Source organism: Sinohyriopsis cumingii, chromosome 16 (genome assembly GCF_028554795.1).
Source record: "Sinohyriopsis cumingii isolate HCF-2022 chromosome 16, ASM2855479v2, whole genome shotgun sequence".
In the NCBI taxonomy this organism is placed as follows: domain Eukaryota; kingdom Metazoa; phylum Mollusca; class Bivalvia; order Unionida; family Unionidae; genus Sinohyriopsis; species Sinohyriopsis cumingii.
In genome coordinates, this window is record NC_142976.1 from 54374049 (window position 1) to 54518227 (window position 144179).

At 37.3% G+C, this 144179-nt stretch overlaps 3 protein-coding genes across 4 annotated transcripts; 2 read left to right on the forward strand and 1 right to left on the reverse strand.

Annotated features, from left to right (window-relative positions):
• Nucleotides 1-47015: 47015 nt before the first annotated feature.
• On the reverse strand, nucleotides 47016-98079 carry LOC149780436 (PR domain zinc finger protein 12-like). 2 transcript variants are annotated; one of them, XM_089936380.1, is made up of 8 exons: nucleotides 96927-98079; nucleotides 84155-84195; nucleotides 82944-83035; nucleotides 56212-56393; nucleotides 54229-54387; nucleotides 50763-50886; nucleotides 48751-48969; nucleotides 47016-48109 (listed from the first exon to the last, which is right to left on the reverse strand). In XM_089936380.1, exons 4-8 carry the CDS (start codon nucleotides 56374-56376, stop codon nucleotides 48003-48005), a joined length of 774 nt encoding a protein of 257 aa, XP_089792506.1. In that variant the 5' UTR covers nucleotides 56377-56393; nucleotides 82944-83035; nucleotides 84155-84195; nucleotides 96927-98079; the 3' UTR covers nucleotides 47016-48002. The 2 variants fall into 2 exon arrangements, with proteins under 2 accessions (XP_089792506.1, XP_089792507.1); XM_089936381.1 differs by lacking the exon at nucleotides 82944-83035.
• On the forward strand, nucleotides 89808-92956 carry LOC149780437 (retinoid isomerohydrolase-like). Its single transcript, XM_089936379.1, has 2 exons — nucleotides 89808-90079; nucleotides 91488-92956. Exons 1-2 carry the CDS (start codon nucleotides 89912-89914, stop codon nucleotides 92877-92879), a joined length of 1560 nt encoding a protein of 519 aa, XP_089792505.1. The 5' UTR covers nucleotides 89808-89911; the 3' UTR covers nucleotides 92880-92956.
• A 28862-nt stretch (nucleotides 98080-126941) lies between the features above and the next one.
• On the forward strand, nucleotides 126942-129665 carry LOC149780438 (uncharacterized). Its single transcript, XM_089937378.1, has 2 exons — nucleotides 126942-127214; nucleotides 129187-129665. Exons 1-2 carry the CDS (start codon nucleotides 127007-127009, stop codon nucleotides 129606-129608), a joined length of 630 nt encoding a protein of 209 aa, XP_089793504.1. The 5' UTR covers nucleotides 126942-127006; the 3' UTR covers nucleotides 129609-129665.
• Nucleotides 129666-144179: the final 14514 nt, after the last annotated feature.

The window sequence follows — 144179 nt, forward strand, 5'->3', positions numbered from 1 at the left end:
CGCCTGAGTCAACCAAGGCGTTCCTAACTGTTTGGCTAAGACTTGCACTTGCGATTTATCTCGAGGGCTTTTAAACAAGACCACGTAATGCGCATTGAGACTGATGGTGCGATGGGCTTTACTTTGTTGAAACAAATTTTGGGTGATGTAAACGACACTGGCATTACGGTGATGCCCTTTGCGCGTGAACCACAGTTTAATTTCTTCTTCGTCTTCTCCTAACATGTCGTCGAAAATGACCAAATGGGTTAGACGGGAGTCAGAGACGATGCCATCGTCTTCTTTAGGAATGCCTTCCACAAACACGATGGAATCGCCTTGACTTTCTCGCAAGAGGCTGTACGCCGATTGCCACTCTTTGTAACACCACACGATTCGTTGAGGGGGTCGATCGATCAAATGATGTTTATGTTCGATCAAACGTTTGACGAATTCGGTTTTGCCTGAACCGCTAGGTCCAGCAATGAGCATGTTAAAGGGATGGCGAAGATACAAAGCCTCCCAACTGGCACGATCTAAGTGTTCGTCGATGAGTTTGACAGTAGAGGAAGAGGGAGCAGACACAGCAGAGGTAGCCATGGTGTGAGAAATGTCACTTGTGACACGAAAAACAAACAAGACAAGAGTTTATATGCTTTTTCAGAACACGTTTATTGAATGTTTTTTTCAAACATGAATACGAAAGACAAAAATACATAAAAGCCAAAGGCTTAAGTACAAGAATAAAAGGCACATAATAACCATTAACGTGGAATAAACACAAGTGTCTGTACAACATGTTTTGGGTAAAGTTCTAACCAGTTCTATAGTAGGGGTAAGGTCACACAAGTGTCCTCCCGAAAGGGTCTATCAGGCCTGTCCACGACAGTCCTGTCCTGGGTGACGGGTTCTTCTGGCACCGTCACTAAGACAGGTTGAAAAGTAACTTTTTTCCTTGAATAACTCTCGTGCATACTGGGCCACCTCTTGTGTCCAAGCCTCAAAACCCTGGTCTCGGTGATGTCCAACATTTGACTCCTAACCAATCTGGTTTCTTCTTCGTCAACGACATGGTAAGTTACTTCAATGAACAATGAACTATCGATCTTGCCTAGGGTTCCTTTTCATATACAGACAAATACCGACGTGACCTTATGGTAAGGTGAAGTGATTGGGAAGTCGCACTCGCTTCTGGTATACAATTTGATAGACTTTTTCCAAGGGTCGACTGACGATGTGGTGAGTGGGTAAACGTACAATCTTGTTGGGTTGATAGGTGGTCACTTTAAAGTTTCCATCCTCTCCCGATTGCAAGGCTTCTTTCAATACCCCAAAGTTCACCACTCGACTGGTACGATGATTCAGAGTCAGTCCTTTCACTTTGCACGTCGTGTGCACTTCTCCTTGTTTGTCCCGGTATTCGTAGCCGTAATTTTTGGGACCACCACTGACGAAATTTAGAATCTTGTCGTCGGGATGCTTGTCTGTCCAGGCTCCTAAACGGTCCCCTTCGATGTCAGGGTGCTGTTGAATCGGGTGATGGATGTAAATGCAACTGTCCGTGTCAAAGTACAGGACGCGTTCTTCTAACAGTTCTAAAGCTTTGTACAATTTTAAGCGAGCATGGGCTGTCACGTAAGCCGCAATGATGACATTTCCAAAAGGGTCGTCTTGTACAAAGTCCAGATCTTCTTCGTAATTGACCAAGATCAAAGCCTCTCGAACGACGTCCACGTGTTTCGTGTATTTGTTTTTGTCGTGAATCATCTGGAAGTAGCGGGAAGGTTCTGTCAAATATTCCGTCTTGGGTAAACACGGTCGTTGTGCCATTTTACCCCACAAGCAATTTAACATCACTTTGGCAAACGATCGCCTGCCTTCTTTTTTTTGGATGTGGTCTAAAGAGATGCCTTCTTGTGCGTAGTATTTCTCTTTGAATTGTATTTGGTCTTCGGGAGTGTGACACCTTAAAGGATAGCCGCTGGCTTCTTGTTTCAGTTTCAAAAAGGCATCCACGTAGTCGGCGAAAATGCCTTTCTGAGTAGGGTCACCCTTGTGGTACTGTTGTGTCTTGGGAAAGTGGCAAATTTCGTACACTCCTAACAGTTGGTATCCCATGTCCAGAGCTTTGAACAATTCCACGCTGACCCAGGTTCCCGTCAATGAACGTTCTTCCTGGATGTGATGGCAAGGTTGGTCCTGGTTGCACGTTTCGGCACAAGTACGGCACAAGGGAAACATCAGTTTGCCTTGACAATGGTGAGGTAAGACGGGATGGTATAGGTTCGTGGGAGGCAAAACTTTACACTTGATCAAGCCTTCGTATTGTCGAATGTTTTTCAGGTCGATGTGCTCCGTCAACAATTGCGGGTGCCCTACAGGAAAGCGACAATATTTGCACACGTAGGGATACAGCGAACACACGTCCAAGTATTTGATTTCTTCTCCTTTCTCTTCGTCGGCTTGGTACAGCAAACAGGTGGCATTGGTCCTTCCTCCGTACAAACTATCCCTCGGGTTCAGCGGGTCCATGAACTGGTAACTTTCCACGAGGCGTTTAAACTCTGGATCGGTTTTCAAACGGTGATCGTACTCGTGTTCCCACATTTCCACCACTTGGTATCCTTGCTGTTCTAACTTTAGGCGTCTCTGACAAGTGTCCTGGTACAAGTCTTCCATGGTTCGCTGCAAAAACTGATTTTTTGTGTCACGGTCAGGGTAACAGATGGGACATCCGTGAAATAAGCAACCGTTAAACTCGTACACGATCTTGGGGTTTTCTAAGTCCCAGCCATCTACCGAATACGTTCCGATGGTCTTTTCGCCCCCTCCGTTGCGGGCATGCTGAATCCATTTGTCTTCCTTGTCGCACAAGTAATGTAACCAACGTAGGGCTTTGACCGAGTATTGACGCTTGACATAGTGGGTCGTTTGAGGACTGATGGCAGCAACGGTGTTTTCAGGCATGAATCGTTGGCGGTACTCTAAGGAACACGCTTTGGCAATGGTGCAAGCTTCTTTCAAAGGATCGACCCCTCCGTGTTCCATGAACAGTTCTCGAAATTTTCCACAGCAACGTCGTAAAATGTCCACGTCGGAACGACAATACTTTAACATTTCTTCCTGAAAGTCGAAGGGGTCAGAGGCATGAGCCTGGTACCAAGCGTAGAAAGCTTCTCGTTGTTCGGTACGCATGTTGTCGGGGTCGTAATAGTGAGCCTCAGGTAAATGGGGTAGAACGGCGTGTTGATTGGCTTCCGTATTGAAAAAGTGTGGAAAGTACCCTTTAGCCATTTCTGTCATTCCAAACGTTTTAGGCATTCGACTCAAAGGCATGGCCAAGTAACTCATTGAATCTTTAAACTGCACTTGTCCCACTTGCATGAAAATGATTTTGGCTCCGTTCAAAATCACTTTAGGACGTTCGGTGCCATGTTCCGTATAGTACCTCAAAAGAAACTGTCCATCGTATCCGGAGAAATTGTGAGCCATCACCGTGGCATGACGATGACAATCTCCGTAACGTTCGATGTCCTCTTGGCTCCACGTCTTGTCGATGGGGTTTAAGACCCATCGGGCAAAATCGGCTAACGTGTTTGGTCCCCGAAAGATTTTTTCACGCCCTCCGTTAATCTTGCTGCAGTGAGGGAAATGACTGAAGATAGGTTCTTGAATGCACTTCTCGCACGCTCGATGAGCCACGCAGAAATTAGGAATGTGAATGCCGGTCTCTTGCATGCATTCGAAATCGAAAAAGATGAAATTGCCTTTCTTCTTGTGACCGTCCTCTTTCTCTGGTGGGGGTTGGTATTTTTGCACGTAACATTCGTGTTCCAAGTCCACGATGTGGTGACAATTGTGACATTTTTTCTTTCCTCGACATACGTGTGCCTTGGCATTGTTGGTAAGTATGCCTTGTCCACATGTAGGGCACAATCTCAGGAGTTGACAAGCACATTTCTTCTGTGAACCTTGTGTTTTCAAATGTTGCTGGTAACAGGCAGGGCTGACAAACGTGCGCAGACAAGTTGAACAAGGCACTGGTTCTTCGCTCAGACAGGGTGGAGAGGCCAAACATCCTGGGCATTTCAATCCACAATGCTTGTGTTGCTCTCGATTGTTATAACCATAATCACATTTCTCACAATAATAACTGTATCCCAGGAATCCGGTGATACTGGTAATGGTATCGAAATGGTCATCGTGATAATAAAGGTGAATGTATTTTCCGTCCTTAAAATCCTGGCCTCGAAACAACAGAGACCCGCGCATTTCTTGAGGGTGCACTTTCAAGGTGTAGCGTGGAGCTAGGGCATCTTGCAATTTTTGCATCTCAGGAATGCCACAGGGTGTGTCTTTGGACAGGCCAGTTTGTTGCAACAGGAGTTCTGCTTCGTTTCGTTGTTTGGCTCGATCGGATCGTTGAATAGTGTTCCAGGTTCTTTTCCATTCTGTCGTGTCGTTCTTGTTGGCATAGGTTCGTCCCACCACGATGGCACGGGGTAAACACATCTGGTCAAGAGGATTGTGAATTTGGACAAGACTACGCTTAATGCTGCGAACCAATAACATCTTTTTGCGTCCTGTCCCTTGAGGAAGATTGACGTGGGCCATTTTCAGTGTGGCTTTACCATCGGTGATGTCAAACTGGTCATTAGATTGTTGTACGTGTTGAATCTTGTCCATGATTTTGGAAGGGGTTAGTTCTGCGGGTCTGCTAAACTCGATCCAAACAGGGGATTTCAAACCGTCGTGATCTATGGATAGTGTCAAGCGATCGTCTTCTTTGGGTTGACATTGTCGCTTGAGTGCGGTGAGCAAAGAATTCCACATCTCGGTGATAAACCCTTCTGCTTTCTCCAAGGGTACGTCGGCCTTGAAATCTTTAAACTTTACCGTGTAGGTGTAAGCCGTGGTTCTAAATTTTCTAGAGGAGCGCTTTTCCGTCTCTCGAATGGAATAGTACTTTTCAGGGTTGACTAAGGGTGGTGAACTTGGTTTAGAGGGTTCGGATTCTGGTTCACTCATGTCCTCTTCAAAATCACTGGCATGAATTTGTGCCAAGATTTCAGCCCTGGTACGAGGCGATAGATCACGTTTCTGCCTCTTACTTTCTTCTTCTTCTTCTTTCTTCTCGAATGAATGGGATCGTTTCATCTTGAGTGCAAAACGTCAAATGACTCAAGTTTAAACACCATAGACTAATTTATAGTCTTGGCAAACCAGCGTATATAAAAACGGTGTGTTTTGTCCTTTCACTATTCATTTCACTCTCAAACCGAGGAGAACGATGGAAGAGACTACCCAGATGGAACGTTTCGTCAGAGCTTTGCGAGGGGTCATTAGAAAATTCTCTTCAGACCAGCCGATTGACTACTCTCCTTCCTTTCGAGATAAGAGTCAGGAACTTGCTTTATCTGTCAGAAGAAAGGGCATTGGTCTTCAGAGTGTCCAGACCGTCAAAAAAGAAAAAAAAACAGGGGCTAAAAAAGACAAAAGTCAAGATACCTGTTATTATTGTAAAGAAAAAGGACATTGGTCTCCAGATTGCCCAAAAAAGAAACAAGAGGAGTCAGAAGAAAAGAGGGATTCTTCAGAAGAAGAGAGGGATTCTTCGGAAGAAGAGAGGGATTCTTCGAAAGAAGAGAGGGATTCTTCAGAGGAAGAAAGAAGACAATTCTATTTAAAGGAAGCGAAGAAACAGGAGAAGAAAAGAAGGGAAGAAAATGAGGAAAAAACGGTGAAGAAATTCAAAAAACAGAGAGACTAAACAAGGAGAAAGAAGAAGTCAATGAACTTTTAATTAAAGTGTTGTGTTGTGAATTGGATTGTAAAAAATGGATAAAAGAATACATGAATGATATAAGGTAAGTGTCTTTGAGTTTTGATTTTAAAATAAGAAGCTACACTCACGCACTCATACACAGACACGTACTATAAGGGTAAAATGGGTGGGGTTTATTTTTGAGTTATTGGCAAATTGAAATTGTATTTCTTTTCGAGAAATGTGGGTGGCCCTGAAAAGGCCCTTTTCATTTTGGTGTAGGGGTGAGTTTAACCAATCAACTTTAACTGCCTTAAGCCTTTGCCACGGCCAAGGCCTACTTCTGATGATTGGGTTGAAATCACTAAGGGTGGTACGACAGGCTTAGTCACAGGGTTGGCGTGTTTAGCTCGGGAAGGTCGTATTCTCTTCGGTCGTGATAAAGAAGTCTGATACATTTGTTTCAGACTTCTTAACACCGCTAAAATGTCCAACAGTACCGTAGCCGTTTGATTTTCACCCTCTTGTTTCTTTGCTGCTACTTCTTCTTGCTGTTGTTGCTGTTGTTTTTTTTCTTACCTCTTCTTGTTGCTGTTGCTGTTGCTGTAGGAGAAAAGCTTGTTCCGCTTCCTTTTGTCGTTGCATAATTTTCTCCAATTCTTCTTTCTGTCTCTGTCTAAAATTCTCCACTTGCGGTAATGAAGAAGGTAACGAAGGTTCCGGAACAAATTCTTGCGAGGTAAGAAAATCCACAAAATCCCAATGTACCTCTTCTGAAAGTAAGTCCGGGTTCCCTTGGGCAGTCTCCCCTGCTGGTGCACCCCAATGGATCGTTTTCTGAGTTTCCGTCAAGTTGAATCACTGTCGCATAGATTGACTGCACACAAGCGCTAACGAATCTATATAGACCACGTGACGTCACAGACTGCTCTCTTCTGATTGGATGCTAGCTGACTGAATTTTGTAACGCGTGTTCGGATTGGTGAATGAATTCAATCCGTTTCAATCCTTCCTGTAGCTATAAATAAGCGCAGTTCACTTCATTGATTCACTTGTTCTCGTCGCTTCAAGATGTGGACCGATGTGCAATCTTCTACGCTTGTGTCTTCCATGATGTTCCGGACGGACATGCTCATGTATGTCCGATCCAAGTGGACCGTTGTCCACAGGACAAACACCAGCCTGTGGATACGTAGGATCTAAGTTGAAAGACAAGGATGCCTGAAAAGAGTGCTGATTTACGGACCAACAGTGAGACGTAGCCTAAGGACAAGAAGAAGACCAATGCGGTACCATTTATGTTAATGAATACATTAACATAAACCCAAAGGCCCTTTTCAGGGCCAGCCATATTTCTCGAAAAGAGATAGCCTTTCCATTGCCTACCCCTTTTTTTAAAAAAAAAATTAAAAAAAAAAATCCCATATTCAATTCCCCTTTGTCCCTAAACAACCCCCAAACTCTATTCCCATGTTAAATTCCCCTTGTACGTATATCGGCCCACAATTGTTTCCCATGTTAATTCCCCTTGTACGTATATTAACCCACGATTTTTCGCCATGTTAAATTTCCATTGTACGTATATTCACCCAGGGGTCTCCGTAATGCTAATTTCCATTGTACGTATAGTGCCCCACTCAACTACTAGTGGAGTAGGATTTTGTTTTCACCACCTACCCCCCTGTACATTTCTTCCTGGGTTTTGTACTAGTTGTTTTTTTTATGATTGGTGTTTTTTATTTTATTCTTGTTATTTGTAAAGTTTTATCAGCCAGTGGATTTGTTTTGCTTATAATTGTTTGGATTTATCCTTAGTTTGTTTTAGTTTATCAGGTCCCTGAACGGTCGTGTTAGTCTGAACCCACCAGATCTATCCGGCCGTCCCAGTTCCTAATTAACTGTATTTAAATTTTTGTATAAAGTTCGGTTTTTTAATGAAAGTAATTCCTTAGTTTGTTTTAGTTTATCAGGTCCCTGAACGGTCGTGTTAGTCTGTGAACCCACCAGATCTATCCGACCGTCCCAGTTCCTAATTAATTGTAATTAAATTTTTGTATAAAGTTCGGTTTTTTAATGAAAGTAATTCCTTAGTTTGTTTTAGTTTATCAGGTCCCTGAACGGTCGTGTGAGGCTGTGAACCCACCAGACCTATCCGGCCGTCCCAGTTGCTAATTAATTATATTTAAATTTTTGTATAAATTTCAGTTTTTTTAAGGAAAGTAATGATATTGTTGTATGTGGTGTTTAAGTTGGGGTTTGTGCTATTGAGGAATTCTGGATATGTACTCGTCGATCCTATTTTATTCTGTTCCGTTTTGAAAATTTCCCTTTCTTTCCGTAATTTGTAACATATGTTAAAGATATGGTGCAGGTCTTCAGGCTCCCGACAGTAGTAACAATTTGGGTTGTGAGGTTTTGGTCCTGTGTGTTTTCCGTAGCTGTTGGCCAACTTGGTTTTTCCTGTATAAATTCTATTTATTACTTTTTGATCTTTCCCTTTAAGTAAAGGCGGTTTCCTATTTCTAGTGGTTTCTTTGAGTGTGGTATGTAGTTTTTTGCCTGTCTTGCTATTGTCCCAATATTCTTGCCATTTCTTATTTATCATGACTGTGATTAGGCTGTAGATTTCACTAACACTGTAAGCCAGTGGTACGTGGTTTAGCTCGCTTAGTTTTAGTTTAGCTAAGTCATCTGCTAGATTGTTTCCTAGTATGTTTATGTGGGATGGGACCCATAGGAATTCTACTTGTTGTTTATTGCTTTTTAGTTTCTTTAGTATTAAGTTGGTTTTATTTAGGAAATTTTCTCTGCTGTTGGTGCTGTTATTTAGAATGGTTGTAAGGACGCTTAGCGAGTTAGACTGGAAACAACCCGGTTCTTAAAGTCAAAGCGCGGACGTGAAGGAAAACATCCCTCCACGGTTTTCGAGCCGCAACGTTCAATGAGTGTCATGAGAGGGATAGTAAGAAGTCAAAGAGCATGAATCAAACATTCTTTTAGCCAAACAAACCACAAAGGCATTTTTTTTTCAAAACACAACATTTTTTATTCAAAATCACTTAACATTAACCAACAACTCTAGCATTTTTTAACAATAATCCAACAATATAACATCAAACATTTTTTTTCAAATGACAAACATTTTTTTCAATTTACACTCTACTTTAAACAGGGTTGGCAAAGTTGTGAATGAAATTGTGATTTCCACTGTTGCAAGTCATTGAGTCATGGATGGACACTACGTTTCCTAGCTGAAGACAACAAAATAAGCATACTAGTCACAAAATCAACGATTTACTTTCTCATCGTTTCTAGAAAAATCACGATCAAAATAAGTCACTAAATGTTCTTTTGCTGATAATAAGTGATCAATTTCGATCTCGACTTTCTCTTTGAATTTGTCAAAGAGGGCTTTGATATAATGGATGTCTCGAGTCGTTAATGGAGGACATAAATGTTCACGCAAGTCTTTATACCACCAACGTAACACGTCTTTTTTAAACAGACTCCAAGCTTCGTCCAGATATTCGTTGAATTTTTCTTCTTGGCTGATGTTTTGACATTCATAGTAATCATGCTTCATCCATGTCGTAATTGTGTCTGCCAGGTATGTAGCACAGTAGGAAACCAATTGCTGTTCCTGTTCTGGACATCTCGACTTGATCACGATGTCCTTTTCGTCTTTGTGTTGGGATTCTCCTTCCATGGTCTCCTCACATTTCATCTTCAAAGCTTCTCCACTAGGTAAAGAGGGAGAACAGTCTTCCATGGCTTCTAATAATCTAGAATGACTTCTCTCAAACTGTTGATTTCTATCGTATTATCGAATTCTGCATACAGGATGACGTTCACTGTCTTGTCCAGTGGTTCTGCAAACTGAAGTTCCACACGAATCTGGCCGGATTTTATAGGGTGGAAATGTCCCTCGTCGCTGCCTTGGTCTGGAGTGAAATCGAAAGCCCACAAAGCATAGCCTCCTGCGTAATCTTCGTACGTAATGCCGTGACTGGTGTTGGTTCCTAACTGGCCGGTGGCTTCGTACAAGGACAAGTACGATCTCAAGTAATTCATCATCGTGTCACTAAAGTCAGGTTCGAAAGGTCTGGTACACAAGGTCTTGCCATCGCGACTGACTTCGATTTTCTTCACCTTAAAGTGTTGAAAGTTGAAAGGATTTTTTTTGAAGGCTCCGTTGAAGGCTTCATTCTCGACCATACCAAGGATTAAACGTTTCGGTAACTGTCCTTGAAACAGATGATCTTCGATCATGGAATGATGGCTAGCGGGAATGGTGAACGTTTTCACTTCCACACGTCGTATGGGATACTTGGCGGTCGTTCTGCTCAACGTTTGACTGATGTCGTTTCCCACTTTGGGTAACACTTCAACGCGTCGTACGTAGAGTTTGGCCTCCTCGATTTTGCTTTTAGGATTGCCAGCATCAGTATCAGCCAACAAATGGAAAGCGGCACTGCTACGATTCAGTCTCAAGCGGACATCCACCCCGTTTAGCAAATATTTCTCTTGCAACCACATGTCCAAATGCAAACGATCCATCAGTTCTAAACTCTTTCCACCTAGGATTTTGCTTCGTCTTTCCACAAAGCCGTCATTGTCTTTATCTGTTTCCTCAAACGCCTTCGCTTCGTCAGGTTCCCATAGCACACAGGCATTGAGATGAGTATTCTTGGCATCTATTCCGTATGTCAAGAGATTTTCCAGGTAGGCACGGTAAGGGTAAGTATCCATGCTGCTGCTAACCAGTTTGTTGTTCAAGTACAAGTCCACTGAGCTGAACAAGGAATGCATGAAATTGTTGACGGGAGCTATATTCTCAGTGTCTTCTACTGCACCATTATCCTTATCTAGAACTTTGATTTTCAAGTACACGTAACTGCTATTCAGATCGATGTAATCTTCGGGTTGTCCCTTGATTTCAAGCTCGATGGGAGCGGAATCTGCCAATGAGGAAGCGGGATGAAATTCGACCCATTGGGATTCTTGCATGGTCATCATGGTGGGCGGCATGGCAAACAGATCCAGTTCCGACTTGGAACAGGCGCATGACTCTCGGTGCATCATTTTTTTGTTGCTGTGTCTCAATAATCGAAAATGTCTAAGTCTCGAACGGTTCTTCTTTTCTTGGCCTTTCTAGTTTTAGAAGTGTGAAGTCTGGTGAAAGGGTATTTTCTTCGTCGTCTCTTTCTGCCTTGTCCTTGCTGAATGCCTGACTCGATAGCGTGCTGGGCATTTATAGGTGTGTCTCGTTGGCCCAAAAGGTCTTTACCCGTTTTCAGCAAGACATTTTTGCCTGCCCTCATGAAAGCTTCTTTAGGGTTTTGTTTGTCGATGATGACATTTTGGAGAAATTCTTTGCCTTGCGTCAGTGCCGCATCTTTCAAGGCCTGCAATCCGCGTGTCACCATCGGTTTCAACACCGGAGCCACCGAACGAAAGGCCGAGTTTAAAATATCTCCTAAACCGTGTCCTCGCTGTCGAGCGACCCCTCGGTACACTGGATACATGACTTACGAGTCGTGAGAGAACCGTTTTCGAAGATGGAGTTTCACCGTGACTTTTCCTTTGGTGAATGGAATATTTTGTCCAAAATCTCCTTTTATAGCAATGTTGACCGTGTCCAAATACGACTTGCTGACAGGCAAATAGTGAGGATGGACAAATTCGCGGTGGACGTGGTAAGTGTTTCCACCTTCCTCGTCAGTGGCCGTGGCAGAATTTACTTTGAAAGGAATGACACGCAGTAACGGCACGGAGGTGTGTCCCACCACGTTGTACTCCACCACATCGGAGTACACGAAGATCAAATTCAGTCCCTGGTTCAGTTCTACCGGGAAACGAAAATACCTCGCAAAATGCCCGTTGTTGTCAATCTCTGCGATGTGAATTTTTTTGGTCTGCTTATCCGTGACCAAATTGAGGTCTCCACCTAAAATGTCATACAATCCAGGGCAAAATTTAATACGTATACTTCTATCCTCACTTTCAAATCTGATGAGTAGACGGTGAGACTGTTTGTGGTACTCAATGGTGACACGTTTATTTAGTTTGGACAGAACTTTGTCAAAGGCTGCATAGAATTTGTCAGCGATGGCCTCCACCAGATGTTGACCACTAAAATAATGACCTGAGTTAATTTTAAAGTGATACACGTAAAGAGCAGGAGAAGTGTCACTGCTGAGTATTGGGGCCTTGGGAAGTGATTTATGTTGAGAAATGGCCGTCATGGTTTGCTGCACTGTTGGGTCCAGAATTTCGACGTCAAAAATGTTTTGAGTTTCAGTGATGTTTTTGATTTGTGTTGGGTGAATCATTTCTACGAAAGCCACTTCCCAATGGGCTTCGTGATCTAAGGGTATGGCCTGAGGTAATTTGGCCGTGTAACAGCACAACGTGTTGTGGGGAAACACCTCCATGGAACTGTCACTGGGTAAGGTTAAGTAAAATTGGTTTTGGTGACTCATAATTCCAGAGTTCTGTGACTGTCCAAGGGGTTACTGGACGTCAGAGGCGTGTCTCCGTCTAAAATGGGGTTCTGGTTGTGGTTGGAGTGGTGACTGGCACTGGTTCTGGACACAAGGTTCCCGTGGTTCCCGTTGGAAGAGAATTTCAGGGAGGGATTGGGAAGCAGGTAACCGATGCAACTGCTCAATAAAATGGTCCACAATTGTTTGTCTCCTTGTTGCAAACTCAAATTGGCAATGGCTGCCCCGATGACACAATACACCACAAAGATTAGGCACACGTTCTCCACACCACACCCACAAGGGTTGTTTTTGTAAATCTTGCACAGAAGAACTAGGTGAAGGAGTGGTCGACGTAGCTGCGTCTGTGTGAAAGGGCATGATGGTCACTTCCTTTTATAGTCGATGACTTGCGAAGCGTCGATCCAAGAATCAAAACTGGGGGGATATCCTTTCCAACGTACTTTGACTTCTTTGACACGTCGTTTGCCCACTTTACGGGTTCTGCGTTCGAGAATGCTTTCGATGTCGTACACGTCGTCTTCTTTTTTGGTGACACGTTGTAACTCGGGGCAATAAAACGTTCCTTTGAGCACTTCTCCGTTCATGTCTTCCAATTTATAGACGGCAGGATGACGGCCATGCACTCGTCCAGTGACACGAAACAATTCGGTCGTCCAGTTAGGTAAGTAACCTTTGTCGAAAGTGCGTTTGGTTTTGCCAATGCGCACCCAATCTCCTACGGCCAACTCTCCACTTTTCTTGGGGACAGCCCTCATCTGGGACGTACCAAACAGGCGCTCAAACACCAACACTTCGTTCTCGGGAGTCACTTCTTGCGGGGCACGTCCGATGCTTCGATGGTAAGATTGGTTGTACGCTTGCACCAGGTGCGGTAAGATGTCGATGTACTTCAGAGTGTGGTGATGCGTAAAATATTTCCACATGCGTTCTTTCAAAGTGTGTTGAAAACGTTCCACGATGCTGGCTTTGGTTTCAGGATTCTCGGTGGTAAAAAAATGAATGTCACGCTTCTTTAATTCTTTTTGGAAAGCTTGGTTCAGAAATTCGGTGCCTTTGTCCGTTTGCCATCGAAGAGGGTGACGGCCACTTTGTTTCAACACTCGTTGAAGGGCTCGCACTAACTCGCTGCTCGATTTGGAAGTCAAGGGCACGACCCAGGCAAATTTGGAAAAGACGTCGATGACACAAAACAAATATTTGTAGCCACGATTGTAGCTGGCCAAATGAGAGACATCGGCTAAATCGGCTTGCCATTGATGATCGATGCCTTCCACTCGGGTGCGACTTCTGGCAAACTTGCGTCGAATGGGTTTGTGTAAAGTGTAGGTAGCTTGTTCTTGTAACCATCGTTGCACTTGAGGTAAACGGAGACTTTTCAGTCGCGTTTAGGCAGCACGATACAATTTTTGAACTCCTGCGTAACCTGCAGGATGCGAGGGATCGTAGTAAATGCTGGCTAAGACTTTTTCCATTTTTTGTGTTGATTGGTGTGTTAATAAGACACCCACTCTTGGAGGTTGCTACTCTTTTTCTCTTGTGGTATTTTCTTGGAGTGCAATGCTTTGCGTGTGTGACCGGCAATAGGTGTTGAAGAGGAGGATGTCTGAGCGGGGGATATCGGTTCTTGTTTCACTTCTGTCTTCACTTCTGTCTTCACTTTCCTTTTCTCTTGTGATGAAGAAGGGGTGGCCATCATCTTCTTAATCCATCCAATTCTGGAGGTAGGTGGTTTTGTTAAATTGAGTACTTTTTCTGGTGGAGTTTGAAACCCTTCTTCTTCTTCTTCTTCTTCTTCTTCTTCTTCTTCTTCTTCTCCTTTTCCTTTTTCTGTCTTGGTCACTGGTAGTGGTGGTACTGGTACTGGTACTGGTACTGGTGATGGTGCTGGACTTTTCATCAAGGTCTTAAAATCTTTCAGAGTGGGTAGAGCTGTTTCGTCTAAAGCTTTCTGGTGAAAGAGTTGCAGTCGTTGCAAGAGTTGACCGTACTTTTGCGATTTTTCTGTTTCGGACAAATCTTGGCGATCCATCAAGGACTGCAATTCGTGTTGTAACTGGGACATCTCGCTCAAAAGGGGATTGGGAGGTAAATGCGGGGTGCGTTGTTCTTGCCACCGATGGTATTCGATCCATCGTTTGTAAGGCACTAAAGCTAGTTTTCGTCCTTCCATGGGGTTGTCAGGGGTCGATTCTGAAATCTTGGGACTTCCGAGGGCCTTTTATCGTGCTCCAACCAATCCTCCCAACATGGTTCCCAAGACTCCTTTCAGTAAGGGCCTAACAAGAGAGGTAAAATGCCTCCACGTTGGACCAACATCTTTTTTTTTTGACGAATCGGAATTTTCTTTTGAACCATTTGGCGAAGAACGTGACGATGTTTGCTTAAGCATTGTTTCTGGTGTTTGGACAAAGGGATCGTGCCTTTCAAGACGTTCAAACAACATTCCCACACGGTATCGATGACCTCTTTGGAGGCCGATTGAATGACTTTTTTTCGTAGAGGTGGAGAAGCTTTGGACAGGACAGATAACATGTCCCCATGTTTGACTAAACGTGGTGGTAGTCCTTTCCTTTTCTTTCCTTGGGGTTTTCTGGAGGGTGACATCTTTGAGTCTTCAGGAGCACCAAAAAAACGCTGATACCCTACTTGGTCACACACACCTATTTTATACTGGAACGCGTCGCCACTGATTGTCTTTACGTCGTATCAATTTGAGGACAGGCATGACACGTCGTGCAGGGGTACGTAACGGACTAAATCGAGCCAGTTCTTGCTTGGACAAATCCAGTAAACTTTGTAACATGCCCGATCTTTCTTGAACTTTGATTTTGGGAGAAGGTACTTTGTGAGCAGCAGTCACTGCCACTAAATTGGAGGGTCCTGCCACTGGGGAAGTAATTTTTGGGGTCATCAACGGAGAAGTTCTTGGTGTGATCAACGTCTCCAAGTACTCTTCAGTTCTTGGTGTCATCAACGGAGAAGTGGATGAACGTGAGGCTGCCGGAGATGCGGTCACCGCCGTGGCAGGTCGTGGTTTGCGAGTGTAAAGTTGCGTCCTGGCCGAAGTGCCTCTCTTGCGACTAGTTTTCTTCTGTGGACTTTTCTTTTTCTGGTGACTTTTTCTCTGTTTCTTTTTCTGGGGGCTTCTTTTCTTTTTCTGGGGTGGTGTCTGGTAAGAGGAGGGTCCCGCCACTGGAGAAGTTATTCTTGGGGACCTGGTCTTTTTCTTCTTCTTGGGGCTTCGTTGGACGTTTTTCTTGGGGAGAAGTTTGGGGGCATTAGGATCCCATCTTAAGAGAGAGCGAATGATGACCCCTCCTAGAGAACCGCTCCCTCCAGGTTTCAAAATGATTTGTTTTTTGGTTTGAGTGTCGATGCGGGGATCGGCCAGTTGGACCAAAGAGACTTTGTTTCGATCGAAAAAGCGTTTGGTTTGATGAGGAATCTGAATGATTCCTTGGAGTAATTGACGTGAACCATCGTAAGACTTCTTTGAGACTAGCTTCTAAGACACGAGCTCGTATTTGTGGATTTTTTTCTCGACTGATGCCATACAAGGCACGAATCAATTTGACGGGAAGATGCGACTGAAGGGATGTCATGTTGACGCTGTGTGAGACAGACGAAAAGGGTCTGAGGGTTTTATAGATTTTTTTTGTGTTGTGAAATGAAGTCGAGGACGGAGACGTGTACAGGACAGGCCCTCCGTCTTGGCACCAGTGGTGAAACAAGTGGGTACGAAATCGCAAATCCTCGGGGGTCGTAGGTTTCAAATCGACGAGTAAATAGGCGTGTGGAGTTTGAGTGGCATCGTCGTACGCCTGAGTCAGCCAAGGCGTTCCTAACTGTTTGGCTAAGACTTGCACTTGCGATTTATCTCGAGGGCTTTTAAACAAGACCACGTAATGCGCATTGAGACTGATGGTGCGATGGGCTTTACTTTGTTGAAACAAATTTTGGGTGATGTAAACGACACTGGCATTACGGTGATGCCCTTTGCGCGTGAACCACAGTTTAATTTCTTCTTCGTCTTCTCCTAACATGTCGTCAAAAAAGACCAAATGGGTCAGACGTGAGTCAGAGACGATGCCGTGGTCTTCTTTATTAATCCCTTCCACAAACACGATGGAATCGCCTTGACTTTCTCGCAAGAGCCTGTACGCCGATTGCCACTCTTTGTAACACCACACGATCCGTTGAGGTGGTCGATCGATCAAATGATGTTTATGTTCGATCAAACGTTTGACGAATTCGGTTTTGCCTGAACCGCTAGGTCCAGCAATGAGCATGTTAAAGGGATGGCGAAGATACAAAGCCTCCCAACTGGCACGATCTAAGTGTTCGTCGATGACTTTGACAGTAGAGGAAGAGGGAGCAGAAACAGCAGAGGTAGCCATGGTGTGAGAAATGTCACTTGTGACACGAAAACAAACAAGACAAGAGTTTATATACTTTTTTTCAGAACACGTTTATTGAATGTTTCAAACATGAATACGAAAGACAAAAAAAAATACATAAAAGCCAAAGGCTTAAGTATAAGGATAAAAGGCACATGATAACCATTAACGTGGAATAAACACAAGTGTCTGTACAACATGTTTTGGGTAATTTTCTGACCAGTTCTATAGTAGGGGGTAAGGTCACACAAGTGTCCTCCCGAAAGGGTCTTTCAGGACTGTCCACGACAGTCCCGTCCTGGGTGACGGGTTCTTCTGGCACCGTCACTAACACAGGTTGAAAAGTCTCAAGGCTCACAATCGCATTCCACTTCAGAAGCCCCACACTTGAATTGTGCCTGTCTAAACTTGTTTTGTGTTTCTCTGAAAATATTCATCTTGTTCGCTCGGTCTTGGTAGTCACAATGAACTATCGATCTTGCCTAGGGTTCCTTTTTATATACAGGCCAATACCGACGTGTCCATACGGTAAGGTGAAATGATTGGGAAGTCGCACTCGCTTCTGGTACACGATTTGATAGACTTTTTCCAAGGGTCGACTGACGATGTGGTGAGTGGGTAAACGTACAATCTTGTTGGGTTGATAGGTGGTCACTTTAAAGTTTCCATCCTCTCCCGATTGCAAGGCTTCTTTCAATACCACAAAGTTGACCACACGACTGGTACGATAATTCAGAGTCAGTCCTTTCACTTTGCACGTCGTGTGCACTTCTCCTTGTGGGTCCCGGTATTCGTAGCCGTAATTTTTGGGACCACCACTGATGAAACTTAGAATCTTGTCGTCGGGATGTTCGTCTGTCCAGGCTCTTAAACGGTCTCCTTCGATGTCAGGGTGCTGTTGACTCGGGTGATGGATGTAAATGCAACTGTCCGTGTCAAAGTACAGGACACGTTCCCCTAACAGTTCTAAAGCTTCGTACAATTTTAAGCGAGCATGAGCTGTCACGTAAGCCGCAATGATGACATTTCCAAAGGGATTGTCTTGTACAAAGTCCAGATCTTCTTCGTAATTGACCAAGATCAAATCCTCGCGAACGACGTCCACGTGTTTCATGTATTTGGTTTTGTCGTGAATCATCTGGAAGTAGCGGGAAGGTTCTGTCAAATATTCCGTCTTGGGTAAACACGGTCGTTGTGCCATTTTACCCCACAAGCAATTTAACATCACCTTGGCAAAAGACCGCCTGCCTTCTTTTTTTTCGATGTGGTCTAAAGAGATGCCTTCTTGTGCGTAGTATTTCTCTTTGAATTGTATTTGGTCTTTGGAAGTGTGACACCAGGAAGGATAGCCGTTGGCTTCTTGCTTCAGTTTCAAAAAGGCATCCACGTAGTCGGCGAAAATGCCTTTCTGACTGGGGTCACCCTTGTGGTATTGTTGTGTCTTGCGAAAGTGGTAAATTTCGTACACTTCTAACAGTTGGTATCCCATGTCCAGAGCTTTGAACAATTCTACGCTGACCCAGGTTCCCGTCAAGGCACGTTCTTCCTGGGTGCGCTGACAAGGTTGGTCTTGGTTGCACGTTTCGGCACAAGTACGGCACAAAGGAAACATCAGTTTGCCTTGGTAATGGTGAGGTAAGACGGGATGGTATAGGTTCGTGGGAGGCAAAACTTTACACTTGATCAAGCCTTCGTATTGTCGAATGTTTTTCAGGTCGATGTGCTCCGTCAACAATTGTGGGTGCAGTGCAGGAAAGCGACAATATTTGCACACGTAAGGATACAGCGAACACACGTCCAAATATTTGATTTCTTCTCCTTTCTCTTCGTCGGCTTCGTACAGCAAACAGGTGGCATTGGTCCTTCCTCCGTACAAACTATCCCTCGGGTTTAGGGGGTCCATCAGCTTGTAACTTTCCACGGCACGTTTAAACTCGGGATCGGGTTTCATACGGTGATCGTACTCGTGTTCCCACATTTCCACCACTTGGTATCCTTGCTGTTCTAACTTTAGGCGTCGCTGACAAGTGTCCTGGTACAAGTCTTCCATGGTTCGTTGTAAAAACTGATTTTTAGTGCTACGATCAGGGTAACAGACGGGACATCCGTGAAATAAGCAACCGTTAAACTCGTACACGATCTAGGGGTTTTCTAAGTCCCAGCCATCGACCGAATACGTTCCGATGGTTTTTTCGCCTCCTCCGTTGCGAGCATGCTGAATCCATTTGTCTTCCTTCTCGCACAAGTAATGTAACCAACGTAGGGCTTTGACCGAGTATTGACGTTTGACATAATGGGTCGTTTGAGGACTGATGACAGCCACGGTGTTTTCAGGCATGAATCGTTGTCGATACACTAAGGAACACGCTTTGGCAATGGTGCAAGCTTCTTTCAAAGGATCGACCCCTCCGTGTTCCATGAACAGTTCTCGAAATTTTCCACAGCAACGCCGTAAAATGTCCACGTCAGAACGACAATACTTTAGCATTTCTTCCTGAAAGTCGAAAGGGTCGGAGGCGTGAGTCTGGTACCAGCGTAGAAAGCTTCTCGTTGTTCGGTACGCATGTTGTCGGGGTCGTAATAGTGAGCCTCAGGCAAATGCGGTAGAACGGCGTGTTGATTGGCTTCCGTATTGAAAAAGTGTGGAAAGTACCCTTTAGCCATTTCTGTCATTCCAAACGTTTTAGGCATTCGACTCAAAATCATGGCCAAATAGCTCATCGAATCTTTAAACTGCACTTGTCCCACTTGCATGAAAATGATTTTGGCTCCGTTCAAAGTGACTTTAGGACGTTCGGTGCCTTGTTCCGTATAGTATCTGAGAAGAAACTGTCCATCGTATCCGGAGAAATTGTGAGCCATCACTGTGGCATGACGATGACAATCTCCGTAACGTTCGATGTCCTCTTGGCTCCACGTCTTGTCTATGGGGTCTAAGACCCATCGGGCAAAATCGGCTAACGTGTTCGGTCCTCGAAAGATTTTTTCACGCCCTCCGTTAATCTTGCTGCAGTGAGGGCAATGACTGAAGATAGGTTCTTGAATGCACTTCTCGCACGCTCGATGAGCCACGCAGAAATTAGGAATGTGAATGTCAGTCTCTTGCATGCATTCGAAATCGAAAAAGATGAAATTGCCTTTCTTCTTGTGATCGTCCTCTTTCTCTGGTGGGGGTTGGTATTTTTGCACGTAACATTCGTGTTTCAAGTCCACGATGTGGTGACAAATGTGACATTTTTTCTTTCCTGAACATACGTGTGCCTTGGCATTATTGGTACGTAGGCCTTGTCGACACGTAGGGCTCAGTCTCAGCAGTTGACAAGCACATTTCTGCTGTGAACCTTGCGTCTTCAGATGTTGTTGGTAACAGGCAGGGCTGACAAACGTGCGCAGACAAGCAGGACAATATACTCTTTCTTGTCCTTTGCTCAGACAGGGTGGAGAGGCCAAACATCCTGGGCATTTCCATCCGCAATGTTTGTGTTGCTCTCAATTGTTATAGCCATAGTCACATTTCTCACAGTAATAACTGTATCCCAGGAATCCAGTGATAGTGGTAATGGTATCGAAATGGTCATCGTGATAATAGACATGAATGTATTTTCCGTCCTTAAAGTCTTTCCCTCGAAACAACAGATGTCCGCGCATTTCTTGAGGGTGCACTTTCAAGGTGTAGAGTGGAGCTAGGACATCTTGCAATTTCTGCATCTCAGGAATGCCACACGGTGTGTCTTTGGACAGTCCAGCTTGTTGTAACAGGAGTTCTGCTTCGTTTCGTTGTTTGGCTCGGTCGGATCGTTGAATAGTTTTCCAGGCTCTTTTCCATTCTACCGTGTCGTTCTTGTTGGCATAGGTTCGTCCCACAACGATGGCTCGGGCTAAACACATCTGGTCTTGAGAATTGTGAATTTGGACGAGACTCTTTTTGGTGTTGCGAAGGTCGTTCACCAATAACACCTTATTGCGTTGTCCGGTCCCTTGAGGAGGAGAGACGTGGGCCATTTTCAGTGTGGCTTTACCATCGGTGATGTCAAACTGGTCATTAGATTGTTGTACGTGTTGAATCTTGTCCATGACTTTGGAAGGGGTTAGTTCTGCGGGTCTGCTAAACTCGATCCAAACAGGGGATTTCAAGCTGTCGTGATCTATGGATAGTGTCAAGCGATCGTTTTCTTTGGGTTGACATTATCGCTTGAGTGCGGTGAGCAAAGAATCCCACATCTGGGTGATAAACCCTTCTGCTTTCTCGAATGGTACGTCGGACTTGAAATCTTTAAACTTCACTGTGTAGGTGTAAGCCGTGGTTCTAAATTTTCTAGAGGAGCGCTTTTCCGTCTCTCGAATGGAATAGTACTTTTCAGGGTTAACTAAGGATGGTGAACTTTGTTTAGAGGGTTCGGATTCTGGTTCACTTATGTCCTCTTCAAAATCACTGGCATGAATTTGTGCAAAGACTTCAGCCCTGGTACGAGGCGATAGATCACGTTTCTGCCTCTTACTTTCTTCTTCTTCTTTCTTCTCGAATGAATAGGATCGTTTCATCTTTAGTGCAAAACGTCAAATGACTCAAGTTTAAACACCATAGACTAATTTATAGTCATAGCAAACCAGCGTATATAAAAAGGGTGTGTGTCTTGTCCTTTCACTATTCATTTCACTCTCAAACCGAGCACAACGATGGAAGAGACTACCCAGATGGAACGTTTCATCAGAGCTTTGCGAGGGGTCATTAGAAAATTCTCTTCTGACCAGCCGACGGACAACTCTCCTTCCTTTCGAGATAAAAGTCAAGATACTTGCTATATCTGCCAGAAGAAAGGGCATTGGTCTTCAGAGTGTCCAGACCGTCAAAAAAGAAAAAAAACAAGGGCTAGAAAAGACAAAAGTCAAGATACCTGTTATTATTGTCAAGAAAAAGGACGTTGGTCTCCAGATTGCCCAAAAAAGAAACAAGAGGAGTCGGAAGAAAAGAGGGATTCTTCAGAAGAAGAGAGAGATTCTTCAGAGGAAGAAAGCAGCCAGGTGAAGAAAAAGAAACAGGAGAACAAAAGAAGAAGGGAAGAAAGTGAGGAGGAAGAGGAGGAAAAGACTGTGACGGTGATGAAATTGAAAAAAAAGAGAGAGTAAAAAAAAGGAAACAGAAGAAGCGAATGTAATTTATAAAGTGTTCTGTTGTGAATTGTGAATTGGATTGTAACTATGGAGAAAAGAATAAATTAATGATATAAGGTAAGTTTCTTTGAGTTTTGATTTTAAAATAAGAAGCTACACTCACGCACTCATACACAGACATGTACTATAAGGGTAAAATGGGTTTTTTTTGTTGTTGATTTTTGAGTTATTGGCAAATTGAAAGGCTATCTCTTTTCGAGAGAAGTGGGTAACCCTGAAAAGGCCTTTTTTGGTGTAGGGGTGAGTTTAAGCAATCAACCTTAACTGCCTTAAGCCTTTGCCACGGCCGAGGCCTACTTCTGATGATGATGATTGGGTTGAAATCACTAAGGGTGGTACGACAGGCTTAGTCACAGGGTTGGAGTGTTTAGCTCGGGAAGGTCGTATTCTCTTCGGTCGTGATAAAGAAGTCTGATACATTTGTTTCAGACTTCTTAACTCCGCTAAAATGTCCAACAGTACCGTAGCCGTTTGATTTTCACCCTCTTGTTTCTTTGCTGCTACTTCTTCTTGTTGTTGTTTTTTTCTTACCTCTTCTTGTTGCTGTTGCTGTTGCTGTAGGAGAAAAGCTTGTTCCGCTTCTTTTTGTCGTTGCATAAATTTCTCCAATTCTTCTTTCTGTCTCTGTCTAAAATTCTCCACTTGCGGTAATGAAGAATGAGACGAAGGTTCCGGAACAAATTCTTGCGAGGTAAGAGAATCCACAAAATCCCAATGTACCTCTTCTGAAAGTAAGTCCGGGTTCCCTTGGGCGGTCTCCACTGCTGGTGCACCTCAATGGATCGTTTTCTGAGTTTCCGTCATGTTGAATCACTGTCGCATAGATTGACAGCACACAGGCGCTAGCGAATCTATATAGACCACATGACGTCACAGACTACTCTCTTCGGATTGGATGCGGACTGACTGAATTTTGTAACGCGTGTTCGGATTGGTGAATGAACTCAATCCGTTTCAATCCTTCCTCTACCTATAAATAAGCGCAGTTCACTGCATTGATTCACCTGTTCTCGTCGCCTCACGATGTGGACCACAGTTGAATCATCCACCCTTGTGTCTTCAATGATGTTTAGGACGGACATACCCATGTATGTCCGATCCAAGTGGACTGTTGTTGATAGGACAGATACTAGTCCATGGATGAGAAGAGTTTACATAGAAAGACAAGGATGCCTCAAGAGGGTACTTGTGTATGGACCTGCAGTTAGAAGGAGTTTAAGAAGAAGAAGATGTGACAGATGCCGTCTATGTTAATATTAATATTAACATAAATCCAAAGGCCCTTTTCAGGGCGACCCACATTTCTCGAAAAGAGAATGACTTTTCAATTGCCTACCCCTTTATAAAAAATTTAAAAAAAAAAAAAAAAAAACAATCCCATGTTCAATTCCCCTTGTCCCTAAAGTAGTTTTTTTTTCTAACATGTTCAATTCCCCTTTGTCCCTAGACAAACCCAAACTCTATTCCCATGTTCAATTCCCCTTGTCCCTAGAAAGACCCAAACTCTATTCCCCATGTTCAATTGCCTTTGTCCCTAAAATCGATATTTTTTTTCCATTGTTCGAATGCCTTTGTCGCTAATCGCAATATTTCCTTTTTTTTCCTTTCTCCAATGTTAAATTCCATTGTCGCTAATCTTACCTAGGGTTTTTTCCCATGTTAAATTTCCATTGTCGCTAATCTTACCCAGGGTGGTTAATGTTAAATTTCCATTGTCGCTAATCTTACCCATGGGGTGTTTTTAATGCTAATTCCCATTGTCGCTAATCTCACCCCTTTCACTACTCAGGAGTAACGAAAACACTATTTTCAAAATGTATGTTGTGGTGGTCAAATTTAATGTTTGAGTGCCAATATTTTCATTTAGAACCAATTAGACTATGTGTGGCAAATTGTTCTGGCAATCCTCAAGGTCGTGTCGTACCAGCAGATAATGCTTCTTTACAATGTGTTTTCAGATTTTTCTAGGATAAATCCAATGAGCAAAATTCAATTGAATTGATCGTGCACGTGATCATATGAGCACTTTCGTTGGATTTTATTGCAAAACATTAGCGTGGAAACAAGGCATTACCTGAGAAGAATATGACAAGTGCTAGGAATTCCCTTCATTGCTCAAAATTATACACCAATCACTGTCTTCCTTCAGGTACATTTTTTGACTAAGGAGAGGGTGCGAATTCTGTCCAGTTGTAAATTTCCATTCTCTTTCCCAGTTCTCATTGATCAAAGTCATGCTCTACTTCCGTTTTTAAATACAATTTTAGACCAATGATAGCATGGGAAAACCCATTAAGCTGTAAACGTCAGTTTCCCGTTCTCTGTTCTCAAGTGATGCATGTAACTAATAAAAGCAAAGCTGGTGGCGGTCTGTCCTTGTACATATAATACAGGTGGTACAATGCAAGGATTTTCTTCTTTTTATGTAATTGTCGAAAGTAGGTGAGACTCTTGATGCCACTGAAATATAAATGTGCAACTATAAAAATATGCAACTCTTGTGATATATATATATTCAATTTATATTGCGTTGGTCATCATACAAAGACATACATGACAGTAATTGAGCTTATGGCCTACCTGTTGTGTAAGCAATATAATATATAGTTAATTTTTCTCTATAAATTTAGTTTATATATTAAGTTCATTATTATTGGAGGTAAAAACAAAAATGTTTCTTGAGTTTGAATTTAGAACCTCGGTATTCCTCTTGGGAATTCCTAGTGCACCTGCTGAATTACATATTCTGTACTAAAGTTTAATTGAGATACCTGACCTTGTTCACAACTTAAAATATTCTGAGAAAACTTATTTTTTTTACAATGATTGAAGTAAATGGAATTTCTGTATTCGTGATCTTAACATCAGTCTTAGACAAATCAATTTAGGTTGTGTTTTAGTTAATATTTCAAATTATTCCTTTCTTTAAATTATTGACTGGAAGTTCAAGGTGCTTATTGTTACTTGAACAAAATCCTCGTTTTGGAATTATACTTAATTCAGTAAAATACATTTTGGATTATATCACTGTGATTCATCAAGGATTTTGGCACATTAGCATATTCAAGGCTATTGGTATTAAGTTCAATATTGGAATGTGTTCAGATTACTAACTAAATTCATTTAAAGAAGAAAGACATGCAATTGCAAAAACAGATTTGCAGAAAGAGGAAAGCGAGAGATATAACGAGAAGATATGTAAATTGAAATTAAATGGAAGAGAGGAAAATACAGAGAGAAAGAAAAACGAGAAATGCAATTTAGATTAAAGGAATTAGAACTGAAGAGTGGAAAGCCCTACCCCATCCATACGGGCTCCGATTTTGATGCTGTCATAAATAATAGGTTAGTGCCCATTTTTTAGAGAAAAGGAAATATATCAATATGGCCAAGATAGCATTGGAATCTGTTTTCGAAGATGTACTTATTGGCAAAGCTAATGAAGTCTACACTTCACAGTCATTACAAAAATAATTGTTAATTATAATATGGTTAAGGAATGTATCTTGAAGGGTTATGAGTTGATATCTGATGTATATCAACAAAGGTTAGGAAATGTAAAATAAAAACTAACTGGAGAGGCCCATGCCGAATTTGCAAGAATAAAAATGAAATACTGGATAGAAAGCCAGAAAGATCACGATAACCTCAGACAGCGAGTTGAAATATTCAAGAATTTCATCAATAGTGACGCCAAGACCTACATCGACGAGTAAAAGGTCGAAACGTTACACAATGCTGCTCATACAGTTGATGATTATTCCTTGACTCAAAAGTTTCTTTTGTATGTAAGTCTTTCTCTCAGCAGTTTTCTGGTACAAATCATCTCAGTCTCGTAATCAGTACTTTCTAGTCTCAATCTGGCACGTTTTAGGAATCATACTTATGACAAGACCTATAAGGAATCTTTATCTCTTCCAATGTGCACTTATTGCAACAAAAAAAGGACCTGTTATTTCTGACTGCTACACTTTGAAAAATAAGCAGCATAATAAAGACACATTACAAATACTCTAATTTTGTATGAGGTCCAAGTCGCAATCCTGTATTGAAAGCAATACATTTGTTGGGTAAAAAAGACTAATTTTATTATTGAGAATTATAAGCCATTCATGTCAAAAGGTTCTATATCACCAGTGGGGTGGGGGTGCAGTTATGCCATGCCTATCCTATTAAAATATTAAGAGACACAGGAGTTTCTCAGAGTCTTTTATTGTCAGATACACTGCCCGTATCTTAGAAATCTTCTAGTTGAAGTGTTCTTATTCATGGCGTAGAGTGCGGCTCATTTTTCCTCTCCATTTTAGCGAACTCATTAACTTTGGGTTATGAAACACAGTGATGGACCTACGGAGCTGCTATGACCACCTACCAAATAATGTTTCAAACCAAAGCACTAAAAATAAATAACAGCAGGAAGATGAGAAGAAAAAGAACGACATTAAATATTTAAATTGCATTATAATTTAGTTAAGCAACTGAGATAAATATGGCACACATTTCCCTGCATATAGTGAATGGTTGTATAATCATATTCACAAAAATGTAATATAAAAGATGCAACATAAAGAAAGTCATTTCAGTCAATTTGTATGTCATTATTGAATATATACAAGGAGCTGGCCACAGCCTGCATGTTAAGTCCACTCGTGAACTATATAATTTTTTTTTTGATACAATGGTATTTAAGTGAAAGAAAGTTTAAAATAAATCTTTACCATTGAGGATAATCTAGGGACATGACAGATGAAAGAAAGGACATAAACCTCCATCCAAGGGATATGAATCTTGACAAAGTTGACATCACAGGAAGACACGCAACACTACTGCATTGTTACATAAATACGTCGTCTAAGTTATCTTTAGTGCCTGAATGTACAGTCTCTTATAATGAGACAAGGTAGTGCCTTCCAAACTTCATGAAATATCAAACTATCGATTTGTTTTTTAAAGTAACATCAAGAACCGAGACAATATCATTTATAAAGCGTACATGTATTTGAATAGTTCAAATCATGTCATCTTTACTTTTTCAGAGAAAGAAGCAAACAAACTTTAAGTCATCTGTGATATAATTCCAATTAGAGTTTTCCCGTTAAGTTCAAACAGTGCAAACGATATAAAAATGAGAAGTGGGCAGAGGACCTTTGAGGATACTAATAACAGGTGCTAAAATACATGTCAAGAATATAGATGTGATATAATCTCATTGATTGACATTTTAAACATCTGACAACCTGTTGCATGAACAGATTCATCTGATAGATGTTTAATAAGGTTTTCTTCAGAAAATTCAGACAAACTTGAGTTTTAGCAATGGAAGTTTACTAGACATGCATTTAAAGTATGCAATGTTCCATTTTAAAACCTTTATATTTCTTACCAAAGTATACATGGGTAAAGAAAGTAAAATATGAACTTCTTTAAAACTAATTAAAAAACATGTACAGGAAAAGCATATTTGTGAACAACGCAAAATTTAAACAGCTTGTTAATATTTATACAGCGGTAATCATGACTTCAGAGACAACACTATTTGCTGATGGAAATATTCAAATTTACATTTTTGAAACATGGCAATATTTGCAATAATTTTTTATGAGTGACACAAATATAAGAACTACTTCACTGCCAGATAACTATTTGCTTAAGAAAACTATGAAAAGGTACAAATAGCAAAACTATAAAGCTAAACACCAATTTAAACTTTCATGGCTTGAATGCAAATTAATCAGATTATCAAACTAAAATCTAAGAACACACTACAATCACAACTGGAAAGTCTACCTTATTTTGTCGTCCTATAAGTCGCTATGAAATTTGTTGATTTTACAAATTGTGTACAGTGTCTTTCATTCATCCATATATAAGAGTATAAGACAGAGCCATGCTTTATCTTTTTCACTACTGTTTGTTTCACAGAACATCATGAACTTTATCCTATCTGTAACTCCATCAATTTGCAGATCAGATCGGCACCATTAAATGTAGATAAAGGTACCCAATTCGTTTCACACAAAATATTTAAAACAAATTAGCTACTTTTAGCTACAGATGGCCTGAAAAATTATTGAGTTAGAGATATAAAATTTCTCGATGATGTGTGAAATGCATTTAGTAATGTCCGTTTTCAGGCACATTAATGGTATGACTGTATGTATTTCAGATCACCAGCAATAGGGACATTGCATCACTGGTGCTTAAATACCTTTTCCAGAGTTCTGTTTTGATGAGAAGCATGTGCATTACATCGCCTTTCGTGCTATTTTGTATATTAGTACCTGTTATCTGAAATTTGTGTGAAGAAGAAAACAATAATGAACTAAACAATAAATGGAATCTATTCAGATAATAGTCGTAATCTTTAAGTCTCAAAGTTTAAATAGTCACACTATTTAATCCATATAAACTCCATTTACGTCAAATTCCGAAAATGACCATTTAGTCATATTGTGTAGTTTTCTTTGTATGCACGATGACCTCTCCATTCCGAACAAATAAGAGTACGTGCATGTACACTTCCTGTTGTTAGTCGGCATGTGGTTTTCTTTTTTGCTGATGCTAATTATTACTCTGAATGACAATATTTGTCACTCGTTAAGAAACGTGCGCACCTGTAAGCACCTGTCATTACATGGTACCGTATTCACAATACCTTATGGGTCGACTCAGTTCCCGATTTAATCTGGTCTGCTAAACAATGACCTCAAACGGATTTTAACTGGAATGACTTAGCTCAAGCATGAGTGTATTTAATTAGCATGTAAATAACACTGCAAAGCGATTTTGATTTTGAGACAAAGGATATCATCATTAAAACTAGACACAGTGGTATCAACAAAACACAGCATTGCCTATGTATAAGGAGTATGAACACTATTGTCAAGTAACCTGACAAAACAGATTACAATTGTCCTGAAAACTCTCTCGTATCGAGGCATATTTTATTTGATCACGATCTCGACTACCTACAAACACGTGTTCGGGGCCCCGAGTGGCCGAGTGGTCTAAAGCGCTCTTCGTTACGGATCACTGCCATCTCACCTCTGTCTGCGGCGGTTCGAGTCTAAGATTCAGCCTTGTGGGCATGTGAGAAAGCTTGCCAGTAGCTTCTCGTGGGTCGGTGGTTCTTTCCGGGGTTTTCCGGGTTCTTCCTCCACCATTAATACTGGCCGCCATGTATAGCCTATCGTGCTGAAAAATGGCGTTAAACCCCACAACAACAACAACAACAACAAACACGTGTTCAACACGCATATAAATTTTAAGATATGAGAAAAAGGAAGACATATAAATAACAGTCAGTATCCATGAAATGAACAACGGCAGAGATTCGAAAGATAGACCACCTAAAGACTCCTTTCTCTCCAATAGATTGCTTTAAATGGCCATTCTTTTCTCTCGTTCTCTCAGCAGTTTTGCACAATCCTATTTATACAGTGCCGATTTAAACTTACGTTCCAACAATATAAATGTAACAATTGCAACAACAAAAAAAAAAAACAACTCTTGTACATATTTTAGCAGGCTGGTGGCGGGCAGGAGACATTCTGTTATACAACATTAATGGCTTCCCTGAGGATGATACAGTAAATGATGACGGTTGTAATGCTGGCTCTGATCTTGGCTTCAAGGTCATGGCAGACTGGAAAAAAAGAGGGTTCTTATATATAAACAGGCCTATCTCTCTTGGTTGGTTTCTACTCTGTGGTGATTGCATAGGAAACAGAATATATTATTGTGCTTATTAATAATCAGTCCCACCGTCGCCAGTGTTGATGGTGTTGACGTTTTATCAGATATGGCGTCCCGCTTTGGTCTTCTGGACTTTTTCTAAGTAGCAATTAGAATATCAGAAATGTCTTAATCTTCTAATGAAAGTTTGCGTATGATGTCAGATGTCCTACCTTCAAGTACTGCTTGAGTTTGTGGTAGCTCATTGCGTTGGACACCGTTTTGACTCCGCGTCAACAGCTTTAACAAATCGGCATGGGTGATTTTTTTCTGTATGTTGTGGAGTTTCACAGTCTTTATCATTATTCCAGTCATGGTTACATTGTGTTCCTTAGCAGCAGGGAGGGTGTACAGACCAGGTGGCTCAGATAAATTTAACCCTCCCACACAAACTTTATCCGTAGAAGCCTCAGAAAGCAGAAATAACGCCTCCTGCGCAAATTAATCCGCAAAATTTCAACCCAAAGTGCATTTTTAGGCATAAAAAAAAACAGCATTTTTTGGGGGGGGGTATTGTAAAATTTGTTTGTTATTGCAAATTCCGGCTGCGGATGTTAATTTTATTTCACAATAAAACAATATAGTTGAAAATAAGATGAGTCGAAAAGTTAGCACAGTTGGAGAACCTCAATCTGCTAGATTAGCGCGAGAGCAATTAGCGGCATTAAAGAAGTTTATTCCGACAAAACGATTATTTAAGAAAAATGTTCGTGGTTACGAAGATATGCAACATGGAATTTCAGAAACTTCGGCAAAATGGTTGAAGCCAGTGACCGGAACAATTGAGCAGGTTGTATATGGCGACGAAAAAGATCCAGATGCTAGAAAACGTGGAATCTTTCCTATGTTGAAAGGTATTGAGGATCAATCACGAACATTACCCGAGCGATTAGCAATAGCAGCAGCGGCGCAACAACTTGCAATTACTGATGGAGGAAAACCTGGAGATGGAAAACCGGGAGGAAGAAAAATCTCAATGATAAAAGGGAAGTTTAATATTGATAATTTAAGAGAAAATTTCACCGATGAGGGATGGGAAATAATATCGCAGCCCCTCTCGACATTGTATAATATAGATGAGATTGGCCAATTTGCGGAGGAATATTTTAGTGGTCGAACTGAATTTTTGACTGCAGTGGGGAAAAAAAGATATGCAACTCGCGATAGTTGGTATGATATGGTATATAAAATTTACACACAAACAACATCAATAAGTAAGACAGCGGATCCGCGTTACAGAAGGTTTTTAGAAACGGCAAGAGATACACAAAAATATAATAAGCAAATGGCGGAAGAAAGAAAACAACTGGAGAAAGAAAGAAAACAACAGGAAAAAGAAGAAAGAAAACAACTGGAAAAAGAAAGAAAACAACAGGAGAAGAAGGAAAAAACTAAAAAACGAGGGAGAAAAGAAACATCACAGGAAGATATTCAACCACAGGAGCCAATATTTCAACCAGAGGAATTAGGAGCTAGACCAAAGGAAGATATTCCACCACAGAAAAAAGAAAGAAAATCAAGAAAGAAAAAAGATCAGAGTGATGAACCGATAATTGTTCCCGAACATGTATCATCACCGGCTATTAGTGTGTTTAAAATTGATCCTAGTGTAACAGCGGATATTTATTTGAATCCAAAAAGATTTTATTTACTTGGCGACTATGATTCAGTAGTTCAAATAGCTGCGGATGATTCTACGAAAAATAAAAGATTCTTTTTGCGAAAAGAATTTGATGCTGATAAAGTTAACATACTTGATTGGTATGCGATAATGTATTTTGGTAGTTTAGGAAAACCAGTAAGATATTCCGATGAAGATTTTGCGAAATTTTCATCGGATGTTGGTAATTACAGAATAAAGTTATCAGAGGGAAAAGCAAGATTATCAACTTTAATAACACCTAAACAAGATAGTCCTGAAAAGTTTAGTCCTAAAAAAATTTATAATCCCACAGAGGAACTTATTTCTAAATTAACATACCCCCCGCGTGTAAAATCACTTGAAGAAGTTTCTATTTTACAACCATATGCTCCTCTTGAAAAGGCTCAACTGAGTAATCTTCTTACTATAAAGGATAAATATCCTAAACAAGATAGTCCTATAGGGGATTTGCCACCGAAGTCATCGTCATCAGGGTTATCTTCATCGTCGTCAGGGACATCTTCAACGCCGTCAGACGATTTATTCTACGTAACGCCATTACAATCTCCAGAAACAAAAAAAACAGGAAGTGGATATTCAGTTTGTCCCGATAGTGTTGTCAACGATGTATCTCGCCTCGAAGTATTAATCGGAGGAAAGCGAGCAGGAAATAATTCTCGTGAGATAGTCAACGAAGCATCAGATATTTGTCAGCGATTATTCCGTGGTGGTATCATCGATTCTCACATTTACAAGGAGTTTGTCGATGAACTCATCGATTAAATCAACACAATTGAAATAATATGATTATTCATAAACATCAACGCAGACCTAATCAGGTCCGCATAGTAAACTCTCGATTGCCAGTATACAAATATATTCACGGTAATGGATTCGGCGATATCATTGGAAGTCTTGTCACGCGAATAGCACCTAAAATTGGTCCCGCGATCAAACAACTAGGATTGAAAGCGATAGGAAAGATAGGTGAGACTGCTGTTTCTGGTATCGGTAATTTGGCCAGTAAAGGCTTCAACGCTATCAAAAATAAAATATTAAGTTTAGTACGTAAAAAGCAACCTGTTAAATTACCCATTACCAGTGAAATGCCACCCGAAGTTAGTAAGGCCATAAATGATGCGGCAAATAAAAAAATAAATGATCTAGCACAGGAAGCTGCTATAACAAATCTAGCGCAGGAAGTTGCTAATATAAATCCAGCACAGAATGTTGCTAATACAAATTTAGCAAATACAAGTTTTATTTCAGGTAGTGGTCTTCGTTTTAGACGATATTATTAATAATAAATGTTCGCACAAGTGTCAAATGAAGTATTTGATATGGACGAGCCAGTAGGTAGGGACACATCAGTGCGAGATTTCCAGTATTTCTCGTACGATGTAGTTGAGCCAGATTCAAGAAATCGGAAGGAAATTCAAGTCCACGATACAACAAGATATTTTCTTCCATCTGAGGCTTATATCGAATTTGTTGGTAAAATTGTAAAGGCAGCTGATGGTACCAACTACGATGCGGATTTTGGTGTTGGTTTTGTCAATAATGGTATCATGGCATTATTCAAGAATGCCACTTACATGATTGATGGAAGAGAGATTGAATCAATTACGAACAACGTTGATATAGCAACGACTATCATAGGTCTAGCAAGATACTCGGATGATTTTACCAGATCAGCCGGTCCTAGTATGATGTTTGCCAAGGATAATTCCAACTACCCTGAACATTTACCATTTGATATTGGTAGACCGGTAGACCTCGCTGGCCAACCCGCTGATGTTCGTTCAGCGATGATTGCCCCCAATGGCAATTACAATCTTGGATTTGCCATAAGAAAAAATATGTTGAAGGGAGATGAACGAAAATTCTCCTGTGCAATTCCATTATCTCATATTTTTGGATTTTGCAGACATTTCAGAAAAGTTATTTACGGAGCGAAGCATACGATATCTTTCGTTCGAGATGCCAATGATGACAGAGCCATTTGGAGAGATCCTGGTGATCCTGGTAAAGTTGTCCTTGAAAAAATTACCTTGTGGATGCCAGCAATAACACCGTCGATGATCATAGAAGAAAAATTATTATCATTTATGAATCAAGGAGGAAAATCCATCATGTCTTGGTTGACAACAATGACTGACTCCAACGAAAATGTTAATATGGACGGAATTTTTACCTGGCGAATTGCGTCACAGCAGGGCTCTTCCGCACCCAGACATATCTTTGTTGCTCTGCAAAGCATGATCAGAGACGATCAAAATCACAGTAATATGATATTTGATAAATTCGAGGCAACAAACGTATCGTTGAGAATAAATGGCCAACAGGAGCCATCAGAGGAAATATCCATTGATTTTGAAAATTATTCCACGGCACGCGCGTATCATCGATTACTAAGTTTTATGGGACGCGATCAAAATATTGATACCGGATTGCAAATATCACAACTAGATTTTAATACACTCTATCCTATCTATTACTTTTCCCTGGAACATCTCGATTTAGTAAAGCAGTCGGTTGTCGATATTCATTTCAAAGCCAGAATTAACACAGGAGGACCAGCAAGAGCAATCGCGGTTATTCTTAGTGATAGAACAATGATCCTGGAGGGTATCAGTGGTAGAATGAGAGTTATCGACGCTCCCGTAGAGAACATGTAATAAATTCTAAATTTAGATTAAGTGATTATTAATATGCCATACGATCACGTCAGCGTAACTCTGACCCCCGGTCAGGTGAAAAAACTTCAATCAGCAACAGCAGCACGACGAGGTTTAAGTTTAACCTTAAAAAGTAATCAACTTCACGGTGGACCTAACAAACTATCGTTAACTAAAAATCAACACGGACATTTCACCAGAGCCAGATCAGCAAATACTGGTATTCGCTTGAATCTCTCAATAGGAGCAATCAGAGATATGATCAAAGTAGGTGGTATTTTTCCATTGGCTGCGCTTATACCCGCGTTAATAGCAGGCGCAAAGGCAGTAGGATTAGGTGCACTTGGTGGGATAGGTTCCGCAATAGCAGGAAAAGTTGTTGGAAGAGGATATCGTAAAAAAAAGGGAGGTTTTATCTCCCCCTTCTCTCTTCTCGCAAAATTGATGCAACCGCAACAAGGATCAGGCCTTTATCTAAGACGACCCCCGTACGGATCCGGTCTAAGTCGAGCCTACCAGCCTCAAATTTAGATTTAATAAGTGAAGCAAAAAAAAAGAAAATAAAATTTTTCAGAGGCGTATTTATGCGAGATCAACTACCAGATAAACCAAATCCCACCGAGACAGGAATAATAAATCTCGATAAAAATTCCGGTCCTGGCACTCACTGGGTTGCGTATGCGATTAATCCTCGCGAAGTTATTTACTTCGACTCATACGGATTAGCACCGCCAAATGAATTTATCAAATATGTGTCAAAACTAAAACTTCCGGTTTGGTATTCAACACTTCCAACACAAACATTAGCGGATCCACCAATATGCGGACCGGAGTCAATTAACGTCCTTGATGCAATTTCAAAATCATCCAATCCTTATCGCAAAATTTTATTTGAATATACCGTAGATAAATATCATGGTTGACATTTACGGTAGATCTCTCTTCAGAAAAGAAAAAAAGGGAGCAGTCGACATCGATACATCAAAGTTTGCAACCAAGAGCGATATTAACAATCTTTTATCGCTGTCAGAGGTGGATCCTGGTGAAGTTGCTGTATTTCAAAATGCAGAAGGGCGATTACAAACTAGTAACGTTAAAATAACTGACATAATCAAGCGAGACGAATACCGCGATCACATTAGTCAATTTACTCGCCAATCGGAGATGGTATTAAAATCTGTTGCTGATATCGCCGATATTATAGCAAAGTTACCCCTGAAGGCCGATAAAACATTACACGACGAACTTCAAGATAGAATGACAAAAAGACTTAACAAACTAAATAACGATCTTAAAAAACTTGACGATATTTTAGCTAAATTTAGCAAAAAATTTGACGAGAATATAAAAACATCAACTGATACTTCCTCCGTATCAGATCAAGCATCACATGACGATCTTAGCGAGAAAATAAAAAAAATCAACGAGGAAATTACTAATATTCTTGCCAAAATTAACGAAGTAAATATCTCGATGAGTCAGAAAATCGATAAAACATCAATCGACGATCTCAACAAAAAAATAAAAAAAATCAACGAGGAAATTAACGAAGTAAATATCTCGATGGGTCAGAAACCATCGATCGACGATCTCAACAAAAAAATCAACGAGGAAATTATTAAACTCGGTAATGTTGTTGTTCCTGAATTTACCAGGGGAATTAACGCGATGCAAGGACAAATAAAATCCATCAACGATGAAATTAACGTGGTACGTGAATTAGCGCGTCAAAAAGTCGATACATCAATGTACGACGAAAAAATTCGAGATTTAAACACGAAACTTCTTGCTGCAACAGCAAAAATTGATCAATCCGCCGATAAAACTGGTCACGCCACTGACGTAAAGCAATTAGGTAAGGAAATTATCGAAATAACCACAAAAATATCGTCAATGAACCTTGGAAGATTATCGCGAATTTCGATACCAAAGGAAGTAGAAACAAAAAATCTTACCTGTAGTGTGCCACTTGTGGTAGAGGTGCGAGAAGAGACACTGTGGACACCCGTGAATAACAATTTTAAATTTAACCCACCAATTAGCGGATATTATCGAATATTTGTTCAATCTTTGGCAAATTTTAAGGTAAAAAATATTCGTGGCATTTATGGAGAAAATTTTATTTGTATTATGCACAAAGGTTATGAGAATATATTTGTGTTAGAACCACCAGATAGAACCAAAATGGAGATTTATTATTTTGTAATTTTCGAATATTTATCAGGAGTGGCAGATGTTGGTTGATAATTTATAAACTGATTTATTTATAACAAATTAAATCGACTGGATAATTGTTATCGTAGATTAATAAATGACCGCATCTGATTACCGTTACAATCAGGCGCGATCATGGCAGGATTCGTTGCGAAAACAACTTGACGATTATCAGATAAAAATAAATAAATACCAGCGCAAATTAGTTATCATTGATGTTGCAGTGTACGCGGTATCGGCCGTGGTCGCTGGTGCAGGAATAATTCTATCCGCGGTAACAATGATAGCGCCAATCGTTGCAACAATAATAATCTCGTCAACAACAGCAATCGCGGGTGTTCTTAATATCATCGCGAAAAAGATATCCTCGTGCACAAGTGAAAAGTTATCTTCGTACAAAAGTAAACTTACTAAGATCAATGATGCATACTCGAAGTTATCATTGTTACTTTCTGAAAGTCTCAACGATGGTATTATATCCGATCTAGAATTTTCTTCAATGATTAGTATTTACTCGGAGATTGAACAAATGAATATTAATAATGTCCGAGCTAGCCCAGATCGTGACAAACACGACACCGCCGACAACAACGTTAATATCGTTAAGTTCAACGAAACCAGAATTTAGCATTAATTTCTCAACACCAATTAGCGTTAACGAGATTGCATTAACACAGTTGCGTGTCTACAACAGCTGGCCTAATGTTAGATCGAAATCATTCGGTAATTTGATGCCAAATAATTCACTTGTTTTTGCAAATAAAAATAAACCCGATGGAACACCCGATTGGATCGTCGTTGGTATACCAACCGGTAGTTACGAAATTGATCAGCTGAATAATGAGTTTACCACTAGAATATCAAATTTAACCGGCGATGCTACTCCGGGAATAAAGATATCTTCACATGATCCAACACTATCGTCAATGATAGAAGTGAAATCACCGTACGTGGTAGATATTTACCAATCATCGATCAGGAATATATTAGGTTGGCCCGAGGTCGCACCTCTGATAAAACCAAAGAAATCGGATGTTATTATTCCAGGTTGGTATGATGAAACCCTTCCAGAACTACCGGAACCAAAAAAGGAAGATTTTACAACCGACGAAGGATGGTATGGAGATATCAAACACAAACCTTTGATCCACAGCGCCATCAATCTCATGAATAACCACAAAATTAACCTAGTAATATTCGCTTTCACTTTTATTAACGAAAGAATTCTCTCATGGTTGCCTCTTCCTAAAATCCCCCCAGATGTGAAAATCTTCGACGCTACCCACATTAACAGGATAATAGCCCCCATAGACGGTATCTTGGTAAGAAGAACACTAGACGAGTTTATTCAAGAACACGAATTACAATTAAATTTATTGCGAGGATCATTTCATGAATGCATCCTAAATAAATCTGGTTCATGTAGCGAAATTATAAAGCACGTGAAAATTTTAAATCAACTTGCGAATGATATTGAATATTATCATGATATGTTTATTCGGGCGATAGTCGACGATATATCAATTGCCGACTATGTTCTTCCTATTAGCAAATTCGAGTTGATCAAGAACTCGGGTGAGAAACAAAAATTCATGAGAGTATTTGAATTAACCGAGGAAACATTGCCAAATTTCAAATTTCCCAATTCTGATTTTGATGCGATGAGAAAATCCGTCACTGATACCATCGATGATTTATTTCCGAAATTACATGCCGCATGGACCAAAAAAATACATTCAGAATTGATTCTTAAACACAATAACGATCCTGACAAAGGTGGACGGCACATATCGCCGGGTATCGTTAATATAACGGAAGTTATCGCGATTTATCTTCACGCGGATGTTGTCGAGGGTAGTTATAATGCTGATGCGTCAGAGTCAAATCAAGCCCATCAGGGTTTTATTTTATATTCATTTTCACCTAGCGCATCTCCTGGTTACTTGATAATAAAAGAACCAATGAATCCGTTTTACCTGCGATGTCATAATCGATTGTTGACAAGAATAAATTTCAAACTAACGGATCAGAAAGGAAATTTACTTGATATACGAGGAGAAACTGTAAGTATCAATCTTTTGGTGAAATCGTGAGAATCTCTGATTTTTAAATCGCAAGTGAGATTTTCCAAATCTATCTCCGTGGGAAAAATGGGCGAAAAAAATAAATAAAACCCAGGAGAATTTTCAAAAAATTAATCTTTTTTTTGTTTTGCGGAGATATTCAATTATTCTTCATCGATTTCCGAATCAAATATTATTGGGATATAAGAAAATTCGATCCAATTGCCGAGATTATATGAAAATGTAGCGTGGATTATTTTTTCTGCCGCTCGCCGCACCGATGCTGAACTAATATTATAATATTTCGCAGCTGATTTCATCGATTCGAAAGCGATCTCCTCACCTGTTTCTCGATTTATCGATTTAACCGCCTTAGCTGGTCGCCGTCCGCCACTGGTATTAACAAATCTTGCATTTTCACTCGGAGTTACCGCGCGAAGATTAGAAAGTTTGTTGTTAAGTTTATTTCCGTCAATGTGGTCGATAACCAAATTATCCTTGATGATTCCATGAAAACACTCGAATATAAATCTGTGAGAAAGATAATTTATTTTTTTATTCTCGTTGAAGTTACACGCCAAATACCCCGAATTACAAACATTACCGAGATGATACTTTGTTTTGATATTTCTGATATTACCATCGGCAGATGCTTCGTAATTCTTAATGGTAGGATGAGATCTATACTCGTGTGAGATTTTCATTGCAGGGATCGTTGATTTGTGATTCATATACAATATTCTGTTTGTTTAAATCGTAATTTGCTCTGAAACGATTAATATAATCTTCTTCACAAGAAATTACTGACGAGGATCTTTTTTCATAATATCTTCGTAACTCACGATATTTTTTCCCTCCACAGGAGAAACACAATCTTGTCTTTCCTCGAATACCAACTTGGCAAACTAAACATCGCTGTGGTCCTTTGTTACCTCGTCGAATTTCGTATATATGAGCGCCACAATATTCACCTCTGCAGGATTTGTCACATGTTTTTGTTGATCCAACTGTTATCCACGCGCATTGCTTCATTATAATTTAAACATTTGTCTAAAATATAATAATGGATATATTTGATCTTGATGAGGCAGAATTTATCATTCCTGAAGTTGATCGTGCTAAGAAAGAATTTTTCGATGATGGAGCGATTCATACCTGGTCGACGTGGAAAACTAACTTCGTTAATGCTACGATGAATCTAGAGCGAGCGAAAAAGATAATTGAGCATATAAAATCTGAACACAAGGAAGAGCGATTTATCTTTGGAATAAAATTTATTACACAAATGCCCGATGACATTTGGATTATTCGTGATAAACGAGATCCGGTACGCGGCGGTAAGAAAAATGTTGTTCTTGATAAAAATTCGAAACCAGGATTGCTGCTGGGGATTGATGGTCCTTATTATGCTAGGGCGTATCCTTCTAGTGCTGTTGTTTATGGAATTTATCGGCTGAATAATAATCCTGATGTGAAAAATCTACCCGTGATGAAAGAATCTCCGATGATAAACTGCGTGGCTGAGCGAGTTATCGAACACATGAAAAATGCTCGTCGCGGATCTGGTCTAACTCAATTGAGATTGGATAAAATTAATTCATGGGCAAAGACAGTTGTTGATGGCGCATCAATCGATGATGTTGCTGCGTTAAGTAAGAAACTTAAATTTCCTATTACGGTTAAAACACTATCGGGTGAAATATTATATTCATCGCCGTATAATTCTCGAGGAACACCAATCGAAATTGTTGATCATAATTCACATGCGTGGAGTCAGTCGGTAATGATATTCCCGCGAGATCGTGTTGTTAAGTTTTATCCCGTGGAATCCAAAGATAGTTCCGATGCAATGTTTAGATATATCAAACTATTAGCCAAGTCCGATCCAATATCGATTTGGTTATTTTCTAGCGAAGAAAGATACGATCAATTTATCTTGCCACGCGGAGATATTTACCGAGATGAAATATTACACGAATCGATGAAAAATATCGCGGAGAAGTATTCGTCAAATCCAGATCAGTTACTGACAAATTGCTTTACTGTTCCGTCTGTTGCTGCTCACGCTGCTAAAGAAAGAAATTCGTGGAAACCTACAAGAAATGAATTTCTCAATGATATTCAACTTAGCTGTATCGAATACGGCCATGGAGGATTATGGAATACCAAATATTATTTCGAAGATATGATTTCCGTTGATATGAGCGCATGCTATCCTGGAAGTTTCCTTGGATATGGTGATTGTGCAAATTACTTTGCTAAATTTGGCCATCCCACCAACGAGATGACTAGAGTTGCAATTAACGGACCGTTACCCGATTTTGTCATGACAGGATTCGCTCATGTTACTTCATTCGAACTTGCTGAAAATTTGCATAAAATTTGTTATATTTGGTTTGGTCGGCATTTATCTCAGCGAAGATGGGTTCCCATAGTGCTGTTGAGATATATGCTGGATTCGTCGATGTTGATATCGCTGACGATAAGTGAAGCGATTATATCGTATAGAAAGCAGACCGAGGTGTGGTTACCCACGGATTGTGAGAACGCGAAAGATATTGGAAGAAAAATAATTGGTAAATTTACTCAAGGAGGATCAGTTGATCATAAGCACCGACATGCTAGGTTATTTATCAATGATGCCGAGATGGATTTTATTATTGCCGATACAGTATCGCGTGGAATATTTTGCAACAGAGAGAATATTATTATTGATGGAACGAAGTTAGGTACAGTGATAACTTATCTCGATGGAGAATCGGCGCAGTATACTCATTTAAGATCATCAATGCTCGCTTATGTGAGTATTAATTTGCTGTCAATGATAAATAAATTTTCTGATATCGCGGTAAGGGTTGCAACGGATTCATTTTATATCGATAAGAAATTCCAGTGTAGGTTGGAAAATTTAATCACCGATGGTTCCTGGGGAACTTGGAGAATAAAAAACGAGGATATTCTAGATTATTGTGAGGACGCGGATGTAGAAGATTGCGATAAGTTTCATAAAGATAAATGTGATGAAATATCAACAGCAGTATCAGTGTTTGATCCGATTTCACGAAACAAATTCGTTTACCTAAATGGTCCTGGCGGTAGTGGTAAAACAACACGAGCGATAAATTTATTTTCAAAATCTGATATGATCGTGTTGACTCCAACTCATAGATTAGCGCGAGAAATAAAACAACGTGGCGTTAATTCTTGTACTTATCACAGTTATTTCAAGTACAGCGGTGGATTGTGGGATCCGGCTCGAATGGGAAACAAATATATCAACAAGATTATAATATTTGATGAAATTTGCACAGTAAATTTAGTTATACTAAAATCATTCCTAAGTTGGTTGGAAGAAAAAAATACTGCAGTAATAATGTGCGGCGATCACGGCCAACCTGATCCTATTGATGGTGAATCTCCTCACAGGTGGCTTAGAAATTTTGTAGATTATTATGAAGAAATTGACGCTGATTATAGATCCAATGATATTTTACTAACCGAATTTAAAAAAATAATTCGATTGCAACCTAATAAATTTCAATGTGATGTGATGAGAAAAATAATTGACGAAACTTCGATGGATAATTTTCTAACTTTGTGGCGTCCTGATCATTTGATCGTTGCTAGCAGAAAAATTATTCGTGATAATATTCAAGAAATACTATTTAAGCTTCACTGTGAGAAATTTCCAACGTTGCAGGTGCCGTTGTGTTATAGGCCAACTGATACTAGAAAACAAAATATCAATGTTACTTTGCCATGCGGAGAAGAAAAAATATTAGTTTTAAATGATATTATTTTCGTTGATATTAATCTTGTCAATGATGCAATAAACGCAGAAAGATCGCCATGGAAACTCGGATACGCAGCAACGATTCACTCGTCACAGGGATTAACAGTAGATGGTCAAGTTTGGATCGTCGATGATAGAATTTCCTGGTCAAATTTAGTTTATCTAGCTGTGTCTCGAGTAAGAAAATTATCTCAGTTGGGTAGGATTAGATTTCACATTAACGACGATGGTGGTAATTGAGTATCCTTTGGTATTATTTGTAATTCCTCCTTGGTAAATCCGCGTTGTGGCGCTAGTGAATCTAGAAAATAAATCGCTGGCCTTCCTGATGATCTTGTTACAGCTGATATTTTATGTGTCGTAACACTCCAGTTTGGATCAGTTGCTCTTTTTCTGCCACCCTCGGCTTCTCCTTCCTTATACAAATACCTTACAATAACGCTACCTAGCACAGGTGGAATAGTAGAATCTCGCTTTAGTGGTATTTTTGTCTTTGTAATTGCAATTGCGGGTTTCATTGATATTGTTCGTGTTACTTCGTTATTTAGCGCGTTAATCACGTGAGGTAATCTTGTTACCCAATCGCGAGATCGTTTATCTTGAATAAATTCTCTCGCGTACTGATATCCGAATAATCGTTCTGCAAGAGTTTTATTGAATCTCTCAACGATAGCTTGATTGTGATGAACACCTACAATACCGCGACGGATTTTAACATTATTCTTTTTCATCAGTGAAGTAACCGCGCCAAGAAATTCTCGACCTGGATCAACCTGGAGAAGCTTCGGCCATGTTAATGGAGATCGTGAATAAATTTCGCTAAACGCCTTAGCAATATCTGTTGCTGTTTTATTCGATAACGGTTCCGCTTCCTTGTATCTGCTAGCAATATCAACAACCGTCAGAACATATTTATATGTGACTCCGTCAACGGTATCGTAAGGAAGAAACATAAGATCAGCCTGATGGACTTCATTAGGGACGCTGACAGAGAAACTCGCATATGATATTTTCTTAGGCGGAGGAAGATAAATTTGCCAAACTGCTTGCCTCGATAGCCACGATTCAGCGACAGATTGCTTTACTTTTGCTGCCTTAGCAAGTTTGGCTATTGCTGATTTTCCTCGCCAAAATCCTCGCGGAGAATAATATATTTGCTCCATTATAAATTACCAGCACCTAGTACTAATTTACCTTTCATTGCTCCTTTTATCAACCAAGTTGCCAATTTCTCTTTGAAATTTTTATCAGGAATAGCATCTATTGCGTGAATTAATTTAATATCAGCGAGATGTCTTTGTTGTAAATCTCCGCTGCGATATGCAAGATCGTGATAGTAGCATGCGTTATCGATAGCGTTTACTGGATCCTCGCCAGGATTTGGTTGATTATTATCGTTAAGTCTTATATCTAGCCTTGTACCAGGTCCGCAGTAATTATATCCTGGTAAATGTTTCTCTCCGGGATATTTCGCCCAGGGAGCTCCAGGCAGATTTGTTAAGGAGGTTGCGATGTCTCCTCCGGTTCTACTTTTTTTTTTACAAATCTAAACTTAATTGTTCCACAAACCGCGCATTCTCCCTTGATTGCATTTCTGTTGTTGCGTGTAACGACTTCGATTGGATTTATCGTAGCAGTTCGAGTGCGACACTTAACACAATATGAATCCATAATATTCTAATAACATGAATGTAATTGATTTTTCAGCCACAAAGAAACGCGAGCAAGTAAAACATATCGCGTCATTACCAAATTCGATTAGAATGATAATTATTGGACCATCTGGTTCTGGAAAAACACAGTTGTTACTAAATTTGATAATGAGATGGTTAAAATGGGATAAATTGTATTTGGTTGCGCCGTCCGTTGATGATCAGCGATGTTATAAAGTACTAAAGGAATTTAGCGATAAAACTGAGGATGGCACAATAGAATTTATAACGGATATCAATGAAACTCCATCAGTGGAAAATTTAGATGGTGATGCTAATAATCTTGTTGTTTTCGATGATGTGATGCTGGATAAGCAAACTAACCCAGCTAGGATATTCTCGCGTGGCCGACACAAGAACACCGATGTGATTTACGTGACGCAGCGATATACGCAAATTCCGAAGGTGATTAGAGATAATTGTAATATTTTATCAGTGTTCAATGGCGTTGATACTCACACGCTGAGGAATATCCATCAAACTTGGTGCAACGGCGACATGGATATAAATAAGTTTAAAAATTTCTTCAGTCACGCTCAAGCAACACCACATGGTTTTGTCACGATTAATCTTCATGATCCACGTAGTAGATATCGAGTTGGTCTTGATCAAATTTACTCATAAAATTACAACCGGAATTTGCAATAACAAACAAATTTTACAATACCCCCCCCCAAAAAATGCTGTTTTTTTTTATGCCTAAAAATGCACTTTGGGTTGAAATTTTGCGGATTAATTTGCGCAGGAGGCGTTATTTCTGCTTTCTGAGGCTTCTACGGATAAAGTTTGTGTGGGAGGGTTAAATTTATCTGAGCCACCTGGTCTGTACACCCTCCCTGCTGCTGTTCCTTTCTAACATGGCATATCCTTCTGGACAAAATATCAGCTCTGCGCAATACCTTAAAATTGTCCGTGTTAAGCTCTTGAACCCATCTGGCAACCTGATCGATTGGTTTCTTGCTCAGCTCACTGCAATAGTTTCAGTCCTGAGCATCATTTATTATCCATATAGATACGAATGAAAGGTAGAGATACTGGTTAAAAGTTCTTTTATTGTAGTACAGTAAAACTGTTATGGATGTTCATACCGTTACTCATGTTTGTGATGCCACGTTCTGCATCTTCCTACATTTGTAAGACCACTGCGCCAGCAGCCTTTTCACTTGCATCGGTATCCAGTGTGAATTCTGTGCCAGGGATTTGACAGGCCATTAATGGTGCTGACCGTCACTCCTCATTCCAAATGAAGTGCGCGCCTTTTCCATACACTGTATGCAGTGGACGTGCGAGTTGTACAATTCCCTTCACAAAGCGCATGTAATATGAACAGAGTCCTATGAAACTATGGATTTCTTGGGACAGAAAAGTCTTGCACAGAAATATTCTTCTCGGGGTCATTGAACACATCTTCAGACACAACATAACCCATAAATTGCATTTGCTTTGGAAACATTTGTATTTGGATGGCATTAGTTTTACATTTTCACTACGAAACCTTTGAATCTGTTTTCCAATCTTTCAAGACCGTTTTCAAATGTAGCACTTGGCGAGATTATGTCACCCATTCTTGCACAGAAACAATCTTCTAGGGGTCAGTGAACACACCTTCTTCAGACAGAACACGACCCTTCTTCAGAATGATTTTTTTTTTGTTGTTGTTGTTGAGTTTAACGCCATTTTTCAGCACACGAAAGGCTATACATGGCGGCCAGTATTAATGGTGGAGGAAGAACCCGGGAAAACTCCGGAAAGAACCACCGACCCACGAGACGCTACTGGCAAGCTTTCTCACATACCCACATTAGCCGAATCCGAGATTCGAACCCACGCAGACAGAGGTGAGATGGCAGTGATCCGTAACGGAGAGCGCTTTAGACCACTCGGCCACTCGGGGCCCCGTCTTCAGAATGAGCATTCCTCCTAAATAAGTGTTACAATTATCAGAATTAAATGTTTCACTACCTGCATTTTCTGACGTTTATTGTCATAAAGCCATCGCTGGATATTGCGGATATCACGATCATTTGTTTGTTTAATTGAAAATTTATTTTGTGACCCGGTGAACCCATCCACGTACTCATCTTTATCAACTATACTTTTATATCGTTTAAACAGCTTGCTTGGTTCGTCCACAGACAAATTTAATAAATATAAAGCTACGGCGTTAGTTGCATGAGCGTACATAGTTCTTTTAAAATAAGTAGTTCCTAGCACACGATACTAATTTTAGACACGTGTTGTGCAGTATGAAGCAGTGCAGTATGGATAAATGCTGCACAATTCTGACAATGTAAAGTTAATGGAGAAACATTAAGTCTATAATAATTGTGACTCTCTCTCTCTCTCTCTCTCTCACACACACACACACGCACACACACACACACACACACACACACACACACCTTAACAGGGTAATAATTTAATTCGACTACCCCCTTATGATTTACACTTTATTTCAGTATCCCTGGATAGTGCACATGCACTTATGTTACATATTTTGGCGTGATGAATTTGTGTTTTCTCGTGAAATAAGGCACCGTGGCTATCGTTTCATTTTAATTGGGTGGGAAGATGATGTTATATGCAATGCAAAAGAAAAAACATTACGTTGTCCCTGATCCATCTGATGGTAAGGTCATTTAGACAGTCATGAAGCTTTTATTTACAAATTTCTCAAGTCTTGCTTATGAGCAACCTTTTAAAATAAAGCAAACATGGAGTGGTGTTTACTATTTTTGTAATTTTCTAAATTAAAACTGTTACGTGTTTAGGCTCTTACAAAAGTAACAAAAAAAAAGAGTGAAGACGTGTTGTAAATTTTAACATAATTTATTTCCCGAGAAACAACAAGGTAAAACTGAGAAAAAGAATTTGCGGTTTTATGAATCAAATCCTAAAATAACCCAATAATTAGAATATAAATGTCCTAGTAATAAAAAGTCCTGAGTTCGAATCCTAATGAAATCTAAAATGAAAGGCGATAGCGTATGCCTTAGACCGCAATTTGCTTATATATATATATATATATATATATATATATATATATATATATATATATATATATATATATATATATATATATATATATATATATATAAGTGCATATATTAGCTACGTCATTGAGCACTATACGCATACTAGTGCATGTTTGTCCAGTACGTTCATTTGACTCCCGCTTAGATATTATAATGCGCGTATTTGTGTATGTACGTGTATGGCTCCAGGTATGTTGATGGAAGTACCAACATATGTTTCTACCAATCAATTTAAGATTTTTCTATTATATGGAATGTTCATAAAATAATACAATTATACTCTACAATTGGTGTAATCATACACTTTCAAACAAGTTGCTGTCAGTCTTATCGAATGCACTGTTGCCTATAAGAAATTCAAAATATTTTTAGTTGATTCAATTCACCTTTATTGGGTCACTGTATTCAAAGCTTTTTAACATCACAATAATTTGTGTAAATAAATTGCACCAAAGAAATGTGAGTGGTGAAATTTTAACTTTATTCAAAGTCATGCAGAAATGGTTTCTTCCTGAAAGATATTGTCTTCATATCAATTACCAGTTACTTCCCTGGACGACCGCTCTAGTGTCCTGGTGGTTAGAGCGTCCGCCTCGGATGCGGTAGGTCGTGGGTTAGATCCCCCGCCGAGTAATACCAAAGACTTACAAAAAATGGTACTAACAGCTATCTCGCTAGGCGCTCAGCATTAAGAGGTTAGTGTTAGGATTGGTCGTCCTGTTGTCAGGATAATGTGACTAGTTGGGACATCATGCTACATGTCTGCGGCATGAGGCCCCAGTGCTAGACATCACTATAAACTGTTAGACTGCAGACATCGTAGCGATATGACTGAAAAATTGTTAAAGCTACGTTACAAATCCAGTTCGCAGACACACACACACTTCCCTGGACAACTGGTTATCGAGTAAATGCCCATGCAATGTCCTGATACCAGCTGTGTCACTTTTTCCTATATGTCCGAGAACCGTAACATGGTGAGCGTAAATAAGGAATGATGTCATCAATACCTTCACTAACAAGATGCGGCTGTTCAGACTTTTATATACACGGATACTGACTCTGTTGAACAGAATACCAAAGTTTGATATAGTTATCATTTTCCTTAAGAAATCATTGGTCACTATCACTGACCCTAAACCTCAGTACAATAGGACCATGTTCAAGCACCAGGCTTGTAAAATGTATTACACAGGCAAATTCATTCTAATTCCACTATCATTAACATATACGCTCAGACACACAGCATATGGTACTGGAATGTTAATGGTAGGATGACCGCTTCCACATGGACGTTACAGTGAATTGCTGTCTCAACCCGCCTTGTCCAGTTTGTGAGCGGCACTTCTCTGATGCGCTCGTAGACCAGCTAGTTGTGAATACGAACTGCGGCAGACAACACATTTGTAAGGTTTCTCTCCTGCAAAGATATGCAAAACGTGGTAAATGATCAATCTTGATTGCGTGCATTTATTTTTGATTATACATGGTCTTGAGTCAGATTTTACATTTTTAAAAGCAATGATCATCAGGTAAAAGAAACTATCCTTGCTCATTCATAATTCTAATTACCTCTTACCACTGTTTATAAGACTAAACTCATTAGCAATATAACTCAAACTGAAGTATGTTACTTAATTAAAGTCATCGACAATATTGTTAACAGTAAGAGTTTATATGAATGCATTATGTGCATTGAAATGTACACGGATTTAATAAAATTAATAGCTTCAACAAACACAATTGCTTAAAATATACATTTTTATTCAGTTTTGGATTTAATGTAAATGGGCATAAAATCCATTTGTAACACTCGTTGTATATTCATTAGGCTATAATCATGTAAAGAACTTCGGATTATAGTATAAATCGAGTTGTTTTGAGGAGAAAAATACGGGTACGGTCGTAGACTCTAACACTGATATTAATCACGGTCACAGCACTGAACATCCTTTGAAATGTCAAAATGATTTCATTATAAGTTATGCATGGTAATTTAATTTTCGAACAAATTTCCATATTTTGCAAGTCTGTTGTAAGTGCTGTGAAGATTTTCTTTACCTGTATGAAGTCGAACGTGGTTCCTTAGTGTTGATGACTGACTGAACCGTCGTCCACAGAACGTACAGACAAATGGTTTCTCCAGAGTGTGTATGCGCATGTGCGACCTCAGATTACTCCTCGAATTAAATCCTCGTCGGCACAGCACGCACTTTAATTTTCCTCCGCCAGTAATTGCATCTTCTTGTTCGGCAGAAGCATGTTGTTCTTTTGTGTTACCTATTAAATAAGCAATTGTATTGTGTCTCTTAAATCAGAATTAAAATTGTTAGAAAGAAAACAATAAGGAATCTAAATGTCCAATGCTTCGATCATATCTTCACTTTATAACTTTACAAGATAACATATCTGTTGATATCAGTTTGAATTATACTAATATCCTAGCTGTATTATAGTCATCGTTTTAGGACTGTTACGACTCAATGGTGTTCAATAAAGTAACAGAAAAGAGTGAAAACGAAGTTTTGTAAAATTCAACAAACATTTTATTTCCCTAGAATACAAAGTGAAAAATGTAAAGCTTATGATATTGCGAAATAAATCCCCAAAACTCATAAAATTTCGAACATAGGTCCTAATAATTAATGATCTGAACAAACTACAGAGGTATTGTAAAATAACTCTAACTTTGGAAGTGTTGATGAGCCTGTAGTTGCCTGTGTAGTAGTGATGTGCAAGTGGTCCTTTGTTGATTCACAATAACACAATCCAAGAATATATCCTTATTTGAAATTTCGCTATAAATCAAAGTCTCTCTTTCCAAGAATTTTATTTTTGAACACTTTTTATTTCCAGAGAAGAATGCCTTGTTATTACCAGTCCACATGAAATACTGGGCACGACAATAATACAATTAATTCACTTCAGATCTTAAAGCACGAATAAATAATTTTTCCAGTAAACAAAGATTTTATCCTCCTCTACCTGACCTAAATCACAATTAGCATTTTCTACAAAATAAATATTACCTAATGGAAAATTTCATTCAAGAAGATTCCAAATGTTCACAAGATAAAATCCTAGTTATAATTAGAAGGTATTTTACTAAATTTGTTATAAAGAAGATAGTAAACGCAATGTTCTTGACTCAGACCAAAATAAATATGTTTAGTTTTATTAATAATGATCTTAATAACAAACCCACACTCATAGCACAATTATTAGTTACGTTTTAGTTGCTTACATTATAAAACAAAATCAAATATTTTAGTCCTGTATACCATAAACTTGATTTTGAACAAGGGCAGCTACAAAATACATTACATAACCAACAGCATATGATGAAAATAAAAAATAAAATATCTAAAAAGCAAACAATGTAAATAAAATATACATAACAGGAGGAACCGATAGATATTTTAGAGTACTGCATTTGTTTTCAAAAGATCTGATTGCAGGAATGTACAGCGTTGTTTTTAACGCAAACTTGAATTTGAGGTCAGCAATGCAACAATCTCACTATAATTCGTCACAAAAATGCGGAATGTTTCGGGGTTTGTCGCAAGACTTGATCAAAGCTTTGGAAGAAATCTGCGCCACTCCGACTGTAAACCAGTGTAGAAGAATAGCTACTACTTCAGTTATTCGTACGTAAGATAGTTCTCGTGAAACTGCTTTTACGGTCAAAAGTTTGCATCGAAACGGATGCCGCCATCCTGTAAGGCACGTTCGATTTTGATGTACTTTTTTACTTTAATTATATATGCCCTAAAACATCAACCATAAATATCAGATGGTTTTGTTGTCTGATTGCTTTGAAACAGTTCCACCATTTTGTTTTAATTAGCTAGAATATAAACTTAATACCGACAAACCCGATTTAATCCAAATGCTTGTGATGTAAAATGGGGAGATTGATTTATTTCTTTGGGTATTTTTTGTGGAAACTCTATTTACAATCCATATTCGTGCAACAGTTTATTGTTTCTAATACACATCCAATACGATAAAATATAAAGTCCACCAAAGTGCCAGTTCTACGTATGCTAAACAGCATTGGTCTATGTACTTACCCCGTATCACAGGTGGTTTTTGTTGGCGATTACAGGTAACGTCAGAATAGAAGCTGGGGAGGCCCATGTAGAGTGAGTAGGAAGCCCCGTACCACACCAACAGTTCTTCTCCAGGATGGATATCCTAATAAAGAAAAACAAATCACATTTAGACTTTTATATTTAATCAATAACCTTTATAAAACATATACTATTTTTACTGGCTTGTTTTTCTACTGACCGTAATTCTTGCAGCATATGTTTTTACGGGAGGAAGTGGAGGGGCGTGGATTGGGCTGGTAAGGGATGTTTCTTGGATCATTTTATCTCAGTTTAATTGTGGATCATTGGTTTGTGTAATCGGAAAATATAGTTATATACTTATTACTAGTTGGTTTGTTGTGTGAGTATTGTTTACTTATTACTGCTCGATATGCCGAGTGATTGCTATTGAGTTATTCGTGAATGGATTCCTGTGTGATTATTATTTGCTTTGTACTAGTCGGTTTCCATGTGATTGTTACTTATTACCGCTTTGCGGCGTGATTGCTATGCTATTACTACTGACTGATTTGCTGTGTGACTGTTATTTCCTAGAACTAATCAGGGTGTCTCGTGATTATTGTTTAATTAGTACTGCTCGGTTTCACGTGCGATTGATATTTACTTATTAATTATCAGTGTGACGTGTCATTGTTATTTACTTAATACTGATCGGTGTGCCGTGTGACTTATTTCCTTATATGGTCATTTTTCCCCCCGTTAACTTTACATTGTCAGAATCGTTCAGTATTACCCGATACTGAACTCGCGCGACAATGCACATATAGCATTCACGTGCATAAAGGAACTACTTTCTATTGTAAACAAAAAATGGACGCAGACGCCAGCACTTTTGATTTGTACACAAATCATGTACACTCGCGTAAGAGGCTCTTTACGTTGTGGTTGTTTAAATTTGTTTATGGATGAACTAAAACATGTTTCTTGGACTACCACATGCCAGCTGCTTTGGCACAATCCGCGTTGATACAATGTTACGGATTTAGGCTAGCTACATTATATAAGATACGCAAGATAAGGTCCTTACAAATAGCATACAAGTGACAAGTCATATACTCTCTTCTTCAGCTGGTGATAAGAATGGCAAAATGAAATATACTTACAGTTTTACATCCTGAATTTCCTCAAAATGTATTTTCTCAATTCTGCAAATCCGAATTACATGAGCCATGTCATCGGTTTTCAATCTGGATTACACATTTCAAAATTGTGCTGTAATTTCGATGATAAGTGCAATTGCATCCTCCTTACTGCACTCAAAATGAAATAAGCATTAAATTCCATAGCGTCTTTTTGATAATTGCAATAGAAAGACTTTATATTTTTCCCACATTATGATTTCAAACATTCAATGACAGAAACAGAAACACATTTGCAGATGTCAACACGCTTCTCCCTAGCTTATTAAATCTCATGTATTTCATGTGGAATCGTCACATACAAATCCAGTCAATAATCAAGAAATTTTCTATAATCGAGAAAAATACCAAAATCTATTCATTCCAGATAAAATGGAAAAGTTGTTGCAATGCACATTCATTCACAATATGACTCCAAATTTCAATTTTAACTAGACACGCCATTGTCTTTCGAAAGTTATGTCGAGCGCGAGACTAAGTTCAAATTTATCTGGCCGGAGTTATGTGCGCAGTAATAATGTTGATTTGTGTAATTATGAATATGCGCTTGTGTGTTTAGTTTGAAATGCGGCATACATTCATTTACGTTGTTTCTTGTAGTGTATTTTGTTTATATAATTAAACCTTAGGTAGAATTAAAAAAAAATGAGCATATCATGGAAAGGTTACTTCATTTGTATGGGAAAATATGAACTCGTTTTGTCGGAACTCTATACTGCACTCCCGAAGTCGTGCAGTATTCCATCCCAAAACTCGTTCATACTTTCCCATACAAATGCAGTAACCTATAATTACTGCCCGGTGTGCCGTGTGATTATTATTCACTTATTACTGCTCGGTGTGCCGTTTGATTGTTATTCACTTATTACTTCCCGGTGTGCCGTGTGATTATTATTCACTTATTACTTCCCGGTGTGCCGTTTGATTGTTATTCACTTATTACTGCTCGGTGTGCCGTTTGATTGTTATTCACTTATTACTTCCCGGTGTGCCGTTTTGATTGTTATTCACTTATTACTGCTCGGTGTGCCGTCTGATTGTTATTCCCTTATTACTGCTCGGTGTGCCGTCTGATTGTTATTCCCTTATTACTTCCCGGTGTGCCGTGTGATTATTATTCACTTCTTACTGCTCGTTGTGCCGTATGATTATTATTCACTTATTACTGCTCGGTATGCCGTGTGATTGTTATTCACTTATTACTGCTCTGTGTACCGTTTGATTTACATTTCCTTGTCACTGTACTCTCAGTTTGCCGTATGCTTGTTATTATTTATTACTGCTCAATTTGCCGTGTAATTGTATTTTCCTTTTCACAGTACTTCTCAGCGTACCGTGTGATTGTTATTTACTTATTACTGCTTGGTGTGCCATGTGATTTTCATTTCCTTAACACTGTTTCTCGGCATACCAACATTCGCTGAGCCCGATACTCAAACCCACACGGACAGAGGTGAGATAGCAATGATCGGTCAAGGTGCGCGCTTTAGACCACTCGGCCATCCCGGGCCTCCAATATTTCTGTAGTAAAAGTGAAATTGGATAGACAGTATGGATTAGCTTGCAAACCTCACCTGTAGGTGCTTGATCCAATATTCAGGACTTAGATTCTGTATGTGCGCATTTAGAATTTTCCCTTCAGAAACCCTCTAGTCTAAATCGAGGCAAATGAACCATCGGTATAACTCAGACCAATGAAATTGGCTCTTTGGTGTGCTTCCAAACATTCTTCTGATCCATGTAACCCCACATGTGATGTAAGCGTAACCCGAAATACCAACCTTTGTACGCAGAGAAGCCAAACTTCATTCCCCTTTTTGGCTTTTCAGTTCATCATAACATAGAAATAGCAAAACTCGTTGTTGGAAGAACAACACAATTCTCTTTTCCCAGATCACTACCTTGGTTATTAAAACCTCCCAAAATAATATTAGACCTTTGCAAATTCAAAACGTCTTTAAGAAATCACGACGTACCACCAGATACAATCTTAAATCTTTTATTCGAATGCGATTTATTCTAATAATTTTAATAATATTTATGGATTTGCATGTGTTACATTTATGTTATTTTAAATACATTTTACAAAATTGTAATTTTCCTTTCGTTTAAAAGTATTATACCGTCTTGTACTTCATTTTAATTTTTGGGAGAGATAAAATTACTGATTTTTGCGCAGTTAAATTTTTCATTACTTTTATCTGCATTACATTGTCACTTTTGTACTGAAGTACCGTAAAACATTAATACTTATATAAGTACATAGAATTCAAAGTACTTTTTACCCTGGTTGCTCGGTAGTAAATCTGGCTTCCGACCTGAAGTAGTTCCAGATTCTGTTCTTTCTCCATGCGCGCGCACTGGATGAGGGACAGCCAGCTAGCCGGTCTCTGGACCCCGCCCCCATCCACATACCCCGCCAGTCTCCCGTACTCGTCATACAGCTGCAAGAAAAAGATATTTCTTTCCATAAAAGTGGACACGTACTGGGGAGGAAGTGCAAGAAACAAATACTAACCGAAGTAATATTAGACTAAAATTATCGATTGCTTTCCAAAATCAATCAAAGCAGCAAGCATACAAAGATCGAAGGTGTACAGAATGGTGTAATTTATCTATCAATTTTAGCGTTTATTTTTTATGCTGATTAAAACACAAAAAATGTGTAAACTGGTTGATGTAGCGGAAATCAATGTTGATATAACGTGTCAATATATTCTTCCTTTAGAGTCAGAGATTCGTCTGACATTTTTCAATAACAGAAGGTTAAACGTATTTGTATATCTTGTTTTTGTTGTGATTTGTCTTTTTGTGGGGGGGAGGACATTACCGCCCCACTTAATTCGCCTCGCATGATGTAGGTCTCGGGTTCGAAACCGGCCGGACCATACCAAAGACCTATAAAAATGGTACTAGCAGCTGCCTCACTTGGCGCTTAGCATTAAGACGTTAGTGTTAGGACTGGTTGGCCTGGTGTCAGGATAATGTGATTGGGTGGGACATGATGCTACATATCTGCGGCATGATGTCCCTTTGCTAGATATAACTATAGACTGCCACACTGCGAACATCATAGCTACTTTAAAAATCCAAATCACACACACACACACACACACACACACACACACTTCTGCGTGTTCGAGCTGAGATAAGCTTATGTTCGTGTCTTAGAAGCTCTGATCACTTCATCACGTTTAAAATGCAAAGTGCTAACAGCAAATTCAGTTCCTATTTGAGCTCAGAAAGTAAGATACAGTGAATAGCAAAGGAAAAAGAACTAAACCACGGAACTGAAATTCTCGTTATCGTCTAATTGTGGTGGTCCATACTACGATTTTATTTTGACCCTTGGATATAATTTTCTATTTATAATGTTGACTTCATCATACTTCTTTATTCTCCTTAATCAGGGTCATCCCATACCGACATTCACACCTTTCAGGAGCTACTTGTGAAGAAAATGTTGTCATGAAAACTTAATGTTTAAGAAGGTACCATCTAAACCAGGCACATCATTTGAATAATGCAAAATGTGCTATTTAAACCAGGCACATCATTTGTATAATGCAAAATGTGCTATTTAAACCAGGCTCATCATTTACAAAATACAAAATGTGCTATTTAAACCAGGCACATCATTCATATAATGCAAAATGTGATCTTTAAACCAGGCGCATCATTTGTATAATGCAAAATGTGCTATTTAAACCAGGCTACACCATTTGTATAATGCAAAATGTGCTATTTAAACCAGGCACATCATTTGTATAATACATGAGGTACTATTTAAACCAGGCACATCATTTCTATAATACATGAGGTACTATTGAAACCAGGCACATCAATGTATAATACATGAGGTACTATTCAAACCAGGCACATCATTTTGTATAATACATTAGGTACTTTTCAAACCAGGCATATCATTTGTATAATACATGAGGCATTATTTAAACCAGACACATCATTTGTATAACACATGAGGTACTATTCAAACCAGGCACATCATTTGTATAATACATGAGGTACTATTCAAACCAGGCACATCATTTGTATAATACATGAGGTACTATTTAAACCAGGCACATCATTTTGTATAATACATGAGGCATTATTTAAACCAGACACATCATTTGTATAACACATGAAGTACTATTTAAAATAGGTTTACCATTTTGTATCATTTTTATAATTCGTACAGTGTTTTGAAAATGATGATATTTTAGAATGCAGCTTTTTAAAAACTGCATATTTAGATTTCAACCTACCTCCCATATGCTAGTATTGATATGTGTAATATTCAGCTGAGTTAGCGAAAGCAGGTGCCCAACAAATGGACCCATTTCTGTTCCCTCTTTGATCGTTTCGAGAGCAAATATCCCTTGGACACAACCAGGAACGGTCGACTGGCCTACTCGGGCTTGACTGGGCATTTGAAGGTTTCGTGTATCTACAAAATATGCAAATTTTAATTCCGATTTTTGTCTGTGTTCTGAGGTGGGGGTTTGCATTTAGATAAGTAAAAAAGGTAGGTATGCAGATGGACATCTTAAATCGTCGCCATTTTCGTTTCTTAATACCTTGTGATCAAGTATGCACACCTATATTCAACTTTTTAATAATAATAATAATAATAATAATAATAATAATAATAAACATAATAATAATGATAATAATAATAACTTGAGGCTCTCATATGTGTAATGATTTAATACATTATATATATATATATATATATATATATATATATATATATATATATATATATATATATATATATATATATATATATATATATATATATATATATATATATATTGGGCCCCGAGTGGCAGAGTGGTCTAAAGCGCTCTCCGTTACGGATCACTGCCATCTCACCTCTGTCTGCGTGGGTTCGAGTCTCGGATCCGGCTAATGTGGATATGTGAGAAAGCTTGCAAGTAGCTTCTCGTGGGTAGGTGGTTCTTTCCGGGGGGTTTCCGGGTTCTTCCTCCACCATTAATACTGGCCGCCATGTATAGCCTATCGTGTGCCGAAAAATGGCGTTAAACCCTACAACAACAACAATATATATAGTAAAATGGTTTTCAGTAAAATGAAAAGCTCGAAAGAATTAAATTGCGTATATCTCATTCACTTCATTAGATATCGTGAGTCTGGATTTTCTTCACCTTCATGTAGCCTTACAGATGACATACACGACGACGACGATGATGATGATAATTATGATGATGACGAAAAGGTGATAAATAGTAGACAATTTCCATTGAAAAGTGTTCAAATTAATACACAGAAAATATGTTCAAAATTATATGCATATTATAAAGTGTTCAAATTAATAAAGTGTATATATGTTCAAACTTATATGCATATTATAAAGTGTTCAAATTAATACACAGTAAATAGGTTCAAACTTATATGCATATTGTAAAGTGTTCAAATTAATATACAGTAAATATGTTCAAACTTATATGCATATTATAAAGTGTTCAAATTAATACACAGTAAATATGTTCAAAATTATATGCATATCATATATAAAGTGTTCAAATTAATACACAGTAAATATGTTCAAACTTATATGCATATTGTAAAGTGTTCAAATTAATAAACAGTAAATATGTTCAAACTTATATGCATATTATAAAGTGTTCAAATTAATACACAGTAAATATGTTCAAACTTATATGCATATTATAAAGTGTTCAAATTAATACACAGTAAATATGTTCAAAATTATATGCATATTACATATAAAGTGTTCAAATTAATACACAGTAAATATGTTCAAACTTATATGCATATTGTAAAGTGTTCAAATTAATACACAGTAAACATGTTCAAACTTATATGCATATTGTAAAGTGTTCAAATTAATACACAGTAAATATGTTCAAACTTATATGCATATTGTAAAGTGTTCAAATTAATACACAGTAAATATGTTCAAACTTATATGCATATTATAAAGTGTTCAAATTAATACACAGTAAATATGTTCAAACTTATATGCATATTATAAAGTGCTCAAATTAATACACAGTAAATATGTTCAAAATTATATGCATATTATAAAGTGTTTAAAATAACATATATAGTATAAGGTGTCCATATTAACATAAATAGTATGAAGTTTTCAAATTAATGTACACAGCATAAAGTGTTCAAAGGAGTATTCAAACAAAACCACAAATAAATTATCTTGTAAATATAAACTCTTAGAGGACCTTCCGACTCCATTGTTCACATTGAAATTCGACCCAAACATCCAAGTTAGCGATTTACATCTGATGCGTTGACTAACCAGGTGTTTTCCAAATTTTTCTTTTTTCTTTCCTTATCGCTTTGCTGGTTCCTATATTCCTCTCAGATGCTTTTATATTTTAAGAGGCTGCCGTATGAAGTTCAGTGGTGCCATGTCGAAATTGCATGAAATCGGGACAAGTGGAGATGGAATTCCAATGTTTTTGTTCTGGTCGGTCACAAATACGTTTTAAAAAAAAATGAATCAAAGCTAGTAAATTTAGAAGATAAAGTCATACATCTTTTTTCGTTAATTATAAAAATGCGAGTCTATTCTAAATTAGTTTTGCTTTATTCCTTACATATCTTGCAAGATCGTTTATTTCTTCCTGACATTATATGTGTTATTTGACAAATCTTGAAGGAGATAGTGTAAGATAAGTAAAGGTTTTCAATCTGTAGCTAGTAACTTCTGTTAGATGTTAGATTATTTTATGTAGATTATGACAAAAATGTGTTATATGACGAAAACAGTTTTACTCTTTCTGCCACTGATATATATATATATATATATATATATATATATATATATATATATATATATATATATATATATATATTCCGAGACACTTTATTGTTATATCATATGAATTAAATATTTTATGCAAGCGTTTAAATTTCTCATCTTCGAAAACTGGTAATATTGTCCTAACAGTATGCTGTAATCTCTCTCTCTCTCTCTCTCTCTCTCTCACACACACACACACACACATAGATACCTACCTACCTAACTACCTACCTACATACATACATACATACATACACACAGACACACATTTACACACATGCATCTCGTTTAAATAACAGTGACATTTATTGGAATAAATATTTTATTTTCTCTTATCCATCAGACGTGAAAATGAGACAAATGTATACAAGAAAATTAAGAGGTTTTTTAGGCCATTCGTTTATTGATTCATAAACTGTGATTATTGCCTGCATGGATACAACAAAAGTTGATCTGGGGCTTCCTGCAATGAGAGAGAGAAGGGGAAGGGGGCACTGAGAAAGATTTTTATTTATTATTATCACAGTATAGAGAATGATCTTTCTTACCAGTAAGATGTCTGTGATAAGTTTAACCGTTTTCAGTATGCACTAGGTTATATATATTGTGCAATATGTGTGCTGTTATTTTTTTCATGCTTTAGATGTTAGAATGTTTTCGGTATGCGGGCTCCACTCGCTAAACTTTGTGATCTTATTAGCTGACGAGCAATTCAATACCTTAAGAGCAGATTTTGTATTATTCATGAACCGTTATGAATAAATTAACGTCGCTTATCGCGGTATCTGTCGATTAAAATCCATCCAATATATTTAGAGTGATGTGGGCCGATTGTTTAAAGGATCAGTTGATGATGACATTCGCCTGGGAATATGAAATATTCTTTATTAGAAAGACACGACAAACCTTACAGAAACGGTCTAACGATACAGTTTTTTTTCTTCCTAATAAATTGACCTTACCAAGTCAATAAAGGTTGCATATGTTCAGTTCTTGACATAATACTGTAAAGAAAAAAGACCTTTGTTTTTAAAATTTCGTGGTATTACCTTGAGTTTACATTTTTTTATATATATTCTTTTTCTGTTATTTTCTTTTTATATAAAATGTAAACTCATGGCATCTAAATAAAGACCACAACTGAGTTGAATTCAAAACAAATTAAACCTAGAATTATAAATATTTTTCAGTTACTGGATTTACTGAAGGTCGTCTGGTTAATTGATTTCACAAACCGACCGTTTGATAATTAATCTGTAAATAATAACGTTAACATTTGACTTTCATAACGGGTTTTAACTTAATTCCGGATAGTCATAGGTATAGATTACATTGTAATTATCTAAGCACATCATCGTTGTCCTTTAGTATTCAACTTATTTGCAAGTTCTGAAACCAAATTTTTCTGTTATACGTGTCTAATAGAATTCGACATCTGTTTATTTAGGGTTTAGTAGACATCTAAGGACACACTTTCTAAAATCAATTAACCTCCTTTTTGTGATCCACATAATAAGTAATGTAATGACAATGCATTTATTTTAAACATTGGATATAGCAAATATAGTGTTAACTCTACTTTATTAATATTGGTTATAGCCAGTATATTGTTAATTCTACCTCATAAAAATTGGTTATAGCCAGTATATTGTTAATTCTACTGTATGAAAATTGGTTATAGCCAGTATATTGTAAATTCTACTTTATAAACATTGGTTATAGCCAGTATATTGTTAATTCTACCTCATAAAAATTGGTTATAGCCAGTATATTGTTAATTCTACTGCATAAACATTGATTATAACCAGTATATTGTTAGCTCTTCTTTATAAAAATTGGTTGCAGCCAGTATATTGTAAAGTCTACTTTATAAATATTGGTTATAGCCAGTATATTGTAAATTCTACTTTATTAAATTTGGTTATATCCAGTATATTGTAAATTTTACTGTATAAAAATTGGTTATAGCCAGTATATTGTTAATTCTACTGTATAAACATTGGTTATAGCCAGTATATTGTTAATTCTACTTTGTAAAAATTGGTTATAGTCAGTATATTGTAAATTCTACTTTATAAAAATTGGGTATAGCCAGTATATTGTTAATTCTACTGTATAAAAATTGGTTATAGCCAGTATATTGTAAATTCTGCTTTATAAACATTGGTTATAGCAAGTACTTCATTTTTTTTTTAAACTAGTACATGCGTTATCTTCCTTCTGGTGTTGGCAAGACAAAACAAGCCAAGACAAGACAAAAAGACTTGATTACACTCAGGTTGTAAAGTTTACAACATGTGAAGTATATATGAAAATGAACATAAATATAGCGTGTGATATCATAAGACATGTGAAGTATATATGAAAAAGAACATAAATATAGCGTGTGATATCATAAGACAATGCGTAACAGGGATTACAAATTCCGAAAACATAATCTAAGAACTTACTTATAGTTTTCAAGGCCGTGTGTTACCTTATTCATTAATTGATTGTATTTATAAAGGTTATTCCACGAAATGAAAAAAATGCGATGTAATGTTTGTCTTTCATCACGAAAATACGAACACGACAGAAGAGAGTCGTATACTTTACCTACTTATTGCGACTGAAAGAGTATCAAATATATTTCGTTACAGGCTACCTTAGCCCATCTAACAGTTTCGACAGGATATATGTAATATTATTTAAAAATAAAAAGTTATTGAGACCAAAAAGATGATGTATTGGTGCTGTCTGACCAAACTAATCTGTAATTGATCCTTTGGTCGTAATTATGCAGACAATCAAAATGCTAAAATTCAGTGGATGTTTCAAACTTCAGGTACATAACTTACGCTTTTTTGGAATATAATGAAACATAGACACATATTTGAGGTGATTTCGTCTCTGAAATCATATTCCTCTAAAAGGGTAATATAATCTATGCTAGATTAATTAGAAGACGAGATATTATGAAACACTGTCACCTATATTGAAAATTAAATAGTCATACGACAACTTTAAAAATATCAAATACGTAGCTTTTTTTAAAAATAAAAATATCATAGTACAAAATTATGATCAATCATACTGTATAGTTACCATTTTATCTGTTCTTGATTACGAAAAAAAAATGCAGTATTTAAACAACTTAGGCTACGATAAAATGATACTATTCAAATGTATTATCAATCATTCAGTGAAGTATAATAATTTGGACAAAAACAAAATTATTCGTATAAATAAGCATAATTTTCTGCTACTTATGTTTTCTAAATATTTTTGATAAACATTTATCAGAGGAAATGACTTGCATCCCAGCCAAATAATCTAAAGAAAATAATAATAATAATAATAATAATAATAATAATAATATTATTATTATTATGCAAGCAGTTTAAAGTTAAAACAAGAAAATAATCTCTCTCTCTCTCTCTCTCTCTCTCTCTCTCTCTCTCTCTCTCTCTCTCTCTCTATATATATATATATATATATATATATATATATATATATATATATATATATATATATATATATATATATATATATATATATATTCAGATATACCAAATCCAGCGAAAGCAGAGCAAAAGAAAAAGTGTACAAGGATCTTTTTAAAATTGAAAATCTGAATGTACGCATGCCGAACACGTCTTTAAGTTTCGAACATAAAGCTAACGGAAGGAGAAGATAAAAACTAATCTTACCAATACAAAATCCGTGATTTCTATACGGCAAGGATGTAGGTGAACATCTCCAGTGTCCGTACAATACAAATCTAAGAATCTCCTCGCTTATCTCCATTACTGTCGTCCGTTTTAATTAAGTTTTAGAATGACATGACCTTGTCAAAGGCCTGAATAAATATCGCCGTGTGCGAAGTCCTGGGCCAATGGAAAGCTATTTCTGTTCGAATTATGATTTTGATTGGTCTAGCAATTTCATTATTCGGCGGGCGATTTCATTTCATTTTGATCTCAGTAATGTAAAATGTTACGGATCGACAGATTTTCAAGCGCTACTAAGACCCGCATGAAATCCATTAAGTCAGAACAACAAATTAAGAGCGAAAGAGAAAATGTTCATTAAAACGACAACGGTAGGTAGCTATAAGGATTTCAGACAATATATATAGCATGCTACGTGTGTATCATTTGCTTGTTAAACCATGGTATTCTCATGAGTAATTCTCCTACCCTGATGTACCCGTACGGTACCTCTTGTACTTAATCTAAGGAGTCACGTTTTGATTTCCCAATTAACAGCTAATTCAATGCGACTTTTGCGAAACTGCACGACTGAAGAGCGAATATATATACACATTGACTTAGTTTAGAAATTGGATTTAAATGATTAATACTGCTCATACATACATACATGCATACATGCATACATACACACATACATACATACATTATTCTGTCAATATCAGGTATAAATCCCGTCTGTTTTAGCGGGTTGTTCAGATACTGACATAGGCACATAATGAAAATCTTTTTCCAGATAAAAGTCCAATCGCCCTTACACAATCGGTTGAAAAAGAGCAATTTCATCCTATCTATGTATGCTTCCATTGACCAGAGTCCTAAGGTACTACTCGTTGCCTCCGTAGGCGAATATTTATCGAAAGCTTGCATACGTCGCGCTGCATATCTCTGGCATAACTCAAGTTCTTCTATATTCGAGTTTGTGATACCTGACCATAGTTCACATCCATGTAGGACCGAGGGTGGGATAATTCTTTTCCAAATCTTCAAACTTGTTAGAGGGTTCATTCCTCCATCTCTGATACCAGTAAAATATAAAGAGTTTAACAAGTGTTTGCCATCTTTCAGCACATGATAGACTATACGAGGTTGCCAGTATTAATGGTGGAGGAAGAACCCGGGAAAAACCCCGGAAAGGACCAACCACCCACGAGAAGCTACTGGCAAGTGATCCGTAACGGAGAGCACTTTAGACCACTCGGCCACTCGGGGCCCCCGAAGAACTGATTGCTCATTCGACATCGCGGTACTTGTTATTTCCGAAATAGCCCATTTCATGCAGACTTCGGTGAACTTCGTAATTTGCTCGGAATTTTGATCACGTGGCGGGTGGTCAGCTTTCAAATGTGAACAATTTAAAGAAAGTTTACAAAATGAAAAAAAGAACAAAAAAAAGAAAAAAAAACATTTTAAAGTTTAGGAACCAAAATTGGTTCTTATCCCATATTATCATTTCGCAACATATTGCATCAGCTAAATAGAAAATACAGCGAGACCTGTGTATAATGAACGTCAAAAGACCCCATATAATTCTCCACAGGGATCCGATATGTAAGGAAACAAAAGAAAGAGTTCTAAATTTCTTATCTTTATGCTAATTTATATATGAGAATTTTGTTGTAGAAATACGTTTTGCCTGATATTTAATGAAAACAGAACCCAAATATATCCTTTCACTAAAGTATTTTACCGTTGCAATACTACTACTACTACTACTACTACTACTACTACTACTAATAATAATAATAATAATAATAATGACAATAATAATAATAATAATAATAATAATAATAATGAACCCTATACAATTAAAAAATTAGATTTAGGGAAAGTAATAGATATGCGTCCATCAGAAAGACAAAAGCAAATGCTGAGATAGATCATTTCAATACATGAATGTTTCTCAAAGTGGTACTAGTACCATCGGTGGTACTCTAAAAGGTTTCAAGGGAGGGGTACGTGGCACAAAACAAATCACTAAAATTCGCACTAAAAACAAAAAAAACACTGCGGGACTGGGAGAAGGGGTACTTCAATAAATATGTATGTCCCAAAGGGGTACGCGGATTTTATTGGTGTGTGAAATACTGCGATACATGTCCCAAAGGGGTACGCTGATATTATTGGTGTGTAAAATACTGCGATACATGAATGTGTTATCATAAATAAAGGCTCTTACATAAGTGCTAATTTCAGTTGAAATGTTATCAACTAATCGAATAATTTCTATCTTTGCAAGCCTTGAAATTAGCACAGATATAAAATTGTATTTATCTTAAATATTATTTAAATTTTGATTTATTTGATCAAACAGCAGTAGAGTGTGTTGAACCTACTTTGAAGGACATTCAGATGGCTCGGTTGTCATGCCTCTCTCTCTTGCATGACGTTATTTCGTTATTTGTGACGCCATGGGGTGTTATAACAAGTGTTAAGGATATGAAAAATACAATAGAGCATTTAATTTATTTTGTTTTATCAATGTATAATACATATTTGTATTTCGTCCAATTAAAAAAATTATGTAGTAAGGAATATATAGGATGTTCTTCTGTTACACACTGTAATATCTTTTTGTACCGCATGATTTATGGATATGTATCATTCGCCAATGGCCTGAAATAGAAATAAATGCTATTATTATTATTATTATTATTATTATTATTATTATTATTTTGTTTGTATTTGAGTGCTCATTTTTTGTTGATTTCATGTATTTGTGGTCATTGTCACTCATTTTCATAACTGATGCAAATGAAGCACGCAATTTTTTATTTAAAAAAATTGTAGAATCACGAAAAAACACTAGTTTGCGTCCCTTACAGAAGCAAAGACAAAAGACTGACGAATTTATATATATATATATATATATATATATATATATATATATATATATATATATATATATATATATATATATACTGTATTTTTTCCCAACGGTATTAATATAAATATCTACCTTGAGATGATTTTCGGAAAGTCCATGTCAGCGATGCCGTACCAGCATCATTTGATTACTTGTCGAATGATATTTTTCCTGCTAGCGATACACGGTGCTCTTGAACGGTAATATCAAAAGGATCTATTGACGATGGATTATCATACTGTGTGAACATAACATTAACTCTCCTAGGAGATATAGAATCCGCTTGTTAAGTGACAATTGAAGTGCCACGTCCTCACACTCGAATCAACTATATGCACCGGGGACATATCTGTAAAACACTCAGAAAATGCGGGTCGTTTTCGGCAACTCTGATACGGGCTAATTAAGGGGTAATACAATCATAGGAGTTGTAATCATTTTATTAAATACTTTACAGTTTGATTTGAAGCAATAAAGGGTTTAGTAATGTTTTCTTGTCGTCCATTAAGGCAGCATCCAAACAAAGCATGGCGGAGATAGCATATTGAGAAAGCTTTCAGTTACAGACCAGGGATGCTATTGTTCATGGTGTGAAACTTGATGCTGACAGATATCGTCTTAAATTGTCTGCAACATGGTTCAGAGTTTAATATGCGGGCATCAGTGGGAGAGCTGACTCAGCTGCCAAGTACTATAAAGCAGCATGCATCATTTCAACTCAATGTAATTCTTGATTTCTCTGAACAAAAACTACTTGCTTACTGGGAGATATTTCTGGCAAGTTAATATAAAGTCAGTATAGCATATAAAAACATTCTTCTATTGACAGAACTTAACATCGTTTCTAACACTCTACAGTAGACTCGTAAAATGCTACGCACAACAACAACAACAACAACAACAACAACAATAATAATAATAATAATAATAATAATAATGATAATAAATAATAATAATAATAACAATAATAATAGCAATAATAATAATAATAATAATAACAATAATAATAGCAATAATAATAATAATAGCAATAATAATAATAATAATAATAATAATAATGATAATAATAATAACTTTATATTTAATGTTTGAATTAATAGGAAATTTACTTAACATTTTAAAAAAATCCCCCCCCCAAAAAAAAGTGATTTGTCTTCGTTTATTCTTTATCAATAACAATGGAAATTTCGGTAATATTAATTTCTGCACAACATGGAAAGTTTTAAATAATACCTCTCAAAAATATACCTTGCTTTTGCATAGACAGCATTAAGTAATACTCTTGTTTCACTTAAATACAAAATCAAAAGAAAACTGAACTTAAAGTTATATGGCAGTTCAATTTATATTTTAAAATAAAGTTAATGCGTACAAGAGCACACCAATACATATACTGGCTACTGAGTGGAGCATGTCTAAATATCGTGTTATTTTATTTGTTCGTTTGTGTTTTGCTTGGTCTTCTTCGTTTGGGATGATGGTTAGGGGGAACCTGTACGAGAAGTGCCGCATTTATCGTACTTGGAGATAATTCTCGTTGACACCGTAACATCAATACTTGAACTGTTTGTTCATAACACCGAAGTACACAAAAACAAACCCGTGACTCAGAAGTCAACGTAGCGATAACGATACCTGGAGTACTGAATGACATATGCATAAATATAAATATTAAATATTTTTGGTTGTAGGGGTTGGGTGGAGAAGAGGTCGTTGCAGATTAAGAAACGGCGTTCCTTTGTTAATCAGAAGTCAAAAGCATAGAACTTTATGTGCTTGAGATGTAAATACACACACACACACACACACATACACACACACATATATATATATGTTTCATACTGACCTTTATTGATTATTATATGAGAGACAGACAGAGAGAGTGACAGAGACAGACAGAGAGACATAGAGAAACAGAGAGAGACAGAGAGACAGACACAGAGAGACAGGCAGAGAGAGAGAGACAAAGTGGTGTAAATTACATTTTCAATTATCAATTAATCTTTTTCCAATGGCCGTGATGAAGAAGCCACATTTTATTTTTATATCTACATCGGTCATCAAGGATATAGGATGCCTTTCGTCACTCTTTGTCAACAGACGTGTGCTTTTTTAATTTTTCAGTAATGAAAACCATCCTATTGTTACTGACAGAAGTCTTTTTGACCACTTTAGCTCACTGTACTCGATTCGGCTGATAAACTCTAATAATGAACGTCCATTAAAATTTAAACCTATATTTCAAGAGATATCTGTGATTCCCTGGTGGGCAATTCTAGCTCCAGCGATGACACCTTGGATGGAACACAGATTCATTTATAAGATTCATTTCATTTTTTTTACAGTGATCGAACCATACAACGTTCACTGTCAAAACTCAAATATCCATTGCAAGACTTATAGATAGAATGAATCAGTGATTTATATCACAGTGATGGTGTTCTTTTGGGCAAAATTACTTAATTTAAAATGCACGTATAATGCAATAGAAAATGTAGAAATAGAAATGTCTTAATATAAGGATTTTATATTCATTTTTAGTGATAATGTTTTGTCTCAGTATAGCATATACTGTAGGAGTAGTGTGCTGATGCGAACTATGGGACTTCCATGTTCAAAAAAGTGCATCGGCCCTATAGGGACAATGGAAATTAGCAGAGACAAAGACATAGACACGTGGTTAGAGACAGGGTTAGAAACATAGACAGAGACATAGACATACATAGATTTATGGACATATATAGAATCTATGTTGGGGTTTGGGCCGAGACAAGGAAATCTCAGTCAAGGGTTTATATTATTTGTCTCACCACGATGCTTGCCCGAGTGGGGAGACATATAATATAAACCCGTGACTGGAATTTCCTTGTCTCGGTCCAAACCCCAACGTAGATTATTTTTCTCACCCAATATTTTCCTTTAAAGTAAAAAGAATTCTGCACTAGTGTTCACGGTTAATGTTACATGCGGCGCAATAATATAGATATGTTAATGAGGGCTGTGGTGTGACGGTTACGTCCAAAGTACACAGTTTATACGCGTGAGCAAAGACATAAAACGTCGCATAATAATGAGGTATTATCACATTTAATATATGGATGTTATATGAAATTGGCAATAAATAATTATTATTTATTACAAGAAACTGTTTTATTTTCATCAGTTCTAATTTTTAAAAGTTATATTGTAAATAATGAAACGATATTGGCTACTCAGCTCTTCTGTAGTTATGCTTAGTAAAAGCTGTAACGAAGAGTAACATCTTTTTTTAGATTATTCATGGGTAATTATAGATCTGTGTCACTATCGTATATAACTATTCTTTTCTTTGGAGGAGGTGAACCTATGTGAGACATACTTGTATTGTCCTTAATATTGATTGTAAAATTACCCCCGTGTATAATAGACCCTCCGAAAACGGACTCTAGCGGATAACCATGTGCTAAACTTTCAAGTTCCCGAATTCATTGAACATTTGTTTTTCTGTCCTGGAAATATGGCAAGTGCTACAGTGAAATTTGCTTATGGATTAATGTGCTGACGTATAAATTATTCCTTCTGGCTAGTAAGTGTATTATGTGTCATTAAATAGTGTAGGTATATTTTTGATTCAACCGGGATACAGTGGGGATACTTAACAAAATTAGAAGAAAGCATGTTTTATATAACACTTTTCTGGCTGTTATTAAGTTTTTTGTAGTTGTTAAGAGAATATTGAAGCTATGAAGTGTATAGGTCTATAGAATATACGCATGGATAAGTGTTTTCTGTTATATTGTTCATTTCACATAGCATTGAGAATTTTATCCTATTTGTAGCACAGTTATTTTCAGGTTAGCGTCATTAAATGTAGCTAAGAGTATATAATTTGTTTCACACGAAGTATTTAAAACTAGTTAGGTAGCTTTAGCTACATTTAATGACGCTGATGATTTAAAAATGTATTGAGCTAGGCCTGCATATATGATAAAATTGACCATGCTGTTTCGAACAAACAAGCATAATACCAAAAAGCTCGACATCATATGCGTTTTTCTTTGTCTCTCTCGAATTGTTTTGTATGGTGTGTTCTCAAAGATGGTATTAACTTAACTTACTATGTTTTTGTTATATATGTGTTGCTGTTGTTGTTGTTGTTTGATTTTAGTACAACTGCGTCAGGCACAACAGAATACAGCAAGGGTTTCTTTTTTAAGTAGTTCTGAGCGCGTGGACACCTTGACTGAGACGACTGGTCTGAGATGACTAGACTGAGACAAGAAAAATAAGGTTAGCAAAACAAGTAGATTTCTCTGTCGCATGGATGAGAAAAATCTATCACACACAAAAATTCGACTAAACAATTTTTGGCAAATAAGAATATGCATCTTTTCTAGACAATGGGATGGTTTCTTCTTCTTCTTCTTCTTCTATTTCTGTCATGTCTTTTTCTTTACCACCAGCACCCTATCTACATTCTTCTTCATTTTATTTGTTCTTATCGATTTAATCATCCTCTTCTTCTTTCACCTCTATGACCTGGGTTTTTCTTCTTCTTCTCTTTTCATTTTCTTCCTCTTTTTCGATATTTTCGTTCCATCTCCTTATCTGCTCCTTTTCCTCCATATCTTCCTTTTCATCTTTTTTCTGTTTGATGATTGCTTTTAGTCTGTCTTTGGCTTTTATTAAAATATTGATTTCCATCTTGACATATACCACCCATACTTAACTCTCACAAACATTTCCTCCACCATCCCCAAATCGCCTAAGACCTCCTGCAATTGGTTCAGTTTCATCCATATATTGCTGACCATCTTTTCAAGTTCAGTATTGAATGGGGCGAATGATGAACTCTACGAGTACGGACGTGAAGGAAAACATACCCTGTTACCAACTACCCGTATCACCTACCAAACAATTCACAGAGATATTATTGATAACCTAAAATAATTTTTTTCCAAGAAAACACTAATACCAAACGTACGCTCGCACACATACACAAAATCACACACACACACAAACGTAAGCTCACACAAATACACGTACGCACACAAACACACAAACAGACAGACACTATTTTCACTTTGAGGGATAGTGAATACCCGTTCCCTCTGTCTTCTCCTATGCCAGACACGGGGATGATGAGGTCTCTGCGGCTCCCACTCTTGGCGCTGTCTCCCTTACTCTTCGTTCCAGTTTTCCATCTGAAGAACAGCGGCTCATACACCAACGCTTGTGACTAAGGCTGACGTGGTGATGATGGTGATGGTAGTAGTGGTGGTTCTGGTGTCCTGACTTCGGGCTTTACCTCACACTGAGGCCTGATCATGAGGTGAGGTAGGGTCCTCTTTTTCTTCTTTTCCTTCTCATTTTCTTTGTTTTTCCTCTCCTCCACTTCTTCAGTTTTGACTTCCTCCTGGTTCGCCTCCATACCAAGCTCATCCAGGAGACGCCTGGCATATTCCAGGTGCATCTGGAGTTCTAAACGTTTGACAATTACTTTCATTTTTGTCTTGTTGATACGTCAACGATGGGAAGCGTGGACGTGAAGGAAAACACCCCCTTACACAAAAATTAAAAATACCCACATCAACATCAAAACTTGGAACAAACGGAACCTAAAAAACTCTCACGTTCACTATTTTACCTACAAACACACTTTATTAACACTCATACATATCAAAAACACACAGACTATCTTAGATGTCAGGGAAACGAAGTGTTTATAGGCACACTTCTATTTTTACCAACAGACAAACACGCACAAAACTATCTTACAAGCCTGAGAAATGAAGTGTTTATAGACACACTTCTATTTGTTACCTACAGACAAACACAAATGTACAACTGTTTGGCAATTTAACTACTATATCGTTTCTAATTTTTTTGTGGCAGCCCTGAAAAGAAATGTTTTATTTGGGGTTGTGGCAATTTCTTAAGGTCTAAGATTGCGTCTCCGTCTGACTGCAGGTTTTCCCACGTGATATAGTCTGCTTCTTCGGAAGGTGAAGAACTCCTTAGTGTCTACACGACATTCCACAAAGCCTCTGTTTGGCTCCTGTGGTTATTGTTGTTCCTGCTGCTGTTGTTTCTGCTCTCTCAGTACATTCTTCTTATTCATTTTTATTTCGTCTTTAAAGACCTTTTCTACCAGGTCTTCTGCCACTTTCAGTATCCTGAAACTTTCAATCTCTTCAGGCTTAGGTATCAGGTTTCGCCTGACACGATGCAAATGGACACGTGCTTCGTTCAGCTTGCTAGTCTTGAAGACATTTGACGAGTCAACAATGGATGGGCAGACTGTTACGTTAACTGGATTAAGGTCGCATTCGTCCACTAGGGCATATGCGACTGGCTAATGCCGCAACGGGGGATGATTTAATATTTTGAGGTGGATGCGGGCGGAATAGTGCCACGTTCCCCAACGCTTTAATGCACACATAGTGTGCTGATAGATGTTGTCCGTTTTCGTGTCGTTTGGTCCCACGGGACAAGTGGTGAGTGGGAATAGACCCACACGCACTCACACAGCTAATTCGAAAATGGTCAGACTGGAGACAGCCACGCTTTATATGGTCGAGCGCGGATGCGATAGAAAACGTCCCTACGATTTTTCGGTATGAACGCTTTATTTCATCTCATGGTGAGGGATAGAGATAAATCAAAGAGCATAGATGGCCATCTGGACATTACCATCACCTCTCCGTCTTTGTCTCTTTTAGTAGGTGGTTCGTCTTCTACGATACCCTCCAATTCCATTTCCAAAGATGTTGTTTCCCACTTTAGGCAACACTTCCACGAGTCGCAATTAGAGTATGGCTTCTTCAATGATGGCTTTTACTCGTTGGCATTGGTCAACAAATGGAAAACGGTGCTAGTACTATTCAGTCTCAAGCAGATATTCACTCCGTTCAGCAAATGCTTTTCATGCAACCACATGTCCAAATGCAAACGATCCATCAGTTATAAACTACATCTTTGCAGAACTTTATTTTGTGACGGTCACAGCTGCTGTTTGGACTGTGTCGTTAAACTTGTCCTCGCCTGCTGTGTCGGGTTTCCATACCACGCAATCATCCAGATGAGTGTTTTTGTCATCTTTTCCGTACGTCAAGAGGTTTTCGAGGCACTCTCGGTAAGTGTAAGCATCGATGCTGCTGCTGACAAGTTTGTTATTCAAGTACACATATAATGCGCTGAACAAGGAATGCATGAAACTGTTGACTCTAGCATCGGCTCCCGGGTTGGTGCTGTCCGTTTTGATCACGTTTAGTTTCAAACACAAGTAACTGCTATTCAGATCGATGTAATCTTTGGGCTGTCTTTTGATTTCAACTTCGATGGGGACTGAGGTCGTCAAAGAGGAGGTGCGATGAAATTCTATGAATTTTGATTCTTGCATCGTCATTATAGTGGATGGCATGGCAAACAGATCCAGTTCCAACTTGGAACATTTAAGACTCTTACATGGTGTATCATTTTTTTTCTGTTATTCAATAAACAAAAACGTCTAATTCTCAGCTGGTTCTTCTTTTATTGGTCTTTCTAGCTCTGTGTAGGTGAAGTCCACTGGAGGGGAATCTTCGTCGTCTCTTTCTGCCGTGTCCTTGCTGTGGTGTATGAGAAGCAGGAATGTCTGACTGGGCAACATCCAGGGCATTTATAGAAGTTTCTTGTCGGCCCAAAACTTATTTGCCAGTTTGAAGCAAGACATTTTTGCCTGCTCTCAAGAAGGCCTCTTCGGGATTTTGTTTGTCAATTATGACATTTTGAATAACTTCTTTCCCTTGCGTCAGAGCGGCATCTTTCAAGGCTTGCAATCCTCGTGTCACCATCGGTTTCAAAACGAGGAACAAAACGAAACGCTGATTTCAGCTTATCTCCTAAACAATGTCCTCGCTGTCGAGCGATTAAAAGGTACACAGATACATAACTTACAAGTCCTTAGATAATCCTTTCCACCTTCCTCGTCATTGTTCGTGGCAAAAAGGAATGACTCTCAGTAACGGTGCGGATGTGTTTCCCGCCACTTTGTATTCCACATCAGGGTACACAAAGATCAAATTTAATCCTGAGTGTAGGGCTACAGGGTAACGAAAAACTTCGCAAAATTCAAGTCGTGCGTGATGTATGGTATGAGTGAACCCTAGACCATCGTGAGGTCTTCACCCAAAATGTCAAACAATTCAGGACAAAATGTAATTGACAAAGTTTAGGCAACATCAATTTGCGACGAGTCGCTTTATGGTACATGAGGTTGACACATCGTTTTATTTTGTCCAAGACTTTACCAAACAACCCATTGCATTTGAAAGCAATCGTGTCCACCAGATGTTGACCGCTAAAATTATAGCCTGCATGAATTTTCATCATATAGATGTACCGTGGAGTATCGGGGCGACACTCGTAGTTTCATAGAAGTATCTACAGTTTCATTTTCATTAAATTAATGTTGCACTTGGACGTTAAGAACTTCGACCTCAAAGATGTTTTGATTTTCTTCGATGTTTTTTATTTGTGTAGGGTTAGTCATTTCGACCAAAGCACTTCCCAATGTGCTTCGTGGTCCAGTTGGATGACCTGAGGTAATTTGGCCGTGAAACAGCAAAAAGTATTGTGGGGAAACACGTCCATGGAACTGTCACTGGGTAAAGTTAAGTAACATTGGTTATTCATAATTCCAGAGTTCTGCTGTCCGAGGGGTCACTGGAGGTCAGATGAGTGTTTAAAAGAGGATTGTTGTGGTTGCAACTATTAGAAGAGTGACTAATGTTGGGCGCATGACTCCCGTTGTTACCGTTAGAGTATTTAATGGAAGGATTAGAGAGAAGATAACCGATGCAACTGCTCAATAAAATGGTCCATAATTGATTGCCTCCTTGTTGCAAACTCAAAATGACAATGACAACTATACACTTCAAATATTTGACAGACAAAGACGATTTACATTTTAGGCACACATTCTCCACATCAAACCCACAGGGGTTGCTTTAGTAGATCTTGCTGAGAAGAACATAGAAAAGGAGGGGGTCACTGTGGTGGTTGAGACTGTGTTGTGCTTGACAAGACGTTTTAAAATTTACGGGTTCTTCGATCGAGAATGCTTTTGATTTCGTACAGTTCGACTTTTTTGTGGTCACCCGTTGTAACTCGGAGAAGTAAAAACGTCCTGTTAACACTTTCCCGTTCGTGTCTTCCAATTTACAGACGGTAGGAGGGGGGTACACCTGATGCTCCGATGGTAAGATTGGTTATACGCTTGGACCAGGTGTGGTAAGACGTCGATGTACGTGAGAGTGTGTTGATACATAATATATTTCCACATGTGTTCTTTCAGGGTGAATGGAAAAAGTTCCATGATGCTGGCTTTGGTTTCTGGATTCTCGGTGGCGAGAAAATGAATGTCCCGCAGTTTTTGTTCAATTCCTTTTGGAAAACTTGGTTCAGAAATTTGGTGCCTTTGTTCTTGTAATCATCGTTGCACTTAAGGCAAACGGACACGTTTGGGTTGGGTTGGGTTTTGGCAGCACGATACAATTTCTGAAGTTCTTTCTTATCAAGCATAATTGATGCATCGTAGTAAATGCTGGCTAACAAATACTTCATCAGGATTTTTGTATATAATTAGTCACCCACTCTTCACTGATACTGCTTTGGATGGGGTGAGCTGGCGGTTTGGAAACGAGAGTAGAAGTCGAGTTGGTAGCGGCAATGGAGTGGCATTTGTTATCCTTTCTTTTTTCACTTCTGGTTTCCCTTCTTTCTTTTTCACTTCTTTGGAAGGAGGATTGGACATTATCTTTATAACCCAGACTTTGAGTTCTTCTTTTTGGGGTGTGGGGCAATGTTTCAACAAGGAAGGTGCAATCTTACTAGGGATGGGACCTGCTTCATCGTGTTTGAAAGACTTCTCGTGCCACTTCTTTCTCAGGCATCCGTAGGGATGCGTCTATCTTGGTCACTGGGGGTGGTATTAGTGATGGACTTTTCATCAGGATCTTAAAATCTTTCGATCGAGCTGTTTTGTCTAAAGCTTTCTGGTGAAACAGTTGAAGTCGTTGCAACACTTGACCGTACCGTTGCGCTTTTTCCATTTCTGACAAATGGCTGCAATCCATCAACGACTGCAATTCGTGTTGTAGCCGGGACATCTCGGTCATCTGAGGTTTTGGAGGTAAACTTGGGGTCTGTTGTTATTGCCAACGATGGAATTCCATCTATCTTTTATCAGGCACTAAAGTCTGCTTTCGTCCTTTCTTTACATTCCAAAGGTCATGTCTGAGATCTTTCACCACAATGTCACCTTTTATCTCCTTGATACATTTTTATCTTCAAACTCTGACTTGTGAAACAGCTGCTCGCACGAGTCCTGTAATCAGTGGTCCCAATACGCCTTTGTCAATCTGTCCTAACAACAGGTGCACAAACCCTCAACATCTTCTCCTTTTGACGGATGGGTATTTTCTTTTGGACCATTTGGCAACAAAAAAAAAAACGTGTCGATGCTTTGTTAAGTATTCTTTCTGATGCTGAGACAAAGAAATTCATGCAATATTCGCACACGGTATCCAGGACGTCTTTGGAGGCTGTTTGAATGAATGAGTTTTCGCTTTTAACAGGACGGAAAACACGTCAAATGTTTGGATAAACGAGGAGGAAGTCCTTTCTTTTTCTTTCCTTTGGGGGTAGAAGAGGGATGACTACTGGGGGATGACAGCTTTGTTTGTTCCAGAGCACACACAAAAAAAAACAAACGTTGATGACTTGGCACACACCCTTTTATCTTTTTTTAAGTAGTATTTTTGTAGGAGTTGTTAGGGTGTGTGACCGGTCTGTTTGACGACCTCTTTGACTATCGCATCATCGCCATAAAGGTAAAATCCTCCCCTTCGGTTGCTTCTTTTTTTGTTTGGTCGATGGGGTCTTTTCTGGGATGGACGTCGATGCTTTGCTAAGCGTTTCTTCGGATGTAGGGTCCAACGTCGAGACTGTTCTTTTCTTTTTCGTTTTTTTTTTTTTTGACAGGGGAACGACGATGTTGACGGTGTGCACTTCTGGCAGGCGACATCGTTGTTTGTTCAGGTGCACAAAAATAATGATACCCATCGTTTACTCCAGGTCATTTTATAGTGGAATGTGTCGGCACTGATTGTCGGTCCTTCGTATCATTCTCATGGCAGGCATCACTCAACGTTAAGGGGTTCAAAACGGACTGAATTGGGACAGTTCTTGCTTGGATAAATACAGTAAACTATGTAACATACCCGATCTCTCTTGGACTTTGATTTTGGGGGAAGGTAGTTTTTTAGCCGCTTCCACAGCAGCTAAAGAGGAGGATGTCCCGCTGAAAGAGAAGTTCCTTGAGAAACTCGATTCCTTTCTTTTTATCAAATTATGAAAGACGTATGTCAAATTGCGTATTGATAGGATCACAAGCAACGGAGACGTGGAATAACCTGAGGATACTGGAGACGTGGTCACCATCGCTGCAGGTCGTGGTTTGGGGATTTAAGTTTGCATCCTGGCTGAAGTGCCTCTCTTACGCGTAGAAGCTGCTTTCTGTGGTATTTTCTTTGGGCTTTTCCTTTTCTTGAGACTTTTCTTTTTCTGTGGTTGTCATCTGGTCTTGACACTACAGCTCTTTTTCTTCCGGGTACGTTTGAGTCGGAGAGTGGCTTTTTCTTAGGGATGACATTTGGGGCATTGGGATCCCATTTTAAAGGGAGCGAATGATAACACCGCCTAGAGAACCTCTACCTCCAGGTTTTAAAATGATTTCATTTTTTTAGGTTTGCGTGTCTATACGGGTAACTGCCAGGTGCGTCAAGGTTACTTCCTTCTCGCAATAAAGCATTTGGTTTCATGAATGATGTGAATCATGCCTTAAAGTAATTGACGTGTTGACATCGTTAGCCATTGTAATACTTCTCTGAAACTGTCTTCTAAGACACGAGCACGTATTTGTGGATTTTTTTCGCGACTGATGTCGTACAAGGCACTAATAAATTTTACGGGAAGATGAGACTGAAGGGACATCATGTTGACTATGTGTGATACAGACCAAAAGTGTCCGAGGTTTTTATAGATTTTTAAGATGACAGGCCCTACTTTTTGGGACCAGTGTTGAAACAGATGGGTACAAAATCGCAAATAATCGGTAGTAGTGGGTTTTAAATCCACGAGTAAATATGCGTGAGGGGTTTCAGTGGCATCGTCGTACGCATCAGTCAGCCAAGGTATTCCTACTTGTTTGGCTAACACTTGTACTTGCTATTTATCTATAGGAATTTTAAACACGACCAGTTAATGTGCATTAAGTATAATAGTGCGATGGGCACTCCACTTGAGAATCACCGAACTTGAATTGTCTCTTTTTAAAAGGAATCATCTTTCTCGCTTGCCAATTGCAGTCAAGCCTTCGTGAAGGACGTCAACGATCGTCGAACATCGTTGTTCTCAATGTGATGTTAAGTGATGCCTTCCTGCTTCATATATTTCTCTTTGAATTTACTTTCAGTGTGGCACCAGGAATGATAAGAACAGGAGCAGGAGGAAAAGAGGGCTTCTGAACAGGAAAAAGAGGTACCTTCTAAAAAGGCAGAGGTCAGACAAGTCCAGAAAGAGAAGTAAAGAAAACGAGAAGAACGTGAGGAAGAAGAGAAAATTACCTGTTACAGTGAAAAAATTGAAAAAAGATGAGAGTGAAATTACAAAGAAGAAGTATATGAACTTTTAAAAGTGATGTGTTGTTAAATTGGATTGCAAATTTTTAAATAGAATATACCAGATAGAAAAGCTCAGGTCTCTCGGTTTTGATTTTGATAAAAAAAGGACCTAAACTCACGACCTCACACACGTCCATCATGGGAAAAATTATTTAAGCTTTATTTGATTTTGGTAAACAGATAGGTGGGTGGCCCTGAAAAGGGCCGTTGGGTGTTTCTATTTTGGTCTTAAAAAAGAAACGGAGGAATGGGAATTAATGAGCTTTAACTGCCTTACCGCGGACAAGGCCTACTTCTGGACCTGTTGCTGTCAATGATTTGGTAGAATCACTAGAGTTGGTATCTCCGGAGTAGTGGGAGTGTTAACGAGTCTGGAGTGTTTGGCCCGGGAAGGTCTTTTTATATTGGGTCGTATGAAAGAAGTCTGATACATTTCTTTGAGACTGCTTAACTCTGCCAAAATGTCTAATAGTACTGTCACCGTTTGATTTTGACTGTCCTCCTTCATTCCTAGACCACGTTTCTTCTCTGATTCTTCTTCTTCTTCTTTTTCCGGTCGTTTTCTTCTTGCTTCATCTTCTTCTCGCTGTTGCTGTTGGATGAAATGTTTGTTCTATTTCTTTCTGCTGTTGAAAATATTGTTCCAATTCTTCCCTTTATCTGCCTCTGTTTAAAATCCTTGACGTACGGTATGGAAGGAGAAAGTGGAAAAGTTACTGGTACGGAGAAAGCGGAGAAGCTACTGGTACCGGAACAAATTCTTGTGAAGAGAGAAAATCCGCTAAATCCCAAGTAAAATCGACCTCATCTGGAAGTAGGATTGCAGTTGTTTTAGTAGCCGCTGCTATGCCATCACTCCACGGCAAGTGATCCTAATTCATTGTTTTCTTAGTTTCTGTCATACTGTCGCATTGATTCACTGCGCACAGACGCTAGCGCACATATATAGGGAATGTGACGTCACAGGTACATCTCTTCAGATTGGAAGACAAACTCTGCCCTGTGACTGAATTGTGTAATGTGTGTTAAGATTGGTGAAAGAACTCAATTCGTTTCGATCCGGTCTGCCACTATAAATAACCACGGTTCACTTCATTATGTTCACCTATTCTCGACACAAGATGTGGACTAACGTAGAATCGTCTACCCTCATATCGTCGATGATGTTCAACCCAGACTATCCAATGTATGTCAGATCATCACGGGCTATCACCAAGATCTTCGAGACGGTCCTTTGGAAACAAAGGATCTATGTGGAGAGACAAGGCTGTCAGAAAAGAGTCTAAATATACAGCCCAGATGTCAGACGTAGTTTGACGAAAAGAAAAAGATCAGTGCAATGCCCTCTTTGTTAACTGAATGGTGCTTACAAAAAAGCCAAAGGCCTTTTCCCTGGCTATTCCATTGCCTCGAAAAGATGCCTCGTCTCTCTTGCCTACATAGGTTTTAGTCGATTTTTTGAGTGATAGATTCATGTCCATAAATATATGTATGTCTATGTCTCTAACCATGTCTCTAACCACGTCTCTCTATGTATATGTCTCTATGTCGAGTTCTCTATTGTCTATAGAGTAACGCATATTCAGGTCAGCCACTTGCAACACTTTTCCGCCCGATTGAGGTCAGCCACTTGCAACATTGTTGCCATTGTTTCCCCAGTGTCCAGTAACGTAACGTCACCCATGTTAACATGCATTTTGTCCCTATATTGCGTGGACCCTGTCTGTAATTCCCATTGTCCCTATAAACCTTGTCCCTATAGGGCCTCGGCACGTTATTAATATGGAAGTCCCATAGTCCGAATTTCTCCCCCACTCATTACTCTTAGGATCTGCGAAGAGATAACTACTGAGATAATCATGTTGTTTATTAAGAAAGTAGTTACATGGTGGAAATGATATCTTGAATTTAAACATTTTAACGAACTTCTTATCATTAAATTATGTGCGTACATGAAATATAATACACCAGTAGAAATTGACCGAATTCGTTGATAGCATTCCCATCCTCTTTATCAACGACATCAACAATAAGTACATTTTATTTACAGAATGTTTACGTGCAAATACTGCTTGCATATCGACTTTGCATTTCCAATAGGTTTTATGCATTTCCAGTATGATGCATGCATTTACAATAGGATACATATGCGTGTATCTCTCTCTCAATAAAATCATGAACTCGTTTTTGTTTAAATTGATCGAAGGAAGACAACTTATATCTTTGGTGATCGTTTTTCCCTAACCCTGTTAGCATTTGGCGTGAATAAGATAACGTCCAATTCGTTAATTACTCTTTGTTCTGTCTTTTTTCCGATTGCTTCACTCAGAACATTTCTTCATCATATGATGAGAAGACATTAAAAAATGTTTTCTTTCCCCAGCTTTGTGCTCTAGTCCTATCATCGTGGTTTGTTTTGGGATTTTTGGGTGGAGGAGGTGGGGGGGGGGGGTCGCAATGCAGAACGTTATTATAGATAGTGTTACATCGTCATTTAGGTAAAATGCGTGGATGCTACAGATGGACCTATTGTCATAGAGCAGATATTTTGTACGTGATGCTAATTTTTACTCACACTCATCAATAAACAAGCAAACATTGACATGTCATATTATGCGAAGGGTACTTAAAAGTTCCCCTTCATTTTTTCCACATGTACCGAGACACACTATTTCTGTCTGATTGTCCAATAATAAAATGTAATTCACTTTTGGCACATTTTTCTTGATCTGGAAAACTGCACTTCCAATTACATTGTGGCTTTCAAATCGTCTGCCCCTCAGCTAATCTTTGATCAAGGGACAAAGACAAATATTATTTACAGCAAAATCAGTGCTGTATGGAGGATACAGCATTGTTTGGATGGTTTACTCCTTCAGAAAGTCTGCAATGACGGCGGATTTATACTTTGATGCGCTGTGATTGATATCTGCACGAAGACGGGTGGTTCGGTAGTTATCCACAACTTTTAGCAACATTTAAGAAGCATACAAATATTCAGCATATCAATCACAGGTATTTCGACTACCAAGCCTTTTGCATCAAGAAATGATTGCGTAAAAATTATCTTGACAATCTGACTACGGTGATCGATTTGTAGTTTCTGCTTGCTTTTCTCCGATCAAAACCTAAATACTTTTGTTTCTTCGCAGGTGACTCTCTTCAATGGTTCCTGGTCAATATTTTAATATTCAGCAAGTAACCATTAAACGTCTTCAACCCGAAACTGTTTTTGATCATCCGTAAAGAAAAATGAGATCCAGATTGCACAAATCGTTCTGAGCTTCAAATGATTTTTCAACAATTTAAAACAGCTGAGGAATATATGTCAGTCATAATAGAAACATGGTACACTGTCTATAAACTTTTCGATAACTGTTGTTATCGCCCCTGAAAATAGGCTCCCTTGGCGAGCTCTTCGGTGCATTGACATCAGAAACTGCATGCGCGAATTTAAAAACCCTATTTAGGTCTCACTGGACAGTTTATCTGGTGAATTTTCATCCGACGATGACCAATTACAGAAAAATGAGAATAATTTTACACTGAAGACACGAATAAAAACAAACTAATGATTTTTGTAGAAAGCATACATGTGAGATTTTGACTGCAGTAATCAGATTAATTCCTGATGCAACTGGTGGTTTTTATACTGAACCAACACTGCCACCAACCCCTAAATTTTACATTCATTTTTGACAAAAAATAGCTATTTTGAATATTTTTCTGTGACAAGGCAGCTAAAAGAATCAGTATGTGCCTTATGCATGAATAAAGTTCACTAGTACTATAACAAATTAGCATACTTTTCATCACCCCTCAACCATCTAGATTTTTAGATATTTACCTCTGTAGCAGACACACATAAATACGTAAGCCAAGTCGACAGCTCATTTGCAGCCCAAGTTGCGCATTTGATCTCCAATGCAAATCTAACTGTGACAGGCAGTCACCAACAAGCCAACCTATTTCCAAGCCTAACTCAAAGTAAATCTGAACCACATTATAGATTTAGCTTATGTTTGAATTTATAAATGCTAGGCTTGTGATAATTAGGTTCATGCCTTCTACCTTAAAAATTAGGGGGGTGTCAAAATACGAAACTATCCAGTGAGACCTTAAGGTGATCTATACCCGGTTTTTGATTCCTCAACTCGAGTGCGCGAGCTTGTGTGTTTCTCAGATTGAATCTATATTATTATCATTAAAATTATCATTAAAAATCATTTATTATTATTGAACTCTCCATACACATATTTATATACGTTCGATGTTTCCCTGGTAAACTTAGATGTGTAAATTATCAGGTTTATTTTTTATTTACAAATTCTTGTGCTTAAAAAAGAAGGGTCTGAATTAGATTTGTCTGGAAATGACACATTAGACGAAAAGACAAATTAATTATCAGTTCTGTCGAATATGTAATATGGGTGTCCTTTATTAAAATATCAAATGCATGTTTGAATTTGATTATCAATGTTGTTTTTTGTGAATCGTGGCGAACATTGAAATTAAATCATCTGTATATTATTCTTTAGCATTAAAATTATTTATACATTATTTATACATTATTTATACATTAGCTATACATTATTTATACATTATTTATACATTATTTATACATTATCTATACATTATTTATACATTATTTATACATTATTTATACATTATCTATGATGAGCTTTAGTTTCAACCAATGCTTTCATTGGATGATAACATTTAACTTGGTCGCATGCGTAACACCCAGGGCCGACAAGGGAGGGGGCAACAAGGGATTTATCATCCGGGCCCGGGCTGAACAACACTTTCTAATTTTATAAAAGAAAAATTTTGTTTGAAGAAAACCTAGGAGAAGTCGGGTGTTACTTACCCTTGGGTACGTAGATCTTTACGACCCTGTATCATCGACACTTCATGGCGAAAGTTATAGCTTAAGTTATCCACTTCGGTACTCATTTGTTCCTTAACATAACGAAATAATCAAACTTGGTGGCTTACTTATTAGTGGTTGTTTTTTAAACAAAAGCTGATACGTTCTATTGACGCATACGATATAATTCTCTCTCTCTCTCTCTCTCTCTCTCTCTCGCACTCGCATACGTTTTACGGATTATATGTAAAACTAAGTACATTACACCATGCATTGGATTTATAAGATTATTATAATTGCATTTACTGATTTAAATTCCAATCAACTGCAAAATCAGAATTCTGTGAATGTATTACTAACTACCTTTCACATATATTGGGTCATATCATTACTTGAACTGTATTTGAAATAGAAAACAGTAATTATTTCAAACAAAGATCGTTTGAATAAAAAATATTAATATTTTTATAATTATTTAAACAAATACAAATTGTGATTACCACATATTGAGCGATATATACACAGTGTATCCGAAAATACGTCTTGATGTAGCTGACATTAAAATTGTCCAGGTCACAATGCTCATTCACAGCTTTGTTTGAAGTCACTACTACATACGTTTTGCTCACCGGGAAGAACGTTGCATCATGGGTAAACTATTGGAATTAATAAACAATCCTCATCAGCTGCTACCTTAACAGCAGTCATTTCCCAGTCACTAATTGCAGTAATCTTCCATGCATTCAAAACCTTCTTTAAACCACCCCAGACTCGTGGGATGTGACAGAGAATCATGTTCGTCGACTTTCTCAAAGTCAAGCTTGATATATATTAGAGACGATCCTAGGATCACCAGGAATTGGCAGTCTGCTCTTTGTTCATTAGCAAAGTTTTTCTCCTTCTCCAATATTGTTGCGTCACTTAATATTTACTTATGTTACATCACATGAATACATCTACAAACAGCCAGCGTGCTGCATTTACAGCGCAGATCATTTGATATAATTCTGTTTTATCTGATAACTTATGTTACGTCACACGCATACATCTGCAGGTGTCCGTCGTACAGCACGTGCAGCTAATAAACATCGTTGTATAGATTCTTATTTTATCTATCACCATTACATTTATAGATAGGTTCACGGAAACAAACAAGTTATAGCAAAGTATACAGAACACAGAAACAAAAACATATAAGAAAATAATCAAACCTTGTCAAGTACCCTCGTACGTCCTTCATTCGTTTCTTAATCTGAAAATTGTAAAAATTAAATCATTAATTTTCATGTGAAGATACCTGGGTGCTATAAATCAAAACTAATTCGTTTTGGTAAGTTTTACAGATTAATTTAATCTTTTCAATTAGAAATAAAGTCATTTCATGACCCATTTCTGCAATAGATTGCGACGCAATTTCTGGACAATACATAATGTGAACAAAGATGAGTAATTATGTAACCGATGCCAGTAGTAAGGAGAGACTATGGGGGTCTAAGGAAATTTAACATCAGCCCACACGTTTAAATTTGTTTCTTCTATATGGTAACACGGGGCATCCTATATCAAAAAATTGTCCATATATTTAACATGAGGATGATGTTATGGAGTCCAAAAATGTTTATATTTTCAAACATACTATCCAAATTACATCATATAATTCAGCACCCCATTCATACCATCCGATGAAAATGGATAGGAGTGTTTGCATACCTCACATATACTATCCAACACTTCACGTTTACGTGACCAATACCCCATACTATACCATCGACACGCCGTGTGCAGTGATCAATAACTTACATGTACTATCCAACACACCCTGTGTAACCATTACATCCTATGTAATGATTAACACCTGTTATACATCACCCCACACTCTAACATCCACTAGTGTCCAAAAGAGCACAATATACGTCACATGCTGTGTTTGGTGACCAATATCCCACAATAAGCCATCAACATGCCGTGTGAAGCGACCAGTACCCCACACATGCTATGAAACACGTTGTGTGTATTAAACAATACTTAGTCATGTACTATCCATCCGTAACATTATACTATCAATATGCCAAGGGTAGTGACCAATACTTTGGTATCTACTATCCATCACCATCACCCCCATTAACACGTCGTGTGTCGTGACCAATATCCGATTAGTGCGTTTGTGAGAAATTATTTTCCTTGCGTCAAAACTCGATCTTTTAAAGCATGTAATCATTAAGTGACCATCTGGTTTAAGATTGTTGCTATCATACGAAGAGCAGATTTTAACACCTCTCCAATACCGCGTTGTCGAGATACTCTTTTTTATACACGATATACTTGTTTACAGTTTACTACAGAATCTTTTTCGAAAATATAGTTTCACGCGGTGTTTTCTCATTTGGAGAGTATACTAATTTGTCCAAGATCTCCTTTCGTGCCAATATTGATGCTGTCAAAATGTGATTTAGTGTCAGGAAGATAACGACAAGCTATACAATCTCAATGAACGTGCTAGGTAAATCCGACATCATCGTAAGCAGGTATGGCATAATCCACTTTGAAATAAGTGACTCTCAGCAACGGAGCAGCTTCAGTTCCTACAACTTATACTCGATGACGTCAGAATAAACACACACAAATCATGTTCACTCCTTTGTGAAGGAAAGGGAACTACTTGTGGAAAATATAGTTGTTGTGAAATGTCTTTTAAAAGCGGTGATATGTTCGTGTTTCAACCCAGAATATCAAATTAGCTGAGATTATAATGAAATAGGTATTTATTTCGGGATTTGCTGATCATGTTATTTTGTATTTGTAAATAACGGGTCATTTATGCACAGGTGTTCCTGAACATCTTCGGTGAATATTTCGACGAGGAATGTTGTTTAATCTTTAACCACATTCTTTAATTGAGTGTGATAAATGATTTTTACCAAAATTACTTTGTAATTAGCTTTATTATCCAAGTGTATGACTCGAGCTATTATGGCTGTTATAAAACATTATGTGCTGATGGTATGGAACTGCCACAGTTCGATGGTTTTGAAATCTATAAATAAAAAAACAGCCGTCTTCAAAGAAGAATGATATTCCAAATATTCCAGAAGATTGTTTCTACAGCGATTGGAAGAGTTATTGTTTGCTGTATTGCTTTTTCGTGACTATTGTTACTGTAATATATTTCAACGAAAGTCTCGGAAGAAGATAACCGATGCATCTGCTGAGTAAAATATACCACAGTTTTCTTAATTTGCTTCCAGCAAACTAAAATTTTCAATACCTGCTGAGATGACACAACACACCACAACGATTTGGTTGAAAAGGTGATTCCATCTTCAGACACACGTTCTCCACTCTACATCGACAGTGGTTTTCGTTACGGCTGATTTGTTTTCCAAAGATAAACTCCGAGAAGGAAATTTAGCTTGCTTAACCGCTTGCAGGTAAGTTCTACTTCTTTGGAATAAATCTGTTTGTTTTTAATATTGTTTGCTGCAGCTGCTTGGTCGTGTTAAAGTCACCATAATTACTTAGCCAGGCTTCTGTTCGCATTGCATGACTTTATACACTCTAATCTATGGAAAGCCGCAGGTATCCGGCGGTGATCAGAATTTTTCCCTATATTATTATATAGGCAACAATTAGCTGCTCCGACAACGATTAGCGGTTCCTAAAATGACCGTGATTACACTCTTTCCCTATATTTTTATATGAACTACAATCAGCGGCTCCTACAACAATTAGCGGCTCCTTCTACAATTAGCGGCTCCTAAAACACTTTTAATCTACGGCTCCGTTAATAAAAGTCACAATTTATGGCTCCAGAAACACGTGAAGCTCAGTCCACAAACTACAGTCATCGGCTCCTTCCACAGTAACGCCGCTGTAATTTTGATCTCCGTCTTTACTACCGAACGTAATCAGCTTCAATCGCAAGGTCACGATATTGCTTCAGATTGGTATTTTGGATTACGTAGCGATATTTGTACAGAAGACATGGAATCAGCGTAGGAAAGTTAGAATGACTCACGCCTAGTTTCGCTCAGCAAAAAATGTCTTCAACGAACATACCTTCTGGCGCTAGAATGTAATCATCGTAAGGGTCTCGAATTTCAACAGGATACTCCATTTTGATCTATAAAAAGGTATTCAAGAAGGTTGTCTCTTGCCGACATCTCTGTTGTGAAATTTTCTGGATGTAACCACTTGAAGTCTCTGACAATTTCTGCGACACAGCCCGGTCATACACATTATACAGTATAAATGCTTAATATATTTTGTTCCTTTTGTTGGATTTTAGTTTGCCTGATATTTGCTGTTAACAACATAATGCCTTATTACAATGGTTGAAATTCTACCTCGAATGGCTCTCTGACTAAAATGATGCATATCTTCATCAGTCAGCATCTCCAACTTAATTCCAGTCATATTAAAATCAGCTTTCCGGGCAATTTTAGAACAACAAAAATAGAAAACAGAATTCAATTTGTCATATGGCCGGCAGAGATCTCTAATATTTTCAAAGCCATCGGAAAGAAGCGGCACGTCTTTCTTCAGATACAGATTATGGCATTCGGTAATTTTTTATATTAAATTTATTCCAAACGTGGACGGCATGCTCACACTCCGCATCAAAAGCAGCAGAGCCGTCTAATTCTCTGTGAAATTCTTCTTGTCTCAGAAATATGATCTCATTAAAGTTTTCCCATGTTTTCTTATGTCGAAACTAACAGCAACTCAGAGTCAGCATAGATAACAAAAGTCACATGCATCTTATTCTTAAATTTTGAAATGACAACAGGTTATACGCTTCACATGGCAAAACCGATTTAACCTTGCCAACACAATCTAGACCATGTTGTTCAAGAATACTCTCGCTAGAATGGCCAGACACTAATTGCAATAATATGTTTAATGTTGGTGCTCGATATATTGATTGATAATCGTGAACAATTCTTGGTTCAGACATCTTTTTTATCATTATGAATATTGTTACGAGTCTATGCTATTATAATAAGTAACAGAAAAGAATGAAAGTTAGTCAGCTGAGACAACAGCACCACCAAAGGATGAAAAATCCAGCAGTTGGACGTTTCCTTGAGCACTAAAACAGAAGACATTTATTGAATGTTGCTTAGATGCTCGAACTTTAAAACATTGTTAACTGGCACGTGAAAATGAGTTCCCTTCAAATATAACCGGTTTTGATATTGTTTGTATTGGCCAAGGCAATATGCGTTGCTTTCGGTTGCATACAAAGGTGAAACATTTGTTTTCCTTGTTTTCAGAACTGAAACAACGTGCCTGCATATGACTTTTTCAGGAAGCTCTAAATACGATCATTCTCGCAGTGGATTACATTTCGGAATGCTTACTACGCCTCTTGGAAAGCCATCAAATTCCTGCAAAAGCCTTCGCGTTGGAATGCACCGACCGTGTATCTAAGCATTTCCAACATGCATTTGAGATCAGTGCTGCTATCAAATGATTGGATTGGTTTGATACAAAGTTTGATACAAAGTCCGCCGTGGTTTCATTATCATCATCAAGATTTGTAAACACGACACTGATTCCAACAGAGAACGTGATTCCGCGATAGGCTGCTATTTGATCAGCTCGCTTAGTTATATTAGGTACCAGGCCAAATGAAACTCGATCGTATAAACGTTTTATCATGGCATCTTTATACGTTTCCTGTTTCCTCTAGCCCTAACCACCATGAACAGGAAGTGGAAGTGGTTGATGGTTGATAGTGTCCATTGAAGTATATTCTTCTATACACATTTGATTTAATTCGTGAGATAACGGTATACAAAACTCATATTATACCATATTTTTATCTTTTATGAAAGTTCCAAAGATAATTCAATTTTGTCGAGCACGCCTTTGTGTATACGTCTTACAAGCCCTGTATATCATTCTTCTGTTACAGCTTATATTTTAACGACGTTAAGAACAACAGTCCAAGTACTTTTTTACCTCATGAAATATAACTAGCCGCAAAATACCCCTATGCCAAGATAAACAATCTAACAAAGAGGGCGCTCTAGCATTCTATAAAGCATTTAGACGGCTCCCTCTTAAAACCGCTAAACAGAATTTGTCGAAAAGCATCCTGGATTAAATTAAAGGCCTTCCCATTTTATTCAAATTAGATTGATCTATGTTTTACTTATGGTACTGATTCACCATCCAGTAGCACTGTAGCTAAAGAAAGAAAAACTCTTTAAAGGACGTCTTTTAAAACGATCATTAAAAATGGACCAGATTTGACAGAGTGCATGAGGTTCGTTAAATTTATGCAACTGACTCTCATTAACTAATCAATATGGCATAAGTAGCTACGAAAAAATGACAACGACTTTCTTAAAAATAAAACAAAATAATAATATTATCAACTTTGACTTTGACCGAATTAAACAGCATTATTATTTTGAATAAATCTGATCCATTATGGATTACGATACTTTTTAAAACACATTAAGACAACTTTGTTCAACAGAAAATATCCTATTAACCACGATTTTGGTACCTACTGCTCTTTGCTGGAAATTGTACAATGGAAGTTATTTGGCTACTAGCAGTTTACAATGCAAGATATTTGGCTACTACTTATTTACAATGCAAGTTATTTGGCTTCTGGCAATTTACAAAGCTACTGGCAGTTGTGCAATGCAAGTTATTTGTCTACTGGCAAATGTACAATGCAAGCTATGCGAGCAGCGCCTTCTCTTCACTACGGTTCTTAGTGTATGAATTATTAATATTTCTTAAGGAACGAGTTTATCAAATGAACTGAGGTTAATGATTCTATAAGCAGGTTTGTTTAAACATGAAATAGATTATTATCTGGGTCAATGCCGAAAAGCAGGTATTATCAACTAATTACGCACTGCGCCTCAGCACAATGTTCGTATTGAACACTTGAATGGATGGATAGTTGGTTGCGGTGAAATATCAGTATACAGTTGTCTCAAACAAAGATGAAACTGTACTTGTTTGCAATAACTGTCTGCACTACACCAAGTTGGTTATTGACAGTAACAGATAGTCCTGGATTCGACCTATTTTTTACCTCAAACCTAGAGGAGATGGTAGATGTACCGATACAGTTTGAAAACCCCCTACCTTCATGGCTCAAAGGCATTCTCGTGAGTCTCTCTCTCTCCCTCTCTCTCTCTCTCTCTCTCTCTCTCATTACAATAATCATTCATATGCTTATGGCAGGATCTAGCGTTAGGTCTTTTTTTTTTTGGGGTGGAGGGGGTGTATGCTGACAGCCTTGGCTAATATCATCCATCAAACTTAACTCTTTATATTTATAACACATTTTAGTTCAACCTATTGTTTATATTGCTAGTTTTGTGTGGGGTTGGGGTAGGGGTTATTACTCATATATATGTAGCCCCTTATTAAATTTACTTGGAATATAGTATCATAATATGCCAAACCTTTAGCAGTACGACTGCCACTGGGTTAAGCCTCTTATTGTGGCCATGGTGCTAAGAATTTATTTTGGGGATCGTTTAGGTTTTATCGGCGACCTTTATTGCAACCTATTACTATACGCACTTCAGTAGTTGAAAATATTACTCAGCATTACCACTGCCTCTGTTCTCTGCCCGCGAGTGTAGAATTATATTGACACAATTTATTATCACTTACATTTCAGTAATGCATTGCCCAATTAATTTCGTATTAATAATCACACATTTACCATCGTACTCAAACCACTTCTGCCCTTGGGTGAAGTCCCTGGGTTATATTTATGTGTGTGTGTGTGTGTGTGAATATTATTTGATCCAAAACACCGTATTTTTCCTCATGAAGTAGGATACCGGTTTTAAAATTGAAGTTTTATTTCCTTAATATTCAAAATAGCTAAGTAATATACTTTATATGTGTCAATTGTCATGACCCCATACCTCCCTCATATGTATCAATTGTCATGACCCCATACGTCCCTCATATGTGTCAATTGTCATGACCCCATACCTCCCTCATATGTTTCAATTGTCATGATCCCATACCTCCCGTTTTTCTTATACATCTGTGGCGCTAGATAGAGTTGTGGAACTTAAGATGTAAACCACCTTTATCCATATGATTCATTACATTATTTCAAGAAAGTCTGACTCAATTCAATACATATTTGGAATCATCATATTCTTACCAGTCACACTCTATCACTACTGTCGTTGGGTTATATCCGTAGATAGCTCTATTGCTCCAGGAATTAAGATTGATTCTTTTTATTTTCCTTCTTTTTTTTTCGTTGAGGGGTGGGTGTTAAATGTCATTTTATGTAAGCTAAATTTCAATGGTTCTTCCTAGATTTCCTTTACTTCCTGTAACATTTAGGCTTTTATGTCATGTTTCTGACGGGGGTTATGTGTTCATTGGGATATGCCCTGCTTCTGACCCGAGTTATGTGGTCATTGGAATATGCCCTGCTTCTGACCGGGGTTATGTGGTCATTGAGATATGCCCTTCGATAGATCAACAGCTTAGTCTCTGAGTACAAGTTTCCTAAAAACACGTTTCTGGTTTCATTTTCAGATTCGAAATGGCCTGGGGCGTTTTGAAATTGGTGCAAGAAAATTTTATCATTCGTTTGATGCTTTTGGAAAGCTTTGTAGCTGGAGATTTTGGGGAAATGGGAGTGTCACCTTTTCAACCAAATTTTTACAATCCGATTCCTACAAGGCGTCCATGAGATCTCATACCATCGTCCCCTACCTATTATTTGAGGGTGTTGATCCACCTTTCAATGAAATTGAGAAAATAACAGCATTAATTAGAGGCATTGACAACATGAATGTTAACGTATACAGATTTTACGACGCCAATCACCATCAGTATCAATATGTCGCACTTAATGACTATTGGAAAGTCTATAATTTTGACCCCAAAAGTTTGTCCACAGTTAAATCAATTAATGCAGAAGTCCCAGACGGTACTCCTGACTCAAGCTTAGCTTTCCTGAGTTTTCTATCAAGCGCGCATCCCCTTCCCGAGATGGGAACGACCAATCATTTCACTTTCGTCTCCAGTGTCAGTCTCGTTCCGGGGTTCAAAAGCAAGATTGAATTAATACGCATTAAGTCCGCCATGGAGAGGGAACTGATAGCAAAATGGTCAGTTGATAAAGTTCCGTATATGCATTCTTTTTCGATCACCGAAAATTACGCCATTTTCTTTGCTAGTCCGTTTTATGTCAATGTTCTTAAAATGTCCCGTTACGCAGAGCCTTTCAACTGTCTAGACTGGTATGAAGACGAAGAGACGACGATTTACGTTGTGGAATTAAAAAACGGAATAGTTCATTCAATAAAGACCGATAACGTTTTCACCATGCATCATATTAATGCCTTTGAGGAAGATGAGGATATTGTGGTGGATATCTCGACCTACCCGAGCCCAGATTTTATAAAGAACCTACAGTTGTCCATCCTTCGCGACCCTCAACTCAGAAACAGCTTTGATGTACACGCTGTTGTTAAACGGTACCATATCAATTTGAAGAACAAAACGGCAATGTTTACTCTTTTCGATTCTACACCTGACATTCCCTTTGCCTCCAGAATTGATATGCCTACAATAAATGAGAACTACCGCTATAAGAATTATTGTTTTGTTTATGGCGTCGTTCTCAAAAAGGACGACATGGAGTTAAGTCGTATCGCGCTGGTGAAGAAGGATTTGTGTAACATGAAAAGAGACAAACAATGGTACGTTCCGGGGCATTATCCTGTTGAAGCTTGGTTTGTGCAAGCGCCCGGGGCCAAGGAAGAGGATGATGGGTATTTACTTGTACCAGTCCTGGACGGTGAACGTAGTCAAAGTTATCTAACCATGATAAGTGCTAAAGATATGAAGACCGTTAATATAGCTTCTTTGCCCACTATCATTCCTTTCGGTCTTCATGGCAAATTTTTTGAGGATGTTTGATGAGAACGTGATGTGGTCAAGTTCAGCATGAGCAGAGAGTTTGCATGTGATTCTCATAACAAGTATATATATATATATATATATATATATATATATATATATATATATATATATATATATATATATATATATAGGCCAATTGTTTGATAATTTTAAATGTTCATTCACATGTAAGTGTATTATTTACATTTTGTTTGCAAATAAACGCTGAAAGTTTCTTTTCCTGACGCTCTTTCAGTGGTTCACAATTACTTGCTTATTGTGAATAGTCTAATCTTTATACTCTGGAACGTGCTAGCTTTGGTGCGATATCCATCCATAAGTTAAGAATGAATACTTTTACTGCAAACATATCATGGATCTTCCGTCTGTTAAACTAGATTGTCACAAATTATCACAAGTTTTAAAATATAACTTCATGAACAAAGCACCTTTACTTGAATGTCATTCCGTTTTTGATGACTTCCAGTAAGCCAACAAAGTAGTATCGAGATTGAAAAGTGCTCAAAAAAAAAATATATATATATATATATATATATATATATATATATATATATATATATATATATATATATATATATATATATATATAGATATATATATATATTGAAGAGTTTGTTGGTACGTTGCCTGATCACATTAGTATGTACTGAGTGAAGGCGTTCACATTAGTATGCATTTAGTGTAGGCGCTACGTAATCTGACTAGTATAAAAAAAAGTACCATGCACATTTTGATTTGAATGCTCCGTGTCATGTAGCTTGACAGCATGCAAAATATTTGATCGTTTTTGTTGACACTTTGTCAAACATTTTAATCGCACGAAGCTAAACATATATTTGTTCTTTTGAAGGGATAACAACAAGGGGTTCTTTTTGGAGCCTCAGGAGATAACGGATAAAATGTGTGGGCGAATTTCGATTGAAGGTAGATCCCCTAACGTCTTTGTACCTTTTATTAATATATATGTGACATGTTTGAAACGTTTTGATAAATCGATATCGTGAAATCATAGGGATTCTCTTCGCGAAAAATCATCTTGACAAAATACTCTGTAAGTCTGATAAAGTGGATTTTGTTTGGATCATAATTTGTACAGAGGGACTGTTTTGTAAGCAAACGTGACAAACTAGTTACCTATATCAAGCAGATCCTTGTACAATTTTAGAATTCCAGTCATTTGATTAAAACTTAACGATATTTACGCAGCCGATGAATGCTAATGTAGTCAACAACTGATGACCACTCTTTCTCATATCCATATTATGCCAGTGACAAGTTATTTCCCTTATAGATCGTTATACACAAAAATGATCTTTTTTTCTTGTTCTCTTAAACTTGCTTTATACGTGGTGCTTTTCATTAAATACATAAAAGAATATCTGAGGAAGAAACAAAAAAACATAATATTGAAAAGGGGTAGCTTCTGTTTTACGGTTGATTTGTTCAAGACGATTTCACAGAAGTTAAAATTATCCCGTTACTGAAAACAAAACAAATTGTTAACCTGGCAGATAACAATAAGTCTCAGGACAAGAATTTGGTCTTTAAAGAAACACTAACCACTCAACATACATATATATCTATGCTTTCAAAGAAACTGTCAACTATTATTTAGAACATGGTAGCCATGTGCCTACATGCTACTTCACGCGTATAAAGCAATTGATATGCACAATCATTGGACACTGTTTGTAATATGAGTTTGGTCAATGTCACACTGGGCTGCATATGTCACCAACTCCATTGTTTCTTAGCAATGTTCGCGTTAATGATTCGTCATTCGTCTATTGCAGGTTAAAGGAATTTTTTCAAGATGTATGAGCACTACGCAATTTAGAAAGATATCATAAATAATCGGTATGCATGGAGTTAGAATGATATCATAAATAATCGTTATGTATCGAGTTAGAATGATATCATAAATAATCGGTATGTATGGAGTTCGAATGATATCATAAATAATCTGTATGCATGGAGTTAGAATGATATCATAAATAATCGTTATATATCGAGTTAGAATGATATCATATATGATCGGTATGCATGGAGTTAGAATGATATCGAACATAATCGGTATGCATGGAGTTCAGATAATAACCTTTTAGTATTGGCAAGCTACTTCCCTATATTTCTTCAGTTCAAAGGTGCGCATATAGTCATTGAATTAGTTGAACGATATGAACGTATTTAATAGTATTATTTGTGTATGAATTTTTTTATCATATCCTTCCCAGTATGTAACTGTAAAGTAGGTTCACTTAATTTAAATGTTTCAATCTGTTTATGTCACCCGTTCGGTTAGTGGATATTCTTTCATAAAGTAAGATTGCGATGTATGTATGTATGTATGTATGTATGTATGTATGTATGCATGCAAGTTTGTATATATGTATGATTGAATGTTTGTATGTTGCATTTATCTATTTCAAATTTTTATGTCATTTATTGAGCATGCCGATTTTCATTAAAATTGTGCAGTATTCTGAAATATATGTATTCTTTGATGAGTTACACAACTGTCTCTCTGACAATAGAAAGTACAATTTCTTTATTTATTAGCTTTCTAGATAATTCAATCACTTTATACCATCACAAAAATTAATTTTCTTCAGTGATTCATTTATTGAAGCTAAAACCTGGATTTTGTTTATACCTGCCTAACAAAGAAGACAATAAATTATTACACGTGGAGTAGCATAGTATACAGAAGATATCAAATGGGTAACGATTTAATTTTTGAATATTGAAACGAGTTGAATACGTCCAGCCTTGGCTCGCAAAAACTGGACATTATTTAACTTTCATCAATTTAATTTTAAATCATTACCCATTTGAGATTCTTTTTATCACATAGTTTTATTTCAGTAGAAATTATTTAGATAGAAGAACGAATAATTTCGTTCATTCTGACAGGCGCTGTACATTTCATTTGTTGTGAGTAAAAAATGCCCCAAACAAAGTTGAAGTAGTAAAAGTATATTATACGTTTTTGCAAGCTATAAATCAAAGAATAAGCGTCCATCCAAATAAACAGAACATTGTACAAATGACAAAACATTTTTCAACACAAAATGTCCAGTGCGTGTGATGTCACTTTGATACGACGCACAGTACCGGTTGAGTTGGCCTACACAACACATCGCCAGTGTTTACGATGAAGTTCTACTTCAAACTAGACATTACATTGTTGCGATATTTTCGTGGAAAGAAGATTACTGGATGCAGAAATGCGCATATTTACTGTAAAGTATTTATGACCGGATATTTGCAGTATTTTATTTGGAACATTAGATTGTACAGAAGAGGTAAACAAATCTCTTTTTTAGTCGGATTTGCATCACATATTTGTCGCGTAAATATGCTGTGGTTGGATAAAGTTCTGTCAAATGGGGAAACCACTTTATGTCTAGAGTCTTCTGTGAACAAAAGTGAGTTTATTTACTTCTCTAAGTTCACATTTAAACCAAGCTTGTATATAGGGTAGATTCCATGCCACATATATACCGCCCCTCCATCCCCACATCCACCCTCTATATCATCCGAGCAACACCCGTAGTTTTACTTGTTATTATTGTTATTGTCTTGGGGTTTGCCATTTGTCATGTTATGATATGTTACACATGACATACCAAACCCCTATGGGAGTAAATTGGCACTATTGAAACAGACGAGACCATTTTTTCCCAATTCGCTTTCGCTAGTTTTTATGTTCACACGCTATCATATAAAAATATTAAACTGCACAAACTACAGGCAAAGTGTACCGGTTATGTAATAAGTAACTATAGTGCAGATGGGGAATGCTGCGTTAAATAGAATGGAAAGATGATGGAGCCAAACGGGAAAATAACATGCCGCCATTTTGAAATCTAACCAGGCAAATATTTCACTTTCTAAAATTGGTTAACAAGCTTTACGCATACATTAGAAAAGTTAATTTTTTTTTTGTTTCTGTGGGTACATACATACATACATACATACATACATAGAGAGAGAGAGAGAGAGAGAGAGAGAGAGAGAGAGAGCTAACCTATCAGATCTTACCCAAACCATATCATCATGAAATGATCGTATCTTTCTCGTGAGAAACAAGAAGCCAATAAACGCCGACGTTCTGTGTCACCTCATACTACTGGGGAAGTGTTAGCAGAAGTTCACCTGAGCGACTTTGAAGAGGACATATTTTGGTACTGTCACCTTCTTCCTCCATAAGACAGTCTGAGCAAAGTTCGTTCAAGAAAGAAGATCGTTCAAGCAAGATGATTGTTCGGTAGTCCCTAAAGATTAATTAATGCATTTTAATCACAGACTAAGTGAGCTCCAAAATATTAAGAACGACAACATACACTTAGACGGCGAAATTTAAAAGCTTCAAGTCTCAAGTTCCAATAAAGAAAGAATCTGTCTTTAAGACAGACTTGTCAGAAGAACTAAAGCGAAGTGCCACGATAAAGATCTGTGTCGCTTTTGCGAGTCAATGTCAGTTTGAGTATTTTATACACACTTAATTACTCCTAAATACGGAGTTTGATATGTATTACAAATGAGCGAAGAGTCTAGAGTCAATCTAGGGAAAAGTTACTATTTACATGACATTTGTTTCTCTCCCAAGTGAAAAAGACATTCATCCCCCTTTATTTACTCCCAGTGTTTTCTAATAGGTGTAAATATCATGTCAGATTCACCAGCAACGACTGAAAGGATGTACACTGACTAAAAAGTTTTGAATTTGACTGTTGGAAACAGGAGGTGATTGACCTTCAAGATATCGTGTGTGTGTGTGTGTGTGTGTGTGTGTGTGAGAGAGAGAGAGTTAAAGATAAAAGAAAGAAAACGTGAACTTCAATTTTTTTACTAAGGAAAGCTAAACGTGCCTAAAATTACTTACGTTGTTTATGTGACCTAGGAGTTATGACTGCCTGCTGCGTACTCAAAGTGACTGACATAAACGTCAGAGCATTAAAGCTGAGTTAAAAACTGACTTTTACTTTAGCAGTAGCTTAAATTTAGTAAAAAATGACCGACATTTGGTATGACAATAACATGCTCAGTGAAGATATTGGCTTTTACTATTAAAGTAGCACAAAATTGTAGTAAACAAATTTATTTATGCTAATAAGGTAAACAGTTGAAACTGAGATAAAAATCAATGTAACGGGATTACATTATTTGTCCTCTGTTGAAAATATAATTTTGCTGTTCTGAAATAAAGCTTTAGTGCTTTGAAATTTAGTTTTGATGTTCTTCAAAACTTGCACAACTCACAAACTTAGAGTACAAGAAATCTTAAAATCTCACAATTTCATCAGAAATCATGCTATAAAAATCTTATCATCAAGTCGCCTTTAGGTTCACAATGTAACCATCAGCCAATCATGACGGTATTATTTTAAACTGATTATCTTCAAATTCACAACTTTATCCAGATCTTTTCTTAATTTCAAATTCTACCATAAGTTTTCGAAATAATGCTTAAAATGATTTTCTAGTAATATTTTGACCCACATACGTAATAATTAATGTCTCTCAATCTCTCTTTCTGTCTGTCTCTCTCTCTCTCACACACACACATTGACTATTCGCTCCTTCTCTCTCTCTCTCTCTCTCTCTCTCTCTCTCAGTCTCTCTCGCCCATGTTGGGAATCCGATTACCATTGTTGATACGTATTATCTCTTCTATCTGATCAATGACATTGATATCTATCAACCTACATCTCTCTCTCTCTCACTTTTCTCGCTGATACCCAGGCATGTTGAACCAAAGGTCAAATGTTTATTCCAGTTAATGGTTAAAGGGGCAAATTTGAGGTCACATATTTAACAATGACATATTTTCCAGTGCATAAAAGTCAACTAAAGACTCATAACGATAAATAAATTAAACATTTTACGACATAGAATTTTCCCAACGAATTGACTTTAGAGTTCTGGTTTTCACAAAAGGACCTAACATACAAGAAACATTATAAGACAGAATAGGGGCTGTCGGCAGTCAACGTTTGCACAAAGTTGACTTTAATCTAAATTTCGATTTTGTAATATTAGAAAACAAAGCTGGCCATTGTCGGATTGCTTAAAACAGCTAAATAATTCAATCCGCCTCAAGTGAATTTCAGGACCCGTGACTTACCTAGTTAAAGTGACTTAGTTTATCAACCTACTGGAATAACGCAAGAAGTTGATCAATACAAATTCTGCCTGAGCTGATAATGACCGAAAATAGAACATACTGCAAGTATACGACGCACTTGTTGAGTTATCTTAAATTTGGGATAGCCAGTATTATCAAAGTCCGCTCTTAAACGTCATACAGGACTTACAACGTGTAAAGTTATGGACGTGTCTAACATAGGGTGCCCATTGTTTCCAGAATTGTTCGAAATAAATGGTGTCTTATTATTAGCTTCATCTTGTATCTATACTCATCATATTAAATCTACGGATAGATTGTTAACAAACGAATTACCTAGTCCACAAGAATATAAAAAAAACAGAAGATTTGTCGAGAAATAGAGCATTCATTTTAATTGCATCCCGCCCCTATAATCAATAATCATAAAGTGAAAATAGCGGACATTTCTAAGATAAGATTTCCCTTTTTTCACAGAAACATACAAGAGTGAACCCTAATCTTAATTTCCTTTTGTCCCTATAATCAATCTTGTAAAATCTACAGACATCAGGAGTCTGATTGTCATTATTGATGGTTAATACCTCTTCTACTGGTCCAGTAATTTATCAATCTATGGATATTTATATCTCCTCCTCTCCTCTCTCTCTCTCTCTCTCTCTCTCTCAATTCTAATATAACTACATTGTAATGTTCATTTCAGTTAGGAGTCACAAAGTACAGCCCTAACAGAACCAATGCATACCACCATTACCATTTCTAGCTAAGAATCAGTTTTCACGATCACATTTCCAGTTAAAACAAATGTGTTACGTTGTTACCAGTCACAACAATCATCTTACATTCTTACCAGTCAAGACAAGCATCTTAGCTTTGGTAACAAACAGACCGTCGACATGTATACCAACCATTTATTCTGACAAATACATTTTCCCTTAACATTTAAACATGGCGGTATAATGTTAATTTCTCGTTTAGATATACCTATTCTTATCTGCATATATATATATATATATATATATATATATATATATATATATATATATATATATATATATATATATATGTGTGTGTGTGTGTGTGTGTGTGTGTGTGTGTGTGTGTGTGTGTTTAGTAGTCCTCGGACTCAAAACAATCCTTCAGCCCCTCTCCATTTTCTTTAAACTGGCATATGCTAAATAGAAAATAAAGTAGGACACATTCACTTTATATAATAATCCATTTTAAAAACTGTGTCTCCATATAGTTAAAGGATTTTACCAATATAAACACATTCAAGTAGTTACTAACATCATGCAAAATGCTGAGAACATATGTCATTAAACAACTGTGAAGTTCTATGTGACTCACTGTTATGCGTTGGGGTGGGGTGCTCCCAAATTTAATTGAATTACTGTGGAATTCCCACCCTAGCTCGTTTTGTAAAGCTCCAAGCCCCCAGTCAGAAATACCGACAATTAAATTATTAAGAACACAAGGGTGAAATCCAAAAGAATAACAATTTAATACAAATTAAACGATATTAAGTTCTCAACCAATCTGTTTCCTCTCGACCATGGTTCAACCTATTTCATCACGCGATTTTAGTGTGAGATGTCTTTCCCCTGTACTTGGTTTCTACTCATCTGTGATTACTACGCCAATTGCTTTCCTCCTTCCGGCGTTCTCCGATTCTTCCTGTCCTCTTCCCCTTTTGTCTTCTTTTCTCCTCCTCCTTTCTTTCTCTCTTTCTCCTTCAACGAGGCTTGTTCACCGCCTACTCTATTCTCTATTTCTCCTTCAACGAAGCTTGTTCTCCGCCTACTCCTTTCCTGTCTCTCTGAGACTCGGGACTTGACTACTCTGTCCCCAAAAGCTTCCTACGAAAAACACAAGGACGTTAGCATTTGTGTTAGCCATCTCGCTCGCACTAAATCAACAATCAATCAATCATCAGATCAAGGTTATCTACATCTTTGGTCACGCATTCGTGCACATCACACACGTTCTTATAGAAACAACGTTGCAATAAGAGCGGTATCCTACTTACTACACATAAATCACTAAATTGCGTCACATCAATATATATATTTCCTTAATCTCATTATTCTCAACAATATCACAATAATCCGACGCATTTCTGTACATTACACTCCCACAAGTGTATACAAACATTCAAATATTCATATTATTTAAATTTACACACTGCAACTATTTCCAAAGTTACAATTTAATTCAACAATTGCAAAATCTAGAATATCACATAAATAAATACACTAGTTTACTACGAAGTAACTAAATAGCGTATTACAATATCAATTCTGACGAGCGAGCAATCTACATAATCATAGCTCATTTCTCAAGTACGCATGTAAATTAAACAATCAAAGGGTAATTCTACGTCCTAACGATTCTAGTAAGCAAATATACATACTGCACCAAATTACAATTACAATGCCGTAACATTCTGCAACAATCGAGCAAATAAATCACTGACCTTTACGAAGCTTTCTGTCCTTAGAATGTACTAAGAGTTTTCCCGCCAAATCACGAGTGGCTCCCTCGGAGTGAGTATATTCTGTTTTACCAGTACGACGAATCACTAATTCGTTATCAGTCCGACTGACTGTTAAGTTCTGGTTCGAATTGATGGTCCCACCCTTCCTCAGTTCTGACTGGATATCAATTCTACCCCCAGTCGGTCTAGATTAACAGACGATCCTCAGGCCATCTGTCAAAGCGGGGAGATTTACAATAGCGTTGAGGGTCCTTTGTTCTTAGAACAAAGCTTCTAACATTTATATGCGAGTGTTAACACCTAAAGAGGTGGCTTTTGTACAAACAAAAATCGCCATAACAGTGCAGGGTCGACATACTCATTGCGCTAACCCATTCCTTTGTTCCTGACTTACGTAATCGCGGGCAGGCAAACGTGACAACAACCAAATACAGATTATCATGAATCCAGTTAGTTTCGCTGCTTACTTAATAAATGACATTAATATCTTCCTACGGCAGATATCACACGCTTTCCTTGCATCTGTTGCAACTGTTAATTAAAAGAACAGTGTTTTTGACTCATCATCCTGGTGTGAAAATAGCAACCATGCTCAACAACGCAGACAAATATATTTGATTATGCGAAGACTTTATTGTTGATATGTATGGAAAAAATTTAAAGAAGTCGTCATAAAGAGAATGATTAGATTTGTGACGACATTATCAGTCTTATTTGTAAATCGTTGCAACAGTTAGCAAGGAATATAATAGATAAAAAATTTATAAAGAGCGTTAAGATAGGTGAAAAACATATATTGGGTAACGACCCGTATCAATATGATAAATGGAATTGAAAAGTTGCATGAAGGATATATAAGCTTATAATTGCATTCGAAAACATTAAAGACATTACAGTCAAAACCCAGGGGTGCCAAGGTGTACTTACAAGAAAAAATCATGATTTAGTTTGATATTCTATCTGTATTTAAATATGGGGAAAAGTTCAAATTCAAGTGTCTATGCCTGTTTCTAAAAAGTAAAGAGATATTTTTAATGACAGTGGTGAATTTGTAGACAACAAAATAATAATTGGAAACGAGATACCTAAGACCTTAAATCAAATGTTTGAAACAATAATGTTAGAAAGAATATTTGAAGAATGAAACTATAATGCGTTGGAGATTAAGCCATAAAACGATGATATTTGTACAATTGAAAATCTAGTAAGTTTGAGAATTCGTAAAATATTTCCCTGAAGGAATAAAAACAACCCTAAGAGACACATTACAACTATTGAACTATATAAAACAATACATTGTTCACCAGAGGAAGATGATAAGCCTGACGTCTCCCAATGCAAACTTATAACAGCCTGGTTAGTAACTGAATATGTTGATATTCGTTTAGTGGCTAATTATTTTTGTTTTATTCATTATTAAATGTGAGAATTTCTGCCGCGCTAGACGTTTGGTTAATAAATCGTATGAGTTGCAAAGTCAGAACAAGAGAATTTCTGAAGCACTTGTGTTTTAAATTGTGCTAGCTAAAAAGAGTACAAAAACAATTTTTATACCGCACTGGAGTTTAAATATAAAAAAGTATAAAGAATAAATTAGGCAAATTAGAAGCAACTCTGATGTGCATAACTTTTCTAAAGCAAAGTAAGCGCTCCAGAACTCTCGTGTTCTATCCTACGTATACGGACAATAAAGTGTGTCACTATGACCTACTTATCACACTACACTAAATGTTTACAGTTTTCTCGTTTTATGCACTTCTTGGATGCTGTTCATGGTAGAATAATTCATTCATTTCCCAAACACAGACCCTGGCTGATTGAAAACAAAGCACGCGGCTCTTTAACAACACGCTTGTATTTCACAAGCGGGTAACATTATCTATATTTCACGTTTGACAGACATTTAGCCATTTTGTATGTCTTCGGCATGAAAATCGGTGACTGAGTGCATCGTTTTGAGTACTAAATTCCTTCTGTTAGAATAGGTTCCAATGAACTTACAGTATACTGTGATTTGTCGGCTGATCAATATATGCGCTGAAGTTCCTTCTTGAGGTAAATTTCACGACTGAATTATGGCAATTAATCAAAGCATGCATCTCCAAATTTTATAACATCATAACAAACGGTTACAGTGACCTATATTTCAAGTTTTATTAATTCTGGCCGTTTATAGACTATTTAATCAGTCTTTATGCAAGCTGAATGTAACAACGCAGTTTGCGTTTCTAACTACAAACTTGTAGATTCAAAGGCAAGTTTCGTTTCAACTTTATAAGCAAGGTCCTCGTTGTTGTAATGCAAACATTATAATTTACTAATATTCTCAATATCAGTGGCTTTCATTCGTTAATGTCCTATGTATTTCCCAACAGCGATACTGTTCAGGCGGTTCTCATTCGTTCAGTGTCTCCAGATCAAAAAGAAAATAAAATCAAAAAAAAAAATAAACGTCTTGTATATTGAATGTTTCTAGTCCCTGCTGTAGATTTTTGAGGCGTTCTATATGATCGGTTATTAAATTCTGGTTTAAACATAATGATGTGGTACTGCGGCCAGTCTCGCTGGGAGGTTTTCACCCAAGTCAATTCTTCCCCACCCTCCACGGCACCCTGTCTCGTGAAACATAGTCGTCAATATACTTTCTGTGGAACCTTCTACTTAAGTTTTTGGTTATTTTTCATTGTAGGGGATGTTGGGTGGGTGGAGTTTGGAAGTGGAAGCTGATGGTGAAGAACTAATGTTAAAAAACATATTTTCTCAGGAGAATACGTTACTCATCTGGATAAAATCTACTCATTTGTACACTTTAAATATTTCAAAATGTGTTTTTTAAATAATTTGTTTAAAAAATGTCAAATTAAGACAACGCATGTATATGTGCAAATACATGTATTCAATATTATACTGCTGGGCCAGATCTCACAGTTTATACAAGATATCAGATGGGTATGATAACCCTGCTTCAACTTGTCCTCGGCGACAAATAGACTCAAAATTATTTTTTCCGTGCAGAAAAGTCTCCGCTATTGTCATTTTTCAACAAAGTTGAGGGGGGAGAAGTAGTGCAAAAGGGATAAATACAAGGTGGTACAGTTTTAAGATAGTTTTTCCCTAAGAAAATGATTCAAGACAGTAATCAAAGGCTGCTCCAGGAGAAGTTTTACGCCGGTGGAAAAATTCTGTCAGAAGATGCACCGAGGAGGAGAACAGGGTACTGATATCGGTACTGATTAAGAGATAAACTGGATAAGCTGGGATAAGATCGTCGATATTGTATGTTATCTAGTGCAATGTGTGACATTTTTGCTGCACTCTTTCGTCTAATTATTTATCTATACAGCGGTTCAGTGAACTTTATTCCAAATCTGAATTCAACAACAAGATGTGGGGCGATGTTTTCTGTATTTCAAGCCAATAATGACGTTAACTATCTCCGACTTACATGTATTGTTTAGGCGTGATCGTACGTGTCGTTCAAACGCTTGTAATAACTTATTCGATTGCCAGAGTAAAACATATTTCAAGTATTCTGGAAGCCAATCTCTATGAATTTAACACTATATTTCATTTCCTCGCCCTCCCTCCCTTCAAATAAAGGTAACGATCATGTAACTACCCCCAAACATTTGTTAAATATGTTATGTTCTAACAATCTTTGGAAAGTACAAATCTGTATATGTCATGAAAATAGTGTCGCTTGATGTTATATTAGTTTGGATTCCATTTTATAAATGAAAATGTTGTTTTTTTAACCATGTATTCTACCTAAATTACCATTGAGTTATTTGCATCCCCACTCGTGGTCAGATCAAACGAAATGAAATACTACTTGGCAAAATCACAACATTAAGAAAGAAACTTAGGTTTTACCACTTGCAGCTTTCGTTCAGGGTTAATTTTAGTGAGTCGATGTGTAACATAGCAATTGGTCGGACTAGCATATTTAGAAACGTATCGTCTTTGATGGTGACTTTGCCAACTTATGTATTTGCCATACGTTATCATTCTTTATGGTTTATACCAACGCTTTAAACCACCAAAGATTTAAAATAAAATAAAACAAATTTATTTAAAAAAATCAAAATTTTAAACATTTAATACACCTGAGTAATAGAATAGCGATGCAAATCTACAGCCAGAAACTTTAAGTAATGAATCATCATAAATTGGTCTCTCATTCTTTCATTTAAGTAATCTAATGTCTTTGTTCCGTTTTCTCTGTACTCTGCAGTCTTCTTTCTGTAATAATCCCATGACTTTCTGTAATAATCCCATCACTTTTTGTAATAATCCCATGATTAATCCCATGACTTTCTGTAATAATCACATGACTTTTCCGTGTCTAATTATCTTTTTCATGAGGTTTATGAGGACAAAATAATTAAACAGATAATTACTTCTTGTAAATGTTATACCGTAAACGATCACTCATGATAATGTTATATCGTTTGCTATTACTCCTAAAAGTGTTATACCGTTCCCTATCACTGCTATAAATATTATACCTTTTGTATCACTCCTGTAAATGCTATACCGTTAGCTACCACTCCTGAAAATGTTATACGTACTGTTAGATATTATTCCTGTAAATGTTGAACCGTTAGCTATTACTCCTACAAATATTATACCATTAGCAATTGACCATGCGAATGTTATACCGTTACATATTCTTGCTGTAAATGTTATACCGTTAGCAATTAGGATCCTGTTAATTGTATACCGTTAGCTATTACTGCGCTAACTGTCATTACTTTTGCCATTAAATTTAACTGTACCAGATTTGCCTGCTGGCGACAGATGTTATTTCAAATAATAATGACTGAACAAATATATCCTTGTGCATTAATTTAAGACAATGTCTAGATGATAACTACGGATTTGTATCACTGTAGCGAGAAGTTTCAGATTCCTTCTTAACATCTAGTGACTGGGCAAGCCGTTATATTGTCTGTTATTGCTGGAAGCTTTGTTGGTGTTTTTTGTTACTGCTTTGTGTTTTTATACAATCTCTAATGGTATAGACAATTCCAAATTTGGAGGTTTTGTTGAGGATTTTCGTTACTGATTTGTTTTTTATATAATCTCGTCTTGAATAGACAATTCTAGAGTTAAGTTCATTTATATCATCACCAAAACTTTAAGTAGCAATTAGCTTTTTCTAAAATATATTAAACTGATACATGTATTCTCTTTACTTTGAACAATTCAAAAATTGTAAAGCATAATCCGGGCATAGATCTTTCTTTTCAAATCCTTCTTGCATTTATGGATTTTATCTTTCAGTATTCTAATTCTACTAAACACACAGTAGTATTTTCACTTTTTCCCTATTTTAATTCATCTGTGAATGTCTCGTTTTCTTTATTTTCGTTTCAATTGCATTACTTATATAATCTAATGATGAGAGATTCGTTTTATCTATTTCCGTTTAAAATCCATTTGTTTCTGTTGTAAACTTTGTTCTACATTATTTTGTTGCCAATGCATTTAATCGGTTTGCCTAATTCATCAATGCTAACTTTACCCACCCTATGATATTTACCATTTATCGATGAAAATAATATTTTGTGCCGGCTTTTGATTGTTCTATACTAGCAGTAGACTCAATTTTGAGAGCCACAAAAGTCTGGTCAAAGGACGTTTTTTTATTTTTTGATCATGATATATAAATCTTAGATTGTAGTTTATGCAGAAAGCATAATAAGAATTTGTCTAATATTCTCTCCCTTAATCAAAGTCTCTATCTAGTAAATTAGAACGCAGTATTCATCTCTGTTGAATGTAGTTAAATACCTTTTAAGAAATATTTTCCTCTTTATTACGCAAAGGTGATGCGATTATTAGTTTGGCTCCTTTGATCATTTGCCAGGCAACTGATGATACTGAAAGTTAAGAATGTGATTACTCAACAGACAAAAATTTTAATTTATTTCACAATCGTTTTATCAGATCAAATACAGTGAAAAGGGCGATGGGGTAAATGGCGGTAACCTGAAACAATTCAGTAGTATGCACGCTCACATGCTGTACTACATGAAGTCTCTTGATTCCTCAAAACGTGCCGTGACCGATTCAGCTTAACCTGTCACAAACACGTCTTCAGAAACACGTCTTAAATTGTCAATCACTCATTAAGGAAGAAAATAACGAAACAGTTGCTTAATAGTCTCTCCCTTAATATAAAAAGCCCTTAATATAACAAGTCCCATTCTTGTAAATTGGAACACAATGTTTGTCTATGCTGAATGTCACTGATAAAGGTTATAATCTCTTCATTGCATATTGCACGAAGGGAATGTGGTTTTTTATTGTCTTGACTTTCTTTCTCAAGACGTTATTTATGTCGAAAATCCTACATTTGTTCCTAGCATCGTCAATGTATTTCTTTGATTTATAACCTACCAGCTCCTGAAATTCAGGACTTTCTTGCGTAAACTTGTTTTGAATAATCTCACTTTATTTTGAAGCTGTGCTAGTGTTGCTCCCATTATTTCATGATGATGTCAGTCAATACGAATTTATTCAATATATTGCACATATAGTCTAATATCAGTTAATCTTGGCCGTCTGTAGCAAACGTTGTAAAGAGTTCAACCGCTCTCGATCAATCAGTATCTTACTGAATTTAACTGGTAAAAATAACTATATTATGAGCTTCCTCCCTTATATGCATTGAATAAATGTATATTTACTGACTCACGACAACAAAAAAACCAACAAGGATCAAAATCTTTACTATTTTTCAAACATTTTAGACCAGTCAAACCTGATACACATTTTAAAAAGTTACCAGATGAGTCAGACTTGGTGAAATTATTTTACAAATTGAAAATGACTACCAGACATAAGAGTATTATTTCACAAATTTAAAGTAAATCACTAGACCAGTCAGGCTATGAAAATATCGATTGAAACTGCTTTACCGTGAAAACAGCCCGAGCGCAAATCAAAACAGCAAGCACAGCCGAAACAACACAAGATACTAATTAGTAATCTTATATAATGAATGAAACATCACTGGAGAAGGCTTGTCAGCACAAATATGCGTTGTGATAAATATTGATAGGATATATACATATTTCATTGGCTTAAGAACAAGAGATAATGCCTGTGTTACAAGCTGGCATGGGATAAAACTGTGGTCAAAGCTAATTTTAGGTCAAACAAACATTCAAAAGTAAAAACGTTTTAACTTTTTCATGTCAAACATAAAATATATATATCTTCCAATGTTTCAGAAAGATGCAGACTTATGGGTTGTACTCATTAATAATTACATCGAAATTCTTAGCATCAAACCTGACTGCAAAATGCTTAAAATAGTTAAGTATTAAGGAAGGGGAATAACTTATGTATCTGATGTAGGTAAATAAGTGAATCTGTATTCGCGTAAATTTGGAGCTTATCACTCAAAGATCTTGTAAACTTAAAACTGTCGATGTCCAATTATTCGATAAAAACAAGTAAAGTTTTGGAATTTTGAACACTTAAACTTGAAGTAGATTAAATAGGTGAATTTGAAAATGTCAAACAATCAACGCAAATGTACAACTTACTAACTTTATAACTTTAACTTATATTCGGGCAAGCAGGTGATCCAGTCGTACGCAGAATGGAAAACTAAAAAGGAGAGGACATTCGACAAATATCATGACATACAATAAGCAGAAACAATATTGAAGGCCAAAGGATTAAATCTATACGTGTATTACTCGTTACATGTATGAACGTAAAGTGTCATTTTCAACTGTTAACCATGACAGTTCGTTATGCCATGACAAGAAATGGATGTTGTACAATACAAAAATAGCAGGATGAATGAGCATGAAAACAATGAAGTTTACAAAGATAACGAGTTTTTAAAATATAACAGATGCACAAAGAACGTAGTAAATGTGTGCATGAGATGCGATTATTAAAGCACAAAACAAATCAAAGAGAGTATATCCTAAACATCACCGCTAAGTAATAAAATGGTACACTAAATACACGTGATAAAGAAATTACAGTCGACGCAATCTCCTAACAAGAAAATGCAATACGTTACAGAGGAAATAAATGGCGGTTACTTTCAAGAAGATCAAATTGATTATAACTAGAGAAAAAACAAGGCAAACGACTACATGTATACTATGCAATTTTGATCCAATTTACGGCAACAATTATCATGTATATGTCGATGCAATCAAAGGGACATTCGTTCTTAAATTTGATTAAAAGATGTAGCAACTGCACTGTCAATGATGCGTCTTTTCTGGAAAAAAACTAATATCATGTACAATTTCAATGCATCCCTAAAAAGTGTTGCAACATACATCACAAAAGTAAAACCTAAACTATTTGATACGGGAAAATTTTTATACAGCATGTATGAGCTAAACACCCAGTACATTGTTTACAGACTGTAGATATATTGATAGCAAAGATACAAATGTTTACATAACTTTCATCCGACATCTAGTTGTAAATGACATTAAACAAAACTAATACATCTTATCACATAAACAAACATGATATGGACTAAGTCCAATCACGTTGAAGGCAATGTGCAGCAGATGTACAAACAGGCGTAAAATGTTACACATGCAATAGAGATAAACAGAGAGCAGAATCAAAATATTATGGGTGTGAAGACTGAGTAAAATAGAAATGACTGAAATGGTATTACAATTGTGGACATGAAGAGATCAGAGTGAAAAATAAATAAAGAAATACACATTAATATAGAAACTAATAATAACTAGAGGCTCAAAAGAAATTAATTGTCGCACTAATTTATTTGATCTAAATAAATAACATGTACAGATCCATTAACTTGACCTGCAGTATAGTTTGCCTCTCCAGTTAGTGCAAAGACATTTGCACTTAAATAAATCCTACACGGAAAATAAACTTTCTAGGTAAAAATGACTTTAATCAAACTTTGGTAAATACAGAAATGATTATGCTGGCGTATACAAAGTGACATAAGATTCTCTCAAGCTCAGTTAATGGATATCGGCAGCTAGTTGTCGGATCTTATGCTTGTATTTAAAAGATCGAAGTGTTCCGAAAGTTGGTTAAATATTTTCACTTGGTGACTCTCGAATGCAAAACATTCTGTCTGAATATGCAGTTACAGTACATGCTGAAGGGAGCTACCTATTAACCTGACATATAGAAGTCGAATGAATTTCACGAGATGGTTACTAACTGGTGAGGAAGTAGGTCGGTCCTATTTTATCGAAACATAGTAACTGTCTGACAAATAAGAGAAAATAACACTGGTTCAAAGTATAAGGTCATATATCTTGTATATTTTAGGCGGACATCTCCAACATATAGCAAGCATCATGTACACCGCTTGAACAGTAAAGTTATATATATATATATATATATATATATATATATATATATATATATATATATATATATATATATATATATATATCAGCGACGTGATCATAAAAATGGGTAGCATAGCTGGAAACAACACGTTACAGCAACTAAAACATTCGTTTAAACTAATTGTTGTTGTAGGTATTAACGCCATTTTTCAATACACGATAAGCTATATATGGCGGCCAATATAAATGGTGGAGGAAAAACCCGAGAAAACCCCGGAAAGAACCACCGACCCACGAGAAGCTACTGGCAAGCTTTCTCACATACCCACATTGGCCTAGCCTGAGGCTAGAACCCATGCAGGCAAAGATGATATGACAGAGATCCGCAACGGTGAGCGCTTTAGACCCACTCGGTCACTCGGGGCCCCTTGTTTAAACTAGAATAGTTCCTGCCAACCACATCAACGTAGTAAACCACATTATTCCAAAGACATAAACTATATGTAATTTTACGTTAAAAAGTGAAAAGTGCATAGTAGAAGAAAAAGTAGGTGAACCGTACTTAGAGAAACATGATTATGGTGATAGTTATCGTATCAGGACTTGTGATACAACTTGGTACCTGTAGGTTAAAGTAATACAAAATTGTAAAACAGTGTTAAAAAGAGCAAAACGATAAACATTGAGCACGATATAAACGGATAAGCGTTGTAAGAATCATAGTTAAGAACTTTTAATATTCTAGATGTGCTGTTTACACAAATATGTCAATAACAAATCAATTAACAAAAACAAATAATGAAGCAGGTTAAGCACAGAAGTAAAATAATGAGACCTGCATACACGAATAACATTACCATCAGGACTGGGTAAAGCGTTTTCGCTAATTTCCTAATTTAACTGACATACATTTCAAGGATTTATTTTACAAACTAACGAATTATCTCTGCCTACCAACAAAGCCGAATCTCCCCTGACACTCCCTTCGAAACAATTAACACTTGCTACAGACTAAGCAACAGACAACATTCTACTTTCATGGATTGTATTGTCAGTTTAACAACTTCTACGGCATTTGTATTACAGCCTTATTCTCATTCCTGTTGTTTCTTTAAACAAAAAATCTTTTCCATGGAGAAAGAATGTAAACACTTTGAATTCAGTCTTCAAAATAATCTATACAATTTTCCGTTTATCTAACAAATTGACAGAAATCTGTGCCAATTCTTTACATATCAGTACTTGTACTGTTATTTTAGGGCTTCTATGCAAAAATATAACAAATCAATTATCTACATAATTTGACAAGTACAAACAAGAAATGTCTATTGCAAATGGAAAATGCATCAAGATAACAACAAAACATCTAACCGAAAAAGAGTTGAATGCGATGGACTACAAATACATTTCAAATAGATATTAAATAATTGTATCTGCTACAAATAAGATTTTTAATCATTAAGAGATGTTGTATTTTATACTGAAACATAGTTGATAGATTTTTTCGAATTGATAACCTAAACCGTTTATAGAATGGGATGAAACTGATTTACATAACTTCATAAATGATTAGATATTTCACTTGATTTTTGTCATTTAAGACAGGCTTACTTCTCTCAGCATTGATAGAAAGTAGGCTATCTTTCAGACATATCAATTTCTAAAGAACAGAATAGGAAATGTAACAATACTGACAACATTCATGATAAGTAAAATGTGTAATGGAAGCTTTACAGTTGCTGATTTTTTAACCACTTTTGAGTACAACTATGAGAAGTGTAATGCAATGCCGTCAACTATGAAAAACTGACTAGAAAATATCATTCAAATTCTCCTCAGAAAAATGCCATCATTACCGATTCGACTTTTGCATTTCATTATTTCGTCTCTTTCATTGAGTATCTATTGCTATGTTTTCACTGGATATTATGCGTCTATGTTTCAACAGTGAGAACATTTTCTATGTTCATCTAGATCAAATTTCTGGAGTATAGTATAGTTCTATTTTAGCTTCGAATAAATGTCAGCAGAAAAAACGAATAGTATTAATTATGTTTTATATGCAACACTTAAAGCTGCTGTCACGGTTGCAAATATCATGCTTTTCAAAACCTTCTTTAATGTGTCAGAACGTCCGCCATCAAGCATGGATAAATAAGGAAGTTCAAAACAATCTATTCTATTTGCACTAAATCAGATCATAATCAACTACATGTCATCCAATACATTTTTACTGTACAAAACACAAATGTTACATGCACTTCACATCACCTCGATGCTAAGCGTTTTTTTTTTTTTTTAAATAATAAGTAGCATAGTTTCTACCAATATGCAAATGACGACTGGAACAACAAGCACGGAAACAAAAACAAAACATTATCAACACATTTAGTAATGTTGTTCTCTTCATCTGTTAAGAAACACCTTAATACCCAAATAGTTACTTTCTGTTATGGATTTTCACGATATGTGCGCATAAAATGTCCTTTAACTTTTTCTATAAGAAAATGGTATACCAAATCTTTTCTTTCATAACCCCTGCGTACCTAGCCTGAGTGTGCAGTTGTTCTTTGTCCGTATGTTCATTTTCTATTGTAATCAATAACTTGAGAATTAGATCAATAACTTTGACCACGTTATATGGATGGAAGCCAGAAAGAATCCACTGGATTTTTTTATTTGGGTTAGAGTGTAATGCTCAAATGTTTTGGTTACTCTAACTGAAATAAGATAACTGGCTTCAACAATATAATTTAAGACAAGATCTAGATCACGTACGTTGATCGAGCTTACTGATGGTTTGCACTATGAGTATATAAAAAGACGCATATGCGTTTGGTCAAATTTGAAATTTCAATGTCAAAGTGACTGAAAGAAAACACACTGTTCCTAAAAATATATTTATTTCCAGAAACATACCTTGACAAAACTGTCTTGGTGACTTCTACATAAACCATAAAAAACAAATAAATTTTGGTTCACAGGACAAATCTCAAAGTCTCATTAAATGGAATACGATAAAGTGTTTCCTTAGGATAAAGTTCATGACAACATAGATTGATCAACTACGGTGATAGTTTTTACGTGACGTAAAATATATTTATTGATTTCATTGATAAATGGTCAAAAGTCAGGGTCACTTTGTGAAAAGAAGGACATGGTTTCTTCACAACAGTGTTTCGAAAACACTTAACTTAATAAAACATTGTGCATGTCTTCCACATAGGGTAGGAAAATACATGTTGATTTTGGGGTCGAACAACGATAGGTCAAAATCAAAGTGAATACAACAAGGAAAGTTACTGCGCAATAACTTTGTTGTTTTCTACTAAGAACCCTGTCCGTTCATTGTAGATTGCTGGCACATCAGCTGAGAAAGACACCTATAAACAAATGTTGGGATCGAAAGATAGAAGACCATGGTGACCTTAAATTAACCGTTAATATTAATTAATTCAACAACGGTTTTCGAACAGCAAGATTCGTTCAATTCAACTTGGATTTACCAAATATCGTTGATGGCTTCCACGGTTGGCTAGGAAGAAAAAAAAACAGCCTTAACATCAAGATCGCAAAGAGCAAAATAAGGACAAATGCTTTCATTCACCTTCTCTCAACAAAAATCATAAATGGTGTGCTTTTGGGGCTAGGGTGTAACATGTTGGATGTGAATTTCAAAGCTTACTGTATTTTTATTTGAATTCGGCTTAGAGTTCTTGGCTGCGTCGGCTCCCTTTTGATGCTCTTTGTTAGCGGTTGATCGTGACAGATGATTTGTGCTTGTACAGGTGGTATTATAGATTTTACCTTCCGACGTCAGCGATGCCTGTTGTCAGTAAACTTACATTCTTTTCTATTTTTAATTCGACAGGCTGGCTCTTGTTGAGGCTAATCCACGAATCAAATAACTTTAACTATACTAACTGTGACGGGAAAATCCTCGAACTTAAGGTACCACGAAAATGTTTGGGGTGGGGGTTGAGTTTGTTGCTGTTTAGGAAGCATGAAAATTGAAGCACAAATATAAATGAGGCAACGCTTGTTGTTCCTTCCGAATTGACAACCAATGGCGCTAGATGCATTAAAACTGTAGAATGCATTTTTCACAGTTTGTACTAATTCAGCACAAGTTAGCTTTAATGCACGTAAGTTTCACAAAAAAAACTGAAATGGAAATACAATGTTTATCTCCCATTACGATTGTTCTAGAGGAGCAAGTTTATACGCTTATCAGTTCATATCATTAACACATCATGGTCTATATTTTTCAATAATGTCTGTTGTCATAACAGACAGTGCTGCCGATTTGATAGCATATGCCCGAGATCAAATTGTTCCGAAGTTCGGCTGAACGAGTTCGCCTAGCTATCATTTAGAAATTAGAATGTAGAGCCAAATATGTAATATATGCCCTGAGATGAAAAATCTGTACCGTCTAATTATTTTGGCGAAGCCGTTGATTCCATAAAGTGTATGGATAACCACAGGAGTCACATTCATAATTAAATCAGCAGGAATCTCCCTAACACCCACAACTCAACTGGACAGTCAACCGGTTCCTATTTTATGTGACAGTCTAATATAACATTACGTATCGAATATGCATCTTCGAAGAGAAAGAGAAATTTCAACGTTTTGTATTACGTTTGAATTCGTAATGAAAGAAAGTATACATTAAAAAAATCATCTTACGAATCATTAACTGTCTATAAACTATTTAATATGAAATGTGAGCATTGTGTTGCATACAGAAAGACCCTTTGTACAAAAATGTCTTTACAGGCACGGAGTTACATTCAACAGACAAAAATCTTGTATCCCAATATCAAATATAGAGACTTGTTATATCAATATCAAATATAGAGACTTGTTATATCAATATCAAATATAGAGACTTCTTATCTCAATATCAAATATAGAGACTTGTTATATCAATATCAAATATAGAGACTTGTTATATCAATATCAAATATAGAGACTTGTTATATCAATATCAAATATAGAGACTTGTTATATCAATATCAAATATAGAGACTTGTTATATCAAAGGAAAGAATATTATGGAATTCTTTCTTCACATCTTTCATCAATGAGACGCTGACAAATTACGATTGCATTGAATCGTAATGAGGAATCAAGAGACTTCATGCAGTAAAGCACGTGAGCGTGCATACTATTGAATTGTTTCCCTTTTGATTCGATGTTTAAAGAGTCTTTCAATATTATGGTAAAGCTTTTAGAAATCTGGGTAAATACAAATTTATATACAGTGGTATGCGTGTCTACTATAGAACTGGAAGTGGAAGAGCCATCATAACATACAATAGGTAAATATATTCAGCTGGCACATCTGTAAGCTTTGTAGAAAACAGTTTAAAATTAACCTCTGTAACACTTACTACAAGGTCTATTTAGAAAACATTCTGACGTCGTCCTGAATTCACAGATATCGTTTTGTTTGATGACTCTCAGGAACAACCCACACAGGTTTTGTAAAACGTTGCTGTTATATCAGAAACATATTACTGAAGAGCGATATCCAAAATCAACCGTGACATATAGATCCCTTTGCAAATCCAAAATTCATAACGGCCATTTATGTTATGTTTTTGCTGATTGAAATTGAACTAGTTTTTCTTCAGTGTGATGGTAAACGTAATAGAAATCAAATGTCATCCCAATTTTGACACCTACACTTTTTCCTGATCCATCCGTTCCAAGCCATGCGTGCTGCATCCTGTCCGGCTATAAAGACGGAGTGGATCGTCGAGCCAGAAGTATTTGTAACAAGGATTTTTACAGACATGCACACACGTACACACGCATACAAGCACATCCAAACATAAATATAAGCATGGTCTGAACGAACATTGAACTCATCGGTTAAATGGAGATGATGATAGTATCCTGCATTTAGTTTAATCATAGATACTCAACTCAGTTATCGGTACATCATTTGTTATGTCCAAAAGAAATGTATTGATTTCCGATTAAAATAAATCTCGTTTCTACCGTACTTATCTACGATCAGAAAAATTTCACGACACGCGTATTATCTGCTACAGAACGCGTATCCATAATTACATGTGTATCTATATTGTGCGTTTAACATGTGGTACATGACTTCAGATTCTATTTTTAAATACAGTTCTAACTAAGTTGTCGACGTGTATTAACCTCAGCCTAGATAATGAACTCATTTGTAGTTTGGATTGATTATATGACTCGCAGGGTAGGCAGAGCGATATATGTCAGGTGGGGATGTGCTGTGAAACATGTCACGTGAGATGAATCGCGAAATGTGTCATTGCACTAAGAGTCGTGGAGATGTATATAAAAAGAGAATTGAATTATGATTCCTAATTTCTCTTTTCATTCTTTTGTTATATTCAGTCTGCAGACGTATTTATTACTGTGTTTATATTTTAGGTTGAGAAGCATTATTATTTTATTATAACAATTGGAATTATAAAACTCCTATACCACTGTTTGGCTTAGGAATATATTATTGTTATTGAGAATTCATGGACAATGCCATTGTGATACACAAAGACTGTTGGTACTTCAGTACACTCAAGGCTGTCGATACATCAGCATGTTCAAGTCGTGAACTCATTCAGAACCCTCTATTCTTTGTGACTTCTGATATAATTGTTGGATTATTTTGCAATTAATTCATAATACTGTTAGTTCGCCTTCAATTTTCGTTTATTTTAACTTTGAGAAGATGTTTATTAGTTAAGTCTTAGAAAACTATTTGGCTTTTACTTTTTTCTGCTGCTTAGTTTACGACCAAAGAGTCGTAACAATAAATTGGGGGCTCATTCCGGAAACAAGCTTCTTTTAAAATATTTCATAGAACCTGGAAACAACTGATATCTGGCTACGCATAAACCAATACAAGGAACTATTTTCCTACTCCATCCCAGCGCCATTCGATCCACGATCTTCAGCCGGACTTAAGCTGTATCACTCCACCATATTTACCTTCACAGCAACAATAAAGGGTGTCCCCAGATAATGGAACAATCGCTTCTCAATTATTCCACTGTACAAAATAGCAGTCTCTATCATGAATAGTTAGCATAGAGATACACAATGAATCAACACACTTAATATTTTATAGGAAAAACTGGCCCCATGGACATTTATCCGGCTCCGAACTGCTCTCAAGTATAAAACCAAACCATGCCATCACGAAACTCCATCAATACTGCACACAATAACGTCTGCCCGAATAAATCGGCCAACCACTCGACTGAGAAACCACCCCACCCCACAACACCAACTTTCCATAATCGAACAAGTAATCACAAGAACCTAATCAATCTACAGAAAGAGAACGTTAACACAAATAAAGCATACCCTAGATGCATTACACCATCAAGTATAACATTTCAGCCTGTTAGCATTATAAGTTGAAACAATTTTATACGACGTTTAAAAGGGAGAAGAGTCTCCATATTTTGTCCATACTGTTGTCGATTCTCTCCCTTGATGATGCAAGATTGTTGAAAGAAAATTCCAAATAAATGTAAGAAAAGTGTATTGCTCGCACAAAAAAATGGACAGTATCTCTCCAAAAGAATAACAGCCGTCATATGTTGGGCGTTATCATTACTGTCCACACATTTTATTATAAATTGTGTTCCTTTTTATAAAGTATGTACCTGCAAATATTTTAAACTCTTCCAAGATTTCTCATTCACCACCAGCAAGTTTTTAATAGCTGATTAATGTAAGAAGAGAATGAAGATCAACTGGGTCTGCATGTTTAGATGAATTTAAATTTTAATGAGGATGATGTTGATTCCTGCAACTTCTATTCAGGACAGTTCGAAATTCATCTAATTTGTTAAATTATGCACCATTTTACTTATATAATTATAATTTCCAAATTACACATATGTTTGGATTGCCATTCACTCTCTAAATTAGGCAAAATTGTACTTATTAAATTCTGATTTTCAAACTAGGCAAATACTTAGACGGTCAGTCCAGCCTAAAATATCTTACTTATATAATTCTAGTTTTCAATTTACAATGGTTTTAAGATGGTCATTCTCCATCTTCAACCAGTTTAAGGTAAGATCTCATTTTTCAACATTCCATATACCCCTTCTTATAAAAATGAACTGTTATTTTCTTTGTCTTTCTAAAGCTTAGAATCAATCACTTTGATAACTGATGAATTGTATGCTTCTTAAAAAAAATATTAAATATTTCTCAATTTCTCTCCGATTGATCTTCGTGTCTCTTCTTGTAGAAAGAATATGAATAGTCTTTTATATTCATTCTAACAACAAAATTCTTTCCTGAAAGGATTCCAAATTGAAATGGAAATATATATATATATATATATATATATATATATATATATATATATATATATATATATATATATATATATATATATATATATATATATATTTGGTGTTTGTTCTTTGCATATGTATAGATGATGATTGTATAAATGAGTTCGCTTATTCAGTGTTAAAACAGGACATTCCATTAAAGGATTTATACTTCCCAAACGTTTTGTGAATTTCATCGGGTTGGTGTGTGTGGAAAATTAGATCAATTCCTACAAGAAAGTGCTTTGTCTGTATCCTGGCTATATAAAGGATTCACAGCTATAAGAAAATACATAAAGTTTTGTCAGTTTTATTGGATTAGTTTTCCTTCATTTGTGTCTTCGAGTAAAATGTTACGTTCTGACACATTTTAATCAAACTTTATTCAGCTCATCCTTAATTCTATAGCCTTTGTCTTATTAACAGAAACGTGAATATATGTCATGAGACCTGGATCATTGTCTAAGTTATAATACACACATGCAACAGAAATGTGAATATATGTCCTGAGACCTGGATCATTGTCCAAGTTATAATACACACATGCAACAGAAATGTGAATATATGTCCTGAGACCTGGATCATTGTCCAAGTTATAATATACACATGCAACCGAAATCTGAATATATATCCTGAGACCTGGATCATTGTCCAAGTTATAATACGCACATGCAACAGAAATGTGAATATATGTCCTGAGACCTGGATCATTGTCCAAGTTATAATACACACATGCAACAGAAATGTGAATATATGTCCTGAGACCTGGATCATTGTGCAAGCTATAATACACACATCCAACAGAAATGTGAATATATGTCCTGAGACCTGGATCATTGTCCAAGTTATAATACACACATGCAACAGAAATGTGAATATCTTGAGACCTGGATCATTGTCCAAGTTATAATACACACATGCAATATCATAATGATTATTTAACTCAGTAATGTGATCTCTTAATTCTGAGTATTATTTTGAGCCAAAATATCAAGGGTTAATGTGTTACCCATAATATCGTGTTCTTTTTAGTTTTCGTTTTTTCTGCATTGAACAGTAAATGGAAATTACATGGAAATTATAATTGACAAAAGTAGCTACCGTCTTTTGATTCGATGAGAAGGAGCTATAATAATATTTACAGCACGCCTTGTGAAATTCTCACGATTTTGTATACAATGAGTACCGTGCTGAAAGTATACTAAATGGGAACTTTCATTATCTTACAATCCATATTCTACGAAATATTTTGGAATCCCATGCTAAAACAGGCCGACAGGAACATAAAACTACCCGATCGCTACATTAATGTAGCCATCGAGGCAAACTCTGTCAACACGGTTAAGGCCTTTAGCGTTAACTACGTACACTTTTACAATGTACAGTATACAGTATATGTCGTGGACCTTAACGACTTAATATTGTTAACTGCCAGTTATCTCCTCTCAAATATCTGACGACGCGTATACGCTGTAGTCCTCAAAGTCTGAGCATTGTTAACTGCCAGTCGGAGCGCTCTTGCGTATATGCGTTGTTACTTTCTCTAAGGTGTCGCTGGAGAGTTTCGTATTTTCATAATCCTAATTGCGATTGAGGCATGTGCCTATTAAACCTCACGTTAACAAATTCACACGGACATTAAATGCGTAAATTGGTTTACGTTAACTTAGAGTAATACGAAATGGATTCAATTCTTTTCTGACTGTCTTTCACGATTAGACTGACAGAGGAGATGAAATGTATATCTTTATATGAACGGCCTGCAAGGTTTACATGTTTAGGGTAACATTGTCATATTCCGACCAGTAGGGTAATTCCGACCATGGATGTACGTCCTGTTGTTTACAGCAAAGATATGCAAATTACCTGCTGTGTTCATTGTTTTTATTTGTGCACATGCGTATGCAAAGTAGTAAAGATATTTCTAGAGAACAAGGTCATCGTGTGACAAAATGACGTTATCGCTCCAGTATTCCCTCTTCCACGCGAGTTCAGAAACAACAATTTTATTCAGGACTTTAGTCAGGCATCAATCATCCAAGATTTGTATAGCTTCCAAGAATATAATAATTATGTTATCGTGGCTTTAAAATAATGCTTTGTCTCGCTAAAAAATAAACACTGCACCAGTTTTATGACAAATAACAATAGTATGCAATGTTCTGTATAGTGGTCGGATTTACCCCAGGTTCTTTATCATGAGAGGGCAATTCCGACCAAGAACACAAGCTTAAAGAAACTGTAGAATTATAATTAGTTTGTGTTGAACTTTGAAGAAGAAAAAAGCCAGGAATAAATATGTAATTAAAAACAAAAATTACAAAATTAAAGGTATAAATCTAAATAAAAATAAAATGTTACTTCTCTCCACAATTATCTCTTTCACAACATCCACAATTATCTGTACAACCATATCATTATTTATCTGCTATTTTTCTATCTGTAAAAATATATATAAAAATTAAAGCTTTTAAATCTGTCAAGATAACCAATTCTTTGTATTTTATAGATGAAACTTGTATATGTACGGTAAATATATGGTGGTCGGAATTACACGTATCAGAGGTCGGAATAAGCCGCAGCACGGTCGGATTTACACCCTGCGTATATAGTCATAATAAAATCACTTTTCAGTAAGAACTCAAATTATATGCCTTTTGAATAGTGAAATTTGTTGCTAGAAGCCCGATTGACTCCTTCCCGTATCGTTTTCATTTACACGTTAGTCGGCTTCAATAACGAAACTGTCGATCTCATGTCAACGACATCAGTGGTCAGAATATGGCCAGATTACCCTATACATAACCGCAACAATTGTAAATATCTCATATGGAGATGATTGAGGGTATTGAGATGCTTGCAAATTTATTATAAAGCAGTGAGCTGCAATAATAAATTTCTCACTGCTGTGTGCTAATCTGACTTTGTGTGTACATGTAATTACTTTTTCACTTGTTGTGAATCCATCTAAAGGTGTGCAAGGAGAATTCACAATTTGCTAGTAAAATGGGTGGGTGGGTGGCACGCAATCCTGAGACACTTCCAACCTCATTTAGGATCTTATCGTTGCTTTCAGTTTGCAGACAAATAATGTATACTATATAACATTCATTCCCTCAGAAGAAAACGATAAAACTATGGATTACACTAAGTTGCTCCCTTCTCACAATCAATACAGATAACCTGCGGCGGATCTATCAAAATAGTTTTTGTTACTATTTCTTGAGAGGCGGAGTAAACAAGTAGTCTATGGAATGGAACTCCTGGCGGGACCAACTCGACAAAGACACCCAAAACTCCAGCAAATTAAAACTTTTGATAGCATACTTTTAACATTTAAATACAAAGAAAACTTACTCGTGGAAACGTACCAGTTGTTTCACGCTCAAGGAGGAGAGAGGCACCGACTCTAACTCCCTCACTCTATTCATTCTCGTAAGTTCACTCTATCCACCCTAGTAACATGTGGTTTTTGCATAAGATGGTTGACCCACATCTTCATTATTCAGGAATCCAGGGTTCCTCAATGTTAATTTTCAGTACTCAAGAATGGCAAAGTTATGTTGGGAAATGGTGGTGGGGTGGAATGATGGTAAACAATACCCCTCCTTTATTCTTTCTTGTATACAGTTTAATGTGGGAGGAGCTCACGGTTCGAAAATGCTGCCTTAATATGCCCCATTAAATGAATCAGTAATTCTGACCTCCTTTCTTTGTAGCAAAAACATAAACATGGTATATATACCTACTGTTAAAAGCAATTTCAGTAAAGCTCCTTCATGTTCGCTCTGTCCACAACTTATGGTCTTATTTATTTATTTGTTTATTTATTTATTTATTTATTTATTTATTTATTTATTTATTTATTTATTTATTTATTTAATTCAGCAGTTTTCGTAACAATGTAATCACGTCGCTTCACGTGGATTGCAACAGCGTTGATATATATATATATATATATATATATATATATATATATATATATATATATATATATATATATATATATATATATATAATGCTTTTCTGGTAGCTTATGGAATAGTTTGTTATCTGTCGTCCATTTTATTGCTACTCCTCCTAAGCTACTTGGAAGATTGCCATGAAAATTTACAAATAGAATCATCTCATAGCGTTGTTGGACCTAAATAAAAATGGTGGTGATCGGACATGCAATATGGTGATTAAAGTGGCCATCTTTAAGATATTGCTACTGCTCAAAAATGAGAAGTTGTTATCATGGAGTTTTCGCAAGAGCACGTCTTATACTGTCTAGTTGGTCCTAATTAAAAATGGTTTCATTTTTTACTCTAATATGGGGTTGTCACCAAAAGACTTCCTATTGTGTTTAGCTGGTATTAAATTAAAATGTTGCTGATCTGACATCCAATGTGGCTTGATAATCTTCCTATGGCTGAGTGGATTGTCATATCCGCATGATCTTTACTAATAATCTCATAAGGATCTCTAGTTGGCCCAAAATGAAAATGGATCCTATTTTGCATCCTATTTTCCATCCTATTTTACATGCATGCATTGTGACTATTCTGAAAACTTGTTATTGCTAAATATAATAGGGTTTAAACACTCAGCAGTAGAGGATACAATAAGAAATTAACCAATCTTGAATTCATGTAAATTCTTTTTCAGCCAGTAGTGTTTAAATCACTTTGTAGGACTCGTCCATTCATGGTATCACTTACAAAATTGTTGATGCTATTTTTATTTTAAATTCTGATAGAATCTATCGCCTTTCCTTGTTATTTTCATATATCATTTGCTAAATGTTGGGTTTATTCAAGCATGATCCGTGCTTCTTCTTAGCCATAAAACATTCCAAAGGAGGCATATGTTTATTGTTCACGTATAATTCTTTCAAAATATGTGACTAAGCACACACAACCCACTATTTTCAATACGTTTGGAACGGAGTGTGGTTTTTCAAATGCACTAAAAGTTGCGAATCATGACTTCTAATAAAATTATATTTGATCTCCCAAACGAAATCTAAAAGAAAAAAAAAGCGTAATATGTCAACGCAAACTAAATTAAATGGAGGAAAAACGAAGAAATCTTACATATAGAACTTGGACGAATAATGCCTATGTACGTATGGCCGGTAACATGAGACACACAAAAAGTGGCGGGCAACAAACTGTTGGTTTAGTGTGAATGTTACGTTAGGTCATTAAACATGATAATTACTATTGATCAAATAAGATGAAGATTTAATCTCCTTAGGTGATAGATCTAGCTGAGTTGAAGCCTTGAAAACTCGTGCAGTACAAGGCAGACTTTTTTTAAAAATACTCAAACATTCATTAATGTCGATAGTCACATTATGCTGATTGGAAAACATAGTTCTTGTTTATATCAAATGAGAAGAAACACTAGCCTTAGCTGTTAAATGTCGTCTGCAAACGTCTCAGCCGAATGCTGTAAATACGCCTGCCAGTTATCAGTCTGGCTACCAGCGCCCCCCCCCCCCCCCATGTTTGTTTGGATTTACGCTAGATGATTTACATTTTGACCTTAAATTGTAATGCTGTTTCGAGTCAGACCGTTTACTTTCCATACATTTCATTTAATACCACGCCATTTGGAATATGAGTTGATCATTCCATTCTGTTCTTCACAACATTTTAATTAATGCCAGATCATTTGGACTCTAAATACATCATTTCATTTTTTGGGTTAAATCATTTCATTTCAGACTACGTAATTTCATTTAATAATACGTCATTTGGATTCAGAATCCATCAATCCCTTTTGTTGTTAAAATCATTTTATTTCATGCCAGATCATTCGGAATTTAAATTCATGATTTCATTTGTTGAGTTAAATCATTTCATATTAGACTACATCATTTCATTTAATAACACGTCATTTGGAAGCAGATTTCATCATTCCGTTTTGTTCTTTAAATCATTTTATGTAATGCCAGATCGTTTCATTTAACGGCACATCATTTGGAATCTGAATTCATTATTTCATTTTTTGGGTTCAATCATATAATTTCAGGCTACATCATTTCATATCAAACAACATCACTTGGAATCTGAAATCTTTATCCCGTTTGTCGTGTTAAATCATTTCATTTTACACTACATCATTTCATTTAATACCACGTCATTTAGAATCTAAATTCGTCATTCGGTTTTGTTCATTAAATTATTTCATGTGACACCATATGATTTGGAATCTGGATTGATCATTTCATTTGCAAGGTTAAATCATTTGATTTCATGCTACATCATTTGATTAATGTAATGTTGGCGGCGACGGCTGCCCATAGTTTCTGGCGAACAATCTGGCGTGCTCGTGGGCTGGGGCTATGTATATCAGCTTCTTAGCACCAAGCCAAATATGGATATAGCCAGGTTCTTGTGTTCACCAGAATCTCAAAGTGAGGCTTCATAGTCTCTTACAGACTATTGTCTGGGTCTATGTACGTCATTAGACAGACGTTTATACAACGTCAGCGCGATTAGCAATAGCTTAGTAATTTTAGGCTTCCAGCAAGTACTAACATGTAGTTTTTGCTCACTTTAATATACAAGGGAAATGTATGTATAAGACGGTTTTGTATTTGTTCATAAGGGCGCCATTTTTGTTAGATAGTATATAATTGTAATACCGAAATAAATGAATTTAATCTCAATATATTTTAATAGAAAATTACTTTCAATATAATTTAATCAAAACATACTTTTAATACAATTTAGAGAAAATTTCAATCTTATTATTTGTACTAAAAAATTATGTCGTAATAAACGCATAAATGTGACATCCGCATATTGTTCAAAGCAGTTTAAATAAGCTCCTTCACCCTCATTGTATCTTCATTTAAATATCTTTACATTTTTAGCTGTCCCAAGTTGAAGGTCTCATTGTCTTAATTATTTATTTATTTTTTTTATTCATTTTTTTATTTCCAAGATTTGAAGTACCAGGTGTTGTCAAATAAAACAACATATACCGACTTTTTAATCTCTCCTTATGGTAAATCGTTTTTGGAACAAAGGTAGGAGGAGCAAGATGCTATACAATCCTATATAAAGACTGAGATACCAACTTTTGTTTTATTATGAGATACCACCCCTTTATTTCAGTATGAGATACAAACCCTTTGTTTCGTTATGAGAAATTGAAAACGTGAATGGAAGTATTATATTTAGGATAACACTTGCATTTAATTTGTTTCCCTGTTTTATAGACGGCTTTCGGCAACATGGCTTATGGACACATATTCTGTAGCAGATAAGACGAAACTCGTGACATTTTTCTATACGTAAATAAATACCGTAAAACGAGGTTTGTCTTCGTCGGAAATCAATACATTCCTTTCAAACATTAAAAACTTTGAGCAAGTATGGTTTAACTAACTGTATGATAATAATGTATACAATTAACTGGCTGGTTCAAAATTAGCTAAGATCAATCAGTGGCCTATTCATGAACTACATTTAATATGTAGAATAAACAATAATTTCTTTTGTACATCTATATTTTTGTCACTTGTCAAATCTCCTAGTGAACGCACTGTATAGAACCAGAATTCTGAATGTTGAAAATTCTGTGAAACCTTTCGCATGCGACATATCTTTAACAGGGCAGCAGCAGAGGGCGAACCGACCAGCTTAAATAAAATAAACGCTTGTTGAAGAGGTTTTAAAGCGACCCACCAGAAAAGGCAAACCACGCCCTTAACTACGTCACATTCCTAACAAAAGGTTACTATAAATATAACTGCGGTGGTCTATTGGGGGGCAGAAGCGGTTCTACGGTCGTTGACAGCGCACGTTATAACCAGTATGTCTTCGTTTGCTTGCACTCTGGTGTTGGTTTTTGGCGCTTTCTCTTTTAAAGAGGTTCCAGCCGAATATGTCATAAAACCTGAATATGTCCAGAAAGAAATGGAGACGACTCTGTTTCAGCTTCAAGAGGAAGTGAGGACCCTTAAAACAAATTTGGAAGAAACAACTATTCAAATTCTGAAGCTGCTGGATAATGAATCGAAAAGTGAGTACCCGATTGATATTTCCTATTTTTCTCGCATTCGGATCCGCTTTTGTATTATGACTGTTGTTTAGAACTGAAACGTTTTAGTTATATTCGTACGATGTTTGATAAGGGGCATAAATATATTAGACAGTTCAAAATTAAGTCGACGTAAAATATAGTTCTACCTGGAAAAGAAGCAGGCCGAACTCCAGCAACGTTGTTTTGCATGAAAACCAGCGTCATAAATAAGCCACATATTATAAATACACACTTTACATGCATAAAAATAAACATCCGGAGACTTGTGTCTTCATAGAAACTTCTGTTATATGAGAGTCTAACACAAACATACATATCGATTATATATCCTTATCGTGAAAGAGAGATCTTGAAGCTATGTATTATTTATGAAAGCATGAATAAAGAATGGGCACATTCACAAATCATCGTAATAGTCCCTACGTGTATAAAAACTATTAAAAAATACGAGATGTGTACATTGTACTGCCTTCACTGGCCGTTATAAAAAAGCGTTATCAACATTTCGCTACACTCATCAGATAGAAATCTTGTATGTCAATTTACCAGATGAAAATGTTCAATATCATGATAGAGAATCATAGGCAAGTCTTTCATTACTTTAGTTAGTTATCCGGGTAGACACAAAAAAAATTGTCAACAAGTTCTTCAGCTGTAAGTCAAGTCCCAGCATTAAGTCGTATTCAAACGGATTAGTAGTTCTATATTATGTGTGTGTTACTTCAGAGATGGAAGGGTAACCAGAGAATAAACATCATAATGTGTAACATTAGAAAGCGTTAACCAAGTAAACCTCTATTTCACTCTCCATTCTCTCCGCTAAGGAATCTAACAGGTTTTTGAAAACCATTTATCTTTGGCAATCTATGTAGACATGTTAATTGCAAATGTTTAATTTTTCCAAGGTAATGAAGCACATGAAACAAATAATCAATGCTTTTCACAAACCATAAGAAAAAGGTGGATAACAGGATACATGTTTGAAAAACTCAGTTCGTCTTGATGCTTAGAACAATAATGAAAACAATAATGGATATTGTGCCCATTTACTCTTGGTACGAGAAAATTCAAATTGCTGTCCATAGATCACACGATAAGAAATGCAAGAAAGAAATATTTAGGCAATCAAGAATTCCTTTTTATTGGAAAAGCGCGTCGGAAGAAATTATCCATATAATAAATTACTAGCAGAAGCTTCGCTGTTGTTCAGCTAAATGCGAGGACACATGTTACTTTGTCGAATAAAACCAGCGTGTGATATACGTAAGAATAAGATGCCGTCGGAATGAGTGCTACTTCTAAATGCCAGTCATTTTTTTCCTCGGCAGCAATAAGGATACATTATTCTCATTAAAGAGACAATATTCCTATTCCAACTGCTGTCAATTTTGAGCACAATCACATTCACCGTTCCTGTTTTTCACCTTCACGATAAAGGTAACTGACTGGGCCATTGTTACAGTATGTCTAAAAAGCCATTGTCTTCAGAGGGACGGAATTTTATCTTCAGCGTCATCTTAAGAAGTATTCGAATGATTTTCTGAGTTACATTTGGAGACATCTATAATTCAATCTGTAAAGAACATGGTTTAAAAGAACATAACCGAAATATTTACTATATATCTATATATGTACAAAAGTATTTCACTTTCAAATGTTGGTTATATCCTGATTGAACAATAGAAAAGTGCTAATCATTCAAGATAAGCTTTCCAGCTGATTTTCAGCAATAGTCTTTATTTCAATGGCTTCAAAACAACATCAGGAATTATATCATTTGTATACTTGTATAATATCTATAAAATCTGCATGTCAAAGGAATTAAGAAAAATTAAAGATGGAACTTTTGTATAGCTGTTTCAATTACTGATGATTTTTGCATTTAAAACGTGCGAAAATTTTGAAATTGCTGTATCGTAAATTATTTGTTGCTTTGTTTCCTTCTAAACAGGGATCCAGTCCAAAGTGCTCGGTTTTTCCGTTTCCACTACGGTTCCATACAACCACCTAACTGCGAATCAACTGATCGTCTTTAATCACGTTATTTACGACCCGTACCAAGCTTATGATACAAGTACCGGTATCTACACCGTTCCTGTATCCGGGACCTACCTGATCACTGGAAGCATTATGAGTCCCCCAGGCAAGCGTGTGCAGACAGAGATAATAGCTGGAGGTCAGTCGGTTACACGGATGTATGCATATTCCACAAATACGTTTGACCAGGGAGCGAACTCCGTAGTGGTAGACCTTAGGGCCGGTAACACCATTTCCATGAGGGTGGATCAACATGGCAGTGACGCTATGTTTGGTGATCGATGGCCCTCCATGTCAGCCATTTGTTTAAAACCTGCTTGGTCAACATCTTTGTAGACATTTTCTTGATTTATTTAACAAATAATTACTAACGATTAAAGAAAAGGACAATGCCATGGTTATCTTCTCTGACAAACTAGCTAAATGATTCTATATCATACTTTAATGGGATTTAACACGTGACCCTACTATATACCCAAAGGATTGTGTTATCTTTGCCGCCTAAGAGCATTAGGAGCAGAAACAATCTTTTTCACAAAATCGTCTGGGTTTTAAATTTAAATATGAATGCACGTATTTCTGTACAAACAATAAACGCATATTTTGATAGTCAAAGTATCAATTAGTACTTACGTCACAACTTCAGCTGTAAATGGGGTTAAAGTAAATGTAATTACCTTGTTTTTAGGCGTATCAGAAAAACAAATTGACTATATTGTATAAGGAGTAAGAAAAGTATCATAGTAACTTTATTCTGACTTTTTTAATGACAATCTGGAAAGAAAGAAATAAACATTTGTGAGAAGACAGTGAAATTTGATCTTTGTACAAGTGTTTTCTGTCATCATATTTCATCCGTACGGAAGGCGAATAATTCATGTTTTACCACGCCTTACACATGTCTAGATTTGTCACGGTACTATTTGAACTCCCATTGTAAACCTATGGAAACAGCCTGTCCATGCCCTGAAACTACGCTTGCTTTGTCCCGATTCAATTTTTATAAACACTCTATCCATGTCCTGAAACTACGCTTGATTTGTCCCAATTCAATTTTTTATAAACACTCTATCCATGTCCTGAAACTACGCTTGATTTGTCCCGATTCAATCTTTCATAAACACTCTATCCATGCCCTGAAACTACGCTTGCTTTATCCCGATTCAATTTTTTATAAACACTCTATCCATGCCCTGAAACTGCGCTTGCTTTATCCCGATTCAATTTTTTATAAACACTCTATCCATGCCCTGAAACTACGCTTGCTTTGTCCCAATTCAATTTTTTATAAACACTCTATCCATGTCCTGAAACTACGCTTGCTTTGTCCCGATTCAATCTTTCATAAACACTCTATCCATGCCCTGAAACTACGCTTGCTTTATCCCGATTCAATTTTTTATAAACACTCTATCCATGCCCTGAAACTACGCTTGCTTTGTCCCAATTCAATTTTTATAAACGACCTGCCCATGCCCTGAAACTACGCTTGCTTTCTCCCGATTCAATTTTTATAAACACTCTATCCATGCCCTGAAACTACGCTTGCTTTGTCCACATTCAATTTTTATAAACACTCTATCCATGCCCTGAAACTACGCTTGCTTTGTCCCAATTCAATTTGTATAAACACTCTATCCATGTCCTGAAACTACGCTTGCTTTATCCCGATTCAATTTTTTATAAACACTCTATCCATGCCCTGAAACTGCGCTTGCTTTATCCCGATTCAATTTTTTATAAACACTCTATCCATGCCCTGAAACTACGCTTGCTTTGTCCCAATTCAATTTTTTATAAACACTCTATCCATGTCCTGAAACTACGCTTGCTTTGTCCCGATTCAATCTTTCATAAACACTCTATCCATGCCCTGAAACTACGCTTGCTTTATCCCGATTCAATTTTTTATAAACACTCTATCCATGCCCTGAAACTACGCTTGCTTTGTCCCAATTCAATTTTTATAAACGACCTGCCCATGCCCTGAAACTACGCTTGCTTTCTCCCGATTCAATTTTTATAAACAATCTATCCATGTCCTGAAACTACGCTTGATTTGTCCCAATTCAATTTTTATAAACACTCTATCCATGCCCTGAAACTACGCTTGCTTTGTCCCAATTCAATTTTTATAAACGATCTGCCCATGCCCTGAAACTACGCTTGCTTTGTCCTGATTCAATTTTTATAAACACTCTATCCATGCCCTGAAACTACGCTTTCTTTGTCCTCATTCATATTGTAACAGAATTGAAACCGAGTGGGTTTTAGATTAAATGAATAACACAAACACAATGTGTGTGAATGACAAGACTTATGTATTGTATGAAAAGATGGCATAAAACAAAAAATGACACAATATCCTACTCTCACACGCACCCTATACACACATTCACAAAAAAAAGAAATATCTGTATATACGTATATAATGATAATGTCAGGGAGTGAGACGATGACACAACGCTGAAATTCCAATGATAATGATGACGTCGGTTCATATAACCGATATATTATATATAAATATGACAAAACAAAATGTCAATTCCGACCCACGTCGGGTGCACTCTGGTTAAACTTCCCAACACAAAATATCAGTTCCACTTTCCACCCTCCACCAGTTTCGTCTGGTTCAGTTACTATCCCTCCAGTCTCAGTTTGGCGCAACAACGCCTCCCGCCTATTTCCGTCTGGCGCAACAACATCTCCCACAAATTTCCGTCTGGCGCAACAACGCCTTCCACCAGTTTCAGTCTGACTCAAACTACACCTCCCCCTCCACCAGTTTCAGCTACAAATAGATGAAACTGGTATCGTATAATACGAAATACGCGATCACACAAAATACTCAAATACATGTATATGAAATGGTACATGTATATGAAATGGATACATATCCACTCCACAAATGCCTATAGTCCATTACGTTATATCAATGTCCCTAATAGTTTATACAAACGGAAAAAAATACATTAAACCCGCACTCTACGTGTGACTTTCTGCTCACAGTCCTACACGTGAAAAGGAATAAATTCTAACAGTGAATTGTCTGTTAAACGTGGTTATATTATCTATTGAAGCTTTATCATATTTATGATAATAGTAAAATAAGTGTGTCACGAAGACACTGAAAAGCATAAATATACATGTGAATCAAAATTATTTAACAGATGTCACTGACGTTTGGTAGGGTTGGGGTGGGGTGCTCCCAATATATTCTTTAAATTACTATGGAAGTCCCTCCCAGGCTCGATTTTGTAGGAAGTGAATTTAGTGATAGAGAGAGGTAAAGCTCCGAGCCCCCAGCCAGTAATGCCGACAATTAAATTATTGAGAACACAAAGGTGAAATTCAAAGGAACAATTTAATACAATTCAATATTCAAATGATAAATTCCCAATCACTCTTCTTCCTCTCGACCAAGTGATAGCCTATTGCATCCTGTGATTTTTAGTATGAGATCGGTTTTCCAACTGTTCTTGTTTTCTACTCATCTGTATCTCTCCTATCCCGCCAATTCCTTCCGACTTCCCTACTAACTCCTTCTCCTTGACTACCCCTTCTCCAATTTCTCCTCCTCGACTCCTTTTCCCCCTCCTCCTTGACTCTGCTCTCCGACTAGCCTTCGATTCACAATCGATTTCTCCACTAGACTATTCCTTAGCCATCTCGTCTCACACTTAACCAACAATCAATCATCAGATAAAGGCTATTACAATTTTCGGTCACGCATTCGTGCACATCGAAATAACCATACGCTCTTGTATGGTAAACAACTTCGTAACAAAAGTACGGTATCAACTACTTATCATACAGACATCAATAAACTGCATCACATCCGTATATATATTCTTAAATCTAAATATGCTGAACAATAGCACAGCAATCAGACGCATCTCTGTTCATTACACTCCCACAAGTGTACACAACTATTCAACATCCATATTAACTAATTTTACACACTGCAACTATTTTCCAAAGTTACAATTCAATTCAACAGTTGCTAAATCTAGAATATCACATGAATAAATGCACTAGTTTACTACGAAGTAACCAAATAGTGAATTACAATATTAACTCTAACTACGAGCTAGCAATCTACATAATTCTTTACATAATCATAACTCATTTCTCAAATACGCGTATAAATTAAACACTGCAAAGGTAATTATACGTATAACGATTCAAGTAATGAAGTATACAAACTGCACATAATTACAATTACAATGCCGTAATATTCTGCAACAATCGAACAAATAACTCACTGAGCAATACGAAGCTTTTTGTCTTTCCTTAGAATTTCCTAAGTTTTCTTCTTTTTTTTGGGGGGGGGGGGCACCAGACAGATGCCCCCACCACCACCATGAAACCAAAAAATAAAAGGTGTTTTATGTGTATATATTTACCTCCTGATATGTTGTTTGCATTTTTGAAAAAGGATTCCGATCAAAAATTTATTTAAAATAAATTTTCTCGGGGTATTTATTTCAAGCCCTAGTGTTTTCTATAGGGTAGTTCTTCCGAGTCGGTTTCTATCACCGTATTCGAAATCTCATCCCTGGTGTTCAAGTTGACCTTGGCTAGAGGTCTCCTATATCCCATGTGTGCTATATGTGTGTGATGCTATAGTGTTTGTATGCTATATAGTTTCTTTGTAGGGATAGCCATCTATTTCATATTTTGCCCAGTTTTCTTATGGTCTATGTTTTATTTTTCGCATTATTTTGAATTTTTTTTAATTTTGTCGAAGAACAGTGTGATAACTTTTTTAAAAAAAAATAAAACCTAATGTTTTATGTGCGTGTTGATCTGTGTCGTTCTTCGCTTAAGTGCGTTATATATGTTAAGTCGGCTGGGTTCGAGTTGGGGTCCATACCCTCTTTATTTCCTGTATTTCTCCCCTCTCGAGTTTGGTGGCTTATTTATTTTTAGTACTACTGCCAAAGGAGTCCAAATTTGTTTATTTTCCACAAGATGGAAATTTATCCAGTGAGAAGAAAAATAGAGGGATAGTTAAAATAATTAGCGATAGATTTGTCATTAAATTGGTATCTCTTTAAAGGAAATGTTTCCTGAATTTGGCGAAAAAAGAAGCAAAAAATAGAGAGAGAAAAAAAAGAAAAAAAACAAGAACAGGGGGAGCAGGGGCCATGTCCCTTTTGGGTAACTACCCCCTTGGGGGTAGTCTCATAGCCCCTACCCCTCCCCTTTTCCTATCTATCTCTATCCCAGTTTGTTTGCTAGATATAAATTATTTTGTTTTCTATAAGGTTGAAAAAGGAGAAGTTTAAATTATTTATTGATTGAGATATATTTAAGTGCTAGTTTATCATTCAGGGGAGGTTACCCGATTTATTTCCCTATCACTATTATCTGTCCACAGGCTTTCATGGTCTCTATAATATATTCAGTTATTGCATAAAGTGTTTTTGTGTCGAAATTGCCATCTAAATAGGGTATATTTTGGTGTTTATATTTCTCTCTTTTGCATATTTCACTTATTAATTTTATTCCATGGATTTTCCTAGCTTCACACTGCACCATGGTGTGTTTTTTGTACTAAATATTGCATTTTTACACAGTGGACATTTCGGCAACTCTCTGACCATGTGCCGTCGCACTGCAACTTCTCCCGTCAACCATGCATCATGCATGTATTTGAAGCAGAGGCTTTGTATTTTAAGTGATCCTAGTTTGATCCAGTGTCCCAACGCTCTTTCCCAATTTACATATAAGTTTTCCTGTTCTACTTTGCTTTTGCTTTTACCAGTAATTGTATCCCTTAACCATTTGTACGTTAGTTTTTCATCTAGTTCCCACAAATCCTTATTATCCATGTATTTTTGTAATAGTTCTTTAATATTCCTAAGTTTTCTCGTTACTTCCAATTTTTTAACTAATTTATTGTTCTGGTAGATGTCTTTCCTATTTCTCATAAAAAAAACCAAACCAATAAATATATATCGCCTCCCATGGTGATTTCGGTTCTGCCTTTATTCTTTTAAATCTATTTAGGATATTTGCGTATTTAATTATTATAGGGTTTGGTATTGCTAACCCACCCACCCCTTTCCCTAGGTTTGTAAAGTGTTTCTTTTTTTATATAGTGTGTTTTAAAGTCCCATATATATTTAACTATTGGATTATTGATCTTATTTAGTTTTTATTTTCAATATCAATGGATTTTAGAATAAAGTTTATATTTGCATACATATATGTTTTGGCCACTTGGGCCCGTTCCAAGAGGCAGAGCGGCGTGAGCGCCCAGATATTCACATTTTCGTTTAATTTTTTCCTCATTTCCTTGCAGTTTTCTTCTTCTTCCCCTTTCCCAAAGTAGATCCATAGCGCTTTAACTTTTTCCTTAATAAGATGTGCGGGTAAACCATAGTGCTTGCCTCGCCAGTTTCCTATTTTAAGAATTTCTGTTTTCCCTTGATTGATTTTCGACCTTGAGGCCTTACCAAATTCTTCAAATTCCTTTTCTAAGTATTTGAAGGAATCTGGGTCTTTTATAAAGTTCGTGCAATCATCAGCGTGTTGAAGCATTTTTTTTCCTCTTTTATGTTTGGAACTTTAATACCTTCTATCTTTTTATTCAGTCTTATTTTCCTGCTTAGAATTTCTATTGCTATTACATATAATAGCATCGATAGTGGGCATCCCTGCCTCACCGATCTTTTAATGTCGAATTGTCCTGTGTTCGCTCCATTGACCTGTACTATTGAAGTTATTTTACTGTACAGGATTTTGGTCCAATTTTGAAAATTGTTTCCAAAACCGATTTTTTTAGTACTTTTTGCATGTAGTTGTGTTCCAATCTATCGAATGCTTTGTCCTGGTCAAAAAGTACCATAACACCTTTTAACCCACTATCATTTATGTAGTCTATAATCGTTCTAATACTTAATATGTTGTTTTGTATGTCTCTTCCGTTTGCCCCGCATGTTTGGTTAATATTTATTATTTTATCCATACCCTTTCTGATTCTTTCTGCTAGTAGTTTACTTAGAATTTTATAATCTGTGTTTAGGAGGGAGATGGGCCTCCAATTCTTTAGATCATCCCTATCTCCCTTCCCCTTATATATCAAGTTTATAATGCCCTCCCTCATAGTTTTTGTCATGATCTCATTTCTTAATAAAATATTGTTAAACAACCATTCTAAGATGGGCGACAACTCACAGCTGAATTTAAAAAAAAAAATTCTGCTGTGAGTCCATCTCTACCAGGGGATTTCCTTTTAGTTAGCATTTTGATGGTGTTCATTATTTCTTCTGTCGAGATGAAATCATCACACAAGTCCTTGTGTTCTGATGATATCATCTCGCATTCGATATCTTGTAAATAATTGTCTATTGTTTTATTTTCTATTACTTGAGATTGGTATTTGTATAGAAGTTTTTTATATACTCCATGATTTTATTCCTATCTGTTATTCTTTCATTGTTTTCTTTTAGACTTTCTATGCATTTTTCACCTCCTCGCCTAAGTTCTTCTCTTTTGTAGACTCCTTCCGCTTTTTGGTAAACTGCAGTGAAATTTCCCGCTTTTATTTCTCTACTTTTTTGCTTTTCTTTCAAAATTTTAGTTAGTTTGTTCTTTAGTTTATTTTCCATTTCTGGTGTTTTTTCCTTTTCCACTTGTCATCCTATTGCCTCTTTTTCCATTTTCAATTTCCATATTCTAATTTTTGAGAACTTTATTGCAATTATTTTAAAGATTGCTTTTAATTTATCCCATTCATTAATACTGTCTTTATTCCCTTTCTCTATAAAATTCTTTATTTCTGTTTTAATTTCTTTTACACACTCTGGGTCCTCTAGTATTTTATTATTCATTTTCCAGGTTCCTTTGCCCCACTTCTGTATTTTATCTCTATTTCAATAATATTAATTTATGATCAGATACCATGAAATCCACTATTCCTGCTTCTTTGTATATATTCTTGTTAAAGTTCGTACACGTGAATTTGTCCAATCTACTCCCTTTATTTATTTTATATTCATATGTGAATTCACGTCGAACCATATTTAGTCTCCTATATACATCTAGAAATTTATGTTTATTAAAAAAAAATTCTATTTCTGGCTTAAATCTTAAGTCATTAGTTGTTAACATTTCTGTTCTATCGATTAAATCTCCCACCCAGTTGAAGTCTCCCCCTAAAATGACGTTTTCTGTTGTATACTTTTCAAGATATTTTGATAATTTTTCTATAAATTCTTGTTTTTTGTATTTATTCGCTGGCATGTAAATATTGACTAAATGTGTTCCCTCTATTACAACATGTAGTAATCTCCCTTTGAAAAAAGGCCCTTCATCTTTCCTTTCCCATTTAATCCCACTTTTATTTTTTATCAAAGTTGCCACACACCCCCTTCAGATCATTAACGATATAGATATTAGTTATTATTATCCCATTTAACTTTCCCTCGCATTTCTTTGGTAAATCCATTATGCGTTTCTTGTATTAGCAAGATATCATAATTTAATCCATTACTTAGTTTCAGGATTTTTTCTTTATTAATCCCGTTCATATAAGGAATAGGTTTAGTGTACTAGAAGATGAGACAGCGCTGACCATCGACGATTTCAACAGAGCAATGAAGGAAGCAGGAGAAGAAGTTTTAGGTTATAGGAATAGTAAGAAGACAGAGTGGATATCAGGAGAGACGTGGACTCGCATAGACGAGAGAAGACAGATTAAGAAGAGACTTTTGGACTCCAAGTCACCAAGACTGAAAGAGAGAATTTCGAAGGAGTATAGAGGAAAAGACAAGGAGGTGAAGAAATCAGCAAGGAGAGACAGGAGAGAATACACAGAGAGACTGGCAAAGGAGGCGGAGGCAAAGGCAGAGCAGAAAGACATGAAGACGGTGTACCAGAACACCAAGAAGCTGAAGGGCGACTACGGCCAGCACCTCGACCTTCCAGTGAGAGGTGAAGATGGAACTAGTGTCACAGTGGAGGAGAAGAAGCTGAAGAGATGGAAGCAACACTTTGAGTCCATGCTGAATCACCCAGACCCACCAGTATTCGCTGACATTGCTGAAGCAGAGGAGGACCTTGACATCAACTGCGACGACATCACTGTTGAGGAGGTCAAGCAGGCCATCCACAAGCTGAAGAATGGGAAGGCACCTGGCGATGATGGAGTATGTGCCGAGATGCTGAAGGCAGAAGACACAAAGATACTGCAGATTCTTTGCCAGAGTCTCCAAAAGATCTGGAATAGTGAAGAAGCAACGAATGACTGGAAAACCGGAATCATCGTCAAACTTCCCAAGAAAGGAGATCTGGGGAACTACAACAACTGGCGAGGAATCACCTTACTATCCATCTCCAGTAAGATTTTCAGTCGCATCATTCTCCAACGCATCACAACAGCTGTGGACGGCATCCTACGCCAGGAACTGACAGGCTTTAGGAAGGGCAAATCCTGCATCGACTACATCTTCGTTCTGAGGCAGATCCTTGAGCAGTTCCATGAGAGGAATGGATCCCTTTATGTGGTCTTTGTGGACTTTGAGAAGGCCTTCGACAGCCTGCACCGAGCCTCTCTGTGGAAGATCCTACGGCACTATGACATCCCCCAGAAACTTGTCAACGTCATCAGGCCCCTGTACGAGAACTTTGAGTGCAGAGTCATCCACAACAACCTACTCACTGAACCATTCAAGATGGAAACCGGAGTGAAGCAAGGATGCATTCTCTCGCCGATCCTCTTCTCACTGGCCATTGACTGGATCATGCGCCGCACCACAGAGGGCAGGAGGCAAGGAATACAGTGGACGCTGACCTCAATGCTGGATGACCTCGAATATGCCGACGACATCGGGTTGCTGGCAAGCAGACATCAGGATATCCAACAGAAGACACAACATTTGGTGCAGACAGCAAGCACCATAGGTCTTCGAGTCAACATAGGGAAGACACAAATCTTGAGGAAGAACACTAGAGTGGGTGACCCAATCACCATAAACGACCAGCCTCTGCAAAAAGTAGACGAATTCACGTACCTGGGCAGCAAGGTCGCCACGGATGGAGATTGCACAAGGGAAGTCACTACAAGAATCAGCAAGGCCAACCAGGCCTTCGCAATGCTGAAGCCCATCTGGAGGACAACAAACCTCAGCGCCCACACGAAGATCCGTATCATCAAGAGCAACGTGCTGAGCGTCCTTTTTTACGGGTCAGGGTGTTGGAAGACCACTGCTAACATAGCACGCAAGCTCGAAGTCTTCCAGACCAAGTGCCTGCGACGGATCATGAGGATCTTCTGGCCAGACATGATCTCGAACGAGGAACTGCGGCACAGAGCGGGCGCAAGCACCATCGCTGAGACCATTGCAACTCGTCGATGAAGAATGCCCCCTGACTCATTACCAAGGGTGGCACTGAGATGGACTCCACAGGGGAAAAGGAACCGTGGCAGACCCAAAGAGACCTGGCGCGAAACCGTGGAACAAGAACTCAAGACCAGAGGCCTCACCCTGCAGACCGCCCCCATAACAGCAGCCGACAGACTAAAATGGTGCTCCCTTGCTGTCGCCTCAAGCACCAGACGGCGCAGAGGGGATTAATTGATTGATTGATTGATTGAATCCCTTTCATATTTATTGACAAAGCACGAAAGTTCGTTCCCTCCATTTTTGTCATTCCCCGATTGCCGCTTTTTATGGTTGTATAGAATATTTTTAACTATTTTTAATAGCAGAATTGCAATATTATTTAGTTTAGTTATATTTCATTTGAATTTGATTTAATTTAATTTAGGGGACACTGGATGCCCCCCCCCCCCACTCCATTGCACTGTTTAATGGAGTATCAGTAGAGTTTTCGTCAGTTCCAGTTGTATTGTCGATTGCGCTTCCTGTCTCCATGTCCGTTTCCGTTCCTATTGTGTTCTCCGTTTGTTGCGTCCCGTCTGTATCGCTTTCATATTCTGTGCCGGTCTCGAAATTTTCATCACTCTTCCTCGTCTTCTCTGTAGCTTTCAATGTCACTTTTGTTGTCTGTGTCTATCTGTTTGTCTGTATCAGTCATCGTTTCTGCTCTCTTTTTTCCGTATTGCGTTTTGCTGGATTTTTTCTTCGTTTTTGTTATGGGCTGTTTCTGGTGTGTCTACTCCCAACTCGTCTATCGCGTCTTCCTATGAAGAGCTAGATCCAGATAACGCTTTTATCTCTTTTTGAGTCTTTTTAGGGATTGGTGTTGATCTTAATAGAGTTAGTCCGGAAATCTCTATTTTGTTTTCTTTCTCCTCTTGTAAGGAATTTTCCTCTTCCTGAAGGAGTGCAAAATCTATTTTTCAAGGTTATTTGGTCTTTGTGAGGGGTGATGAGGTTGCCATCTTGTTCGGGCTGAGGATATTTACCCACTCTGTGTTTGTCTGTAATTGATCAGTTGTATGGTTGAGTTCTTGAACTTCGGTTTGTTCATCTTCTTTGTTAAGGTTTGTGTTCTCTTTTTCCTTTTCTGTTTTTTTTCTGATTTGTGATATGAGATTTAGTATCTGTGTATCACAGTCTTCTTCCTGCTGCACAACCTGTGTTGCAACCTTGCTTGCATATGAGGGTACTGCTGGTTGAGAGGTACATTTGGGCCATGCCCAGTTTGTTCACACTTAGGGCACATTCTATCCATCTCACATCCATTGTACCACGATTTAAGTCTAAATCCCATCACATAGAAAAAGGTGGGTACTTTCTTAGCTTCTTCTTTGGGTATTAAAAGTATCCTCACACCGGAATTTATGGGTCCAAAGCCCCATATGGAAGGGTCACAATTAATACTTCCAGTCCAGTACCCACGAATGTAGTTATAGTCTATTTTTAGAACATTTTTCCCTCTCTCATTTTGGTGGTGATAGAAGAGTTTTATTTATGCATTTTTGGTAGGGATTTAAAGGTAACTGTTTATTCTTGACAATATGAGCTCAGGGTGTTGTTGTCTGTGTGTATTTTGGCGACAGTGCACAGTGAGTAATAAGGCCTTGGTGATGATCCGGAAGTGAAATATGTGTTCTGTTTACATGCTGCTATGGTGACAGTCCAGCATCTCAAAAAAGAGCAGGTCAACCTTTGACGAGAACTTCACCGTGAAGTCATCTTTGAAGGTATATTAGATTAACATATGATTTGTATTGATTGTCACACAGTTGAAAGGTCAGTACTGAGAAACAAATGTAGAGAACATATAGTAAAATTGATTGTGTTCTATGTCCATATGGTGGCCATTTTGTACGTTTTCACTTTTGTTTTTAGTTTCGTCTCAATTTTGTTGATTACTTCTTTTATGTCGATCTCCAGTGGAAGGCCTGATACGAACACCTCTGTCATTCTTTCCTCGGTCTCTCTGGTGAAGGGTGTAGTTGTCTCCACTTGGGCGATCAGTCCTTTCACTTCAATGGTGTTAGTTGTAATCAGTGGAATATCATGCTGCTTAGGGTATAGTACATACCTATTGTACCCCCCATTCTGCAATCCTAAGTTTTCCCGCCAATTCACGAGTGCCTTCCAGGAGTTATTGCTACAACTTCTCAGCACGATGTGTCACAATGTCTGGGTTTCTAGTCTAAAGTACTCATTTAAATTCTGGTTGAAATGGTGACCACACGACCACACCCTCTCTCTAATTCCGATTGGATATCGATTCTACCATGTTCTATTCAACTTAGCAGACAATGCTCCGGCCGTCTGTCAACGTGGTGATATTTACGACGCCAATAAGGGTCCTTTGTTTTTGAGCAAAGCTTTCAACGTCCACATGTGATTTTTGGCACCCAACAAGCTGGGCTGTCGTAACAATTACGAACAGGACCACTATATCCGCGGGGTATAACATATACATGGCTTCTAACCAATTCCTTTGTTCTTGACTTACGTAATCGCGGGTGGTCTAAGGTTGACATTGCCCGGGGTGGGAGTGGGAGACAAGCGCCCCAATCCTCCAAAATGCCCCATACGGCCTGCGTCTCTTACTGCCTCTGTCAGCTAAAATCCAGCTCCTGGCCTTCGCGAGTGGCTTAGATTTGAAGCCCGGCAGACCATGTTTTCTACTAACAGGAGAAGGGGTGAAGGCGGCCCACTGGCGCCTTAAAACCAGTTGCTTCGGGTAGATGGGACTCGTAAACCTTGGATGGTAGCTCATCTAGGAGAAGGAAAACTCCGATTCCAAACCTCTGCTGCCTTGTGGCTATACCCACTCATGGGAAAGGCTAAGGGAGTAAACCCCGACAGAAAATCCGGAGATGGAGTCCCTAAGGCGGTATGACATTGACTTCAACGTCATTCCGGCAACTTCTGCGACGCCGTTGGTGCCAAGCTGTATCGGCATTCGTCGTTCCCTTGGGCACACCAGCTGCGTGGAGAGGGGGGATCTGCTGCATGGGCAACAGCTGATTCTCCATACCACCCTGCCCAGGCTTCATAGCTCCACTGGAGAGGACACTCCAGCGTCGTCGTATGGCGTCGGCACAACACGAGAAGTAGCAGTTTACCGGTTCTAAGTCAAAGCTCGATTGGCGTAGAGCTTGGCGCCAGGGGTTACTTTTGACGGTGGGAGAGATCATCAGGTCTCACTGGACAGCTACCGCCCGCCTCAAGCTGGGCAGCCCCCAGTCAGTAAGGTGCTGCCCGCCATGGCCTGCCTGCTTCACTGGGTGCGTAGAGCTTAGAGAAAAATCTCGACAAGTGGGCCACAAAACTCTGCACCAGGAAAGACTAAAAGAAGAAATAAAAAGACTCCAACTCTTCGTTTTGCAACCTGGAACATCAGGACCATGTGTCCTGGATTGACCACTGACCTACAGCAGATCGACGATGCACGGAAGACTGCCGTCATTGACAGAGAACTCTCCCGACTGAACATCGACATTGCCTGCCTCCAGGAGACCCGACTGGCTGACAGTGGCACCATCAGGGAAGCCAATTACACATTCTTTTGGCAGGGGAAGCCCTTGGATGAACCTAGGCAGCATGGTGTAGGCTTTGCCGTCAAGAACACGCTAATCGCCTTCATTGAACCTCCATCATCAGGTACTGAGAGAATCCTTGCCCTCCGGCTGTCAACATCCTTAGGCCCGGTCAACATCTTCAGTGTGTACGCCCCAACCCTCTACTCCACCTACGAGGAGAAAGACAAGTTTTATGAGGCTCTGGATCAGGCAATATCCAGTATCCCCAACAATGAAAGCCTTTACTTACTAGGAGACTTCAATGCTAGAGTGGGAGCTGACCATGAGGCCTGGTCCACCTGTCTCGGCTTTTACGGAAGGGGCAAGATCAACGAGAATGGTCAGCGACTGCTGGAGATGTGCTGCTCCCACAGCCTATGTGTGACAAACACTTTCTTCAAATGCAAGGAGATCCACCAGGTGTCGTGGAGACACCCACGTTCACGCCACTGGCACCAGCTAGACCTCGTCATCACCAGGCGTGCAGAACTGGCCAGTGTCCTCCTTACCCGCAGCTACCACAGTGCCGATTGTGACACAGACCATTCCCTCGTGGCCAGCAAGGTTCGAATATTACCCAAGAAGCTGCACCACGCCAAGAAGAAGGGTCACCCACGTATCAACACCTGCTGTGCAAGCAACCCAGAGAAAACACAACAGTTCATCAGCAAACTGAAGGAAGCCCTCACCAAAGTGACACCTGATGACACCATTGATTCCAAGTGGTCCCATATCCGTGACTCTGTGTACAATTCAGCCATCACAGCTTACGGGAAGAGGGAGCGAAAGAATGTCGACTGGTATGAGGCAAACTGGGAGGAGATGGAGCCCGTGACTGAGGCAAAGAGGAAAGCCCTCCTGGCATACAAGGCTGCACCTAGCCCCAGAACACTACAAGCCCTCAGGATTGCAAGGAATAACGCCCAGAAGACCGCCCGCCGCTGTGC

Bases quoted from the DNA above. Each gene is read 5' to 3' on its own strand.
- LOC149780436 (XM_089936381.1), bottom strand. From the start codon at position 56,376: ATGCCCAGTCAAGCCCGAGTAGGCCAGTCGACCGTTCCTGGTTGTGTC. The intron at 54,388-56,211 runs GTAGGTTGAAAT...TTTTTCTTGCAG, and splicing joins TCAATACTAGCATATGGGAG to CTGTATGACGAGTACGGGAG. The intron at 50,887-54,228 runs GTAAAAAGTACT...TTTCTTTATTAG, and splicing joins TTTACTACCGAGCAACCAGG to GATATCCATCCTGGAGAAGA.
- LOC149780438 (XM_089937378.1), top strand. From the start codon at position 127,007: ATGTCTTCGTTTGCTTGCACTCTGGTGTTGGTTTTTGGCGCTTTCTCT. The intron at 127,215-129,186 runs GTGAGTACCCGA...CCTTCTAAACAG, and splicing joins GCTGGATAATGAATCGAAAA to GGATCCAGTCCAAAGTGCTC.
- LOC149780437 (XM_089936379.1), top strand. From the start codon at position 89,912: ATGAAACTGTACTTGTTTGCAATAACTGTCTGCACTACACCAAGTTGG. The intron at 90,080-91,487 runs GTGAGTCTCTCT...TTTCATTTTCAG, and splicing joins CATGGCTCAAAGGCATTCTC to ATTCGAAATGGCCTGGGGCG.